At 37.8% G+C, this 118,125-nt stretch overlaps 1 protein-coding gene and 2 long non-coding RNA genes across 7 annotated transcripts; 2 read left to right on the top strand and 1 right to left on the bottom strand.

Annotated features, from left to right (window-relative positions):
• Positions 1 to 20,688: 20,688 nt before the first annotated feature.
• On the bottom strand, positions 20,689 to 95,351 carry LOC113069188 (transforming growth factor beta-1-induced transcript 1 protein; the record flags this gene model as incomplete). The annotated part of the gene is made up of 8 exons (XM_026242201.1): positions 20,689 to 21,029; positions 44,521 to 44,669; positions 84,500 to 84,581; positions 91,699 to 91,872; positions 92,157 to 92,339; positions 94,191 to 94,275; positions 94,641 to 94,713; positions 95,201 to 95,351. Coding segments are annotated over 8 exons (1,164 nt in total), but the record flags the coding sequence as incomplete, so codon positions are not given.
• On the top strand, positions 37,243 to 40,771 carry LOC113069190 (uncharacterized). Its single transcript, XR_003279670.1, has 3 exons — positions 37,243 to 38,129; positions 38,969 to 39,001; positions 40,546 to 40,771. It is a non-coding gene; the product is annotated as an uncharacterized LOC113069190 (long non-coding RNA).
• Positions 68,444 to 74,074, top strand: LOC113069189 (uncharacterized). 5 transcript variants are annotated; one of them, XR_003279668.1, is made up of 7 exons: positions 68,444 to 69,293; positions 69,394 to 69,437; positions 69,741 to 69,866; positions 70,018 to 70,109; positions 71,010 to 71,113; positions 73,136 to 73,256; positions 73,823 to 74,074. It is a non-coding gene; the product is annotated as an uncharacterized LOC113069189 (long non-coding RNA). The 5 variants fall into 5 exon arrangements; XR_003279667.1 differs by having other exon boundaries at positions 68,445 to 69,437; XR_003279669.1 differs by having other exon boundaries at positions 68,446 to 69,850; positions 70,033 to 70,109.
• Positions 95,352 to 118,125: the final 22,774 nt, after the last annotated feature.

Genomic DNA, 118,125 nt, shown 5'->3' with positions numbered 1-118,125 from the left:
AAAATGTAAAGTTATCATTCATTGTTCATGTCCAGGAGTATTTTGAGGTTTCATGAAAGGTGGAAATAAGAGAGCTTAATTAGAAAAAATATGACGACGCGAGGTCTCTTTTACTGAACAGAAGAGGTACTTTTAATATAACGTTCATGAGTGTCTTATGTCCTATTTACATAAGATTTTACAATATCTGCACTTTATGAGGTGTTAATAGATGGTTATGGTTACGGTCACACTCATGTTAATTTGTTATCTTATTTTTTTGCAGTTAAACTAAATGTACATTAGTAATATTTCAGACTTTTTCAGCTTCATTGTGTCCGTGCTGGAGTTAACTGACGTCATACAGAAGCCTGCTTTTGTGAGGTGGAGGTGGTTTTCTCAGCTTCTTCAGCCTTTTTTTTTTTTTTTTTTTTTTACTAATACAAAAATAATGTTTGTATTTGTAGATATTGAAAGCCAGAGACAAGATAACTTAATTCTTTTGTTTCTGTTGTGTTCTGCATGTTTACTTCACATTTTGATGCAACAACAGTGTGATTCCGTGCTCATATTTCATGAAAATCATTGTATGTGTTTTTCATTGCAGAACTCAAAACCAACATTGGAGTTGTCTGATTTGGAGAGTCATCATTCTTGGGTCTTCCCTCTTGAAAGAATAGTTCACACAAAGACTTTTGTCTGTCTTTACAACACAAATATAATTATTAGTTAATCCATTAAGAGTCTAGATAATCAGTATTTTCAAGCCTCATTAATACAGAGTTATTGTAGAAGTAATTAATTCCAATATTTATATATGAATAAATCTTAAATTATATGATAGCGAACATGTATGTTCAAAATAAAATATTGGTCTCCCAGACTTGCAATGGAGGACAAAAATTAAGAGAATATTAAATATATTTATCTGTGTTCCAATTAGCAGAGTTTGTATAGGTCTGGAACAACATGGGGGAGATTATGACCATCATTATTTTTTGGTGAACTAACCCTTTGAAGAGCAGCCATCCACATACATCCACATGCTGTGCTGATGGGGCTTCTTCATGACTACATCAATTAGCTAAAGAGATAATGAAAATTGACAGTGATGCATGTTCTGCATTCATGGACTATGAAACAAACTGTAAGTGTTTAATTTGTAAAAACTAAATGTTAAATGCTTGTTCTGTGGTATTTAGTAGAAATTTACACTCTTTAGTAGAGTTTACACTCTGTCATGCATACACATGCTCCCATTCTTTCACACACACATGCGTCTGTTAATTGTCATAATATCAGTGTTAATGTTGTTGTTTATTTGTGTTCAGGCATGCCAGAACACGCGTCGCCATAGAAACAAGGGGTCAGTTAAAATATTTGAACTTATGCGTGAAAGGGTTGATTTTTGTTGAAGTAAACAACAATAGCCCAAGTTTAGTAAACATTTTTTATTGAGACTATAAAAAATATTTCTGCATCTATTTTTAGTTGGGCCAGCTGCCACTGTGGGTGGCACAGGCACACCCTGGCACACCCGTGGCTACGCCACTGGTTAAACAGGATAAAATGAGTGGACTGGACAGAAACATTTTCAAATATGCTCGTGTTTGCAGCACACACTTATTGAAAAGTTTCAATTAATTTTTGTGTTTTGTTGTTATGGACGAGTCTACAGATTTCTTGCCATATGATTCTTGCATCTCACAATGTAGTATGAAAAAAATGTTTTTGCATGTGTATAAAACAATAAATTGACGATATATACTTCTTGTCCAAACTCTTGTTTTCTCCAGACTGGACTATTGTAATGCTCTCCTGGCAGGCCTTCCTGTATGTACTATCAAGCCTTTGCAACTGATCCAGAATGAAGCAGCGAGTGTTGTTAATAGCCAAAAAAAGCTCACGTTACTCCTCTCCTCATCAGGTTACACTGGCTACCAGTACACTGGCCGTTCGCATCAAATTCAAGGTACTGATGCTTGCCTACAAGATGACCACTAGCACGGCACCAACATACCTAAACTCACTAGTTCAATCTTATGTGCCTTCCAGACGTTTGCGCTCTGCAAGTGAATGATGCCTTGTGGTGCCACCCCAAAGAAGTTCAAAATCACTTTCAATTACCTTTTCCTGGACTGTGCCCAGCTGGGGGAAGGACCTCCCAATCTCATATCTCATTTTCAAGAAACATCTAAAGACTCATCTTTTTCGCTAGCACTTAACCAACTAATACTAGCCCTTTTCTTTCTTTTCTTGTCTTTCATATAAAAAAACAAAAAAACTGGCTATGCGTTCTTTACTAGACTAACTGAGACTTGTCATGACACTTGTATACTGTTGTTGTTCTCTTATTGATCTGATTGCTTCTATTGTTCTCATTTGTAAGTCGCTTTGGATAAAAGCCTCTGCTAAATGATTAAATGATTAAATGTAAATGTAATATAATCATTTGTAATTGTATATACATTGTTGTGATTTATTGTGGCTGGAACATCAGATGCTTGATAGACACAATGAGTTTGTCTTTACTACACGTTAGATGTGATCCACCTCATAGTAACAATCTGGTCAGATCGTCCATTCTTTGAGTGAGAGTGTAATGTTACAGGTTGGCTGATCTGGTTTCGTGGTTCAAGTTAAACTTTTTGACCTGTTTCAGTGCTGTTGTTGCTCAATGCTCAGCAATGGCAAGGACGCAATGTTGTCTCGGGGTTTGACTAAAGGAGATTGGTATGGTGGGCAGTGCTAGGGGTGTTGACTAGTGTTGGGTATCATTTAAATTTTATCGATTCCGATTACAATTCCGATTTCAATTCCGAAAATACTGTACATGTGTGTTTTCTTTCTTATTTGTTTACGTTCACATAAGACAAAAATTGCTGTGTTTATGATGATATACTGATACTGATAGTTTTTGTATATTGGTCGACAAATATGAAAGAAGTCAGTTTCGGCTCAGAACAACCTTTTCTAAAGTTGAAATACACGGAATGGTCCGAGAACAGACACAAACCAGAACCTGCAGCGCGACCGCCAACCACTGCTCTCTCTGCTCATGTTTGTGCTTCGAATCATGTGCGCTGCACACAAACAGGCACAAATTCTTTCCAGTCCTGCACTTAATCGTTTTTAATCGAATTGAAATGTGAACGCAGGAATCGTTAAGCAGAATCTAAATGCCTTATCGAATACCCGGTTCTTAGAAATTTGGAACCGGTTCTAAAATGGAACTGGATTTCGTGCCCCAACCCTTGTGGTGACTGAAGGAGGTGACTGTGTAGTTCTGACATCAACTTTTTACGGTAGCCACAACGGTTCATGAAAAAACACAGCTACTTTAAGCAAGCTGCATGCATTTACTGTGGATGGACTGTTTTGACATTTAAATGGTAGTTAAATAGCCCCAGACCTCAGTTATCATGAAAAAAGTCAGGAAATTTCAACTTTGACAATATGGGACCTTTAAAGACACCAACTGCAGAGATAGTAAATTAGTAGCAATCACTTTAAAAGACAAGGCATCCATTTTCATTATACACATCCAATTTCTTTTTCAATTGTTTACTTTCACTTAAGAAATAACCAACAGTTTTTTCGCAGTGCGCACAGAACACAGCGCACAAGGGGGAAAAGGGGACAAAGAGATCCACATTGCTACAACACCAGACAAGCCAAGTAATTAATCTCTTAAAAAGACAATTGCTTCCCAATGAAATTAAACCCTTGAATCATGGTCTTTCATTTGTACCTACAGCTCAGACCAATGAATTTCACACCTATATAAATATATCCTTTGTGTAAAGGTCTTCTTTTAGCTTTTGATGAGTAGACTGTAGCCTAAGACTATCCTACGTTTTGAAATTAACTCAACTGTAAAAGTTTTAATATTTTTTTTAAGATGTTACAATGTTATATCATAATGTTATTGTTGTTTTACTTCCTCATTTTATCTAATTTTACAATTACATTCATTTCACAATCCGTCTCTTTGCGCCACCTGGCGGTAGTTTCAAGAATGATTTTAACAAGACTGAATTACAGTTACCACGGTGGCGGTAATCCTCATTTATGTTGTCCACCTACTGTAGATCTTCAGAGATTTTTTTGACAAATAGGACTGCAAGAGTTTTCTTAAAGGGGGGGTGAAATGCTCGTTTTCACTCCATATCCTGTTAATCTTGAGTACCTATAGAGTAGTACTTCATCCTTCATAACTCCAAAAAGTCTTTAGTTTTATTATATTCATAAGAGAACGATAGTCTGTACCGATTTTTCCCGGAAAAACACGACCGGCTGGAGGCGTGACGTGTGGGCGGAGCTAAAGAATCACAAGCGCCAGTAAGCTTTTGCGTTGAGAGCGTCTGTGACATTACCGTGAGGGAAAAACCATCATCCAAAACAAACCATGGCTTACAGTCAGATTCAGCCGTTTATTTATGATCCAGAATCAGATCCCGAGGCTGAAACTGAACGAGAGCAGCAGCAGCAACGACTCACTCCGAGCGGGGCTCGAACCCGGGTCTCCGGCATGGGAGGGGACGTACTAACAAGGAGGCAGAGATATTTTAAGCAGTTTTACTCACCGCCTGCGGTTCCAACACACGATCGTGACCCTTTTTCGTTGGGATTGCATCATCCTTAAGAAAAAAACGATACGCAAATCCGTCGTCAAACTGGGCCTTGTTTGTAAAACAAGCATCTTCGAAATGCAGGGAACAAACAAAAACACAAAAAGCACAACTCCGTTGATGCTCTGTAAAAAATAAGCTCCATCCACTGGTCCCTTAATGCTGTTTTTTTTTTTTTTTTTTGGTAATCTGTGCAGGGTTGCCTTGCCCTGGCAACCAAAAACACACTTCTTTTGTGACTTTTCGCGACGATCTCGCTCTGATCAGTGAATCGCTCTGATCAGTGAAATGTCTGTGCTCAGCCTCGCTATACGGGAGCGCGCGCTCTTCCGGCAGAAGTGCCCTTGGGACCCATATAAGGAAATTCCACTCCATCTAACATCACACAGAGCCATACTCGAAAAAAACTTTCCGAAACTTATGACAAACCGGAAGGAGTATTTTGGGAACAAAAATACTCCTTCAAACGTACAACTTAATTTTTGAAACTTTGTCCATGTTTAGCATGGGAATCCAACTCTTTAACAGTGTAAAAAACTCAGTATGCATGAAATAGCATTTCACCCCCCCTTTAAATAGTGACAAGTGTGGGGGTACATTGAATTTTACTCCTTTTAAACCTAAGAGCAGGTTCATTCCACCTAAACTTAGAAATCATTTTCTGGAGACATTTTGTCGTCTGGATAAGAATGAAGCCAGGTTGTGGTGTCAGAAAGCCACTGAGGTAAAAAAAGGCTGAATTTGGACCCAGAAGAGAGGAAGGCATTATACTCTCTATAATCAGATTCCACTATAACTATCAACCAAATAGATAAAGGTGGAGCGATAGTAATCTTGGACACTGAGAAATATCAAGCAAAATGCACAAGACAATTATTGGATGATGTTTTTTATACCCGCTTATCTTCTGATTCAACTGTGACAAAATACATTTTAGAAAATTTCGTGAACAATTACAGGTGCATCTCAATAAATTATAATATTGTTATTTCAGTAATTCAACTAACATTCTGAAACTCATGTATTAAATAAATTAAATGCACACAGACTGAAGTAGTTTAAGTCTTTCTATCTAAAATATCTTAAACTGTTTTCCGAATATGAATGGATGTCTTACGGGTTTGAAACAACATGAGGGTGAGTGATTAATGATATAATTTTCATTTTGGGGTGAACTAACCCTTTAGGTTTACAATATAATTTAGTGAGGAAACTTTGGGTTTTTTGGATGTTCACTAAGTTAGGACAATCCTTCCTCATTAGGAAAAAAATAAATAAATGCTTAGAAATATTTTTTACATGCTCACTGCTATCACCCACCATCTCTCAAGAAAGGTCAGTTGCATTGAATTATGCATACATTCTCTACAGATCATTCATTTGAGACTAGAAAAAGCGAAATGTGTGGAAAATAAATTCAAAGAGAACAATTATTGACACCTGCTAATAAACTCAAAATACTAAAAAAAAGTTTCTGTGAAGTTTATCACCAGTTTCAGCATTTTGTAATATTATAAAGAAACATTGGTACAGTTGTGGTCATTAAGAAGTGCATTCAGAGGAAAAGGATCACGTGTGACCACGGTGTTGCACGCGGGACCACAGGGAATGCTCTAGCACAGGAAAGACATTATCAGTAGGGGGCAGTCATATTACATACAGTACTGTACTGAAGCAGCAAAACACCTTAAACACGAGCTTCCATAATCTTTTACATTAAGCTTTTTCTCCTACAAAGTGTATAGATACATATATATATATATATATATATATATATATATATATATATATATATATATATATATATATATATATATATATATATATATATATATATATATAAACTTACACTAAAACAGTGCTCGAGCAAGACAGACAAACTTACGAACCCTAAATCTAAAAGTAATGTAATTAGTTGCGCAAATTAAATGACATTTAATTTAATTGAAAATAATTTTTTTTAGAGAGCAAGCATTTCACTTTTGTTTTGCACAGACTGAAATGATTATTAATGTGTAACGGTCAAATATAATTTTAATTTTATCATTTTAATTTTTTATTTTCTCGCTCACTTAAGATTTAAAGTTTATTAAACAAAAATTTTTTTTTACTCACTTAACATTTCAAATTGACTAAACATAAAATATTAAGGCAGCGGGGTAACAAATTATTTTAAGTTGACTCGACATATTGTTTTTACAGTGATGTAAATATACAATATATATATTTTCAGTCTCACACCACCATTAAAGCTGCGGTAGGTAACTTTTGACGCTCTAGCGGTTAATAAACAGAACTGCTTGCGTCCTGCGGAAGAACATCGTAGCCGGAACTACTTCTCTCTGTTTATGTCTATGAAGAATCACAAAGGTACTGGGTTACTCCGCCGCGGTACCCCCGAAGCAATCTAAAATAGTCCGAATATAAACACTTATTATAGGTGCACCCTAGTGATTCAGGACAAGCTAAAAACACGGTTGGAAAATGGACTCATGGTGTACTCGCTTATTATATACATTTTTCTACATTTTGAACACAAACAAAGTTACGGACCGCAGCTCTGATTGGTTGTTTCTTAACGGGAGCCATGGATTTCTGCAAATGGCAATAGGACCACTGGGAGGAGCCAGAGGAGCTTGATTTTTTCACAGATTATCTGTCTCATATTCTACTGTCAGGACATAATGACAGGTTTAACAAATATGTAAAAAATATATTTTTACAAAAGTTATACTGCAGCTTTAACTGTCGAGTGTTCTATGTATATCACTGTTTAGCTGCTTTAGTTTTCTTATCCTTATCTAAATCTTGCCGTGTCCGTTTTCTCGAGTTCTGATGATTGCCTGTGTATCTCAGATTACACCTCTCGGACTTTGCCTTGTGCCTGGATTATCCCTCTAGTATTGCCCTGTTAAATTATGTTCACCAGCAACTGACCCTCTCTCATTTACCGGACTGCTCTTGACTAGCTGTCTACCCATGCCTTTTTCTGATCACGTCTTCTAAATAATGCAAATGGATCTGCTCATCTCTTGTCCCTGTTGCCCCTTAACAGAACGCTCGGCCACATGAGGATCCAGCAGCTTTCCTGAACGACACTAGCCAGGTATGGACACCAAGACTCTTATAAGCTCTCGAGCAGGGCACATGATCGCTCGACAGCTATATTAAAAAGTATTAAGATTGTGCATGTTTTCTGATCTGGCTGAATGTGTGCTTATAGATTTAGTGTGAGGGCATTAATCAGCCTCTTAAATCGCAACTAATCCATGAGGGTCCCTGTTCATCTTTAAGTGACTTTATGGACTTTGCTTTGCTGTCATTGGCTCTTTGTTTACTGTAGGTGTTGTGGAAGAGGAACGTGGCACCACACTAACTTGTGCAATGACTGCTGCACTAGAGCACGCTCATAAAATGATGGTAACAGCGGAGTTGGTTCACAAAATGGTGGCCACAATAACCCCCTGTTATATCACAGCTGCCAATCCTGAGTCAAATCAAGTCACAGCTGATCTTCATGAGTCAAGTCAAGTCAATTCACAGTTGATCTTCATGAGTCAAGTCAAGTCAACTCACAGCTGATCTTGATGAGTCAATTCACAGCTGCTAGTCATGAGCCCAGTCACGTCTCAACTAGTCTTCCAGAGTCATGTCACATCTCAGCTGTTCATCTAGAGTCACGTCACATCTCAGCTGTTTATCTACAGTCACGTCACATCACAGCTGAGTATCCAGAGTCACGTCACATCCTGTCTGTTGTACTCAGATTATCAAAGTCAGTCGTTTGGTATCCCAATTTGGTATCCACTGTGAAGGATTCACCGCTGGTGTCTGCATTCGCAGCTGGTATCCCCAAACCCACTCACTCTAGCCCTCCTGTTCCTGAACTGATTCCCTTGTCTGAAGCACTTCCCATGATGAGGTTGTCTTTTTTGGTGTATTTGGGCTGTATACTCCACCACAGGACCTCCAAAGATGGCGGTGCTCACTCCAGGTCTTCCAGAGGTGGCGGCTGAGACTGAAGACCCTCCAACACTGCACTGTACCTTCCACTAAGGAATAGCGGAGCGAAGCCTGTAATAGTTGTTCAGTTTGTGAATCGGAAGCACAAAGCTGAGTTACTGAGGCAGGCAAAAAAGTTGAAGGGAATGGGGTCTACCTGAATGAACAACAAAAAAAGAATAATAATATTGCTAGACGTGCACACATTCTGAGGAAACAGAATAAGATACAAGCTACATGGACAAGAAACTTCAAAGTGATGATGTGGCAAAATGGAACACATGAAGAAGCCAAAGTACACACAATAAGATAACTTAAAAAAAAAAAAAACTTGACCAGTATGGATAAGTAAAAGACTGTGATGCAGCGAAATGGAACACATAATAAGAGAACGTTATGAATTTGATCAGTATGTTTTGAAAACAGTGTAGAAGAATAGTCATATGAATATGGATATTAATAATGATAGACTTTTATAAGGAAATTTTGTTCCCATTTAGAGATGTTGATGATAGGGAGTTTGTCAAAATCCAAATGGATTGTGTGACTGACCACTTACAAAGTCCCTGTAAATACGAAAATTTGAATTTTAACCATTCAATCAGACGGATCATAAAATGTATGAGACTGAAATTGATATTGACCCGGAAAACCACTTTTTCAACAATGTAAATATTAATTGTTGAGAGTATTATACTAAAGAAAATAATAAAATAGAAATTTGAAAATGAAATTTGAAAATATTACATCTAAATAGTAGAAGTCTCTATAAAAATGTCTTATACTGTACATGAAGGATTATTTGTGTCAGTTTAATAAATTGAAAGTGATTGTTGTGTCAGAGACATGGCTCAATAATGAGAAAGTACATGATGTTGAAATGGAAGGATATAATTAGAGTTAATAATCAAGGAAGAGAAAATTATTAGTATGTCGACACAGCGTTAAGACGCAGTTTGATTCAAAGTATGGAATGTGTGTAACAATAGAAATCGAGTCTGAAAAGATCTAAAAATAAAAATTTTGGTGTGTGTATAGATCACCAGGAACATGTGTTGATACATTTATGAATGAATTATTTGGTATGCTTGACAAATCGTATATATATATATATATATATATATATATATATATATATATATATATATATATTATATATATATATATATATATATATATATATATATATATATATATATATATATATATATATATATATATATATATATATATATATATATATATATATATATATATATATATACTCTGGGGTCCAGCTCACCCCTAAACCATCTCGATTGGGTTCGGGTCCGGTGACTGTGGAGGACAGGTCATCTGGCGCAGCACCCCATCACTCTCCTTCTTGGTCAAATAGCCGTTGATGCCTTCAGTGTGACTCTACAATTTTCATAGTCATGAAAATAACGTAAACTATATATATATATATATATATATATATATATATATATATATATATATATATATATATATATATATTTGACCTTTTAACCTCTGGTCCCTACAGAACATCTTTTGTCAGAGAATGGCAAAAGAACTGTCTTTTAATGAACTCAAAAAGACTTATAAATGCATATCAGTCCATTGCATAACTCCATATTCATTTATATGTAACCCACACATTTGACTATCATGTTTAAAATCACTTATTGTGTATGTCTTTTAATTACTATTGGATAGCTTAAGGATTCATATTCATTTTTAGTATGTATGTGTTTGAATCTGTTAGCTTGAAACATTCCTGACCATCAGTTATTTGTCAAATGTATCATATTCTTGTTATAGGAATCAAGTCCAAAATTAGACCCTGCAAGAGTTGGAAAATTCGGACCACGTACTTGATAAGATAACATATGATTTATGATACCCCGAGCAAAGACAATATCTAATTGGTCAAGACAACATTTGAGGTGTAGCCAAAAGGCCAGTTTAAATACTCAGGACACCATCAAATCATGCTTTTTGCTTTTAGCTTTGCTTCTTAGCTTTAACTTTTAGTCATGCTTTTAGTCATCACTGTTAGCTTTCTTTGAGTGTGGTTCCAGCGTGCTTCAACCTGCACGCCTGCTGCTACTTAGCCACGATGAGTAGAAACAACACCTAGTCTCGTCAAACTTTACTTCTGTTCTTTTACTTTAATTTATTTTCTTTTCCGTTTGAGAGTTTCGTGTTCTGAGTTAAGTTTTTTAATGCTGTGTCTTTGAGTCTGACCTCGAGTGCCCTTTCAACATTAATCATCCCACACAACTCCGCATCTTCAGCCAATGCCCAGCCACGGGGTTCCCAAGATGTCACTTCAGCGACTACTGAACTTCCAGCCAATCAGCAACATCGGGAAACCCCCTTTCAACGACAACAAAGGGAACTCCTTTACACAGGAGACGCAACTAACTCCTCCAGACTCTGATCTATACTGGTGTATCTAATATTATTTTAACCTCATTGAGGAACTTAATGCGAGGGTTAATTAAGTGATTGATACGGTGTCCCACCGTACACCAGGTAGCTGAGCGCGTTGTGGTTGATCGCTTCCTGCAGGCCCTTCCCCGCCCACTTCGTCAGGCAGCCGGCATGTGGCACCCGACCAACATGGACGAACTAAAAAAATAGAGCTGGCGGAGGCCACCCAACGAAGTAGACGAAGTACTACATTTCTCTGTAGGATTACCATCGCTACGCCAACCGGTGCCTGGCCAATAGACGTTGGGCTCATCACGGATCTGCCAGTACCAGTCCTCCTCGGTCCTCCTCGCTGGGAACCGCCCAAACCGGAAGCCCATCATCAAAGTCCGATCACGTCCCGTGCTGCTGGCCTCCGACAGCCCCAAGGATGCTGAGTCACCCCGTCCATGTCATAACCTGTATTTTGATCTCTATCAGCAGGTGACTGGGGCCGGGGGTTTCTCCAAGGAGCAACATGAGTACGACAGCCTAAAGCACTGTTGCCACCTGGGGGCCCAGAACACGATCCAGCGCCTCCGCGACTGATTCTGACTGACATGGGCACCCCGTTCATGTCCCGGATGATGGCAGACATCTGCAAGCTCCTGAAGGTCCAAAAGCTATGGACCATGGTGTACCACCCCCAGACCAATGTGCTTCAATCAGACCCTCAAGCAGATGTTGCACAGAGTGGGGGCCGAAGATAAGCGGGACTGGGACCATATGCTGGTCCTGGGAGGAACACCTGGTGATATTCATAAGACGAAAGCTGACCCACAGAGGAGAGGGAAGCATTGGCCGTCAAGTGGGCAGTCCTGGAGCTCAGGTATTACCTCCTCGGCCGCCACTTCACCCTCATAACTGACCATGCTCCCCTACAGTGGATGGCCCGGGCCAAGGAGATGAATGCCAGGTTGACGCGGTGGTTCCTCATGCTCCAGGGCTTCAACTTTACAGGGAACAGGACGACGCCTTAGGGGGGTGGGTTGGGTGACACGTATCCCGAGCTCTCATCAGCATCACCCTGGAAACCTAGATTGAGTGGCCACATCTGCACCCCATCAAGCTCTGGTTACTTAAACCCAGCAAGCAAAGACAAAGGGTAGAGATGTCTCCGCAAGACTTGGCTAACCCCCTCTTTCATTGTGCCCACAGAGAGCAGCTTGTGACCACCAGCCCCAACCGCACACGGGAGAGCACGGACCCACAGTGCACCAGTGCACCAACTACATATATATATATATATATATATATATATATATATATATATATATATATATATATATATATATATATTTACACAATAATACAATGAATCATTATCACTTAGCCAAACTGCAATCATACAGTGTATAGCCTGCCTACTTCTTTTATTGTTGTAGTGTTATCATCAGCAGTTTGTCCACCACTTGTTTTTGGCTCATTTTTATCAAAGCTTACCGCAAGATCTACCCTAACTCCCTCATCTCTGTCCCTCTTGAGTCTCCTTGTGAGGGACCAAGCAGTCAAGGGCAAAGAACACAGGATTTCCGTCCAGAAAATAATTTATTAAATGCCAGACAAAGTTACAAATAAAAATAACTTGGAAAACGGAATGAAAATAAAGTCAGGTCTGGGCCCATGAAAAATTTAAACTAAAGAGAATCAAAACTGAACAATAATCAAACATGCCAGATCATAATATGCCAGATGGCCAGTCTGCCCGTGGGTCATACATGTAAAATGAATACAAATTCATTATATATGTTACAGTAAAGCTATAAGAATTGTTAATTGATTAGGGTTGATTATTACGAACCAACAAACAAATTGTTTATTAAATTACATGCATTAAAATGTGCTGATTTCGTTGATTTATCAACAGCACAGTTAATGTACAACGTTTACAACAATTTACTTCCAAATTGTGTTCAGAGGCTGTTCAAAATAAGAGAAAGTCAGTAAATACTAAGAGGAATGTATATGTTTAAAAAAGTAAGGGCAAGAACTAATGCTAAAAATATGTATATATGTCAAAGGGGTAAATCTCTGGAATAATTATGAAAATTATGTAATTCACTTTTTGCAAATTTAAGAAAATGTATAAAAATATGGTGTTAAATAATTATATGATCAAATAAAGAAGTGAAGTCTGCACACTGAAAACTACTACTCCAGAGCAATTTAATCAAGCTCAAGCAATTATTTGTATTATTGTATTATTAAATAATTATGACTCATTATCAATTATGTAAGTATTTAACATATTGAAGTAAAAGCTGGAATGTGTATTTCTGTAATTATTTATGTTTGTAATCAAGCATTTATATATATTTAAATGTATTATATAACTCTTGTAATATCGAATCTATTGAAAAAGTGACAAAAAGTGACAAGTATACATCAGTTAAATATGTATAAAGGGTAGGCTTAATACTTTATTTATTTATATTTATTTATTTATTTATTTTTGTGAAAAGTTGTCTGTAAGGACCGAAATAAACAGAATTTAATTTTGTGAATGCAAGTTCGACAGTTAGCGGAAGCTAAAGTTGACCATTTCTGAAGTTTTCAATATTTATATTTGTCTGACAAAAACGCATCAATTCACTTCAGGATGCTTTTATTCACCCCCCGGAGTGGGACATGTTTTATGATGGATGGATGCACTTTATTAGACTTCTTTTGGACTTACTAAAAATAACACCCATTAACTTCCATAATAAAGCTTAGAATAGCCATTTCTGGGTTACTTTAAATGGGGATAACCATCTGAGAGAGCCTTCTGCTATGAGCACTACAATGCTGATCAAAATCATTCTTGTTTTTTCAGTTTGTTTGAGCAGGGTTAGCACTGAACTACACAGATAAGTAAATCTTTAAGAACATGACTGATAACTCCTAATTTTTTTAAGTAAAGTTTTTGAATGGTAGTCAATGGGGAAATATTCTTTTTTGCATGTATTTTATGTAGTCCCAGGCAGTATAGTTGATTGGCCCAGTGGAAAAGTTTCACCAAAAAGATAAGGTAATTAGTGTTGAGCTCAATCATGTCATTGCATTTAGAATCCAAATAAACACATAAGTTCACACAAGTTAATAACAAGGTGGCATAGTATCTTTAGGGTCATATATATATATATGGATGGATGGATGGATGGATGGATGGATGGATGGATGGATGGATAGATAGATAGATAGATAGATAGATAGATAGATAGATAGATAGATAGATAGATAGATAGATAGATAGATAGATAGATAGATAGATAGATAGATATTGTCTACCACTTAATTTATGAATGAAGAATTTTATTTTTGGGGGGGAATATTTTACAGTAATGACAATCAATTACGCATTCCATTTTACTATTTTGGTTGTTTGGTAAGTGATACAGCAAAATCACAATGTATAGCTTTACAAAAACAAGAATTCAAACTGAAAGCTGGAATAGACTATATGTAAAATAAAAAAATATATATATATATATATAAATGCTGTGACATCAAGCTGAAGTATAAAGTCAATTTGTTAATAATAATGAACAAATAAAATAAATGGTTGATATATTCTAATGAATAAGTGCATGACAGTATAACACTGATTTAAGAGTGTCCAGTGACAAATAATTGTGTGTATATAATTCATTACTTTTTCAGCACAGTTTATTGTTTATCAAAATGCCTTAATTTTTCTTTTTCAATTACACTGTACATATTTATTTTTATAGAATAATGTTTTCCCAATGATTCTGTATATATATATATATATATATATATATATATATATATATATATATATATATATATATATATATATATATATATATAATATATATATATATATATGTACATTTTTTTTTTTTTTTTTTTTTTAATATAAAGCAGGGGTGTCAAACTCGATTCCTGGAGGGGCGGAGCTCTGCAGAGTTTTATTTAGGGTTGAATCTAAACTATGCAGGAGTCCCGCCTTCCAGGAATTTGGTTTGACACCCCTGACATACAATATATCATAAATGCTGCGATCTGGTGGTTTTCTAAAGAGCAGCTTTCAAAACAACCTACAATATGCATTGCATGAATAAGAAAGTGGTATTCACAGGTCAAGTACAAGTTACCTGCAGAAGAACATTGTTTTGCTTTGGTTTTTATGAATATTAACCATGTGATAGCCTTATCAGTGTGATATCAAAACTTGGATGTTTGGATTTTAAGCTTTCATTCTGCTGTTTTTTTGACTTGTTGAAAACAATTGTTTTAAAATAACATAACGAAAGGATAGCAATGCTGACATAACAACATTTATTAATATTGCATAAGGTTAAATGGTTATAACTGCTCTAAGCTATTTATAGACAATTTAGAGATGGCAACATTTTGTGAACATAGTCAAAGAACAGCAAATGTGATGCTATTCAAATTTTATCTTTTGATATGTGAACTACTTTTGAACTACTACAGTTCAATGTTCATTGTTGTTGCTTCAAGCCGTTCACTGCATATAGTAGTAGCCTGTCCCTCTTTACCTGACAGCTTAAAAAAAAAAAAAAAAAAAATTATATATATATATATATATATATATATATATATATATATATATATATATATATATATTATAGGCTTAACATAGTGATTTAGAACAAGGCAAAAAACTGTTTGGAAATTAAAGCACTACTGTCCTACAGATTTCAGGTCCAACCCCAATCAAACACAACTGAACCAACTAATCAAAGTGTTCAGGGTCACTTAATAATTGCAGGCAGGTGTGTTGAATGGTACTTATCCAGGAGTGGGGTTCGAGATCCCTGTGTTAGCCTCTGCCCAGATTATGATACCATGGCTAGCATATACATTATTTATACGGCTAGACAACATATGCAGCAAATAAACAAACCAAGTACAAAAATTCAGGTTCACTAGAAGAGCAGAAAAAAGCTCTAAATTGAAATCGACAATGGTTTTTGTGTACTTTCTTTAAAATAAATTCATTATGAAACTGCAGTTGTTTACTTGGATTTACAGTGACTTCTATGTTTTCATTTCAGTTATATTGTTTGGTATACTGCAAACTCCTAAACTGTTTTTTCTCTTTAAAAGACATTGATCTCAAACCCTGCTGCCTCCCTACCCCCAGTTTTGGATATCCTATCAAAATTTTGTCTACTTTCTTGCTACAAGATTTTTTTTTTTGTTAACTCTGAAGCTAAAAAAAACTTCCATGATCAGTCTTAACCTTCAAGATTACATCTGATGGTTTCAGATACCTAGGGGTCTTCTTTATGATTTCATATAATCTATTTCCTCTCTACCGTTATCCCTTGTAGGTCAAACTAACTTAATCAAAATTACAAAATGTATTTACCTCTGTCAACACTTACCTATTTGTATTAGTATATCTTTTTTTCCTGGCTTTGACAGTCCTTTGAAGTATTTTCTATAGGTGAATAAACCCGCTTGCCTTAAGAAATCAACTCTTCAACTTCTTAAATCTAAAGGAATCCATGCACTTCCCAACTTTCAGCAGTATTACTGGGCGAGTAACATCAACAAGCTTCTTTTTTGGAACAAAGATATCTACTCCGACAGTCCTCCACGGGTACATACAGAAACATCATCAATGAAAAGCACCCTCTAGTCGGTTGTTCGTTCTTAACTTCCCTTAGTTGTAAACAAAGTTTCATATAACCCAGTATTCACTAGTTCTTTGTATTTGTATTTTGTACTTTATATTTGGATCCAATTTAGGAAACATTACGGTTTATATAGAGGCTCCATTTATATGTCCATCCTCAATAACTACTTTCTCCCCCAGTCTAGTTCAGACCCTGCATTTCATCTCTGGTCATCTAATGGCCTTCTCAAGATTAGTGACCTCTATGATGAGGGAGTATTTGTTTCTTTCCAATCATCCCCCTGAAATTTTTTTTTATCACTTTCTTGCTTTAAATGCCAACCACAGGCATTTAATCTCAGTCATTTATAATTTAATAAATTATATTAATTCTGACACTAATGCAACTCTTAAAGATACCTGGGAGCAAGACTTCGGTGTTATTATTACAGAGGATCTATGGCATAACATCTTGAACCAGGTACGTACTTCTTCCATATGTGCGAGGAATGGCTTAATGCAATGTAAATACTATTTCTAGCACACTTAACCAATGCCAAATTAGCAAAATTCTTTCCAGACAAGAGTGCTGCCTGCAACCATTGTAAACTCTCTCCTGCCAACCATATACACGTTTTGGACTTGTCCGCAGCTGGTGACCTTTTGGTCTAATGTATTTCAGACGCTTAAAAAAGCTAATAACACTAATATTGGCCCTGATCCAATTATAGCCCTATTTGGGGTTTCCCCTATGCCTGATTTGATTGCCCGAAGATCGTAAAGTCCCTGCTTTTATTACAATCTTGGCCAGACGGGCCATCCTTCTTAAGTTGAGGTATGCTTCTCCAACACATGACAGGAGGATACAGGACATTTTTCACTGTATTGGACTGGAAAAATAAGCTATGTACTCTTTGGTTCACTTACATCTGTTTACAAGACTTGGGATCCCTTTTTAAATTACATTAAGTGTAATGTGTGCCTGTAACTGGCAATGGTACACAATGTTCATTTATATAGAAGATCTTTGTAGTGAGATTGTTTATTTATTTTTAGCTATTGGATGGTGGGATGGGGACCATGTAAGGAGTTAATTATGGACAATATCTTACTGTAAACTGTTTATGATGTTTTATGTTCATTGAAAACCAACAAAACAATTTTGAAAAAAAAAGACAGTGATTAGGCCTGTAGTGTGAAGCAGTCATAAACTGCGAAGATTTAAGTTTGGGTATGTAATTTTCCACTCTGCTCAAAAGTTAAAGATGATAGGTAAAAATCTTGAAGTTGCAAAGTAATATATAAATAAAAAAAATATTATAAAGCCTATATTTTGTAGTTCTTTTCTGATACACATTTTATATTTCAAATTACTTTCCTTTTTTCCTTTCCTTCATATTTCAAATGGCTTTCCTTTTACGCCTTTAACATATATAAGAGCATTACGCTTTGATTTGCTAATCTTGGAGGCTCCTCTGAAGGGAAGGGGCTTTCAAAGTGAAATTGGTTATTTAAAATATTTTGTTGCCCACCCTAATTTCAAAACCTCCTAACAATGAACAGTATGGTGTGTAATGTAATGCACCAGAGCAACAAGAGGAATACCAAAAATGTATTTGGTATTCTTGATGAACAAGTGGCGTTATAAACAATAACTAATTGTATATATATATATATATATATATATATATATATATATATATATATATATATATATATATACATACATACATACATACATACATACATACATACATACAGTATTGTTCCAAATAATAGCAGTACAATGTGACTAGCCAGAATAATCCAGGTTTTTACTACAGCCGTTGACTGTACAAACTTAAAACAATTTTGTACAAACGTTTTTGTTTCTAGGATTTAGCAATCCTGTGAAACACTAAACTAATATTTAGTTGTATGACCACAGTTTTTTAAAAAAGCTTCACATCTGTATGGCATGGAGTCAACCAACTTGTGGCACCTCTCAGCTGTTATTCCACTCCATGTTTCTTTAACAACATTTCACAATTCATTTACATTTCTTGGTTTTGCTTCAGAAACAGCATTTTTGATATCACCCCACAAGTTCTCGATTGGATTAAGGTCCGGGGATTGGACTGACCACTCCATAACATTAATTTTGTTGGTTTGGAACCAAGGCTTTGCTCATTTATTAGTGTGTTTGGGATCACTGTCTTGTTGAAACAACCATTTCAAGTGCATGTCCTCTTCAGCATAAGGCAACATGACCTCTTCAAGTATTTTGACATATGCAAACTGATCAATGATCCCTGGTATGCGATAAATAGGCCCAACACCATAGTAGGAGAAACATGCCCATATCATGATGCTTGCACCACCATGCTTCACTGTCTTCACTGTGTACTGTGGCTTGAATTCAGAGTTTGGGGGTCGTCTCACAAACTGTCTGTGGCCCTTGGACCCAAAAACAACAATTTTACTCTCATCAGTCCACAAAATGTTCCTCCATTTCTCTTTAGGCCAGTTGATGTGTTCTTTGGCAAATTGTAACCTCTTCTGCACATTAGTTTTTTTTTTTTTTTTTTAACAGAGGGATTCTTGAAAATAGATTTGCTTCACACAGACGTCTTCTAACTGTCACAGTACTTACACGTAACTCCAGACTGTCTTTGATCATCCTAGAGCTGATCATTGGCTGAGCCTTTGCCATTCTGATTATTCTTCGATCCATTTTGATGGTTGTCTTAAAATTTCTTCCACATCTTTCTGGTTTTGCTCTACATTTTAAGGCATTGGAGATAATTTTAGTTGAAAAGCCTATAATTTTTTGTATCTCTATAGATTTTCCCCTCTCCAATCAACTTTTTAATCAAAGTACGCTGTTCTTCTGAACAATTTCTTGAATGACCCATTTTCCTCAGGCTTTCAAATGCATGTTCAACAAGTGCTGGCTTCATCCTTAAATATGGGTCACCAAATTCACACTTTTTTTCACAAAAGTGATGACCTCAGTGATTGAATGCCACACTGCTATTTTTTTGAACACACCCCTTTCAACTATTTGCCCAATTGCACAGCCTTATGAGCATGCATCTAATGAATGCTGGGTCTTGTGTTTTTTCTGAGAATCTAAGGCACCTACTGGTAACTTGTTTACCATGTAGCAATAAAGAATATACTAAAAACCTGGATTATTCTGGTTAGTCACATTGTACTGCTATTATTTTCAACAATACTGTATATATATATATATATATATATATATATATATATATATATATATATATAAAAACATACAGAGTTTTTTTATATTTAGATTTATAATATTAATATATACTTATGCAAAGTTGTTGTATTGATAATTACAATTATTATTAAACTTAATATAATATGGATAAAGTATGGTTTGATTTTTGTGGTCCAGGGTTTTCAAACTATTTCTAGACCCTCCCCAGTACTGCACATTTTGGTTGTCTCTCTTGTTTAACCCAGATAAATAAGTCATCAGCTGATGAATAGGCAAATACATGACCTGAGCTTGTTGGTATGATTGATAAGGCTCAGACTTTCCCTGTAAAATCTGTATTAATTCATTAATCACTGTTATTTATCAGTGATATATTTATCAATGCTTCTCAAACCTGTCCTGGGGACCCCCAACCCTTGTACATTTTGGACAGGACAGGTTTGAAAAGCAATTGGAAAACAGGCCAAAAATATGCAATTGACTCACCCCCTTATAATTACCAGGTTTGACTACCCCTATCTTTTTTTTAATCTTTTTTTTATTTTTTATCTTAAAGCTACTCAAATGCTCCTCAATACCCCTGTCATACTATCAGCTGCAAGAACACATGCAGCCTGAACTCTGAAGCTGCATCTGGCAAAAAAGGTTGCAGCACAGAAATGTACGAACATTACCACTACTTGGGTTGGGTGATCCTGCATAGTACACCTTTAAGATTAAAAAGTGTTAAGAAGTTATATCTGTTAATGAGAAGGATATGTCCACATACAGTACATCTGGCCAATGTATATTTGGCAACATTTTTTTTTTTTTTTCATGAAAATCTAGATGGCAGTTGAGTAATCTGCTTTATCATATTTCCTCACTCTCCTCAGCCAAAGAGTTTGATGAAGCAGGGGTGGCAGTATGGTTTGTTGTCCTGCTCTTTGAAGCACCCTTTGCTGAGGGGTTTCAGGCAGAAGTGGCACACCAGATGCTGTGGATGAAACTTGGCACCCATTGCAGTGACACAGCGCCCCAGGATGGGTTGCTGGCATGCCTGGCACACACTTCCTCGGGATTGGTGGTAGTGAGCTTCACACAAGGGTTGTCCCTCATGCTCAAAGAAACTCCCGTTCACAAATGGGCTATAGCATTCCTGCAGAAAAAAAAATGAACATCAAACGCTGGGTTAAGTAACATTTTCTTGTTTAGCACTGTAAAGCTGCTTTGAAACAATCTGTATGGTATTAAGTGCTACATAAATAAAGGTGAATTAACTTTGAATTTTAAACATCTAAAATATTTTTTACCACAGAAGAGATTTGTGTAATCCGAAAAAGGATTCTAAGATTCTTTGAATGTGAAAAAGCTTGCATTTGTAATATGTTTCGTAGCATGAAAAAGCAAAACAAATTAAATAGTTCTATTAAGGCCTTGATATACTTCAAAATAAATCAAAGAACGAACAGATATGATGTCATTTTGAACAAAATCAGGCTGAAACAATGTTCATCTTGAGTTTGTTTTGGCAGTTCGAAACAGCTGACCAAAGCAAACTTTCTCAGGGAGTTCGTTTCGGCTCCTAAACACCTTTGAGTTTCTATTGGTCCCTGGTGGTTACGCAATCGGTGGATGTGTTCTGAAACTCTGGCTTCTTTGACGTGCAATTTATTATTATAATTTTTTTTTTTTTCGGTTCATTTCTCATTCAATGGAGGTCAGGCAAGAGAGAACAATATCTCCGGCCTAGTCACTAGCAACATGAGTTCACCGTAGTGTTGAATAGCTGAGTTGCACAGATACAGTACAGACCAAAAGTTTGGACACACCTTCTCATTCAAAGAGTTTTCTTTATTTTCATTACTATGAAAATTGTAGAGTCACACGGAAGGCATTAAGGGCTATTTGACCAAGAAGGAGAGTGATGGGGTGCTGCGCCAGATGACCTGAACCCAATCGAGATGGTTTAAGGGTGAGCTGGACCGCAGACAAAAGGCAAAAAGGCCAACAAGTGCTAAACATCTCTCGGGGAACTCCTTCAAGACTGTTGGAAGACCATTTCAGGTGACTACCTCTTGAAGATCATCAAGAGAAAGCCAAGAGTGTGCAAAGCAGTAATCAAAGCAAAAGTTTTTTGTTATGTTATATAATTCCATATATAATTCCACATGTGTTAATTCATAGTTTTGATGCCTTCAGTTTGAATATACAATTTTCATAGTCATGAAAATAAAGAAAAGTCTTCGAATGAGAAGGTGTGTCCAAAATGTTGGTCTGTACTGTATATCTGCACCTGTACAATCACTCGCAGAGAGACTTTAAATATTCAGAGAAAGCATTAATTCCTAGAAAGAAATGGCAACAAAGCTTGGTGTTGACGACCTGGAGTTATGCAAAAAGCGATACAGAGAATCATCCAAGACAAGTTTTCCAAAGCCATGAAAAGAATGATTGGAAAGAGTAAAGATATAGGGTAGGAAGTACCACAGACATTTTTCAAATAAATGTTACACCATACTGCTGCTGTTGTTCTTTCAATAAGCACATTTAAAGGGTATACAATAAATGAAATGCCAAATGAACATACAATAATAAATATTTGTTTTTATCAAAAGTAAGTCATGCCACAACATAAAATATAACTTTATCCAGTTTAATATAATACATGAACACTAATAAAATAAAGTAACAAACTGAATCCAATTTTTCATGCTAAAGTTTTACAGACTATGAGACATTCACACTTCCCCTAAAAGGACTGATTATGGTTCTTTTGTATTGCAAATATAATACTTGACTCTGAACTGCTGCTAAACATTATTCTATTGTCTATAATATTCTGACCATTGGTGCACGTCTCACACCTAATTGCCTACACTTCATTTTATCATTGTGTTTAGGGGATACACACGAGTGTCATGAGTCATGTTTACATTAATCTACACTATGCCTCCAGCAGCATGGGGGTGTCGGAATATTCGTAAACCGTATACCATCGCTCAGCCTTTTCAAACTTCTTTTTCCCCCTAAACGAAGAACGAAAACTAACTTTGATTGAAGTATACCGGGGCCTTTAGTATGATTCACTCAAGACGGCTGCACTTTTCATTGACATGCAAGTAAACAAAAACCTTTGCATGCAAAGCTTCAAAAAGATTACAATCAATAAATATAGCTGCAAGCAGCAATTACGGGGCCAAGCACTCTAGCGGCAAAATTGGGAGTTAAACATGGCATGGAGCATCAGACCAAATGCAACAATGTGTAATAAAAGCAATTTAGGAGGATTGAATTGAAATGGCAAAAATCATCAGTCCACCCTTTAGTAATATGATTTAATGTATTTTCACTTTTGACCAACAGGTGGCGCTGTAATCAAATCATCTGTGGTGTGTTCTGTGTGAGGTGACAATGGCACACATAAAGTTTGTTGTCATTATGTCAAAGCTTTGCAAAGATATAGCCTCAGACTCATTTTGGCACTATGTCTAAAAAATTTTTATGTGCTTTACGAAAACAGTTTTGTCAATCGACACGAAATCCGTAACTTTTTGTCAGCACAGACTGATGATGATCTGACTCGATTTTGGTGAAAATGGAACAAACAGTTGAGGAGGAGTTAAAAAAGTAGGTTTTTAACATAAATCAAAATGGCGGACAGGGATTTCAGGTTTCCTACAAAAATATTGGTATGTCTGTTGTCAGCATGACCCAAATAATATTTTGAGTTTCATTACAATAGCCTAATGCAATCAAAAGTTATTAGCATTTTTGGAAATTTCATAATTAAAGGTTAATCAATGATTTATTACTCTTGACCAATAGTTGGCCCTGTTACCAAATTGATGTGCCGTGGTCAGTGTGAGGTGACAATGGCACATACAAAGTTTGGTGCAAATATGCCATCTTTCCAGCAAATTCGTTCATGCGCTAAACAAAAAATGTTTTGTATATCGACATGAAATCCATAACTTTATGCCAGCTTGGTCTGAATATGTTCCGAGCCAAATTTGGTGAAAATTGAACGAACGATCTAGGAGGAGTTTGAAAAAGTAGGTTTTCAACATGAATCAAAATGGCGGACAGGAAGTTCAGTAGAATTGGTATTGATGTTGTCGGCATGATGCAAGGACTCTATCAACATCAGTCTGATTACAATAGGTTAATGTAAGCAAAAGTTATTAGCATTTTTCTTAATTTCATCATGACTTGTAACGGAGGCCAGCGAGTAGTGCTGTGCAAGTAAACCTCACTCCCCGATCTCAAGAGATGCACTGGTGACAGACACTAGTCTTGTTAGTGCGTCCACCTCCCATGCCGGAGACCTGGGTTCGAGCCCCGCTTGTCGCGAGTGCGAGGAGCGTCGAAGAGGACCCGGGAGAGAGGGGTTATATTGGTGCTGTGACCTGGATGGGAGTGAGGTTTAGGGGGGTGAGTGTAACGGAGGCCAGCGGGTAGTGCTGTGCAGGTAAACCTCACTCCCCGGTCTCAAGAGACACAATGGCGACAGACGCTAGTGGCTGCAGCCATTTAGCCTCCTTGTTAGTGCGTCCGCCTCCCATGCCGGAGACACGGGTTCGAGGACCCAGGAGAGAGGGGTTACACTGCCACAAAACTTTTTGAGTACAATCAGGGCATGAAGCCAAAAAAATTTGTAATTATTTTGTAACGATATGCTAATGCGAAAAATACAGCAAACCTTCTACTTTCCTGCAGCCAACAACTACAGCAGCTGAAGCAAGCACAAAGATACTTCTACTGGCAACACTGGCCTGCACATCCTAGTATTTCAATCCTGTTACTTCTAACCACCTTTTTTCTTTTCAGTGTCCTCCAGCTCACATAGCAGACATTAGTATAAGGCAACCTCTGCTAGCAGTGCAGGCTACATGGGTCCTTTCTTGCTTACTCGGCATAGGAAGGGGCTCCCCTACCGGTGCAGCAGACCCACGGCTCCCTTTAGTCGCAGGGTGAACCCCCCCCCCATCCAAGTTATGTTGCATGCTCAAAGGCAGACAGGGATCTCCCTCCCGCAGGCATAGAGCCGCTGGCTCCTTTCGGTCACAGTCAGAGCCCTCCATCAGACTCATCAAACCATGCCTTGCATTTAGTCACAAGGGGGACTCGCCCTTCCAGTGCAGCAGAGCCGCAGCTCCCTTCGGATGCAGCAAGAGTCCCTCATTTTTGACATCCTGCATCATGCTCCTCTCATAGCGGCACGGAGTGCTCGCCAGTAAGACGTTGCGAGCTGCAGCTCTCGTCGAACTCTGCACGGGCCCTCCCGATCGCTCTGTGCTTTTCTCTCTTCTCAGCACGCATATTTTGGGGGGCAACTAAATTTAGCTCTCTGGCTGCTGTCCTATGCCTTTAAGCTTCTTTTGGGGAGTTCTTTGGGTTCAGGCTATGCTCCGGGCCCGGACCCCTCCCCCAGGACAGCACCCCAAAATATGCTTACTATTCGCTTTCAGATTAGATGTAAGGGTGAACTCGTGAAATAGGGTTTTAATAACAAAGTTTGGGAGGAGCACGATCAGATAATCATCCAATTTGGCAAAGGTGCATCTCTTTTAGCTAACCATCTTAACTAGCACAACATTTGTATATATATCCAGCCTTCCTACCTCCTGTCCTACGACAGATTTCCGGCATCCCTCCTCCACCCCCACTCCTCATTCTAATCTATTTTATCCCAAATTAGTGATAGGGAGAGTTCTTTGGGCCCGGACCCCTCCCCCAGGACAGCATGCCAGAATATGCTTACTATTCACTTTCAGATTAGATGTAAGGATGAACTTGTGAAAAGCAGTATGTGGAGCTAATGGAAGAATGTAAGAAACTCAGAGATAAATGTAACGATCTTGAGTCTCACTCCGGACGTAATAATATCCGGCTGGTAGGTGTTGCAGAGAAGGAAAAAAATGGGAGACCCTCCAAATTTATTGCGGAGTTACTTCCAAAACTGCTGGGAGCAGAAAATTTCACCAAACCTATCGTGATCGACCGGGAACACAGGACACTGCGTAAACCGAGAGACGATTGTCCAAGAGCGTTTGTCATCAAGATACATCATTATCAAATGAAATAATTAATAATGAAGCTGGCCAGAGAGAAATCTCTTGAGTATTAAGGTAATAGGGTGCACATTTTCCCAGATCTGTTGGTGGATGTGTTGAGGCAGAGATATCGCTTTAGCGAAATAAAGACGAAATGCAAGAATCCTGGCATCAAGTAGGGCATTCGGTTCCCATTTACACTTATCACTGCAAAGGAATGCGAGACCAAAACTTTTGACACACCAGAGGATGCTGAAGCCTACTTGAAGAAAGTCGTTCAGAACTGGCCTGTGGACTAAGTGAAGCGAACTTGCCATTTTAAGGCAGACTTAAACTATTTTAATTAAATTATTTAAGGGTCAAAGTAACAAAGGACAATTAAAAGATGTATTGCTTTGTTTTATTACAACGGAGGAGGATGGCTTTTTTTCCCTTCTTTTTCTTTTCTGGGATACGGAAGATTACGTTGCATCGGTGTCAGTCACATACTCATTTAGTTTTTTTTTGTAGTACAATCTGTATGAATTGTACTTATATAACATCTTTGAAAGAGGGCAGGGGTGAGGTTTTGTTTCTGACACTTATAGTGGAACATATTGCGATTATTAATGTTTCCATGTTTATGAAAAGCAAAAAAAATTAAAAAATAAAATATATATATATATATATATATATATATATATATATATATATATATATAATAACACTTTATAATAAAACATTATAACATTCTCAAAAATCATTAGAAAATGTATTTAAAATGTATTCATAGAAAGTTAATTTCAAATGTGAGATATTGTATAGGCTTCAGCCTAATGCATAAAAAAAGGGGGCTTTCATTTCGATCTACAGTCTAATGCACGTTTTTGAATGAAAAATCCGGAGCTTGGCTGTTGGTCCTCTGCACAATGCTGGACGTTTATGACACTTTATTCACTTCACAATTTACTCTGACTCAAGCCATTACAAATAAATAAATCCTTGAACAAAATAAGACGTGAGAAATCATGAATAATAGGATAAAATTGCGCCATGAAAAACTATAAATCATCCAAAAAGTAGGATATTAACTTAGAATATTTAGATTAAATTTAAGGTGTGCATTATGCCATAAAATTGAAAGCGATTGAAAAGTTGAGTGTTATAAAATAGGCCTTGTTCTAGCACATATGTTGGTACTATAGTCACATTAATGTCACAAATTATGAAAGGCTTGAAACTTAAATTTAATAATTTGCTGATTTTCAGCAGGTCACACATGGGCCTACTTATTCGTTATCTAGCCTTTTTTAACAGATTGTATTCCCATATACAGAGCCCATGACATGCTGAAAATTATCTACATGAATTAAGAAATGTAGCACTTTTTATTGTTCTTTTGTATTAATTAAAACATATTTAAAAAATAATTAATCTACTAAAAAAATAAATAGATTAAATAATAAATAAATAAAATAATACAGATAATAAAGTACAGTAAGTATTGAATACAGACTTTGGCCGTGTGAGAGACTGGGGGAATCTTCAATATTTAAAAAAAAAATTATAGAATTTTTAAATTTAATTAGAAAACAAATCCCGTTCAAATCCCGTATTATGGTGTCGTTTTTTTTTTTTTTTTTAAATATAAATAATTAAATAATATAGAAAACTGTTTCATTTATTAAAATAGTTAAGTTTTTGTTTGTAATAGCAAAGTGATTATGTTTTGTTTAGTTTTTTTTATTAAGAAAAATTTTTGGAAAATTTTTTGTTTGTTAAATATATGATTTAGGGGTTTTTTAAGTCATGACCATGCTGTTATGCTGTCACCATGCTGCAATATGGTGACATGTCAATCAGCTAATCAACTCAAAACACCCTCAAAGGTTTCCTGAGCCTCCAAAATAGTCTCTCAGTTTGGTTCACTAGGCTACACAATCAAAGGGAAGACTGCTGATCTGACAGTTGTCCAGAAGACAATCATTGACACCCTTCACAAGGAGGGTATGCCACAAACATTCATTGCTAAAGAAGCTGGCTGTTCACAGAGTGTTTTATCCAAGCATGTTAACAGAAAGTTGAGTGGAAGTGTCACAGTATCTGGTCTGTGTTTCCCTGGGTGTCCACTAGTGGTCTCACTTCCCCATAGTCACCCCACTGCAGGCACTACATTTCCCACAAGCCTTTGTCCTATTCATCACTGTTAATTGCACTCAACCGTCTCCAGTTTCATCATTTGCACCTGTCTATTTAAACCGGTCTGTTTCAATCTGTTTTATGGAGCCCTTGTTTTCCGTCACCCTGTTTTCTCACGTTCCCTGTTTTTTTGTTTCTTGTTTTTGGACTGCCTTCCCTGTTATTGACCTCTAGCCTGTTTTGGATTTTGTTATTGGATCATCCCATTAAACACTGCAATTGGATCTTTGGTTTCCTGTGTGCAATCGTTACAGAAGGACTCCATCATGCCTAGATCCAGCGGTGTGGGATTACGTATCAATTACCCAGCCACCATAGGGGAGCGGATGGGGAGACTTTCAAAATTAACCACCCTCCGTCAAAAGGGGAGTGAGATGATTGGGAGATGAAGGAGCTAGAGATCCTGGATTACCTACAACATCGGTCTCAGTGGGACCCCCCAGCCATCCCTGTCTCTCCAGGTGTGAATCCCGACTCTAAACCTGTGTCTCCAGACAGGAGCACCGCCAGCCCAGCACCACTGCACAAGGTGGTCACCAGCCCAGCGTCACTACACAACATGGCCGCCAGCCCACTGTCATAGCACAAGGTGGCCGCTAGGCCAGCGACACTGCACAAGATGGCCGCCAGCCCAGCGCCACAACACCAGGTGACCGCCAGACCAGAGCCACTGCGCAAGATGGCCGCCAGCCCAGTGCCACTGCGCAAGATGGCCGGCAGCCCAGCGCCACTGCACATGATGGCCGCCGACCCAGCGCCACTGCACAAGGTAGCCACCAGCCCAGCGCCACTGTCACAGTCTCTGGTTTGTGTTCCCTGGGTAAGCACTAGATGTCCTCCTTCCCCACGGTGTCTGTCACTTCCTGAACCACATTCCCCAGGATTTCTGTCTTCCCATTGCACTCAGCTGTCACTAATCATTGATCATTGCACTCAGTCAATTCCCCATTAGCGTTGTCATCTCCCTGTGTATTTATACCCTGTCTGTCTTAGTATTGTCACGGAATCCTTATGGTTATCACGTCCAATTCAAAGTCTTGCTCTTGCAGTGTTTTAGTGTTTGTTTATTTTTGGATTGATACTTTGGTTTTGACCCCTGCCTGGACTGTTTAAGTGTTGGATTAACCCTAAATAAAGACATACCTGCACGTGGATCTCTCGCTGTGTTTTCCTGTATCCCGGTCATGACAGCCACAGCACAAGTTGGTCGCTGGCGAAGCACCACAGCACAAGATGGCCGCCGGCCCAGCGCCACTGCACAAGATGACAGCCACAGGTGACCGTCCAGAGTCGAGTCAGGTTCCCCTTGAACCTCCATAGTCAAGTCAGGTACCTGTTGACCCTCCAGAGTCAGGTCAAGTCACCATTAACACTCGTGAGTCAAGCACTACCAGTTAGACCTCAGGAGTCAAGTCAAAACACCAATGATCTTCATGGGCAAGGTCAAGTCACCTGTGTTCTTCATGGGCAAAGTCAAGTCCCCAATGATCTTCATGAGCTGGTGGGCATATGTCGTGTCTGCTCGGCTGTGGTGGACCTCTGCACTGCGCTGGCGGGCGTCAGTCCCATCTGCTTGGCAGTGGTGGGCTCCAGTTCCATCTGCGCCATCCCAGTGGGCTCCAGTTACACCTGCTCCACCCTGGATTCCTGACCTGTTGGTTCTGCCCAGGGACCATGAACTTTCCATTCCCTCCTGGCCTCTTTGTTTTGTTTTTGTTTTTTCACTTCCTGTCTCTGTTTCGCTCTATGGACCTGGCCCTCCGACACTCCCCCTGGTCCTCTGCTGGTCCACCTCCCTCCTGGTCCTTGTTTTGTTTTTAGTTTTTTTTTTCACTTCCTGTCTCTGTTTCCCTCTATGGACCTGGCCCTCCGTCCCTCCCCCTTATCCTTCACCAGTCCACCTCCCTCCTGGTCTTTGTGTTCCTTTGTTTGTTCTTGTGTTTGATGGAGCATCTGGTAGCTGCTCCTTAGAGGAGGGGGTAATGTCACAGTGTCTGGTCTGTGTTTCCCTGGGTGTCCACTAGTGGTCTCACTTCCCCATAGTCACCCCACTGCAGGCACTACATTTCCCACAAGCCTTTGTTCTATTCATCACTGTTAATTTCACTCTGTCTCCACTTTCATCATTTGCACCTGTCTATTTAAAATGGTCCATTTCTATCTGTTTCATGGAGCCATTGTTTTCAGTCACCCGGTTTTCTCGTGTCCCCTTGTGTTTTCTTGTTTCTTGTTTTTGGACTGCCTTCCCTGTTATTGACCTCTAACCTGTTTTGGATTTTGTTATAGGATTACCCCAGTAAACACTGCAATTGGATGTTTCGTCTCCTGTGTGCAATCGTTACAGAAAGAAAAAAGTGTGAAAGAAAAAGATCCTCAACCAACCAAGAGAACCACTTCTTTATAAGTATTTTTAAGCAAAATTGATTCAAGAATTTGAGTGAACATCACAAGGAAATTATCTGAGGATGGGGTCAAGGCATGCAGACATGTCAAGTAATTTGGCTACAGTTGTCGGATTCCTCTTGTTAAGCCACTCCTGAACCACAGACAATATCAGAGCTAAGGAGAAGAAGAACTGGACTGTTGCCCAGTGGTCCAAAGTACTCTTTTCAGATAAGAGCATTTTTTGTATTTCATTTGGAAACCATGGTTGTAGAGTCTGGAGAAAGGGTGGAGAAGCTCATAACCCAAGTTGCTTGAAGTCCAATGTTAAGTTTCCACAGTCTGTGATGATTTGGGGTGGAATGTCATCTGCTGGTGTTGGTCCATTGTGTTTTTTATTTTAAAACCAAAGTCACTGCACCTGTTTACCAAGAAATTTTGGAGCACTTCATGCTTCCTTCGGCTGACCAGCTTTTTGAAGATGCTAATTTCATTTTCCAGCAGGATTTGGCACCTGCCCACATCGCCAAAAGCACCAAAAGCTGGTTAAATGACCAAGGTGTTGGTGTGTTTGACTGGCCAGCAAACTCACCAGATTTGAACTCCATAAAGAATCTATGGGGTATGGTCAAGAGGAAAATGTGAAACAAGAGACCGAAAAATCCAGATGAGCTGAAGACCACTGTCAAAGAAATCTGAGATTCCATACCATCTCAGCAGTGCCAAAAACGTATAACCTCCAAGCCATGCAATTAAAGCAAAAGGAGCCACTACCAAGTATTGAGTATGTTACGTGCCTCCCTGGTCTAGGGTCAGGGATGGCAGCAACAAGGAAATTTTTAAACAAGGTAGAAAACAACTTTTCTACCGACCATCTGGAGACCTTCTCTCCTGTCCCAGCATGCCACAGAAAACCACACAGACTTGTCACAGTCTAGAATTTTGGTTTATTTAACAAACTCAAAGAAAGATGCTTAGCATGGAGCAAAATAAACTTCAGGAGGGGACCAGGCCAAAATAACAAACATAACAGATCTAACTTACAAAAAGGAGTACTTTCTAATCTCTCAAAACAAAATCCAAAAATAAACAACAAAAGTCTTACCTTACTCCCTTTCTAGCCAAAAACAGGTGAAAACATGGACAATAAAAGAAATGGCGTCCTCCTCCCTACGGCTCCAAAATTAATTAAACTGTCACCTTAAGGTGTAACCTTGCGAGCTTACTTGTACAAAAACAAATAAACCACAACTCTCCAACGTTTCAAACTGTATACACCGACAACAATGTAAACAGACAACTAGCACACATGCTATGGTCTGGGGCAGGTGAAAAGTCTCCAGAGGCAGCAAAGGCCAAGAAGGGGCACACTTCAGATGGAGTCTTCAGCTTTTATCCACAAGCTTCCCCCTCCAGCAGCCAATCAGAGCAACCAGGTGATTGACAATCAAAACCTGCTGATCTTCCTTAAGCTTTTGGATGGCGTAGAGAGAATAGAGAGACAAAATACTGCCAAAACAAACCGTAAATCAACATGGTAGCAATAATTAAATACTGCACAAATAACACCTTAGAACGTAACAAGTACATGTACAATAAATTAACATACTTTCCAGAAGGCCAACAATTCACTAAATTATTATTGGTCTTATGAAGCATTATAATTTGTTGAGATGGTGAATTGGTGTCTTTTGTTAAATGTGAGCCAAAATCATCACAATTAAAAGAATCAAAGACTTAAACTACTTCAGTCTGTTTGCACTGAATTTATTCAATGTATGAGTTTCACGATTTGAGTTAAATTACTGAAATTGACTTTTCCACGACATTCTAATTTATTGAGATGCACTTGTATATTGCTTATGTACAAACATATCATATATACTATCATTTAGATCATCAGAAGACAAATTCATACATAAACATGGTAAGATTGCATATAGGTAAGATTACATAAACGAGTGGTTCTCTCATAAGCATTCATAAAACAATAAAATTCAACAGACAATATACAAGAACAGCAATAATATACACAAACACCTATGTATGTTCATTCAAAGAGAGGTTTTCTTATGAACTTATTAGAGAAGAGTCCCTTTTTATGGGCATTATGTTTCTGTTTTTGAGACACTTGAGTTAAGAGTTGCTTTGCCACATTCTTGGTAGCCATAAACTAGCATTATCAGATCGTGTGTCTTTGGTTGCTATGGAACCAGAGGCCTTTTCTGGCTTTTTTGAGGTGATAGTTGCATTTTGGCGGAAGGGTCCATAGACCCTTTGGTTAGATGAAGGAATGTTAGATATTATTTGTTAAATATAACAAATAGTTGTGTGTCTGATTGGTCCAAATGCTACAGCTACAAACAATTATTTAAATTTTCTGTACAGAATAAGGTAGAAAATAAACTAGTTTCTGTATTGTAATAAATTATATGTCAATTAGCACTGCATCAATCATACATTGTATTTATTTATTTATTATGTATTTTTATCTTAACGTTTCATCAGTTCATTCTGCTTTTTATTCAGCTTAGCTGCATATAGGCCTATAGCCTGGCACAACTGCTTTCGACTGCTCATGTAACACTGTCGGTAAGATTTTACAGAAAATTACAGAAAAGTAAAACTACTTCACTTTAGCATCACTGGCCATGACAAAATTTATCAGTGATACAAACGGAGCGAGAGCGCAATCCTGTGAAAGTCTTGGGCGGTAAATAGTGGCGCGTGTGAAGGAGAGATGCAAGGGCAAACAATTTTCAAGGTCTCCATTAATTCATGCATGTAGTAATTTAATGTGTATATATTTTGAAAGCAATGAATTGCCATAAAAAAAACTACTATTCTGCTATAACTACTAAATAATGATTAATTCAATTCTAACTAATTTAAATCGATTACTGTCCGAAATGATTGATTCACGATTTAAAAAAATAATGTTTCAAGATCGATGCACATGCATAGTCAGGGGTATGTAATCGATGCATCAATAAAATACACCACTATTGTTTAAATGATTATACGTTTTGAGAGTCGAAATTACGACTGGACTTGAGGAGAACTGTGATGGTGAGAATGGTGACTTCATTATTCCCTATTTGTTGGTTACTACGAGTTATGCTGTCATGACATTAGGGGCCTTACATGGGAGCCCCAATAACCTCTGAGTTTAAGAGAAAATGTCTATGAGAATTGGCGAATGGATTTTGTATGCCAAGCCACCCCCCTGTACACACGGGTATATAAGGCAGCAGTGTGCATTCAATCATTCAGATTTTTGCTTCAGAGCCGATTGATTGTATGAGAGTGCAATTCACAAAGCCATTTCACCTCAGAGGGCTGTTCCGGGTTGGCGTTACAGTGTGTACACCGGTGTGCCTGATTCAGTGATTCTCCTGGAAGTTTCAACTAAAAGAGCAATTTCCTCTAAAGGAGCAAATCGCAGATGACCCTCTTGTTTGAGTTTGATTCCTGTCCTTTGATGATGGCCATGAGTGCTGTCTTCATGTCTGGACATAAAGCACACCGAAGATGCGTTCACAGATGGTTCATGCCCACAACTGCAAGTGCATGACCATAAGAATGGTGCGATCGTGTCTCTCCTTTCCTAAAGGGAAAGGAGCAGACCCCTATGTCACTACCCATCCCGGTTACTCTGCTCCAAGCATAGAACTGCCAGCTAGTGCTTTGAGAGATATGAGGATTACAGTGAGAACTAATCTGCGAGGGCCAGTCCCCACGGATTGTTGTCCCACTGGCGAAGGATGCAATCGACCCAGTCCCTCCATCCAAGATAAAGCAGGGGATCTATAGCCCTTAATTCACCATGCCCAATAAAACCGGTGGCTTTCATCCATTCATGGATTTGTAAGTCTTGAATCGGGCCCTTCACAAGTTTCTGTTCATGATATTGATGAAGAAGCACATCCTCAGATGCATTCAACCTCAAGATTGGTTTGCAGTGGTTGATCTGAAGGATGCGTACTTTCACGACTGGATTCTTCTTCGACACAAACTTTTTCTATATTTTGCATTTGATTTGTAAATATACAGAGAGGGAAATTGCAGTAGCCAAGGCGAGCTGACTGATGTTATCAAGTACGCTGCTGTTTACAGAATTACCGGATTTGTGTCATTGTAGACATCACACTCTATAAACTATAAAAAGCTATTAAAAAAAACTATAAAATAATTTCACCGGTCCGTCATTATGTTTCATCTAGTTACCATGTAAGTACACAGGTATTAGGGACACAATATAAAGATAAAGTCGGGTAGAGCATTCTTCCATCTAAGAAACATCGCCAAGCTACAAAACATGTTTCCTGTTTCTGATGCAGAAAAGCTAGTTCATGCATTCATGACCTCTAGACTGGACTACTGCAATGTACTGCAAGGTGGCTGTCCGGCATCTTTAATAAACAAGCTACAAGTAGTCCAAAAGAAATGTCTAGGATTCGTACCAGGTCTAGAAAATATGATGAAATTACCCCAATTTTACAGTCTCTGCACTGGCTACCTATTAAGTTTCAGTATCAGTTAAAAAATATTAAAACTTACCTATAAGGCCCTTAATGGTTTAGCTTCTGTGTACCTAACTAGTCTTCTGCTTTGCTACGATCCATCACGCTCCCTAAGATCACAGAACTTAGGACTTTTGGTAGTACTTAGGATAACAAAATCCACTAAAGTGCGTAGGGCTGTGAATCTTTGGGTAGGCAGTGAATCAATTTGTTTAATGATTCATAGGTTTTTGATTAGATTCAAGAATGATTTTTGTATATTTCGAACGATTCAATTCGATTCACAATTACATTTGATTCAATTAGATTATAATGATTTGATTCTGTATCCTTTAAGTGCATTCACAGGATTATTTAAATGCTTCCCCTAAATTCCTTAAATGCTTAGTCAGGGGGCAAATTACACAGCAGCCATTATGGTTAGATAACCATAGGTTAGAAAAAAAAAAAACTTTTGTCCATTGTTAGCTGCTAGTTTAATGATGCTATGGTATGACATGGCATAAGTAAAAAAATATGTAAACCAAGATATTAAAAAAGAGCTTTAAAAGTATTTAAATAATATTTTGTAACACCAGGGGCATAGCCATCATTTCAGAAGTGAAAGAAATGTCAAATACAATCATTTTATGCATGTAGCCTATGTATTATATATATATAAGTGATGGGCATAGATTAATTTATTTTTTATCTAGATTAATCTCACTGTAATCTTGGAATTAATATAGATTTATCTAGATTAAAATGGCTCCTTTGAATTCTGCCAAAGGCATTCAGAATATTTGTGCTACCCAAATAAAATAATGACTAAAAGTAAGTATTTTAGAATGGGTTTCTCAAGCCAGGTGGTGCTTTAGACCAGGGGCTCATCTCCTGTTTCCAAAATGCATCACAAAGTATTTGAGAAAGCTATAAACTAATTCCACCGGCCCGTCAGTGCGTTCCAAGTGCGATGCATCTGCAGCAGTGCAGAGATCATTCACAAACCGAGTAGCGGACTCCAAACGCGTCCTGTGTGAAAGCACAATGAATATGAGTCCTTGCTGCTTCAGCACCACATACGTAATGCACACAGACTGCATACTCACTGCAGACAGGAGTATGTGAGAAACAGGCATGTGTCTTGTAGAGGTTTCCATTGGGAAGCTTCTTAAAAAAAAAAATCCCTGAAACAAACCCGGCGGCTTCAGCTGCATCCATGTTATCACATCACGTTTGATGTGGTAATTTCATAGTAGGCATACACACAGGTTCGAAGACTAGTTCTCGCCCCTACAGTGCAAATAGACCCAGCTCTCAACCCAACTTTGAGAATAAATTAACGGCGATATTTTTTTTAATCGCCCAATAAAAGTTTCCTGTCAACGCAGCATGTTAACACAGATAACGGCCCACCACTAATATATATATATATATATATATATATATATATATATATATATATATTAGTGCTGTCAATCGATTAAAAAAAATTAACTAATTAATCGCACAATTTTTTAAAATTAATCGCGATTAATCGCGATTAATCGCAATTAAAAGACTGAAACTTTTTGGATATGTAAATGTAAAATGTAAATAATTAATGTAAACTCAAGACAAAGAAACTATTTAAATTCAAAATATGATTGTTTATTGGAATTTTTGTTTAACTTGTAACACAGATTTTCTCATGTAAACAACATACCTGCAATAAACCATCAATATCCTCCAAATTAACTGTTGGCTTGAAAGCCATATTTATTACAGAAATAAAAACACAGGCATGTAAGTACCATTTGAATTTCAAAACAATCAATGCCAATAAAAAACAAAAATGATTTCCATGTTGAATTCTAAGTGGACTGCAAAAAAATTCCAAAGTATAGTCATTGCCAGTGCTTTAAGTGGGCCGGTATGCACCTGTACTTAGTACCGCCACTTCCAAATATAGCTCTTGAGCATACCGCCACCTCTCCGTGCGCCCAGAACGTGCTTTTAGCGTACCGGTACGCTCATTTGGACATCTGTTTTAATAGAGGTTTTAATCTTTTTGCCGATTTTCAGAGCGCCCTTCACAATGCAAGCTTCTTAATTCATCCCACCCAGAGCAGAAACTACATTACCCATTCACCCTTAAGTTATACAAGTGAATAGCGCATGTGTCGCTTTTCCCACTGTTAAGTGTCAACAACTCAACGTGGCCGGAGAAGGTGTGTGAAACTCGTTGTGAGTTATACTAAAGCAAAATCTTGAGTATTTATTGTCTGATAAACATTAAAAACTGTCTGCGGAGGTTGTGTCGTCCTGCAGCCCCCGCTGGCTGCTCATTGGATGCAGCATCTTCCCAGCAAGCAATAGCCGTCATTTCAACGTCTGGGTTAAATATAGACCAGATATAGTCCGGCTATGTGTAACCCACTTTTAGCCCAAATAACATTTAATCTGGATAAATGTATTTTTTTTGCAAAATAACTTGTGAGATGTATGATATTCCATCATGTACGCAGAGTCTAACGTGATTACAAGTTGTTTGGTTTACTTTATTTTACATGTTATATGTGTAGGCTGTGCGTAGCCACGATTTAGCTCGTATTCAGACCCGGCTATTGTAGCCCACTTTTTGTCAAAACTGATTAATTGTATTTTTTTGCCAGGCAGTGCATGAAATGGTTAATATTCAATCATGTTCGCATTGGTATGATATCAAGGTTCAATACGTCATTTCACGGCATGGTAGATCACGATTTAGCTCCGAATTGGACGGGCTATATGCGGTCTGCTTTAGCCCACCTGGCGAAATTATTGCAATCTGGGCTCAGATATAGACCAGCGACCTAGAATATTAGTCTTTGAAATGTTTTCGCTTACACAGCTTAATATATATTTTCTGTCAAACATTCATACACAATCTACGATAAAAATATCTAATCAAATGCAATTGCATTTCCCAACCGCTAGATGGCACAATTGAAACACTACTGAGACATGTCTACTGGAACTAATGCCATTGCGTGACTAGATCACTTAAGCCAAATCTCGCGATAAACATTTCCGCCATTTTATTTTACACGAGGCAGCTGTCGGAGTGCAACGGGTGAGCAACAGTCTGAGTGAAAACCTTCACATTTCTACTTCGATCCTGTAAGTATGCGTGTTATTTTTGATATGTTTATTGTTTAAATTAGTTAGCTGTTATAATGTGTAGAAACCGTGACATTTTAACATTAACATTGCAGAGTACTACTTTTCTCCAAAAAGTTAACGTTACCTTGCACGTGTTATTGCAAATGTATCTAAATTCAATGAAGGTGGTAAGCATGAAAGTATGAAACTTATCATTACTATTTTTTTATTATTATAAAGATACCAGTATTTATTTGTATTTAAATTAGAGTTGATTTAAAGCAAATTCTGTAAGTACTTTACATAAAATTTAACAGCAGCATAGTGCAACATGAAAAGAAATTAAAAAAAAAATCCTCTCCATTCAATAAAAGGTAGTGGCAAACATAAAGTCTTTAAACTAGTTTGTAAATAATTAAAATATGCAGCATACATTCAGTTTTCAGTGAATTTGTTTCAGATATAAATTTGAATGCTGCTTCTCCATGTTTTGTTTTGACTTTGGAGATATAAAAGTAGCTGGCTACTGTCCCAGATGTCCTGAGAGGTCTGCTCTGGATGGTTCATAGTGCATCAGAAGATTAGAAATTTACTTTGGCCTTAAAATGTTAATTTAATAACCAACTGTAGTTTTTGGATATTAATTTTTTGACAGACAGATAGCCAGTGTAAAAACCTCAGAACTGGAGTGATGTAATCCACTTTATTTGATTTAAAGACACTGTTTATTGGAAATTATCCTGCAATCAGTCAACAAAGTACAGCAATTGAATATACAGAACACTTGTCAGTGACTACCATTACATGTCTTGTTACCAACATTCATCAAAATATATTTTTTTGTGTGTGTTCAACAGAAGAAAGCCATACAGGTTTGGAACCAAGTGAAAGTGAGTAAATGATTACATGTTGTTGTTTTTTATTTTATTTTTTTATTTTTTTTAAGTGAACTACGCCTATAAGTATTTTTTATGTTTATTAGAGTTATATGAGTAAGTGATAAAGAATGATTTATAATGATAGTTCACTTTGAAATTAAATTTTGATATGTTTAAGCTTACCTTATGGGCATCCAAGATGTAGGTGTCTTTGTTTCCGCAGTAGTTTAAATTTTTATATTTTTAGGTCAAACTGTTCTTGTCTGTCAGTCATATAATGCAGGTCTATATGGTCACCACCTGAAAGAGCATGCACAGAGAAGTCCAAATTAAACAATTCCCCACCATACACACTGATAGCCTAAGACACGAAACGAGCGGTTTGTGTCAGAAAACGAACAGTATTTATATCGTTTTACCTCTTATAACACAGCAACGTCGAAGTGATCTGAGGGCGCGCGTGCTTCGGTGTGTGCGCGTGCTTCGGTGTGCGCATTCTGGGCTGGCTTAGTCTAAGTGCGGCGCTTGCGCAAATTAAGCCAGAACGCGGACGCATCACACACCTGGAAGCACGCGAGCCCTCATATCACTTGGACGTGGCTGTGTAAAAGAGGTAAAAACGATATAAATACTGTTCATTTTCTCACACAGACTGCTCGTTTCGTGTCTTAGTCCATCAATGTGTACTTACGATGGGGAATTGTTTAATTTGGACTTCTCTGTGCATGGCCTTTTTAGGTGGTGACCATAGACCTGCATTATATGACTGACAGACAAGAATAGTTTGACCTAAAAAATTGAAACTACTGCGGAAACAAAGACACCTACATCTTGGACGTTCTTAAGGTAAGCTAAAACATACCAAAATTTAATTTCGAAGTGAACTATCCCTTTAAACTTGAGGGAAGAACTAAAGTAGAAATGAAAATAAAATCTGTTTTCACCTTCATTAGAATGATAATTTAAAAAAATACTGTATTTCAGTTTCAAAACACATTATGGTAGTAGTCAGACATGTCTTGGGATAACAGTGTTACATAATCAATTATAATGTTAATTTTATTTCCATATTCAGAAGTTATGGATCCCAAATATCTAAGAGAATGGCGTCGCTTGAGAGAATTGAGAAATTAATAGGTCATTTTCATTGCCATTTAAGTGAAATTACAGAACTTGCATATATGAGCTTGATAAAAATGAACATTCGAGAAGAAAATGTCAGATGTATATGTGTGTGTCTATATAGCCTATATATGTGTATATGTGTATATATATATATATATATATATATATGCCTTGTACAGAATTGTTCAATACGCGTATCGTTACACGCCGTATTGCATCAACACTAAGCGAGCAAAAATGTTAAATTATTGATATTATAATATTGATATAAATTATTGTCTATATTGATATAAATTATATAGTCTCAATCTATATTCTGTTAACTCTATCTATTAAATCATCCTAGCAAAAGTGATTGACTAATTAGTTAAAAAGGATTGTCAACAATGTTTTTTTTGAGCAATAATTCTTTCCTTTTTCTCATTTGGCAGACGCAGTGATGACCAGCTTTCCATCAGCTATGGAATGTGAAATAAAAAATGCTATTTCTAATCATTTCAAACAAGCACCAGGGAGGGCAGGGGGTGGGGGTTATGGATCTAAAGTAAACAGTTAATTCTTAAAAATTAATTGTTTTACATATTTTTCCAATGTTTTATTTGTTCATATTTATGTTTGAATGTTGTCCAAGTTGTTGTTGTCTATATAATTGTTCAAAATAAATCCCTTTATATTCAATTAGTTTGGATGGATTTTAATTTATGAGAACCTGTTATATTTGAGTGAAAAGAATCCTTATGCCTCTTTTTGTTGTCTATTACATGTATATGTAGTGTAATGGATGACTAGTCTATTCTTGGGCTATGGTTAGACGTCTATTAGATTTTCACTGACAGCCCAAAATCAGCCTTGTTTTAGCCTAGACCCATATTGCCTGTCCATTAGACGTATGTAGTTGTTTAGCGGTCTAATTGATGACTAGTCTATTCTTGGGCTATGTTTAGACGTCTATTGGACGTATAAATATAGTCGTTCAATAGCTGTCTGATTGTCTATTCTTGGGCTATGGTTAGACATCTATTAGACGTATATATGTAGTCATTTAATAGCTGTCTATTCTTGGGGTATGTTTAGACGTCTATTAGATTTTCACTGACAGCCCAAAATTAGCCTCGATTTAGCCTAGACGTCTCGGCTGTGTTTAGACGGCTATTAGACGTCTATTAGACGCAAAATTGCTTGCTGGGTTTTTTCTAAGTTCTAAAAAAATACCGTAGACGGCAAGGCACAAATTTAGATATTCATTTATCTAATTAATCTATAGCCTATGCACAAAGACAATATGATCTTTTTGTCCCCTTTTTTTTTTTAAAAGCTTGATGAAGAGAGAGAGCGCAAGTTGCTGCAGCTGAGGAGGACAGTGATGCACGAGCACAGGAGTGATTGACAGTTCGCGGCACTGTGTACAAAAAATACTCCGCTACACAATTATTTCTTTATTTTCGTTTAAGCTTATTAACGTTAGCGTTACAGAAAGGTCTGATTTACGTACTGTTACAGTCATTGTTTTTTTGTTTTTTTTTAAACAATGACATTTGAGTTCATGATTTTAATGTTGCTGTTTCTTGTGGCAGACTAAATGAAGAGTAATGTTTCTTGTGGCAGACTGAAGAGTAATCCGGCAGAGTTTTATACTGAAACTTTCCGTCTAAAAGTCCTTCCTTGGTCTTATCCATATTTCTTTGCACGTTGAACACACATAGGCCACAACTGGAAATAAAAAAAACTGCAACCGCGTTAATTGCGTTATTTTTTTTTAACGCGTTAAATATTTCAAATTAATCGAATGCGTTAACGCGCTAATTTTGACAGCACTAATATATATATATATATATATATATATATATATATATATATATATATATATATATATATATATATATATATATATATATTAAATTTGTTTGTTTGTTTTTTACAAGGAATTCTCTTCTTTTCATTACTTTTAATTTGTTGTAAGAAGTCAAATATCAATCATTTGTAATCAATATTTTTTCCTGATTTCCTGCAATTTTACGATTGTTTTATATACTACATTTAATTAGCAATTATTTAATTTTTCTGCATAGAATAAGGTAGAAAATATACTTTATAGTTTCTGTACTGTAATAAATTATGTCAATTAGCACTGTATAATTCATATATTGTATATATTTATTGTGGTTTTTTTTTTCTGTTTTTAAAAAGCTTAATTTTAGCTGCAGATAAAACCTGGCATGTCTTTGAGACCGAGATCACTTCTCTTTCAGTGTGAAAACTTCTTTATCTCATTTTCACTGAGAGAAAATGCGCCCGTTGTCTGTTTGCTAAAGCAACGAATGCTACTTTCATGCATCTGATTATCAGATAATCGTCGTTGTTAATGCTGTGGTTATTTTAAGTTTACTTTGTACAGTCAGTTCATCAGCATTGTTTAAACACATTTATCATCCAATGGAACTGTGCGTATGATTTAGACACTTACATTTCTGCTCCGTCCATGCAATAAATACGCAGCTTTTGTTTGCTCAAGTAACGCCATCGGTAAGATGCAGAGAGCCATTGAAAAACTACAGAAAAGTAAAGTAAACGACTTCACTTTAGGATTACTGGCTTCGAGTCCCAAGGAGCGATCACACATCAGCTGCGTCAGAGACGGGTGTTTTCGGGTGTTAATAGTGGAGCGTGTGAGGGATAAATGAGAGGCATGAACACTGGTCAAGGTCTCTATTAAATTGTGCTTGTAGTAATTTAATGTGTATATATTTTGAAAGCAATGAAAGTAATAGCAATCGCGATTCATTCGATTCTAAGCATTTTAAATCGATTACTGTCCGGGATCGGTGATTCACGATTCAAAAATCATGTTTCAAAATTGATTCATATGCATTGTGAGGGTTTGTAATCAATACATCGAGAAAACGAGTGAATTGTTACACCCCTAGAGGTAGAGCATTTTTGCATTTGGCTAACAAATTCTGTAATAGCCTTACTGATAATGTTAGGGGTTCAGACAAACTCTCTCTGTTTAAATCTAATGGAGACACATCTCTTTGGCCAATCATTCAAATAATGCATCTCATAATCTTGGATTGCAGTCAAATCTGATCAAATGCGCATTATCATTCTTAAGCTTGGGTTAAAAAAAATATATTTTACTTGGTTGGAACAGCAGCTATACTAATTATGTTTCTGTTCTTGCCATGGGATATAACTAGGACTAACACAAGCTTCCGTCTGGATCCAGAACACCAAAGAAGAGATTATGCCAACCCCTCAGAGGACCTAAGATGATGCCAACCCTGAAACAACATAAAGAACTACCAAATTTTGCTTTAAGTTAGACTGCATCATAATAATTGTTGTTAATAGCATCATCTGTTCGATTATGTCTTTAATTGATTGTTCCGTACATTTCTGCCATATATACATAAACTGACAGTAACCACTGATAAGCTACTACTAAATATTAATATTTAGTAAGTAAATATTTAACGATTTGTATAGTTAAAAACACTATACAAATAAAATTGTATTTAATTGAACTAAATTGAAAGAGGAGGCATTCTAGCCGGGAAAGAGAAAATATGTCTTCTGGAATGACACTTTGGTTATTGTTACACACAGAAGACACAGTGAGGTAATGAGTGGAAGATCAGATGGGCAAGCTCCTCCTTAAAAATTGTTTAGGAGCTCCATTTCATTGAGTCAGATGTTGATTTACTAATTCCACTGACAAAGTTTATTCAGTCAAGGATTTATTAGATTGACCTTGGTCATAAGTATCATTTGTTTATGAATCTGACTGCGTTGGTCATCCCGTACATTTTTAATTCAATAAAAAAGAAACAGCTCAGTAGAGTCATTTATTCATGAACTGGACTATGGTGGTCAAGTTGTTTGTTTTTGTGTGCAGCTAGTGAAGACAAAACAGTAGAAATACTTTTTTTTCCTTAAATTTGTTGCAAGCTTACTATCAGTGGGCATTATGTAAGTTCAAAAATCTTATCTCCTCTGGGCATCAATCATGCACTGATTCAAGCAAGAGCCATTAGTTAGAATTTTTTTTTTTTTTTTTTTTTTTTTACTAGATTTTATGTAGGTTTCAACAAGATTTTATCAAAGATGATCCATAAATGTCATATATATATGTTTTTTGTTTTTTTTTTACCTGTATTTAATAGCTTAAATGTTCATTAGAATTTTTTTATTTTTTTTGTTAATAAGTCTATAATGAACCCACCATAAGAAACACTTACTAAAGTAAAAAGCACTAGCCCTGGTCTTCCTAAAGAAGTTTGAGTGACCTATAACATGTTATGTTGTACACTACTGAAGAATGTGGCCTTGAGAGTAACATCACAACCCTTCATATGTGGTATAACACAATCAAATTCATTGTACCTCAGAATCCAGCAACTACTTACCCTACAAACAAAGCATTGAGGATGCCACAGAACACTTAGAGCTGAGATGTAATTCTCCATGATGGGCTGGGAACAACCTTGACAACGAGAGGCAAAGAGGGCCAGAAAACACTTCTGGCAGTACTGCTTGCCATCACGGTCATGAAAACCTGAGGAGAAGAAGCATAATCTGTCATCTTTGAGACTTACAATCACTAGGCACTAAGATACTTCCTAATAATAATTTAAAAAATTAAATAAAAACTCAAGAAACCTGGCACTATTATTACTTGTATAATAAATGGCTTGGGCTAATTTATGAGGCAATGAAGATGAACCAATAATGCAATAATGGAAAACACTATCTTAGTAAATTAGTTTGTTCAGAAAGTACATTAAATGGTTTAAAAAATGTTCTAGATGTCTATTCACAGTCAACCAATTTCAGCAAAAAATGTCATTAGCTTTATTCAGATGGTAATTGTTTCTCAAGTAGACATAAGTTAAAATAGATTTACATGGCAATTCAGTGATAAAACTCATGGATTCAGATGGCAATTTAGCAAAAGTATTTTGGAAAAGCCAGCATCATACTACGATTAACAGTTAACCGTGAAATGTACTGAACACATGAATAAATTAGCACTGACATGCATGACTGGGTAGTTTGCTAAAAATAAACTGAATACATTTTCCTCTGACATCAGGATCCTTCAGCAGCATACACAAAAACATTGTTTTTCCACAGCCAGGAATGGCACATCATATATCTGGCATCACAATTTTATTGTAAATACAGTAACTACTCCTTCAGACCCACTCTCTGCACATTGACTTAACACCTGTGAGCGTGACAATGAAGCGTAGTTGTCTTGTGCTGCTGGAGGTGGTCATATGCAAATGATGAGGGTCATTAGATGAGGTTTATTACACAGATGCTTTTTTACTGATGATAAGGACATTTAAGTTATGAAACTTGCAGGATGTATTAAGCATTCAGAGAACTCTTCTATGTCAAAAGATCAAGGGAAATGTTGTTTTCTCAAGTCATGACCCCTTTTAAATCTCCTGTTTAAAATAGGAAAATAGAGGTGCTATAGTTTAAATGTTTTTCTGTCTTGTATTTTATCTCACAATATGATGGATGTCAATAAAAATTGTGAGATTAGCAGAAATAAATGAATGCAACCTCTTATTTACATAAGGTAAACATAAAGCTGCTTGGTTTAAAATTTGATGTATGTAATTGTAGGACTATATAATACATATTTCAAACTGTATTGCATACCTACTTCTGCCATAATAATGCTTTTAAAATGCTTTTCTTGTCTTTCTTCTTTTTGTTCTTAAACAGCTTCCACTTGCTTTGGTGGAGCAGTTACCATATTTGGCAGTTGTCAAAAAGGATATAAACAATGAATTTTGAATCAATTTATTCTTGTAAACTCAGAGAAGTTGATTCGGAGGGCAATAAAATTACCACACAAATCTGTTGATTGTCAAAAATAAGTAGTTAATTCAGCAAGGAATTTTATACAAGATGATGGGATTAAAAACACAGGCATTCCAGATTCGGACAGCAATAAAATCACTTGGGTCTCCATGAGAAACAATTACCATCCAAACCACTGAGCCCCTTTCCAAAAAATCTAAATCCAATGTGTTCCTGACGTCTGTTCTTCTGATCTACACTTGCTGCTTTTTTGTTTTGTTTTGTTTTTAACCAAGAAAAAGTAAAATGAGTGAACAAGTTTAGAAATGTGGGGTCATTATATTACTCCTAACATCAAATCTCTGCATCATTTGTTAAGAACTGGAGCAACCTTGGTCAGCCCTTCAGGGACAGTTTCACAGTGAAAATTGTCCTCTTCCCCTTAAAGGCTCTCTTTAGGGGGAGGGGAGCCAGGCGAATACACCCTGTAGCTCAGGACCTTCTTGAAATGTAATTGGAATCACAGGTGGATCTGGTTGAGGAGCTTGGGACAGGTCTTTCAGTTTGCCAATTCTCTCTCGCCAGTTAAAAGGCGTTAACACTAAATCCAGAAGCCTGATCGCCGGTTTCTTCCGGACCGACTGAGAGCATGTTGCTTGCCTGCTCTAGTCCTGAGGAACTAGATGTGACTGGAGTTGAGAAAGACTTTGTGAATGAGGCTCCCTCCTTCCCAGCCCCTGCGTATCAGGAGATATCCTGAACTTCATGGCCTACACCATCACCAGACTGTCTCTGGATTGGTCAGTGGAGAAACAGGAAATAGATAACCAGTAACAGGCCTCCTGCAAGCCTTCCATTTCTCCCAGAGCTCCACAAAGTAGTGTTGAAATCCTGAGAGAAACCATTTTCTACCTATGTTTTCCACCCCTTAGATCCAATTGCTCTAATTTAAAGAGGTTGGAGGGACATGGGACATGGGTGCACAAGGTTGCTCCGGATGGAAGAATCAGGGATTTACCTTAGATGTCAGTTATAATCATCAAAATTAAAAGAAATAAACATTTGAAATATATCAGTCTGTGTAATGAATGAATATTAGTAAAATAAAAACAAAAAAACTTTTTGATGATATTCTAATTATATGACCAGCACATGTATGTGTTATTATGTTTTTATGCTTAAACCCAGGTAATAAAAGATTATTCAGGACAATATGGTTCTAAATAGAACTGTGTAAAAAGGACCATCTTTTTAGAGTATATGTCACCACAATATTCAGAAGATAGTCAACACAAATGTCACCTGGACAAACAAGTGCACTGTTGTAGGTCTTTGGGAACCCTGGGAGTATTTCGAAAAATCGGCTACAGGGAAGGAACAAAGATGTGGTAAGGCTAATTGTTGTCAAACATCTGGCATCAATCGGCACATGGAACTCAAGAACACTTTAGAAAAATGGAAGCCTTGAATTACTTGTCAACCAACAATTGACAAGTGTTTCAGATGAGACATTAGTGGTCTATCTGAGGTATGCAGAACAAAACAAGGCATAGTAGAACATGCTGGACATAAGCTCTTGTACTCAGGTGAAGAAAAGATGTATCAAGGAGGTGTAGGTCTTCTTCACTGGTCAGGATTATAGCATCACTATTATCCAAGCACATCCAAGTAGCAAATACTACCCATACAACACTGTGTATGACTAGGTGCTGCTGATTGGTTTGGGGTGCTGTTGAGTGGTTTGTGATTGTAGCTCCATGTTTGGCTTTTCTGTTGAATCTTACGATCACTCTCTCTTGTTTAACGTAATAAAATCTAACTTCTAAATTCCCACCATATTTCTGATATTATCTATCAAACTAATCTGATTAATTTGATTGTTTGCTTTTATTCTAAAACTGCACGTGCAGAGCGTGTGCAGCGCATTAGCATTCGTAAGCCGGTTAGCATGTCATTTGCATTTCCAAACTTAAATAGAGGATAGTAAGAATGTGAGGGCTGCAAATATTAGATATTGGATAGGACTAAGTCAAGGCATCCTGTACATTTTTCGATTCCGGTAACAATGCCACTGCAGCAGGGCCACTGGGTGACTGTGGGCGTCATAGTCATGGGTCAAAACGCTGCTCATCTGTTCCGATCAAAACACCAAACAGGTTCCCACCACTCAGTGATTTACATTACATTTATCTGATGCTTTTATCCAAAGTGACTTACAATTTGTCAACCAACAATCTTATCCACTGCGCCAACACCACCCCACAGTGATGCACCCACTGAGAAACCTGATGAAAGTGCTCTAGTTAATGGCGATTCTATTGTACGGAATGTGAAAATAGAGACACCAGCCACCATAGTCCAATGCTTAATTGGATGAGTTTTTGGGGCAGACCTGAAAAGTGGTGCTCCTGGGGTGGGGCCACTCTTCTCTCTAGAAATATGGCACACAGTCTTAAAGCTTGCAATTGACTAACTGGGGCCCAGGTCAGGAAGCAGACAGACTGGCTAAACCGACAACAAAAATCAGTTAACACTCAGCACACAGAGACTCTTTCATCAAGATATCACACTATAGAGACCGTTGCCTGTTCCTCAAACTAGAATAAAAAATAAAAATAAAAATAAATTAAACACGTACAAACCAATTTACAAAAAAGAAATGTATATAATACAGAGGAACAAAGGATAAAGCTTTGCATATTGAATACCAGGTACCTCTGTTTGTAAATGATATGATCACTGATCATAACCTAGATGTGCTCTGTTTGACAGAAACCTGGCTAAAAACAGATGATTACCTTATTTTAAATGAGTCCACCCCACAAGATTACTGTTTTAAACATGAGCTGCATCCAAAAGCTAAAGGGGGATGTGTTTTATCAGTATATATTTTCAGTATTTCTCAGTGGGCGGGCTTCAAGTATAACTCGTTTGAAGTAATGTTTCTCTCTTTCCTCTTGTTTTTTTGCTCCTCTGTGGTTTCTGCTGCTCCAGCAGCTTTCTGCATGTGTTTTTTTATGTCCTCTTCTCATTTATACCTATTTAATGCAGACAACATAACTGGTGTAGTTACAGCTGGGCCATTAATTAATCAAACATCCGTGCGCCAAATTCAGATGAAGTCATAAAGTTTAAAAAATCTTGATGTCTGTGCTATTTAAAAAAAAAAAAAAAAAAAAAAAAAAAAGTGATGTTTCATTCCATGATGCTCTTCAGTGTTCTCATATGTTTCAGAGAAATGTGCACCAGTGAGGTACGACTGTTACTATAATGACAGCTGCTCTGACACCACAGTTACTAACTGTTACACTATTAAGCGCGATATGAACAGTTTGTGCTACTTAGTTGTGGTTATGCTCCTGTTGTTTCTTTTTTATTTATTTATTTTTGGTCATGTGATGTTCAGGTGGCTGCTGTTTGTGGGTGGATGTTATTTAGTTTAGGTTAGTTAGTGCAGCTGTTAGAGGACCCGGAAGACTAACGGTAAACTTTGTATTTTGTTACCTTTGTTGTAGTTATGTGAGATCAGGATTTTCTTTCTGTTTGTTTTGTTATTTTTACCACCACGCTCTGTTTATGTAAAAAAAATCATAATTTATCATTTATGAAAAAATAATTTCATTAAATTAAATTGTTTTTGCAATGTCACCGTCTATGGTTTTTGTTTGTAATGTGTACCATTTTGGTTTATTACCATGGTCACATAACATAAATTGGGGCTCATTAGCCAGGTTCTGAACCATATTAGGCATATTTGAATAAATCTGATTTTCCCTTTGTGAAAATCTTTTTCTGTGGTGGTCGCACTGCGCGCTGTAAGTGCTCATCAACTGGTTGTGATCACCCTTTGTTCTTTTGTGCCATAGATTTTGGTGACTTTTTTTTCTTGTTAGTGCAATTTTTTTTTTTTTTTTTTTTTGCTCGTTTATAGTTTTTTGTGTAATTTTGCAATGTTTGATTTAGATGCATTTATTATCGCTACTTCCAAGGATATTTTTTTAACATTTACGCTTGATGACCTTGTTAGAAACGCTGGCCACTATAAACTTGAGGTGAGTGGTAGCCCTTCCAAGGCTGAGCTTCAGGATAAGCTTGTGGGAGATTTGCGAGAACTTGGAGTGTTTGGGAAAGTGTTTCCTGTTGTACCTACATTGCCTGACCAGGGTAAGCGTCTTCCTATTGATCCACCTTCACCTAGTAAGGCAGCACTAGAATTGAAACGTTTACAGTTAAGAGAAAAGGAAATTGAGTGGGAACGTGAAAAAACTACAGTATATTGGAGACAGACAGCGCGAGAGCGAAAGAAAAGAGAACACGAATTGAGACTGAAAGATCTTGAGTTTGCGCAGGCATTGCGTATGGAAGAACTCACACTGAAGGCTAGTGAGGCTGGTGCTCTATTCAAAGCAGATCAAGTTGACATAACTCGTAACATTTGCCTTGTTCCACCTTTTAATGAGAACAAAGTTGATAGGTTTTTTGCACATTTCGAACGTGTAGCGACAACATTTATCCCTTATGCATTGTTGGGATTTCGTCCAATAGGGGGTAAAGTTGAGTCTTATTTTGGCCACAACTTTCTCTGTGTTTGAGCTAATGGAATGATTTTTGGTGACAAATCTTATTTTGACCTATATTTTGGGAAAATATTTTCAAAAACTCAACGGTGCACTCTGGGCAAATTCACTACCCTTTTGTTATGTTCGTGGATGAAAACATCCACTAAATTAAACTGCTGTAAAATGTATAAGATAAATATTTAAAAAAAATTTTTTTTACATAAATCTATTAATCAACCTACCAAATGTTTAAAAAAAAAATCAAATTTTAACTCTTTATTTACCAAGTTCATAAATGATGTCACTGATTTGGGGGGAAAAACACACAAAACTACATGTTTTCAATTTAAAAAGTGATTGTGGAATGGATATTTTTTTAATTTTCATCACAGTCTTGGGCATGTCAAAGATTAGTCACAAGATTGGCTTTGATGCATTGTTAGTTTTTGTGCAGCATTAGATTTAAAAATCTTCTCCCTAATTTGTTGTTGGTAGCTGTTTTTGCCCCATTGACTTTCATTATAACGACATTTTTTGATTGCAAAGCCATGACACCATATAATCATGCATTTTCGATTGTTTGTGGTTTTCCCTTTTGGGAAGAGGTAAAATTTGTTATTTTTAAAGTTGATCACTGTGTGGGACCATTAACCCTTTAGATAGGCCTGTGCAAAAAAAAAGACTTAGTTTCTGGCTTGTAAATGGAGTTATATGGAGTATAACAGCATATTAAAGTGTGTGTGTGTGTGTGTGAGAGAGAGAGAGAGAGAGAGAGAGAGAGAGAGAGAGAGAGGGTGTGAGAGAGACCTTTGTGCACTTACCTTAATGTATTTGAAAAAAACGAAATATGCACCTCATGCTCTCAGAACTACATGGAGTAAACAATAAAAAAGAAGTGTGTTTATGCACCTGCTGCCTTTTGATGGTGAAAAGTACGGATGGTCTATGTGTGAAATGCTAGTCTTTTCTTGATGGTAAAGCCAGTTTAAAACCTTAAAATCCTGTAAAAAAATCTGTGCCCCAGCTACTGCCCAGGATGACCACTGATGACAATATAGAGGCCTTTCTCCAAATGTTCGAAAACACAGCCACCCAGGAGGGCTGGGAGAGTGATGACTGGGCATGGTTGGTCACCCCTCTCGTCACCAGCAAAGCTCGTCACCAGCAAAGCTGATTACGGCGAGCTAAAAAAGGAAATCCTGTCCCAGCTGGGGTTCTCCTCGGTCTGCGCTGCCCAGCACTTCCATGAATGGGACTATAAACTCCACCTCCCAGCCCGAGCCCAGGCAGCTGAACTGTCCCGCATAACAGGGCATTGGTTGCTCGCCAGAGAGCCCATGGCTGCCCAAGTTGTAGAGAACGTCATCGTGGACCAATTCCTCCGGGCCCTTCACCGGACTCACCAGCAGGCAATTGGGATGCGGAACCCTACCACTATAACCGAGCTCCTCGAGACAGTGGAACTAGCGGATGCTGCCCAACAACGGGACACCGGGGAGCAGTCAAGGCCGTTTCCCCGGTGGGTGGTCCAGGAGGGGCGCACGCCGGAGGGCACCTTGCTACCAGTAGCTAAGCCAGCGGCTCCCTCCCCGAAGGACGAACTGATGCCCACAGCGGACCCTGCATCTCCCATGTGGACGTGGCTGGATCGTACACCGAGGTCTGCCCAAGGGGGCGCTGGAGGCGGAGGTGAAAATTAACGGCCTTCCAGTCCAAGCCCTCCTTGACTCCGGCAACGTGGTCAGCTTGGTGCAATCTCGCATCCTCACACCACGCGGAGAAACCAAGGCTACCTGCCCCATCACCTGCGTGCACGGAGACACCAGCCATGTTCCGACCCGGAGAGTGACGATCTCCACTTTCCCGGGCGCCTGGCCCCTTGAAGTGGTCGTGCTGAAGGATCTGCCCATCCCCTCCTTCTTGGCCGAGACTGGCCGGGGTTTGACCGCTTCCTGGCTGCCGCCGTACAGCCCGCCAACACAAAGGGGAGCCGCCCCAAGAAAAGGTCAGCAAGAGGAACCCGTCAGCAGCCGGCCCTACTGGCCACGAACAGCGGGAGAGATGGTGAGTCTCCGGTTGTTGAAACTAACCTCTACCATGATCTGTTCCAACAGGTGAATGGAGGAGGTTCATTTGCCCAAGAACAACGCACTTCATCATCCAAAATGGCCTACTCTACTGTGTCACACAGCAAAGGGGGGAGGAAAAAACTTTATTAGTGGTACCCCGGACGAAGATGGAAATGGTGCTAGAGTTGGCTAACTTGCCCCCCTGGCGGGTAACCTTGGGGCCGAAAATTCCACTCACCGGGTTAGGGATCGCTTCCATTGGCCCGGGCTGGAAGCAGAAGTCAAACATTTCTGCCAGGCTTGCCCAATCTGCCAGAAGACATGCCCACGGAAACCTCCCCCCATTCCGCTGATTCCACTGCCCATCATTGGGGTGCCCTTAGAGCACATCGGGATGGACCTCGTAGGGCCGTTGCCTAAGTCTGCCCATGGCCACGAGCACATCTTGGTGAATTTTGGACTATGCCACCTGGTACCCCAAAGCCGTGCCCCTCCATAAGGCTACTGCCAAGACCATCGCCCGTGAGCTCTAACCTGCTCTTCAGCCGGGTGGGCATCCCTGCGGAGATACTGACCAACCACGGGACCCGCTTCATGTCCAGGCTAATGGCTGACCTGTGCAAACTCCTCCAGGTAAAGAAGTTAAAAACCTTTGTTTACCACCCCCAGACTGATGGCCTTGTGGAACGATTCAACCAAACCCTCAAGCAAATGCTACGACGGGTCGTGGCCGAAGACAGGCATGACTGGGACCTCATGCTCCCCTACGTGTTGTTCAGCATTCGAGAGGTCCCTCAGGCATCCACGGGCTTCACCCCTTCGAGTTGCTGTTCGGGTGCCAGCCTCGGGGACTGTTAGATATCGCGAGGGAAGCATGGGAACAACAGCCGCCCCCCCCACCGCTCCATCATTGAACACGTGAAGGCGATGAGGGAAAGAATCGACCAGGTCATGCTATTAGTCCTGGAACACCTCGCCAGCGCACAGAAAGCGCACAGCAAGCGCAGCAGCGGCACTATGACTGGGCCTGTAGACTGGGTAATGGTCCTCATCCCCAACTCTGCCTGCAAGTTCCTGGCCAGCTGGGGCGGCGGAAACCAAACCAGCTCTACCACATCAACTTACTCAAAAAGTGGTTTGATCCAAGAGACCAGCTAGCGGCCCTCACCACCAGGGACCCGGTCATAGTAGACATCAACCCAGAACTGTCGGCGACCCAAAAGACCCGGGCAGACCCACGTGATGCAACACGAGATCCACTCCCCAGCAGGAGTCATAGTCCGGCAACGGCCCTACCGTGTCCCAGAGGCTCGTCGGGCAGGCTATTGTAGAGGAAATTCAACAAATGCTGAAGTTAGGGGTAATTGAGCCATCGAACAGCCCTTGGTCCAGCCCTATCGTCATGGTCCCCAAGCTCGATGGCACCCTCCACTTCTGCAATGACTTCCGCTGCCTGAACGAGGTCTCGGCGTTCGATGATTAACCCAAGCCTCAGGTGGATGAACTCCTTGATCACCTAGGAAGGGCTCGCTATATTTCCACCCTTGACCTCACCAAGGAATACTGGCAGGTTCCCCTATCCGAAGCTGCCAAGCCCAAGACTGCCTTCAGTACCCCCGGTGGGCACTGGCAATACCAGACCCTTCCGTTCGGCCTACACGGGGCCCCAGCCACGTTCCAGCGCATGATGGACATCTTGCTGCGGCCTCACCAGGCCTACGCCGTGGCATACCTGGATGACATGGTCATCCACTCCGAGCGCTTGGAAGACCACCTGGACCATCTGCAGAGAGTGCTGATGGAGCTACATAGGGCTGGGCTCACTGCCAACCCCCAGAAGTGTCACTTGGGCTTGACATAGGCGAAGTACCTGGGCTTCCAAGTCGGACGGGGACTCATCGGACCACAGGAGAAGGTCGAAGCGATATGGTCTGCACCCAGACCCAGCACAAAGACCCAGGTACAAGCGTTTTTGGGGTTGGCAGGATACTCCCGCTGTTTCATCCCTAACTTCTCCTCCTTAGCCACCCCCCCTGACAGACCTGACCAGGAAGGGGCAGCCGGAAAAAGTGTGCTGGACACCTGAAGCGGAGGAGGCGTTTAAGCAGGTGAAGTTGGCCCTCACCTCGGAGCTAGTCCTGCGTGCCCCAGACCTCAGCTGCCCCTTCCTGCTGCAGAAGGATGCCTCTGACACAAGACTGGGGGCCATCCTGTCACAGGTTCAAGAAGGTGAGGAGCATTCCATCTTATACATATGGGAGTGTGATGAGTGTCTCGATTCCACATAAGCGTCGCCCTGGTAATTCACGAGGAGCACCGGGTCGAGGCTCATCACGCGCTGATCACCCGCACCTGCCTCTCATCAGCTGGGCCTCATATAAACTGTGTGCACTCAGGAAAAGGGTGAGACACCTCTCCATGAGCTAGCACACTGACTCTCCTCTCTTCCTTCCAGAAAGCAGCCTGTGACAGGAAGACATTGCCACGAGCACTCCACCGACTCACCTGTACCTGGACCCGAGTGAGAGCACCTTTGCATGCCGAATCACCGCCATCACCCCCGCAACCCTGCACTTTATAATAAAATCCACCCTCCAGGGCTTTACACTCGAGTTTGCTCCTGCGTATTCCTTCCACCCCGACACAGTATGTACTGTTGTACCATTTCGGTATATTATTATGGTCACGTAACACTAACGGAGTGAGAGTGAGTGATTAAAGACAGGAAAAAAAACCATACAAAATATAAAATAGTGTGGTAAAGTTGCAGTTCAGGAGATTAACAGTTAATAAGATTATGTAATATGAGACTCACTGGACAATGGCACTTTTTTAGTTACACCCAGCATCACTACCCCCTCCTGCAACTGATGTCTTTCTTAGCTCTTCATCATCTCCAACTAGGAGAAAACTCTCCCAACCACCACATAGTCAGAATAACATCTTTTTGGAATTCATCACTCTTCAAATCCTGAAGAAGCCGATCGCGACTCCTACACCACCGAACCTCAAAATCATCAAGACTCTCATCCAAAACTGCATCCCGATGCTTGTTCCAGGTCAAGGCAATGCAATTATTGTACATTTACCTAAACAAAACTGAGGTTTAGTATAAGCTATAAACCCCGTTATAAATGGCACTGATGGTTTTACTCAGGTGGTTAACTGTGTCTTTTCATAGCTTCATTCTCTGGTTTTCCTGATGGTTTCATCCATCAAATCTAATTTGCCCTTTCCCCTGTATGAGTGATTGTTTGTTTGTTGGACTAGTTTTGTGTTATTTAGTTAATAACTCTTGTGCACAAATTACATGAGTTTCTGATTCTGCCTTGCAAACTAATTGTCCCTTTATGATTTTGCTAGATGCTAGATCCTTGTTAGATGCTCTAATGCATTATTAGTCTACTGTAAGAAGGATTTTTTTTTTTTTTTGTGGCAGCGAAAATATCCTTTCTTAGAGTTTATATGAAATTACGCTAAATGTTTGCTGGATGAACAGATTAGTTGATGGCAATTTAATTCTGCTACAGGTACTAATGGCAGCTTACATAAATAATTGTAATTAATCATAATTAATTGTAATTATTTATACATTTCACTTTTGAGCTAAACTACTATAGTGGTTGTTCTGCACACTTAGTATAAATAAACAAACTTCATCTGGCCCAAAATGCAGCAACTAGAGTTCTTACTAGAACCAGGAAGTATGACCATATTAGCCCAGTTCTGTCAACACTGCACTGGCTCCCTATTAATCGTACAGATTTTAAAATCCTGCTAATTACTTATAAAGCTCTGAATGGTTTAGCACCTCAGTACTTTAGCAAGCTCTTATAGTATTATAGTCCTCCATGTCTGCTGGGCTCTCAAAAATCTGATAATACCTAGAATATTAAAATCAACTGCGGGCAGCAGATTTTTCCAAACTCTGGAATAATCTACGTAACACTGTTCGGGAAGCAGACAAACTCTGTCCATTTGAATCTAGATTAAAGACGCATCTCTTAACCTGGTTTACACATAACACACTTACGCATTTCTATTACTCAAATCTGTAGCGTATCAGACCCGAACCAGAAAATTAAAGAGTTGATCAGGACTGTGGTTGAAACATGAGCCGAATTCCTCAGGAAGGCAACAGGAGGTTGTAAATCGTTCCATGCCACAAGTCAGAAGCAAGATAACCAACCAACCAACTCTTTCACAGAACAGTTTTCAACATTAACACCACTAGAACAATTATTGACAATTTCAATTCGGAGAAGAGATTGTCAAATTTGGGACAAATAATCAAGATGCAACGCCGGCCAGCACATGTAAACCCATGAGAGTAATAAACAAGATCTTTGGATTGACTTCCCCCCCACCTAGCAGAACCAGACTGAAATTCCTAAGGGGACCTTTTAACCTTTGGTCCCCACAGAACATCTTTTGTCAGAGAATGGCACAGAAACGGTCTTTTCTAGATATAGATGGACCAAAATGAACTCAAAATGACATCTAAATGAATATCAGTCCATCGCTTAACTCCATATTAATTTATATGTAACCCACTCATTTGACTATCATGTTTATAATCACTTATTATGTATGTCTTTTAATATCAATGAGATAGCTTAAGGATTCATATTCATGTTTAGCCTGCATGCCTGCTGCTACTTAGCCAGAATGAAAAGAAACACCACCTAGTCTCATCAAACTTTACTTCTTTTTCTTTAGTTTCTTTTCTTTTCCATTTGAGAGTTTCATGTTCTGAGTTAAGCTTTCCAAGACGTCACTTCAACCACTACTGAACTTGCAGCCAATCAGCGACATCAGGAAACCCCCTTTCAACGACGACAAAGGGAAACCATTTACACAGGAGACACAAGTAATTGCTCCAGACATTTGTACTGGTGTATCTAAAATAATTTTAACCTCATCGAGGAACTCAATGCGAGGGTTAATTTAGTGATTGATGGCTGTTCATGTCTATGCAATTTCACCTATTGCTGTAAACTTGGGATTCCACATTTCAGTTCTCTTAAACTCTTTCTTCCCTAACTTCCTGCAACTTGTATGAATGTGTGAGTGTGTGTGCTTATGTGTTAGATTAGTTTATGTCTTAGATTTATCTAATAAAGCCTTACTCATATTGAAAAGAGAAGTATCTTGTGTTTTGTGCTTACAAGTTAATGTCTTAAACTGACGATCTTGTTACTGTGCTAATTGATAGTGTTTTCACTATACTTTGGATACTAATATCCAGTGCAGATTTGATGTTAAACAGCTCATTCAGTGAATCGCAGGGCGTCTCAGTGATCAGCCGTGAAACAGTGATTCTGTTCAAATTCCCTTTAAAATCTTAAATGATTCCCTTTGAGCTAAATTGACCTGTTTCCCTTACAAATCCATTAAAGTATTGTTAGCCTGCATTAATTAGGTCAAGCGGAACTGGTAACACTTCCAATAACATCTTATGTACACTCTTCGCAAGAAGAATGGCATCTACGCTGAAAATAGGTTGTTTCTTTCTTATTCCAAGGGCACCGTAGCCACCAGATCCAGTCCATTTTCAGCCCATATGGTGGACCAGCACCTAGAGACTCTAAAACCCTGAATTTCAGATGAGACCAGGACAACTAGATGAACACAGAGACAGATCATCAGTGAAGACCTTGTCTCCTAGACGGCCATTGGGAGAAGACCACGGAACCAGATGAGCCTTCTGCACAATCTAACTTTGCTGCAGCATGGATCAACCTGCTGGTCAATGAAGAACTGGCCCCCTGACTGAGCCTGGTTTCTTCCAAGGTTTTTTCTCCATTCTGTCACCAATGGAGTTTTGGTTCGTTGCCACCTCTGGTTTGCTTAATTGAGGATACTTAATTTCCAGCAATATAGTTGACTTGATTGCACAGATACTATTTAAACTTTACTGAGCTGTACTGTACTCTGTGTCTGGCTGTAGCACTTTTAGCAGCAGCTCAGCATAAGATCATTGAATCCGATTAGACCGTTAGCATCTTGCTCAAAAATTATCAATAAGTTTAGATATTTTTTCTATTTAAAACTTGACTCTTCTGTAGTTACATCGTATACTACTTTGCTGCTGTACCATGGGTGCAGCAGGTGCAATGATGTAAGCAGCGCCTGAAATAGTCCTCAGCTAGTTTAGGAAGTTAGCCTATTTTCAGATGCTGTGTAATATCATTGCAAATGCTATAAACTGCATCCTGAAGTTGACCATTATGAGATTATGGTCATTGAGCATGTTTGGTACTATTGTACTTGGGAAGCTGCATGCATTGGTGGTGGTGCATCTTCATATTTGACTGATCATGATGTAATATATCATCTGTCACTTTCTGTCACCCAGCGAAGTCCATTTCTGTGAAGGTTTGTTGCTGAAACATCTTGTTGAGCCTACAAAACTGTAGAAGGTGCTCACCTCTGTCATTCATTGATCCATATCCGAAGCATCCCAAAACACCTTTCCATGTCATTTTAGTCATTTAGCAGACGTTTTTATCCAAAGTGAATTACAAATGAGAACAACAGATACAAACAGACCAACGAGAGAACAACAACAGCATACAAGTGCCATGAAAAGTCTCAGTTAGTCTAGCGCAGTACACATAGCTTTGTTTTTAACCATGTAACATTGTCTGTGCTGACCTGTGCATTGAAGTCCCCCATTAAGATCTTAATGTCCCTTCTCGGCATGTTATTGATGGTGTGTTGTAACGTCTTATAAAAGTCACCTTTATTTATATAGCACTTTTAACAATACAGATCGTGTCAAAGCAGCTTTACCTTAATGAAATAGGAAAATAGTGTGTTAATGCAAAAGGACAATATTAAACACTATTTTCTTATTTTAATACTTTAAAGCCGTTTTTTTTATGGAGCATGGTTAACCCTAACTCTAACACATGTACTTAATTTCTGTTCGCAGAACAATTAACAATTTACTTTTTGCCAGTGATACTGGTCTCTTGACACAACTATTTAGACATGCTAAGGTCCTTTTGGGCAAGAGTCAGCACGGTCAGTTTAAAGAATGAGTGAGAGATAAATCACTCAAAAAAGTAGTAGATGCTAATAAGTATAAAATCTGAGTGAACAGAAAACAGAATAAAGAAAGGACTGTTGCTCAGAGGAAAGGAACTACAGCATGTAAAAAAAAGAATCAAGTATCTTGGAAGACACTGACTGCAACTGTTCTACAGACATCAGAATAATGTCTCTGGCGCCAATACAGGATGGCTGCCTCCGTGATGTGCTCTGCATATGTTTTTGTGTTTTTGTTAGTTTGTCCTGTCTTTAGTTATATTCCTGCCATCAGTTTCACCAGGGATGAACTGCTGAACATTCGGCAGAACGCACCACAAGATGTTTTTCCGGATTTCAATTATTCAGACGTTTCAGTGAACGTTGTTATCAGAGGAGCAGCGGCGCTGATCAAACGCTTCAGGATGCGCAGACGGGGGAAGCGAGCGGGAGCGCTTGTCAGACTCAGGAAGCGCGGAGTTCGAACGCCGTTGCCTAGCATCCATCTGGCAAATCTCCGCTCTCTACCCAACAAAACGGACGAACTCCTTCTGCTTTCTCGGACAAATAATGATTTCACACACTCTGCTGCTCTGTGTTTCACGGAAACCTGGCTGAATGACACCATACCGGACAGCGCGCTCCATCTGCCGGGCTTTCAGCTGTTTAGGATCAACGGGGAAATCACGTGGCAGCGGGACATGCTTTTACATCAATGAACCGTGGTGTACAGATGTAACTGTGTTAAAAGAAGACGTGCTGCTCAAATCTCGAAAAACTCTTCATTAACTGCAAGCCGTTCTATTCGCCGCGGGAGTTTCACTCGTTCATTCTGGTCAGTGTTTACATTCCTCCGCAAGCACATGTGAGCTCAGCTTTACAGAAACTCGCTGATCAGATCACAGACACAGAACAACAACACCCGGACTCTGTTTTAATAATTCTCGGGGACTTTAATAAAGCCAATCTCTCCCGTGAACTGCCAAAATACAGACAGCATGACAGTAATATATTGGATCACTGCTACACCACAATAAAGGATGCATATCACTCTGTTCCACGAGCAGCTTTGGGACGTTCTGATCACCTTCTGGTTCATCTTATACCATCCTACAGGCAGAAACTAAAATCAGCTAAACCTGTATCAAGGACTGTAAAAAGATGGACTAATGAACAGTAGCGTAGCCAGAAAAGAGACTCTGGGTGTGCATATGAAAATCTGGGTGTGCCACATTTATTGTCAGATTACTGTGCAAAATTATGGGACAGTATTTTTGTCGCACTGCTTCCGTCCAACCATACTCCTAGTGGTAATTTGCAGGTTGTGTCAAAATGTAGTTAATTGTTAAATGTAATAATTTTCTTCCAAATACTATAATTTTGAACTTCTGGTACGATACTTAGACATTTCCAATCTGGCAACACTGTCTGTTAATGTTGGGCCCAGGGATGGAGAAACATCCTCATCAGGTGTAACGTTAGGCCTTGTGTCCGGCTGTATCAGCACCAATCAGCACACAGTCAGCTGCTGTTTGCTGATTGGTTGGCAGTCCAAATGTCGGCAGATATATTTTAACAAAAATAATTTAAAATGTAAATTACATTTTAACATTTTTAGCATTATTGCACCATATATTGGATTCTTATTTCTGTGCCCCTGAGAGTATTTAGAATGTTCAGTGATGTCACAGAATTGTTAGATTCAAACAGCTTCCGCGCGTTGGCTGGCACTGAGCCAGAGACGGACGCGCTCAGCGCTTGTCATATATCACAACTAATATGCAGTGTTTTCAACCACATAATGTTTATTTTAGGTTTCATACATTTAAATATACATAATTACAGTAAAACAATACATTGGTAGTTTGTAAAATACACACTGATGTCTATGGAAGCAGCAAAAACGATCTAATCAAATGTAATTTGCCGACGTGTTTTATTTATATATCAGACACACATAGCAGAACAATAAAGTTTACTCTATTCTTCGTCCTGTTCAACAGCCACTTTCATGTATTTCTGGAGAAACTGGGGCACTCAAGTGCTGTACGTTCAATCCGGCTGACAGGACTCTGAACTGCAGCTCTCATCTCGTTATAGATCAAGATAATTTATAAAGGTTTTTAAACGAAGAATCGGAATATCAGACAGTTGACATGGTAAGCAAATTTTGTCTATATATTTTAATAAAAAATGAAAAACGAAAAACGATACATCTGTTAGTGGCTGCGGTGTGTCACGTGACAATCATGACGCGTCGCCATGGAAACAAGGGGTCAGTTAAAATATTTGTAATTTACACCTGAAAGGGTTGATTTAAAAATATATATATTTTCTAAGTAAACAACAATAGCCCAAGTTTAGTAAACATTTTTTATTGAGACTATAAAAAATAATTCTGCATCTATTTTTAGGTGTCACCGGCACACCCTGGCACACCCGTGGCTACGCCACTGCTAATGAAGCAGAGCATGATTTACAATCTTGTTTTGACCTCACTGATTGGAGTGTTTTTGAAGCTGCTGCCACCGATCTGGATGAACTCACAGAGACCGTAACATCATATATCAGTTTCTGTGAGGATATGTGTATTCCTACAATACTCAACTAATTTACAACAATGACAAACCGTGGTTCACTGCAAAACTCAGATAGCTCCGTCAGGCCAAAGAAGATGCTTATGTGAAGGGGGACAATGTCTTGTATAAACAGGCTAAATACACACTGGAAAAAGAGATCAAAGTGGCAAAGAGGAATTATTCTGAAAAAATAAGGACTCAGTTCACTTCCAACGACTCCGCATCAGTGTGGAAAAGTCTAAAGAAGATCACCAATTACAAGACACCACCCCCCAGCACTGTGGAGAATCAACAACTGGCAGACGATCTGAACGAGTTTTACTGCAGGTTTGAAAGAACACCCATCACCTGCCCTGAATGCCTCCCCACACAACCATTCACACCATTCACAACTCCTGCAACCAGCCCTGAACACATCTCCAATCAAGCACTCTCACCATTCTCACCTCCTGCATCCCCCCTCTCCCCCACACCTGCAAATTCAGATCAGCGAGGATGCGGTGCGCCAGGTCTTCCGGAAGCAGAAAAGGAAAAAAGCACCAGGCCCAGATTGTGTTACACCAGCCTGTCTGAAATCCTGTGCTGACCAGCTGGCCCCCATCTTCACACATATCTTCAACAGATCGCTGGAACTGTGCGAAGTCCCTTCATGCTTCAAACGCTCCACCATCATTCCCATCCCAAAGAAATCCAAAATTACAGGACTAAATGACTACAGGCCTGTGGCTCTAACGTCTGTAGTCATGAAGTCATTTGAAAAACTGGTGCTGGCCCACCTGAAGGACATCACTGGGCCCTTGCTGGATCCTCTTCAGTTTGCCTGCAGAACAAACAGGTCTGTGGACGATGCAGTAAACATTGGACTACATTATGTTCTGCAACACCTAGACAGACCGGGGACTTATGTGAGGATCCTGTTTGTGGACTTCAGCTCGGCCTTCAACACGATCATCCCAAACCTCCTCCTGCCCAAACTAAATCAGCTCTCCGTGCCCACCTCCATCTGTCAGTGGATCAACAGCTTCCTGACAGACAGGCAGCAGCTAGTGAGGTTGGGAAAATACACATCCAGCACCCGTACAATCAGCACCGGAGCTCCCCAGGGCTGCGTTCTCTCCCCACTGCTCTTCTCCCTGTACACTAATTGATTGCACATCTAAGGACCCCTCTGTCAAGCTCCTGAAGTTTGCAGACGACACCACACTCATCGGCCTCATTCAGAAGGGTGACAAGTCTGCTTACAGACAGGAGGTAAAAGAGCTGGCTGTCTGGTGCACTCTCAACAACCTGGAGCTTAACACGCTCAAAACAGTGGAGATGATCGTGGACTTCAGGAGAAACCCCCCTGCACTCCCCCACTCACCATCATGAACAGCACTGTGACTGCAGTGGAGTCATTCAGGTTCCTGGGCACCACTATCTCTCAGGACCTGAAGTGGGACATTCACATTGACTCCATCGTGAAAAAGGCCCAGCAGAGGTTGTACTTCCTTCGCCAGCTGAGGAAGTTTAACCTGCCACAGGAGCTGCTGAAACAGTTCTACTCCACCATCATTGAATCCATCCTCTGCACTTCAGTAACTGTCTGGTTCAGCTCAGCTTCTAAATCTGCCCTCAGAATACTACAGAGAGTAGTCCGGACTGCTGAGTGAATCATCGGTACAAGTCTCCCTTCTATTCAAGAACTGTACTTATCCAGAGTGAGAAAAAGGGCTGTCAAAATCACCCTGGACCCCTCACATCCAGCACACTCCCTCTTTGAACTGTTGCCACCTGGTCGACGCTACAGAGCACTGAGCACTAGAACGACCAGACACAGGACCAGTTTCTTCCCTCAGGCAATCCATCTTATGAACAGCTGATAATAACTGGAACACACTACACTTTATATTTATATACACATACACTTATTTATCTAACACACATACTTAGTATACACTTACATTTTGCACATAATATACATGTACATACATGCATTTTGTAATATACCTGCCTACAATTGTCAATTTGTATATTGTCATTCACTATCTACTTATTTGTATTTTTTATTCTTTTATTATGTGTATTATGTTCTGTCGCTGTCATTCTGTTGTACTGCGGAGCTTCTGTCACAAAAACAAATTCCTCGTATGTGTAAACATACCTGGCAATAAAGCTCATTCTGATTCTGATTCTGATAAAAACAGCCATGGCCTTGAAAGTGGCAGCACTTAGAAAAATACTTGGATTTCACATCATAGACAAGATGAGAAACAATGACATCAGAAAGGCCCTCAAACAGATAGAAATGAGAGTGTAAAAAGTACATAAAAGACAACACCAGTGCTCTGGTCATGTACTTCGTATGGATAAAAAGTGAAAAGTGAAAGTGAAGTGACATTCAGCCAAGTATGGTGACCCATACTCAGAATTTGTGCTCTGCATTTAACCCATCCGAAATGCACACAAACAGAGCAGTGAACACACACACACACACTGTGAGCACACACACACACACTGTGAGCAGTGGGCAGCCATTTATGCTGCGGCGCCCGGGGAGCAGTTGGGGGTTCGATGCCTTGCTCAAGGGCACCTAAGTCGAGATATTGAAGGTGGAGAGAGAGCTGTTCATGCACTACCCCCACCCACAATTCCGTCCAGCCCGAGACTAGAACTCACAACCCTTCAATTGGGAGTCCAACCCTCTAACCATTAGGCCACGACGGTTAGAGGGTAACCACGTATTGCCAGCATCACATTGCAGAGAAGATTAGAAGTAACCACAAAACGAGGAGGTCCAAGAAAAACGTGGATGTCATCAGTGATGGCAAGATACCATATTGGACCAAAAGTTTTGAGAATTGCACAAGATTAATACAGATAGCGTTTAGTTTTGCAAGAGTACACGTTAAAGTGCAGTAAACATGCATGGGGATATGATGAAGAAGAATATTTCCTGATAAAACAGCATACATTTCAACATGTCATGCACATACTTTGTTTATTTATTATATTTACTTAATTGCTTATATTTTATTCTAACAGCACAGATAGCTCCTGCACATGACATGCAGAAAAAAATAACTAAGAAATCACTGTGTGGTTGCAAGGTTGTTCTGGGTGGTTGCTCTGCAGTTTTCAGGGTGTTCTTCTGGTTGTTATGCATTTGCAAAGGTGTTGCTAAGGAGTTCTGAAAGGACAGTTGCTAGGATGTTTCTAGGCGGTAGCAACCTAGCAACATTGGTGATTGTAGAGCGCAGGGCCGCTGCTGGCCAAATGTGTGCCCTAAGCAGGATTGTATGGTTGTGCCCCCCTTCCTCAAATATGATGTAGCTACAATTGTAGTTCTCGACATTTACCTATGGCTGTAACTTTATTATGACTCTAATTTATTTTATAGTCTCAAGCATAAGGAAATCATGCAAAAGGAAATTAAGCAGTTTTACTATGATAAAACCATGGTTTATTTTTGTAAGGGTTGTGATATGCACGTTTTTTTGTTGAAGAAATTATAAAGGCTGTGTCTATAGCAAAAAGGTGGCCAAAAATGAAAGATTAGGTGAAAATTTGAATGAAATGTTTGGTCAGTAGCCTAAACAAGGATTTGATTGTCCTGTAAGTCTAACAGCAGCAATTGCAAGGCATTTGGCTCTCTTTGCAGGCATTTGTAATAGCATACATAAATGGATTATTTTGTATTTGCCTACATTATGTATTTTAACAGTGTTATTATTAACCAATAATTATTGCCTCATTGTTTTTTAATATAATGCATTTTAAGTCATTTTAAAAGCTATATGGCTTAGGTCTGTTTTTATAGCAACAACAACAACATCAAAAAAAATATTAATGATGATTTTTGGTGTTATTGTTAAAACCATGGGTAATTTTGTCAGGGAACCTGAAAAAAAAAAAAAACTTTCACTGGAATGTGCCTGAAAGTGATAAACGGACCTTGTTTTTACCTAAATGATTTAGAATTTATTTTAATATATATAAAAAATGTATAAGGTGTGCATTGAAGCTGACACCTAAATGAACACATTACAGTTGTTTTTATGACTGCAAGTTTTTCTCCTCAAATGCTATTGAGCTTCAAATTTGCATTTGAGCCCATGTGAAAAAGTTGCATAATTTACATATGATTTACAGTTTATTTTAATAAATATCAAACATTCAGTTCAATTGTGCATTATAGCTGTCACATAGATAAACAATTACAGTTGTTTTTATGACTGTAAGTCGTTAGAAAAGTGTATACCAATATCACATGTAACTTTAGAGAAGGTCCCTAAATTTGAGACTCTCGAACGTCCAACGTCAAGCCAACTTTATGCCTGTTTTTTTGTTTGCTTTTTTTATTTATTTTTTTACTTTCTTTAGTTTTCTTTTCTCTGCGCCGGATTGCTGATGTCCTTTACCCGGGCATAGATATTATGAATATTCAGCCAAAAACATGAGGTGCGAGCGGTCGCGAGTGCGAATGGGAGAATGGCGGGGAAGGTGCCCCCTCTGGGAGTTGGTGCCCTACGCAGATTGCGTACTCTGCGTGTAGGGAGCGACGGCACTGGTAGAGTGTATAGTATGTAAATCCATGTAATAGTAATAGGTTTTCATCGAGTCAGTGGGGCAGTCATGGCCTAATGGTAAGAGAGTCTGACGTGTAACCTGTAGGTTGTGGGTTCGAGACTCAGCTCCAACAGTAATTGTTGAGGAAGGGTGTGAATAACCAGGGTTCTCTTCCACCCTTAATACCACGACTGAGTTGAGACCCTCAACTACTCCCTGGGTGCAGCAGCAATATGGCTGCCCACTGCTCTGGGTGTGTGTTCATTACTGTGTATGCACTTGGGTTAAATGCAGAGCACAAATTCCAAGTAAAGGTTGGGGTCCGTGTATATTTTGGTCATTTTATTTTCTATTTAAAAATAAATAAAGATAAATGAGAAACGGTTTGATTTTCGTTTTTTCGTTTTGTTTAAGAAACGGAAAACGAAAATTTAGCTGAATTTTTCTTTTTTTGTTTGTGGGTAAAAAATTAGATTATGCTTTAATATTTGTTTGAATGTATGGGCGGCGCTGAAACGCCCCTTTCATCCCTTCTGTACTGCTCCGACAAGCGGCAAACGCAAGCTCAGTTCATCTTCACAAGGAGAGAAGGGGCAGACAGCAGAGCTTATTAATCCAGCCGATTCTTTGCTAGTGGTGCTTGTAAGATATATATATCTTTTTTTTTTTTTTGACCAAACATAAATTAATTTATTCAATGACATTTGAATTTTACTGTAGGCCTATATGATCTACAATGACATGAAATATGCAGATTTTTAGCCTACTAATTTTATTAAACCTCACAGGTAGCCTAACATGTTTTCATTTGCTATTACAAGCAACAGCAACTGAAGCTTTATCTTGTAGAGTGTAATCTGCTGCACTTCACCGATTGGCGGATCCCGATCCACACCTTCCATCCCGATAACAGGGCTTCAAGCTCCGTCAGTTTGGGTCGTAACCCTAAATAACACTAAAACCTTACAAAACTCAACAGGATGTGCTTTCTGCCATCTCGGTCTACATGAACTTCTTTCTGAAACGTCAGAAAGATAATGAGTCTGAACTCATCTGTAATGATGTCACACCATCACTATACCGTAATCTACAGAATTCGTGAATTCAGTTCATAATTCTAAGTAGCCTATAGCCTATAATTAAAACATTTAAAGTAGACTAATTATGGGGAAAAATTTAACTTATTTTAAAATAAATTTTATTATAAATGTGGGGTTGGATTTTTCCCATTTTATTTTTTTAATGAATGGCCTAGAATAAAATAAGTAGGCAAAAAATTAGTAGTAGGCCTATATTTTATTCCATGTCATTGTAGATCACAGGCTAAAGTAAAATTCAAATCGCGTTTTATAAATAAAGTTGTCAAGTCTGCTTTGTCAATAACATGCAACAACCGGGAAAATATAATATTATTTTTTATCATATTATTATTATTATTATTATTATTATTTTATCTTGCAAGCACCACTAGCAAGGAATTTGCAGGATTAATAATTGATCATTAATAATTGTCTGCCACTTCTCTCCTGGTGAAGATGAACTGAGCTTGCGTTTGCCGAAGGGATGAAAGGGGCGTTTCAGCGCCGCCCACACATTCAAACAAATATTAAAGCATAATCTCATTTTTTTTTACCCACAAACAAAAATACAAAAAATCCAGCTAAATTTTCATTTTCTGTTTCTTAAACAAAACGAAAAAATGAAAATCAAACCGTTTCTCATTTATCTTTATTTACTTTTAAATAGAAAATCAAATGACCAAAATATACACTTGGGTCCGGGGTCCCTGCTGAAAAAAACAATAGAAACCATTACAGAATTTGTAATGGTTTTAATGGTTCTTATTGGAATTCTAATGGTTTTAATGGACACTGTAATGGTCTCTGTGGGTCTCTATTGGTAATTTGCTTTCTTCTATTGGTGGCGTGTATTGTCTATTGGATACCATTAAGGACCAATAGAACACCTTTAGAAACTTCTAGTGGTATCTACTGGACACCAGTAGAAACCATTATGACTCCAATAAATTTAGTGGTTTCTTTGGAAAACTGTAATGGTCTTAGTGGGTAGGCTACTGCTGAAAAAAAATGAACACACAAACAATAGAAACTATTACAAAATTTGTAATGGTTTTAATGGTTATAATGGGAATTATGTTGGTTGTAATGGTCACAGTAATGGTCCCTGTGGGTCTCTATTGGTAAATTGCTTTCTTCTATTGGTGGTATGTATTGTCTTGGATTGCCACCATACGTCATTTGGAAAGGTTATTTTTAATTCATTTAATTTTTTTTTTTTTTTTTTTTTTTTTTTTTTTTTTTTTTAAATCAACTCGACTGGTCATGGCCTTCAAAATTGACTTGAAAAGTTGGTCTTTGTTTTGTCTGTCGGATTTGGTCCAAATTTAGCCCAAAAATAGATGTGAAATAACAGTGAAATTCTGCGTGACTTCCACGTGCTGTAATGTGCGCGCGCGCAGAACTGGAGCGGAGGACGTCACCATGGAAACGAGGCGGCAGCCCAACCGTCAAGAAGCTGATCGCTGACACTCAATGTGGTTTCACTTTTTTTTTAGGTAAGTTTAGTCTATTAAATTACACAAATAGTACATTAAAGTGTTCCTGACACTTTATTTCATGTAAATTATACACTTTCGTTTAATATTTACTTCATAGAAATGGTTTAGCGTCGTCAGAAAAAGGCCGTTAGCATCTCAAAGGTAAGGCTAACTACAAGAGGTAACGATAGACATGAGCTCTTATTTATTAAGTTTGGGCTTTTAATGTAATCTTGTGTGTAGATGAGCTCTCTCTCTCTCTCTCTCTCCATATAGATCAATGGATGAATGGAAGTAACCAAATTAATTTAACCCTAAAAGTATGCACTGTTTAATCCTAAAATGTGCACTAACGTAACCGGATAACTTTACATCACTTACATAGAGCGTGAAAATGGACTGAAACCTTCAGGTTTTGATCTTTCATGGTAAACACATAAATACAAACTTGTTCTGTGATTTCAGAAGTGCCAGAAAAAAACCTCTATGACGCAGGAGAAGTTCCTGATTTTAACATTTCTGAAGGGAGCTGCTGACAGAGAGGATGAAAACATACACATTTTGATGTCCACGCTGTAGGAGCATTACTAAGTAAAACTAAAATATATATATATTTATTGTAAATGATTATATAAATTATATATTATGTGAATTATTATTTTTCTTTTCTGCATTTCACCTCTGCTATAGTATATGCCTTATACCTGGCATTGTATAATAAATATTGTTGTCTCTGTGACAGTGCTTATGTTCCTAGGTTCTTCCATGCTGATGGCTGTGCTCTAGTCATATCTCCTGTCGAAGAACATTTTTAGACATTATGAACCATGAATAGTAAGCAATTCGTCAAACATACACCATTCAAAAATGTAAGGGTCAGATTTGTCATGTATTTCAAAGACATCTTTTATGCTCACCACTGCTGCATTTATTTGATTAAAATACAGTTAAATTGTGAAATTACCATTTTTTTAATAACTATTTTCTATTTAAGTTTGTTTTAATAAGCGATCAAAGCTGAATTTTCAGCATCAGTCTCAAGTGTCACACAATCCTTCAGAAATCATGCTTTGTGAAAACAAGAATAAAATTGTACAAAATATTCACATATAAAGCAGTTATTTGAAATTGTACTAATATTTTACAACATTACCATTTTTATTTATGATCAAATAAATGCAGTTTTCTTAGTGTACATGAGACTTATTTCAGAAACATAAAAAAATCTCTATCTCCAAGCTACACACTCTCACACAAAAGTGACTGTTAAAAATCATTTAAACTTTGTGTCAGTACATCATAAATAGGAAAAGGCATCAGATCACCGTCTGTGATTTGTTGTTTCGTGCCGCATCCAGTGTAGAGAACATCATTGATTATAAAAGGCTCTGTTGTATTTTGTTGTTCTGTCCAGTGACGACACAGTGTTAGAACTCTTGTTAAATATCATTACATATGATGTATGTATGATCCCATTCAGCACTGATAGATCTTTTCTATTTCAGAAACTGAAAATCATTGATAAAGCACAAGGTTACTGTAACATATTTAAACAAAATTAATAAGAATTAATAAAAATGCATCTGTGACTTAATATTGCTTCTTATTCTTCAGTGGAAAGTTCTCATTAAACACAGCTTTTTTCTCATCTTTGTGCATTTTCAAACGTTGTGCATATTTCTGAATCATTTTTTTTTTTAACTTCATAATATTGGTTGTCTTCTCTTGTTTCAGAGTTTAGCTCCAACCCCAGTTAAGCAGACCTGAGCAGCTGATCAAGGATCAGCAGAAACTCTGCAGAACGGTGGTCCTCCAGCCCAGGACTGGACACCAGTGTTGTAAGTCATTCTGTCTCTTTATAGTGCATGCTCAGAACATATTGCAGGAGATTTCAACATTGTCTCTTAAGGTCCACTTACATGCAGAGTTTTGCTCCAACCTGCAGTGCACCTGAGCACATTAATCGAGGTCTAGCTATTAGTGTTGTCACAGTACCAATTTCAGTACAAAAGCAAAACACAAAAACATGCTAATTATTATTTTTTTTAATTATTATTATTAGCCGCACTTATGCTAACAATTAACTACTCTAATAACAGTGTTCATTTCAATCCGACATTCAAATTACAGTTATATATATATATATATATATATATATATATATATATATATATCCTGATAAATACAGGTGCTGGTCATATAATTAAAATATCATCCAAAAGTTGATTTCACTAATTCCATTCAAAAAGTGAAACTTGTATATTATATTCATTCATTACACACAGACTGATATATTCCAAATCTTTATTTCTTTTAATTTTGATGTTTATAACTGACAACTAAGGAAAATCCCAAATTCAGTATCCCAGAAAATTTGAATATTGTGAAAAGGTTCAATATTGAAGAGACCTGGTGCCACACTCTAATCAGCTAATTAACTCAAAACAACTGCAAATCCTTTAAATGGTCTCTCAGTCTCGTTCTGTAGGCTACACAATCATGGGGAAGACTGCTGACTTAACTGTTGTCCAAAAGACGACCATTGACACTTTGCACAAGGAGGGCAAGACACAAAAGGTCATTGCTAAAGAGGCTGGCTGTTCACAGAGCTCTGCGTCCAAGCACATTAATAGAGAGGAGAAGGGAAGGAAAAGATGTAGTACAAAATAAGTGTAGAAGCAATAGGGATAACTGCACCCTGGAGAGGATTGTGAAACAAAACCCATTCAAAAATGTGGGGGAGATTCACAAAGAGTGGACTGCAGCTGGAGTCAGTGCTTCAAGAACCACTACACACAGACGTATGCAAGACATGGGTTTCAGCTTCGCATTCCTTGTGTCAAGCCACTCTTGAACAGACAGAACCAGAAGTGTCTCGCTTCAAAAAGGACTGTACTGCTGCTGAGTAGTGATATATCAGACCCAAGAATGCAGAAGAGCTGAAGGTCACTATCAGAGACACCTGGGCTCTCATAACACCTGAGCAGTGCCACAGACTGATCGACTCCATGCCACACCACACTGCTGCAGTCATTCAGGGGAAAGGAGCCTCAACTAAGTATTGAGTGCTGTACATACTCATACTTTTCATGTTCATACTTTTCAGTTGGCCAAGATTTCTAAAAATCCTTTCTTTGTATTGGTCTTAAGTTATACTCTAATTTTCTAAGATAATGAATTTGGGATTTTCCTTAGTTGTCAGATATAAATAAATATATCAGTCTGTGTGTAATGAATGAATATAATATACAGGTTTCACTTTTTGAATTGAAATTAGGATATTCTAATTATATGACGAGCACCTGTATACACAGAATGACTAACTGAACTGCTTTTATAGTTTTAATAATTAATTTATTTGTAATGAATAAAGGGATTTTACATTTGATTATTAGTTTTTCTTACTTGAATGCTTTTGTTCGGATGTAAAATAAAAAAGTGAATTATTATTAAGAAAAGAACTGCAGGAAAAGATGCAATGTTGCTCAGTGATTTTGGTTTGGAACCTTTAGAAAATAGAAAAGAGTTGACTTTGCCAACTCTTTCAACTTCAAACGGGTGTAGCTCAGTCATTTTTTTTATATATATATATATATATATATATATATATATATATATATATATATATATATACAGTTATACATCATTTTGAAGGACTTTTTAATGAGAAAATAACCTCAACTGATTTTTGCTCATTGTGACTAACTTTGCCAGCACAGGTCACATATGCTACTTAATTTCCACTTGAGAGTGGTCAGATTTAAAGTCTGAGATTAGTCCATCAGTTCTTGAATTTCAATTTTTGTGTGTGTGTGTGTGTGTGTGTGCGTGTGTATGTGTGTGTGTGTGTTCAAAACAAGAGTGTCTGTCTCAGAAGCTGAAGAAAAAAGGTCACACCTTATAGGAAATAAACGCCTCCTAAGTGTATGGAAATACCTGGCTGAGGAGATCAGTGACATAAACCAGATAAAACTGTCAGTGGTAAGTGTTTGCATATCCATATCAGAATGGAATTGCTACAACCTCTTATCTAATATGACTCGAAGTGAATAGAGACTATGTACCATAAAAAGTAGATAATGTAATTATTCAAGCATATTTGTGAAACTGGACCACAAAACCAGTTACAAGGGTAATTGTTTTTATTTTATTTTTTAGATTTTTATTTCAATAATAATACTAAATAAGTTTTCCATTGATGTATGGTTTGTTAGGAGGACAATATTTGTCTGAGATACAACTATTTGAAAATCTGGAATCTGATGGTGCTAAAAAATCTAAATATTGTGAAAAATATTTCAAATCCAGGGCAAAGCATTTTATTAATAAAAAAATAAGTTGATACATTTATGGTAGGGAATTTACAAAATATATTTATGGAACATTTTCTTTTTTTAAATCCTAATGATTTTAGGCATGAAAGAAAAATCAATAACTTTTTTGAGACTGCCATATAAATATATGTATGGATAATCTCACATACTGGTAATGTGGTACATTGTCCTAATAAATTGTCCCTTTTTTTTTTTTCTTTTTTTTTTTTGCAGGTCTGAGACAGCTACAAGCCACAAAAACAGTTCATAGTTCCTGCATTTCTATAATGCATTAATGAATAACAATAATTAAAATAAAATGTAATGTCAAGGTTTTGTGTTAATTCCAGCTATGTTGAGTATTCTGTGAATAATTTTGATTTTAGGTGCATATTCTTAATTCTTTGCAAAACAACCTGAACTGTTTGCTATTGAAAGGTTGGTATGAAGTTTAAATAAATAAAAACATTATATTCTTGACAAAACCTGTGTACAGTTTGTATTAATAATTTAAATTATTTACTTATTAATGGCCTAATTACCAGCTATCAGTTAAACATTCAAATCAGAACCAATATAAAACTGCAACGAAAACTATTAAATATATGCAAATAAAGACCAGTACAAAGTTGCAATGGAACCATCAGAACCATTACAAAACCAACGGAAACCATTAAATTTGTTTTAATAAATACCAATACAAACTTGTAATGGAACCATCAGAACCATTACAAAACCAACAGAAACCATTAAATTTGTTTTAATAAAGACCAATACAAACTTGTAATGGAACCATTACAAAACCAACAGAAACCATTAAATTTGTTTTAATAAAAACCAATACAAACTTGTAATGGAACCATCAGAACCATTACAAAACCAACGGAAACCATTAAATTTGTTTTAATAAAGACCAATACAAACTTGTAATGGAACCATCAGAACCATTACAAAACCAACAGAAACCATTAAATTTGTTTTAATAAAGACCAATACAAACTTGTAATGGAACCATTACAAAACCAACAGAAACCATTACATTTGTTTTAATAAAAACCAATACAAACTTGTAATGGAACCATCAGAACCATTACAAAACCAACAGAAACCATTAAATTTGTTTTAATAAAGACCAATACAAACTTGTAATGGAACCATCAGAACCATTACAAAAACAACAGAAACCATTAAATTTGTTTTAATAAAGACCAATACAAACTTGTAATGGAATCATTACAAAACCAACAGAAACCATTAAATTTGTTTTAATAAAGACCAATACAAACTTGTAATGGAACCATTACAAAACCAACAGAAACCATTAAATTTGTTTTAATAAAAACCAATACAAACTTGTAATGGAACCATTACAAAACCAACAGAAACCATTAAATTTGTTATAATAAAGACCAATACAAACTTGTAATGGAACCATCAGAACCAATACAAAACTGTGATGGAAACCATTATGTGCAAATTGTGACCAATACAAACTTGTAATGGAAACCAATACAAACCAATAAATCCTAATGGAATATGCCCAAAACACACTACGTAATGGAAACCATTTGGTAATGGTTTTAATGGTTAATTGCTGATGGTTTGTAATGGTTTTGTAATGGAAACCATTAGAATTTCTGTAATGGTTTCTATTGTTTTTTTCAGCAGGGGTAATCAGGGTATCTTCCGTCCATTCCAAATCCGTTTCCAATTAAAAAACAGAAAACGAAAGACTCAAGAGGATTCATGTGAGAGAACATGAACTAAATAACGAGAAATGGAAAAATGGCTCGTTTATTCGTTATTCCATCTAGGAAAATGAGTTTTTGACTTGATTTCTCATTTTGTTGTTTGGAGTTTAAAAAACGGTTTATGGCTTCATCTGATTGGTCGCATCGCTCCGCCTTCAACTCAGTCTCCTCAGTCTTTCAGAATAAGAGTCTACAAGTGTAATGTCTGAGACCAGATGTAGCTGGACACATAATTCGTGTTGCTGCGACTTGCAAGTCACCCCTTTAAATTTTAAATTCTAGGTTATAGTATTGTATGAATATTGTCCCACTGTAAATACAGTGCAAATAGTTCTGTCTCCTTGGATAAAAATGAAGTGGAAATAAAAATCAATTATAGACTGAACAGTTCCATGATAATATGTCTGTAACATTTACCACTCTCGTCTTTTAAGTCAAAAGGCACTAGGTAGGTGTGTGTGTGACATTAAAAATTAATTGGGAAAATTAATATAGTTCATTTTATGAAATAAATTTGTAATAGTTTTATTACATACTAAATTGAACAATCTTCTTTGTTGGCCTTGAGAAAGCCGACATATATTTGAACATTATTATCATTTATTATGAGAGTCAAGTGATGATTAAAATTTTAATGTTTCACCAAATTCAGCTCAGATCTTCAGACTCTTCTGATTCGTTGCTGTAACTGGTCAGACTTTGTCCTTCTCAAAAAATCCTAGTGACTCATTATCTGAGCGATGAAAGACTTACACTTAAAGTCCGCTAGAGGGGGAGACAGGATTTCTGTTTATGTAAGTTTAAATTACAGATAAATACATGAATTTCATGTGTAACACAGGTTCTTCAATGATAGATGGGGTGGTAGGGGGGTACACCTTAGTTCAATGATAGCTGTATAATATAAAACAACATTAACTACTGCAGCTGGTGCCAAATTAAAATGATTACGTTTTGGAAAACTGCAAGTCAAATGTACTTGTACTAATTGCTGTTACATAATACCCCTAATGCGTTGTTGGGGACGTTTTCGTCCACTAGGGGGTAAAGTTGAGTCTTATTTTGGCCACAACTTTCTCTGTGTTTCAGCTAATGGAATGATTTTTGGTGACAAATCTTATTTTGAGACATATTTTGGGAAAATGCTTGATATTTAAAAAAAAAACTCAACAGTACACTGTGGGAAAATACACTATACTTTCGTTATCTTCTGGATGAAAACACCCACTACATAAAACTGCAGTAAAAATGTATCAAATAAAGTGTTTTTTTTGTTTGTTTTTTTTTTGCGTAAATCTATTAATCAACCTCAGTCCTGATCAAAACTACCAAATGTTAAAAAAAATCCAAGATTTTAACTCTTTAATTACCAAGTTCATAAATGATGTACCCAAATCAGGGTAGAAAAAAAACACACAAAATGTGCAAAAAAGGCTTAGTTTCTGGCTAGTATATGGAGTTATATGGAGTTTAACAGCAAATTATAGTGTGAGTGTGTGTGTGTGTGTGTGTGTGTGTGAAAGAGAGAGAGAGAGAGAGAGAGAGAGAGAGAGAGAGAGTCCTTTGTGCACTTACCTTGATGTATCTGAAAAAATCCAAATATGCACCTCAGCTCTCAGAACTACATGGAGTTAACAATTTAAAAAAGAAGTGCTGCTGCCATTTGATGGTGAAAAGTACGGATGGCCTATGTGTGAAATGCTTGTCTTTTCTTGATGGTAAAGCCAGTTTAAAACCTTTAAATCCTGTAAAAAAAATACTTTGAACATAATTAATTATGGATCAAAATACAATACCAACTTCAAATAAGCTGCAGCTAGCTGGAGGGGTCAAACTGCATAATCATTTCTAAAACTTTGGTTCCATTCAAGCCCTTTCTCAATTCAATTCAATTCAATTTCTCGTATTGCTTACTGCTCTTCTCACCAACAAATGACCAGCAGGATGGCATGCAAGTGTTTAAGTCCATGTACTTTGCTTTTGTATAGTCTATACTTATCACCGCCATTAAAAGGCAGCAGGTGCATAAATACACGTTTGTTTACTCCATGTAGTTCTGAGAGCTGAGGTGTACATTTAGATTTTCTCAAATACATCAAGGTAAGGGCGCAAAGGTCTCTCTCTCTCTCCCTCTCTCTCTTACACACTAAACACAATATAATATGTTGTTATACTCCATACAGCTTCATAGACAAGTCAGAAACTAAGCTTTTTTTGCACAGGCCTATCTAAAGGGTTAACATGCTCCTTGGACAAAGCACAGAGTGAAGGGACGGGAAAACCCTTGGTTTTCTCCAGAGTTGTCAGACATTATCCATCAGCGAAATGTGGCATGGGCTAAAGCTAGAAATGGTGATTCTGCCACTGACTGGTCCATTTTCAGACAACTAAGAAATAAATGTACCTCTCTTATCAAAAAGGCTAAATCAGAATATTATTTATCAGTCACAAGTGAAAACCTCAATAATCCACAGAAATTTTGGAAAGTCATCAAGTCTCTTTCTGTGAATAAAAGTAATGAAGCCCTCCCAAAATTTGTCTTAAAAAACTCTCTTCCAGTCTACGACAGAGTTGATGTCTTAAATTGCTTTAATGAGCATTTTGTATCAGTTGGTTCTCTGTCCGAGTCGACAGGAGTAGTCGCTGTCACTCCATGCACATACTCATCAGTGTTTTCTGGAGAGCCTTTTAATTTTGTTTCTTTTACTGTGCAGCAGGTGCATGGAGCTCTTAAAGCATTAGATCACAGAAAACCTCCTGGACCAGATTTAATAGAGCCTTACTTTTTGAAAAAGGCGGCTGATTTTGTTGCAGAGCCCCTTACAATTATTTTTAATCTGTCAATTCAAAACAATGAAATACCATCAGTTTGGAAGTCAGCTTTTGTTACTCCCTTGTTTAAAGGAGGTGATCCAGCAGTTTTAACTAACTATCGGCCTATATCTAATTTGTGTGTTTTGTCAAAAATTTTAGAATCCCTTGTTTCAGACCAAATAAAAGAGTTTTTATACTCAAATGAACTCCTTTCTAAACTGCAGTCAGGCTTCAGGAAAAAGCACAGTACCATCACTGCTGTTACAAAAGTAATTAATGACATACTTGTCGCTCTTGATAGAAAGCAATTCTGTGCATCACTTTTTCTTGATCTGTCGAAAGCTTTTGACACAGTGGACCATGCTGTTTTAAAGCAAAGGCTTCTTTGTCTGGGATTGTCTGATTGTGTAGTTTCCTGGTTCATGAATTATCTGAGTGACAGGACTCAGTGCATTAAATGTGATGGTCTATGTTCTGCATTAGTGAAGGTCCAAAAGGGGGTGCCACAAGGCTCAATATTAGGTCCTCTATTGTTTATTATGTATATAAATGAACTAGGCCACAATATGTCAGATGCTAATATGCATTTCTATGCTGATGACACGATTATTTATTGTTTTGGATCATCCCCAGCTAAAGCGGTTGAGTCTTTGCAGAAAGCTTTTGATGTGGTTCAACGTACGCTTATGCAGCTTAAGCTGGTTCTCAATGCTGATAAGACCAAACTGATGCTGTTTAGAAATACTAAGAAGGTTTCTCAAGCTCCTCCTCCTGTGTTCACTTTGACTGGAAGTGTCATAGAGGTGGTTCATTCTTATAAGTACCTTGGTATCTGGCTTGATGATGCTCTCACTTTTAAGCCTCATATAGACAACCTTGTGAAGAAACTCAAACTTAAACTGTCCTTTTTCTTTCGAAATAAATTTTGTTTTTCTTTTAAAGCAAAAAAGCAGCTAGTCACTGCAACATTTTTATCTGTCTTAGATTATGGAGACCTGGTGTATAGGACCGCTTCAGCACAATGTCTGTATAAGATTGACACTGTTTATCATGCGTCTCTGAGATTTATTACGAATTGTAAAAACTTGACCCATCATTGTGAATTATATTCCAGAGTGGGATGGCCATCGTTGTCCAACAGGAGATCAGGGCACTGGCATACTTTTATCTATAAGGCCATGCTTGGTCTTTTGCCATCCTACATCTGTAGTTTAATCACATGGAGAAGTGTTGATTCTTATTCATTGCGATCAAATGATCACTTGCTGCTCTTTGTTCCATTTGCCCGTACAGAACTGGGAAAAAGGGCTTTTGTCTACTCAGCTCCTTCTGCATGGAACTTTTTGCAAAAAGACTTGAAATTATCTGAACTCATTTCCTTAAATGCTTTTAAGTCCAGATTGAGAGAACCTGAAATGACCTGTTTAAATTGCAAATGTTTTTAATTATTTGTATTGTATAACTTTTATAAATGTAATTGACTGTGTTTTTGCTGCCTCTTGGCCAGGACTCCCTTGAAAAAGAGGTTTTTAACCTCAATGGGACTTTCCTGGTTAAATAAAGGTTAAATAAAAAAAAAAAAAATAATAAATAATGGTTCCACCTAGTGATCAACTTTAAAAAATAACAAATTGAAAACCACAAAAGAATGCATGATTATGCGTCATGGCTTTGCAATCAAAAAGCTAATTATAATGGAAGTCAATGGAGCAAAAACAGCCACCAACAATAAGTTAAGGGGAAAAAAAAATTAATCTATTGCTTATAGCAGTTTAATTGAGTGGATGTTTTAATCCAAAACATAACGAAAGGGTAGTGAATTTGAACAATGCACAAGGGATACATAATAATTTTTATTTGGCACCAGCCGCAGTTAATGTTGACAGCTAGCAGGAGTGTGGTGGGGTGCGAGGTCTGTTTTGACCAATGGATGGAGACCTCAAGGCAGTGGCCTAAATGCTGATCTGAAGATTTTGTCTTTATAGATACAGTTTACATTGTACTTATTGAAGTACACCTCTGCATGCAGACATCAAACTGTACAAATCCTGAACCGGGAGAAACATGTTCTGCAGAGTTCAGTTCAAACACACTTGCTTGGACATTGCTACTGATCCTGAAGGCCTTGCTTAGCTTAGGTGTGTTTATTTGGTGTATCTAAACTTTGCAGGACACTGGCCATCCAGGAGGAGGACTGAGAGTCCTGACATTAGCACTTTACATTCAGTGCATGTGATTTATCAACACCAAGTACATCTTAAAATGTACTGCTCATGAAAAATAAAAGTTCCACATGGACAAACATTAAATGCATAAACCAGTGTGAACAAAAAATAAATGTTAAAATAAATTTGCAGGTAGGTTGAAAAAGCCAGAATGGGAAGTTTTAAGTACAACTTGAAGTGTGAAGTTTATTCTTGTACACAGATATGGCATATTCATGGTAGTACACATGAAATTCATGTTTTATCTGTCATTTAAACTTACATGAACAGAAATCCTGTCTCCCCCTCTAGTGGACATTAAGTGTAAGACCTTCATTGCTCAGATAATGAAAGTCACTAGGATTTTTTGAGAAGGACAAAATCTGACCAGTTACAGCAACGAGTCAAACAAGTCTGAAGATCTGAGCTGAATTTGGTGAAACATTAAAATTTTAGTCGTTGTCAATTACTCTCATAATAAATGATAATAATGTTCAAATATATGTCGGCTTTCTCAAGGCTAAAAGAAAAACATCATTCAATTTATTATGTAATAAAACTAATATTACAAATTTATTTCATAAAATGAACTATATTAATTTTCCCAATTAATTTTTAATGTCACACACACACACACCTACCTATTGCCTGTAGACTTAAAAGACGAGAGTGGTAAATGTTACAGACATATTATCATGGAACTGTTCAGTCTATAATTGATTTTTATTTCCACTTTTATCCAAGGAGACAGAACTATTTTCACTGTTTTAAAAGTGGGACAATATTCATACAATACTATAACCTATAAATAATTTAAAGGGGTGACTTGCAAGTCGCAGCAGCACAAATTATGTGTCCAGCTACATCTGGTTTCAGACATTACTCTTGCAAGACTCTTATTCTGAAAGACTGAGGAGACCGAGTTGAAGGCGGAGCGATTCGACCAATCAGATGAAAGGAGCGTTTCAGCTCCACTCACAAGAGCGAATGAAATATTGAAGCCATAAACCGTTTTTTAAACTCCAAACGACAAAATGAGAAATCAAGTCAAAAACTCATTTTCCGTTTGTTAACCTAGATGGAATAACGAATAAACGAGCCATTTTCCATTTCTCGTTATTTAGTTCATGTTCTCTCACTTGAATCCTCTTGAGTTTTTCGTTTTCTGTTTTTTAATTGGAAACGGATTTGGAATGGACGGAAGATACCCTGATTATGTATGTTTGATCATTTCATTTCCTATTTAAAATGCAATAACAAGAAACGAAAATGGCTTGTTTACTCGTTTTTCTGTTTATTTTCACAAGGGGAAAATTAGATTTTGGCTTGATTTCTCATTTTTCATTTGGGGTTTACAAATCGGTTTATGGCTTCAATATTTCATTCACACTTGTGGGCTGCGCTGAAACACTTCTTTCATCTCACTGGTCGAATTACTCCGACTTCAGAACGAACCTTTCATTCTTTCAGGCAGAATAAGAGTCAGTATGACACTGTAATGTCTGAAACCACCACTCACTGTTAGCATAATATTTTAATCAGATGTTGCTGGGCACAGAATTCATACTGTTGTGACTTGCAAGTGACCCCTTTAAATTATTTCTAGGTTATAGTATTTTATGAATATTGTCCCACTGATAAATACAGTGCAAATAGTTATGTCTCCTTGGATAAAAGTGAAGTGGAAATAAAAATCAATAATAGACTGAACAGTTTTTATGGGTTAATTTTTATTTTTGGGTGGACTAACCCTTTAAGTACAGGACAGTGTACTTTATCCAATTAAATTCGGATAAGACAGAGATACTAATTATTGGACCAAAAAACACTACACAGAATCTTGTAGATTACAATCTGCAACTAGACAGATGTACTGTTACTTCCTCTACAGTCAGAAATCTGGTTGTTATATTAGACAGCAATTTGTCTTTTGAAAATCATATTTCCAATGTTACAAAAACTGCATTCTTCCATCTTAGAAACATTGCCAAGCTACGAAACATGTTATCTGTTTCTGATGCAGAAAAGCTAGTTCATGCATTCATGACCTCTAGACTGGACTATTGTAATGCACTTCTAGGTGGTTGTCCTGCTTCGTCAATAAACAAGCTACAGGTAGTCCAAAATGCAGCAGCTAGAGTCCTTACGAGGTCAAGAAAATATGATCATATTACCCCAATTTTACAGTCTCTGCACTGGCTACCTATTAAGTTCCGTATCAGTTACAAATTATCATTACTTACCTATAAGGCCCTAAATGGTTTAGCTCCAGCGTACCTAACTAGCCTTCTACCACGCTACAACCCATCACGCACCCTAAGGTCACAAAACGCTGGACTTTTGGTCGTTCCTAGGATAGCAAAGTCCACTAAAGGAGGTAGAGCTTTCTCACATTTGGCTCCCAAACTCTGGAACAGCCTTACTGATAATGTTCGGGGTTCAGACACACTCTCTCTGTTTAAATCTAGATTAAAAACACATCTCGTTCGCCAAGCATTCGAATAATGTATCTTTTTAATTGTGAGTGTAGTTGCATCTGATCAAAGGTGCATTTTTATTCATTAGCTTGGGTTAAACTAATTTTACTTTGTTGGATCAGCAGCTATGCTAATGATGTCTGAATTTTGTTTCTATGTTTCACCACGGGATTTACATCCTGTGGTAACTAGGATTTACACAAGCTCCAGTCTGGATCCAGAACACCTGAGAAGAGATGATGCTGACCCTCAGAGGACCTCAGATGATGCTAACCCTGAATCAACAAACAGAACTAACAATTATTGCTAAATGTGTGACTGAATCATATAATAACTTAATTAATATTAATAGTTCATCGTCTAGCTGACTACGTCTTTTATTATTATTATTTTTATTTTTCCTAAAATCCTGTCAAATGTGCACAAACTACTAGCTACTACTAAATATTGTAGAAACATAATTTTCTGTAAAGTTGCTTTGTAACGATTTGTTTTGTAAAAAGCGCTATACAAATAAACTTGAATTGAATTGAACAGTGTAAGTATAGTACAGTTCAAGTACAGTTTTTTTTTTTTTTTTTTTTGAGATTATCCACTGTACGCAATGGTAAAAATCAGCCCATTAGCAAGGCAAAGCCCACTTAACTTGCTTAAGCCTATGGTTAAGGTGTCATGGACTGTTTTTAATATTTTGTGTGTCCTTAAGTGCACTTACAAAGAGGGTGAGGGTGCTCAGGGTAAGAGGAGTTTACATAGCACAACAGCAGCAAGCTGTTATCAAGAAAGATGAGATTCTTAGTCTTCTTTGTTGGGCTTGAGAAAGCCAACATATATATAAACATTATTATTATTTATTATGAGGAGATTTTTTCTTCACTAGCAGAACCTATTGGGAACCCCTGCAGCCCTTGGTTGTGACAGGGCTAGTCAGCTGCCTAAACAAACAGCATAAGGTAGAAGACAGAAAGCAGTGAAAAACAGTACTTATAATTATCAGCTTCCCATCGATCCAAGCTCAGTGCACAAGTAGTAACAGAGAATGTATGCAACAACAGACTACTTCAAGAAGCTAGTATGGAAAATGGCTTACCTTAAGCTAGTTAAGCTAGTTAATGGCCAACTTTTCAAGTAGCCAAAAATAGTCAGTTACCAAGGAATATAGCTCTGATGTGTGGCAAAAGTTGTTGAACTTCACAAAATGGAAAGTGGCTATAAGAAATAGCTAAATCAATGAAAATGACCATCTCCATTTCCAAGGAAATAATCAAAAAGTCCCAGTCAGTCAATAAAAGCCTCAATAAAAAATATATCAAATATCCCCCACATCACTAGAAGTTGGTTGGGAGGGTTTAAAGAAGAAAAAAAAGGTCTATTTAGTTGCAGCACATTACTGAATTTACAAACAGGCCCAGTCTCCATGGTCAAAAAAATAAATAAAAAAATTAATAAATTTTATATATATATATATATGGATCAATAAAAGAGAAATAATCTAATAAAAACACTATTAAAAATAACATAATTCATTAATTTGTTTGGACTCTTTTCATTTTTTAAATTCATGAATTATCTTGAATTCTTGAATAACTTATCTATTTATCCACATGATAATTGATTGATTTACTGATATCTCAATTAATTCATTCATTGCTCATCACCCCATACCTTCATCTCCAAATGTTGAGCTGCATTTCACACAGCTAAAGCATTCTGGATGCCAGTTTTTATCCAGCGCAGTCACCATTTTCTGAAGAAGAACATAATAAAGCCAGATTAGGGCCAGATAATATACAGTATAAGGCTATGGGAGTTGATACTGAGTTACAAACAAAGATGAACAACTTCAAATTACATATTTAGGGAAATTTATGGCAAAACTAAAAAAAACTAGATTTATCTTTTAAAAATCATTAGGATATTAAGTAAAGGTTATTTTTCATGAAGATATTTTGTAAATGTCCTACCCTTAATATATCAAAACTTAATTTTTGATTAGTACTGTATGCATTGCTAAGAATTTATTTGGACAACTTCAAAGATGATTTTCTCAGTACTTTTATTTTTTGCACCCTCATATTCCAGATTTTCAATTAATCTCTGCCAAATATTGTCAAATCCTAACAATCCATACATCAATGGAAAGCTTTTTTAATCTATTTACTGATGTAAAAAATCTTAATTTAGAAGATTAGAAGTTAGAAAACATGCATTATGCCAATTAATATAAGGCCAAACAACAACAACAAAATGATTTCTGGATCCTATCTTTTTCTGTGTGCTGAGGGGCCCTAAGTGTCAACATATACTCTATGCATTAGAGTTTATCAACACTGTTCATGTAAGACATACACATTTTCAAACCTTATTAAACACATCTGATTTCAACTCATCAGATTGTTAGTAGATTCTCCAAGACCAGAAATGGATAAGTCAGATAAGTGAGATTTTGAGACAAGTGAGACTGAGAATTGAGCTGGATGTTGGCACTATCATCCTCCATACAGCTGGGGCCCATTCTTCGTACCTCACTTAATACATTTGAGATCATTTGACAGATGCCAAATCTTTTAATCCTGGTAACTGATCCTTGGCTAATTTGGTTCTTCAAACAAGTCAGTGGTTTTGATAAATTACTCTGTGTTGTCATGTTCATTGTGTTACATTTGACTGCTTCAGTCACGGAAAATTAAAGAAAAACACTATAGTTTAAATATATTTAATATTCACAGATGAAAGTTGGGTATTTATGAAGTTTTTGTCAGTTATTTTATCTAAACAGATTGATTAACTTCTTCAAGATTTCAAAATCAGATAGCATGCTGATAATGTAGTAGCACTGTAAGATTACATTTGTTTGAATGCATTGCGAAAGCAATTGCGTGTGAATCTTTTTATATCATGCTTTAACCCGAAAATAATCAGTAAAAGAAACGAATTCTTAACATCCCTCTCGACTCTTGCAGTCATTGTAATCTTCTGATCAAGCTATGCTGAATATGCAGTTATATTATGGGCTGTTGGCATTAATTGTATTTGTGATGGAGCGCTCTTGGAGCGAGTGAAAACCACGACGTTCATATTCAAGTGTTTGTGCAAAAATTATTAATGTGCATTAATGACAGGGAGGCACCTTCTCATCACTTAAATTTTTTCCTGATAATGAATTTATTATTTTTTACTTAACATAATATTGTGGTGTCTCAAATACATTAATAATATATCTATAGAAAGCTTGAAATGTTTTTTAAACTAAAAATAATTGTGTAATCTGTGAATGTTGCATTTCTCTTGTCGGAGAGAGCCAGCACTGTGAACTTCATCTTGCAGCCGACAAGAAAACATTTGTTTATTAATAAATAATTAACATTTCTAATTTTTCACAATTATTAGGCTACTTCTGCATGTGCTTTGTTGCAAACTTAATGCATGGGCTTGAGCGCGGAATATATTAAGATTTGATTATGTAAATTTAATATAAACCTATGATTAGTTGAATATAACAAAACGAACGACTAGAACTAGAAAAAATCTTACGTGGGGGTGGACCATTTTTCAGTCTAAAACCAAAACAACAACTTGCTGAACTATATAAACCAGTTCAGCAAGTGAAAGCCTCATAAGACACTGTCCATATGAAAGAGCAAATTCACACCTTGATCTCGATGTCATACATAACTACCCCCAAAAACCCAACCCCATCCAGCTGAACTGAATTCGGTCTGTTTTTTGGCTGTGAAGAACTCCTAAATCACTAACCTTTAAAGTCACAATTCTATAATGGTCAAAATTACTCAGGCTAATGGTATTTTTTTTATTACATGATTTTATTATTATTATTATTATTATTATTATTATTTATAATTGTAGCCTACATAAATAGGTGAAGCAAAACAAATATTCGGATCATCCATTATTTATTCCCTTATTTTGTTAAAGAATAAACACGTATTTTCTACAAGAATAAACATGATAACATATTATTAATTAATAACAATAATTTAGGAAATTAAAAACCTTTTTTTTAAACTTGAAGTTAAATACTATTAAACTAACTTTAAATTATCAAGGAGTTTATAAGTAAAAAATGCTAAAAATGTCACATTGAATGTTAAATACCCTAAATGAACTTGAATAACGTATCTATTTAATTTAACAATATAATTAGAACTAACAATATAATTAGATTTTTTTAAATGAACAATTCCGGTATAAAATTGGACAGCAACCTTTACAGTACAGACCAAAATTTTGCACACATATTCCATATATAATTCCACATGTGTTAATTCATAGTTTTGATGTCTTCAGTGTGAATCTACAATTTTCATAGTCATGAAAATAAAGAAAACTCTTTGAATGAGAAGGTGTGTCCAAACTTTTGGTCTGTACTGTATATTAAACATTTTGAAATCGTCCACAGCTGGGCAGCACGGGAGGCTGATCTGCTCCAGAACGCGTGAAGTGAATGTGAACAAAGTCATTTTCAGATGCAATGAAAAAAAAAGAAAACCCTGGATAGCCTAGATTAGGCCCAGGCTCTGTTCTGAAGTATAAAATAATTATAATTACTGTTAACCCAGAGTAACAAATTTTAACGGATTAATCGCCTATTTTCATTTGCTGGATGTTTTCTTTATTTTTTATTTTTTTAAACACGCTAAAAAATAAATTAAGTTTGTCAGAGTAAAAAATATATGAGTCGTGTATAGGTTTCATTTTAATGGATTCTATTTTTTTTTTTTTTTTTTTTAACACACTAAAAAATAAATCAGAATTTGCGAGAGGAAAAAAGTCAGGTATAAGTTGCATTATATTACATTTAGAAATAATAATGGATGGCCTTAATAATGTTATAATGTACCAACAGGATATTTTCAGTTCCTTTCACTTTACAACAAATCCTTTAAATTTAACAAATTTATCAGAACAAAACAAGAATAAAAAATATATAATTCTAATGGATAAATATAATTGCAGTATATAATAATTAATATAGGCTTAGTAATAAAAAAAAACAAAAAATAATAATAATTTTAAGCTAAGCATAAGGAAAGGTTGGGCTTTCTCATTCTGGAGAAATCCAAATGTTTCCATATTCGTGATGTTGCCCATTTGAAGCTTAACTATTAGTCATGAGGTAAATAGGCTGTGTAGTTCACGCATTTTTCAGTATCGATGGAAAGAAATCATAATTAACAAAATATCAAAGTGCTCACGCCGGATGGCTGGTGAACGACTGCTGTTTCCAGTGAATATGTGCGTGAGGCACCAGCGCGATTAAACAGCTGAAACAAATAATACTGAATTTTTGGCCACACATAAGGCATAATTCAAAAATGCAAAGTGTTGGTAGTTTGAAAAATCAAGAATAATAACAGAGTTAATACTAATTATTGCTAAATGCTGGACCGTTCTCATTTCGCTCTGCATATAAAACCTGAAGATTTTTTTAAAACAAGTATGAACCGAAATGAAAATGAAATGAAAACATTTAGCTTGGCATGTATATACATAGCGTATTTTCCGGACTATATGTCACACTTTTTTTCATAGTTTGGCTGGTCCTGCGACTTATAGTCAGGTGCGACTTATAGTCCGAAAAATAAGAAAAGAAAAGAAAAAAATAATATATATATATATATATATATATATATATATATATATATATATATATATATAGGCCTTATATTTATTTACTGTTTAATAAAAATAGCATACATATGATCCTTTGTCTTCTTTTAATTTTTGTTGAGTAGACTGTAGCCTAAGACTATCCTACATTTCGAAATTAACAAATTGTAAAAAATTTTATGTTTTTTTTTTAATGTTACAATGTTATATCATAATGTTATTGTTGTTTTACTTCCTTCTTTTATCTCATTTTACAATTACATTCATTTCGCATTCCGTCCCTTTGCGCCACCTGGTGGTAGTTTCGCAAATGATTTTAAAGGGGGGGTGAAATGCTCGTTTTCACTCAATATCCTGTTAATCTTGAGTACATATAGAGTAGTACTGCATCCTTCATAAATCCAAAAAGTCTTTGGTTTTATTATATTCATAAGAGAAATATAGTCTGTTCCGATTTTTCCCGGAAAAACACGACCGACTGGAGGCGTGACGTGTGGGCGGAGCTAAAGAATCACGAGCGCGAATAGGCTTTTGTGTTGAGAGCATGTGGAAGCTGTGACATTACCGTGAGGGAAAACCCATCCTCCAAAACAAACCATGGCTTACAGTCAGATTCAGCCGTGTATTTATTATCCAGAATCAGATCCAGAGGCTGAAACTGAACGAAAGCAGCAGCAGCAACAACTCGCTCCGAGCGGGGCTCGAACCCGAGTCTCTGACATGGGAGGGGACGCACTAACAAGGAGGCAGAGATATTTGAAGCAGTTTTATTCACCGCCTGCGGTTCCGACACACGATCGTGACCCTTTTTCCTTGGGATTGCATCATCCTTAAGAAATAAACGATACGCAAATCTGTCGTCAAACTGGGCCTTGTGAACAAGCATCTTCGAAATGCAGGGAACAAACAAAAACACTTGCACAACTCCGTTGATGCTCTGTAAAATAAACTCCATCCACTGGTCCCTTAATGCTGTTTCTCTTTTGGTAATCTGTGCAGGGTTGTCCAAAAACACACTTCTTTTGTGACTTTTCGCGACGCTCTCGCTCTGATCAGTGAACTGTCTGTGCTGCTCAGCCTTGCTATACGGGAGCGCGCGCTCTTCCGGCAGAAGTGCGTCAGGACCCATATAAGGAAATTCCGCTCCATCTAACGTCACACAGAGCCATACTCAAAAAAAACTTTCCGAAACTTGTGACAAACCGGAAGGAGTATTTTGGGAACAAAAATACTCCTTCAAATGTACAACTTAATTTTTGAAACTTTGTCCATGTTTAGCATGGGAATCCAACTCTTTAACAGTGTAAAAAACTCAGTATGCATGAAATAGCATTTCACCCCCCCTTTAAGTGCTGTTGTGGCTGCTGTGTGTCACATGACTTTTGAAGCAGATGTGTTACATGTGACAGCATTAAAGTTTTTTAATTAATATGACCTATCTTAAAACATAACTAAATGTGTTTAAATTAATTATGCATCATAAAATCCATTTTCGAGATTTGAGAAGTGAGTCCACGTCTCCTGCGATGCATTAAAGCCACCAGCATAAAAGCTCACCGTTTAAATAAATGCATGGCTCAGACTGTACAGTATGTAATGCGTGTCCAATAAAAAGATAATTATTCCTTCATAAATAAATCTCTCAATTAATAAAACCATTTTTTCCAAACATTTTTTAGTTTAATAAGGTTGTAAGAAAATAGCAGTGGATGGGACACACTTCCAGTATCACTTTCACCTAAAATTATGCAATCTAATCTTGTTGGGACCTGTTGCTATGACAGCAACTTCAGGATGAGCTTTGAAGAACCCAACAATCCTGGATCATGTCAAATCGGTAATCCACATATGAAGAATGGACCCCTTCTTTAAATATAAACAGCATTTTGCAACATCAACACTGAACTGACTGAAGCTAAATAATGTCATTGATGCCTTATGCAGAACTGCTTGTAGCTGAATTTAACTTGTTTCAAATGTATTAACTTTTATGTATTAACAGTATTATTGTTCTGAATTGAAACAAGACTGTCATTCTGACCTGAGCTAAATTATGGCACTTTTGTCTTTTAGAGCTGCTCTATGGCAGATTCTGAACTGTCTCCATAGTTGAGTATCCATAATTGTGCCTGCTTTTTGCCCTGGATTTTCTCGGTGAAACTGCTTTGACAGAGTCTGTATTGTATAGTCTTATACAGTATAAACAAAGCTGACTTGACTGGTGTTTATGTACCTCCAGAAACAAGGTTGGGAAACACTGCATTAAGGACCTGGGGTCCCATAGTGCTCATTCTGTGTCATATAAAGGCTCATGACACACTAAATTTCATTTTGATCCTTTTTGTGTCTTTTCATTGGATCCCACGCCACTGCTAATTTTATAGGTCTTTTATCTGGCACACGAAATTCAGTTCATGGAATTCTCTGATTGACGATTTGACGCAAGTGTGTTAAATAAATGAGACATGGACAATCTGCAGTGCTGTGGGTCCCCAGAATTAGGATTTTAAAACCACTGCTCTATTAATTTGGCGAAAATATGATTAGATTGGCTGCAGTTCAAAGTCTAGATTCCTACTTATCATTTTGAAGCTTTGATTTAATGGTTTCACATCTGGGATGTATATACAGTGCATGCTCCCACATTGTTGGACTTGTTAACAGCAGCATGAAACAGAACATTATCAACAAAGAAAAAGTTAACATTTTACAATAAGTTCTCGTTTGTTATCATTAATTAATGCATAAACATGAACTCCTAATAAGCAATATATTTTAGCAGCATTTATTAAACAATGTTAGTTAATAAATTGAATATAAGTTTATTAAATATAAATAAGATTTTAATTAAATTTTAATGTTCGTGTTAGTTAATTTTCCATGAACTAATGTTAACAGATAGGCTACAACATTTGATTTTAAATAATGTATTAGTAAATGTTGAAACATTAAGTTTAATGAATGCTTTAGAAGTATTTTTCCACCCTCAACTTACTTTAAATAAAAGTTATAATAAATACATTTAAGGAAAAGATGGGATGGAGGAGGAAAGCAGAGGTTAATAGATGCTTACCCTAACACTGTGAGTTGTCAGAGTAAATGAGCATGGTCCTATAGAACTTTTGTTTCTTCATGTCATAGATTATCATCTTAATTCAGCTTCAGTACAGCTGTGAATTTTACACATAAATGTACAGCTGTGAATAGGACACATAAATGTACAATATACCTACATTGAGAATGGGCTTGTTGCATTGTGCACAGTGAGGTGAGTACAGGGTGAAGTAGTCAGGCTCACAGTATGGTCGACCATCTTTCTCAAAGAAATTACAATTGCCAAGCTCACACTCACACTCAGAGCAAACAAAGTGCTCTGGATGCCATACCCGTCCCAGAGCTGTTACAACCTAAGAGACAGGGCAACAAGATCTACATTTCAAAAGTTATCATCATTTTTGAAACCAAAATCCTATATATATATATACACACACACACACACACACATACATACATACATGCATACATACATACACACACACACACACACACTTTTTTAACAAGTAAAGAGTTGATAGATGATACAACATTACAAACTAGGATTTAAAACAATGTATTTGAAACATGGTTGTGGTAGTGATTTACCGGTAGTTAACTTATTAACTTAATTTCAGGATTTATTAAAGAATTTTACCTGTCCTACAACTGGTTTCTGACAGGCGGAACAGTTTCCCTTAGAGGAGGTAGGCACTCCCTGCCTGCTCAGATCTGATTGGAGAAGACCCAACATGCTGTCCAATGAGCCTCCAGAGGATGCAGAGGTTGGAGAAGCTGTTTGCTGTGATGAAGATGCCACAGGACCCACAGGTGCTGCTGGCTGTTACAAACGAATAACTTAACAGCTACACAAAAATACTATAGATATAATATATATATATATATATATATATATATATATATATATATATATATATATATATATATATATATATATATATATATATATATATATATATATATATTAGGGATGCACGATCATGATTTTTCATGGCTGATTCCGATACTGTTTTTTTTTTTTTTTTTACAAGCAAACTGGCCGATAACGATTTCTGATTTGTTTTTGTTTTTTTTCTTCTTTAAGCAACAAATACGAATGAGGTAAAGTGTGCATAAACAAGATGTTTATTTGGTATTTAATAGGCCAAACTGGCTTTTGGCTATTGAAAACAATAACCGTAACCATGTGAAATTAATGGCAGCACAGTAAGTAGCCTACATTCAACACAAACATAGATGTCACAGAGATCAGCATTTAGCTTTTGTTTTTGAATTGGGTTGAAACTACATAGAACTGGCCTTAAATTAAAACATTAACTGTAATCATGTGAATGTAAAGGCAACAACTGCATAGTTCTACAGTCCAAACAACACAATCAACACACATTCAATAAGATGTTACTCAATCAACATTCAGTATTTTAGTTTTTTAATTTGGTTAAAAAAAAAAAAAAAAAAGGTCTTTACCAGTGAGACTAAATAAAAGTATGCTATATAAATACATTATTCCAAATTGTTAAAATGAAATAATGTTGGTGCGAATAAAACAAAGATGAAGTGTTTCATTCTTCCAATAATAATAATAAAAAAAAATGATTCACATCTATATTTTTTTACTTGAGGCAATGAAAAATAAATCAATATTTTCTCAAGTTAAAAAATATAGATGTGAATCATTACCCTAAAAATGAATGAAACCCTTTTTTCAGTGTTACAGCAGGTGATTTTTAAATCAAGTTAAGTCGATGTAATTCTAAGGAAAAATAAAAATACTCATCCTATACATAACTAACGTTTACTTCTGGCTTTTCAAACGTGTATGCAAAGAAAAAAAAAACATTTCAGTTTTGTCACAGTTTAGTCTGTTTCATTTCTCATCCAACACGTGAGAAGTTGAGCTGAACTGTCTCCGCTTGTGCAGTGCGCGGACAGGTACTTCAATGAGCGCAGGAAAGGGACTCTTATTTTGTGCAGTCAGCAGTTCGCTTTATACTGTGCCATTGCTGAACGGCTGACAGTGTCCTGCGCACAGCTTTCGAAATACTTCCACACAAATGACATGATAGCGAATGATTACAGTGTAGTCTGTGCACGCGGGCGCACTTCCGGAAAAATCGGCCGAAAACCGGCCGATTGCCGATCGCGTATTTTAAACAGAAACCGTCCGGTTCCGATTTATGGCCGGTCAACCGGTGCATCCCTAATATATATATATATATATATATATATATATATATATATATATATATATATATATATATATATATATATATATATATATACACTGTTTTTTTTTTTTTATTTTATTTTTTTTTTAGTGATCTGTTAATAAACTCTCTCCTAACCCAGTTCAATATGCAGAGTCAACTATCAGTAAGGCAATAGTTGGTACCACTATTATGACTGAGGTGCACTATATTGTATAAAGTGCTTTAGACTTGTCTGACTTGACGCACAACAATGCACTGTTTGTTTGGTCCTACCAACTTCTGAGTTTAACATTGTTACCAACATTGTCACCAAATCTGGTTGGTTATTTATTGGCCAACAAGGTGAGTGTTTGGAAAACTAGTTTAAAAACAGTTATTAATTTTGCATTTCAATCTGGTGACACTAGTAGTGTAAACAATATACACTTCAGGAAATGCATAAAAGTATGCATCAAACATACTGTGCTTTGGACTCTGAAGTCTGATAGAGACGCCATTAGTTTGTCCAGCTCTAAAGTAGCAGATGTAGCTGAGGGTTTCGCTGACCTAGAAGCAGAAAAAAATTATATATATATATATATATATATATATATATATATATATATATATATATATATATATAGTACTGTCTGACAATCATAAATAAAATTATATAAACTTTACACCCATATTAACTTGATATTTGTGAGTTTAACTTTCCTCCATTATGTGTTGTCATTACTATAAATAAAGCCATTTATTTAAATGAAGATTTGCAGGGATATGATATGTTATAAGTCAGTAATGATACTATTATTTAATTAGTAACTGGTATATAATTTCTTATCTATTATAAGACATGTTGAATAAGCATATGTAGAAAAATTAGTATACAGATGAATAAATATCGCAATATATATCAGTGCACTAACCCAGTAGAGGATGGACCAGACTTTGAAAATTGATCTTCTTTTTTGGTGCTGGGGAATTGTGCCAAAATCTCATCTAATAAAGACAAAGGAAAAATAATGCATCAGAGGAGTTATTTTTTCAAATGAAACACTAGGTACTGCTTACTGCATACTGATGACTATATAACAAATACTGCCTAATATTCTAACTGATTTTATTTATTTTTATTTTTATTTTGAGACATTTTTTTCATTCTAATTTTGAGTAAAAGTTATTTACTTTCGGCAGTCTGGAAAATCAGTCAAGTACAAGTGGTGCATGGCACACAGTGTTCCTTATACTATGCTCTGGTTGAAAACAGCACATTTTAGAAAATATAAACCAGTTATGTTGAATTTCCAGATCATTTGTTGACTGTAAACATACTGCATGAATTTTTTTTATTGTTGTTGTTGTAAATAGTAGGTATTCCATTCTGACAGACAAGAACAGATTATGGACTGAGCCAATAACTGCCAGGGGTTTGCGGGGTCATATTCTGTCCTTGCACTCACACAGTAAAGTAGAAGTCAGCACTCACCTGTGATGTTGAACTGTGTGGCATTAAGCTCCTGTAGTAAGTGATCAAGTTCACTCAGCCCTCCTCCCAGAACTGAGGTGGAGGAGAAAGCAGGAGGAGGGTCTGCCGTACGCGGGAAGCGTGGTTTACACACTGTACTGAAAAAAAAAAAAGGTCACAAAACAATTATATGGACTTACCGCAACACTGAAAATCTCAACATGCATTCCAAGAGATAGTTCTAAATTAAAATTATCATCACAAAGCTATTGTACAGTTTCAGAAGTCTTTCAGAAGGAATACAGATCATGATACTTTTAGGATCCTTTATGGTACTATTCGGTCCTCTATAAAAAAAGATTATTCTAATCAACTTTAAACAAGTATTGTCTTATTAATAATGTGTCAGTGTATAAAGTTCTGCTTTTATTTGGCTACATTTACAAAGAAAAAACATTATGCTATTGTAAATAAAGAAAACAAATAGAATGTCGCTTTCTGCCATTTGAGTTTCCATTCTGTGAACAAATGAATCCAGCCACAAAATTAACTGAAACTCTGCAAATATAGGCTACGGTACCTGTCGCAATGGTTTTTCCCTTGTTTATGTGTAAACTAAATCAAATGTATGTCAATAATTGATTCCCTGCATATTTATATGTATAAGTGTTCTAATATTTACTATTTTCACATCAAATTGGAAATTTTTTTAACTGTAACTGCTGTCTATTCAAAATAAATGAAAAGAAATCGAGCATAGTTTAGTCTGCTGTACCAGAATTGTATAGAACTGTGTCCCCCAAACCGAGATACGTACAGAAATGTGATATCTGTATACCATTCCACCCCTTTCTGTTACATACTGATTTACTTTTTTGGTTGATATAATGTGTAAATATATCATTCCTAGGGCTGGATCAGAAATTTGAATATTCGTTCTGTGATATTCGACTGTTAATTTTGAGATTCCAATACATTTTTAAATTTTTTTTACACCTGCCATCACCCACAAAAAGTCTTCATTCATGCTTGAATATAGCCAGTTAAGCCACTTTTTTTTTTTTTTTTACTATCGGGCCGAATTTTAATCTACTTTAATGGAGGCAACCCGTTTCATGTCATGTGGTTCTTTGCCTGCACTTCATGCATTAAAATTATGTAATGCACACCTAGCCATGGATTAGCCCTTGTGTGTGAAGAGAAGGGGAGGACTGGCCATCTGTGTGATCTGGAGAATCACAGAACGGCCGGTACTCCAGGACGGCTGGCGGGGCGGCCCACCACCAACCACGCACGCAGTCATCACCTCATTCATACTATAAGTCGCACCTTAGTATAAGTCGCATCAGTCCAAAAATACGTCATGATGAGGAAAAAAAACATATAAATCGCACTGGATTGTAAGTCGCATTTATTTAGAACCAAAAATAGAAAACATTACCATCTACAGCCGTGAGAGGGCGCTCTATGCTGCTCAGTGTAGACTACAGGAGCACTGAGCAGCATAGAGCGCCCTCTCGCCGCTGTAGATGGTAATGTTTTCTCTTGGTTCATTTATCTCTGTTCATGTCAAATTAATTTTGATAAATAAGTCGCAGAACCAGCCAAACTATGAAAAAAGTGTGACTTATAGTGCAGAAAATACAGTAAGTATGGAACATGAGAGGAGAAAGAGTTACTTACTAGGGATGATGTTAGGAAGTGATATTCAGGTTGCTACATTTTTAACGATTACAGTAGTTAAAACAGCTAAACTTCAACTTTTTAGCTGTAAAATGCCACATGCAGTAGCTTATATCAAGAAATATTTTGTGCTTTTACTTTAAAAAATGTTAGTTACGTTACAGTTAATGCTTACAAACTTTGAAGATTTTGAATACAGAAGTTACATTTGTAATGGTGTATTTTAATTTAGATGTGGTATTATTATTTGTGCAGTTAGATTAATTACTGCATAAATTATTTAGTAATAAATTCATTAATAAATGAATAATTATTTAGTAATAAATTCATTTTAAGACAGCATGGAAAAGATTGTATAATGTTCTGTTACAGCATATTATATAATCTATTCCATGCTATCTTGGAATAGGACCTTTTGGTAAATTACTTTTAAGCGCCCCAAGTCAGATCATCCTAGAGGTTTTTTTTTTTTTTTTTTTTGTCAATCCACCCTCAGAAGAAGACAAATTACCTGACAGTACAGAGAGTGTTTAAATTTAGTGTTTAAATCAACACAACACAAAGATGGCGCAGACAGACAGTTGTCTAGTTTCCGCTCGACGATTGCTTTGGGCCGGATTTAGTCAAAGTCCAGGGCCGTTTTTTATTCCCAGTCCGTCCCTGGTGAAGAGAGTAATAGGTAAAGTATTAAATGAAGGGGGCACTGTGGAACACAAATATTTTATATACTGTATTCTAATATAATTAATTATATATTTTTTCTATTATTATTATTATTATTATTATTATGATTTTCTTTTAAGGTTAGAATTTTTAACGAAAAACAAAATGATAAAGAGTGCATATAAATTGTGGAGCACTCTGTACAGTATTTAAACGTGATGCCTGTTCTTTTTTCCAGAAATGCATGTTATTGTGCAAGGAGTAGTTGCATGGACTATCAATGGAGGGTCAGAAAACTCTGAGATTTTATTATAAAGACCTTCATTTATGTTCTGAAGATGAGCAAAAGACTTGAAGGTTTGGAACGACATGAGGGTGAGTAATTGATGTCAGAATTTTCATTTTTGGAGAACCAGCGTGTTAACTTCTTTTACCTGTAGTGTTCAAATACATTGTTACTGCTGACCAGTATGCCATAAATGAACTTTGAGTAGTAGGCTATGAACGCTTTTCACAAACATTTGGTTTTGGGGGTGGGTGGGGGTGGCAAGATAGCCAGTATACCCTCACTGCAGACCACATGATATCCAATGGGCATGGTTGGATCCACATCTAGGGGGTGGAGACTGGGAGGTTTAGGGGTGGAGCTCTGAGAGATGGGTGGGTTTAGTATACAGCGATGCTTGAAAGTTTGTGAACCCTTTAGAATTTTCTATATTTCTCCATAAATATGACCCAAAACATTATGGGCCCTATTTAAACGATCTGAAACGCAAGTGTCAAAGCGCGAAGCGCAAGTAAGTTTGTGGGCGGGTCTCGCCGCTGTTGCTATTTTCCCGGCGGGATAAATGGCTCTTGCGCCCGGCGCAAATCTAAAATGGGTGGGTCTGAAGTAGCTTCATTATTCATAGGTGTGGTTTGGGCGTAACGTGAAATAAACCAATCAGAGCGTCATCCAACATTCCCTTTAAAAGCAGGTGCGCAAGTTCCATTATGGATTGCTATTATTATGGCGTATTTACCAGGCGCACGCCAAGAGCGTTTCACAGCCGAGGAGACTGATGTTCTTGTAAGAGCAGTGAAAGACAGAGAAATTGTGTTGTATGGGGATGGGAGAAACCCACCCAAAATAGCGTCGGTTAAACAGGCGTGGGAGGAAATAGCCACAATTGTTTCATCGATTTTTTTTCCTGGTTCTTGACGGACAAACCAATTTGTCAGATGTCCTTATATACATATATGTATTGCCACTATTGGGCAAACAGGTCTGATCCTTAATTACTACAATTAGCCTGAATAATTTGTAAGCAAGATTTATGCCTATTTTTTCACATCTTCGTGACAAACCACAATGATTTCCGTCATCTCATGTGTTAATATTTTTTTAGTGTAACAATTTATGAATCTTAATAAAAATCTGTGTAGATTATATGAGCAAAGTGTATGCGCGTTGTGCACGCTATATACATTAAGGTCAAACATGCGCCCTTAAAATAGCATAATGAACAGCGCGCAACGCACCACTGACTTTAGACTAGGTTTTTTCTGGTCAGTGGCGCAATTGCTTAATGGAACAGCAAAATAGCACCAGGGATTGTTTGCGCCGGAACACGCCTCTTTTTTTGCGCTGATCCGCCCAGGGAGCGCAAGTTCATTCACTAGTTTAGCGACGTGCTTCTGTGGAGGGAAAAGCGCGCTTTGCGCGGGTGCAAAATAGGAATGACACATGCGTCGGTGTACAAAGTCAATTGCGCTGGGTGCAAGATAGGGCCCAATTAGTTTTCACACAAATCCTGAAAGTAGACAAAGAGAATCCAATCAAACAAAGGAGGCAAAAATATAAACGTTGTCATTTATTTAGTGAAAAAAAAAAGATCTGCTGTTAAATATTTGTGAGGGGCAATAGTATTTTTTGCTTTCAGTATCTGGTGTGACCCCTGTTTTGCAGCAATAACTGCAAGTAACAATTCTTGTAACTGCTGATCAGTCCTGCACAACGGTTTGTAGGAATTCCCATTCCTCAGTACAGAACCACTTCAACTCTGTGATATTGGTGGTTTTCCTCCAATTAACTGTTTGCTTCAGGTCCTTCCACAAAATTTCAATTGGATTAAGGTTTGGAATTTGATTCCAAAATAATAATAATAATAATAATAATAATAATAATAATAATAATAATAATAATGTTTTATTTATATAGCGCCTTTCCAGAGCTCAAGGACACTTTACAATAAACAAACAACAATAAAGGCAATTGACAAAGAGAGCAGACAGAACAACAGAAGGCAATTGAGAGTGAAAGTACAGTAAGTGAGAAATTGGGTAGACAGCAACCAGCAGAGAGGGAAAGCAAGGCCGTGCAGAGACTTAAAAGTGAGAAGGAGAATTTTGAATTTAATACGGTAAGCCACAGGAAGCCAGTGAAGATCATGCAGAATTGGGGAAATATGTGCAGAACGCTTGGTGTGGGTGAGAAGTCTGGCAACAGAGTTTTGAATGTATTGTAATTTGGAAATGGAGCTAGCTGACAGGCCAATGAAAAGTGCATTGCAGTAATCAAGATGTGAGGTGACAAATGCATGGATGACAGTTTCAGCATCTGAGATACTGATAAAGGGACAGAGCTGAGCGATACGACGTAGATGAAAGAATGCCAATTTAGAGATGGAATTAATGTGAGAGTGGAAAGATAGAGAAGAATCAAAAATTACACCAAGATTTTTAACAGTACTAGATGGTTTGATAAGAGAACCAGCGATCTCACAGGTGAAGTTGGTAGTAATTTTATTAGTGAGTGATGAAGGTCCAGTGAAAATAATCTCAGTTTTGTCCATGTTAAGTTTACCAGTGTCTACTTTACAAGCCGTCTACCAGTGGCCTTTAAGATACAGAGCTCAGGAGTGTACCAAGGAGACAAATGTGTGGAAGGGACACTTCTGGTCTTGACAGGAGCATGCTTATCTAAGATTTCCGAGATTATGGAGTTATAGTTGGATAGTATCAGTGAGGGTGAGGAGATATCAAAGACATCAGAGAGATTAGAAGAGGAAACGGAGGTACAAAATAATGCAGTATCAACAGATTGCGGTAAGATATGACAGTTGTAGAACAATTCTTATGCATAGGCAGGCTGAAGCTAAAATCAAGAAATTTATGATCAGAAATACCGGTGTCAGTAGAGGTGATGGAAGAGATATTGGCCCTTGATGTACAAAACAAATGAAGGGTATGACCACAGGTATGAGTAGGAAAATTAACATGCTGAATTAGATTAAAGCATTTAAAAATAGAAAGTAACTGGTTGGTGTTAGAGCAAACAGCATCAACATGAATATTAAAGTCACCAAGCAGTAGAATGGGAAATGACAATGAGCAGGCAAGGGTCAACAGTTCACTGAGTTCAGAAAAGAAGTTAGACAGGACCTTAGGAGGTCGATAGAGCAAAATAATTATGAGAGAGTCAGCCTTCAAAACCATGTACTCAAATGTATTGGTGTCGTGAAAGTCAAGTTGCTTGATACGGAAGTTATCACGATGGATGATAGCGAGACCACCCCCTTTATCATGGGGTCACAGTCTGGACAGATAATTATATCCATCTGGCATAAGTAGATTTAACTGTAAAAAATCTTCAGGAACCTGCCAAGTTAACTTTAACTTTGTTAACTTTAACAAAGTTAACATTAACTTTGTTTTCCTTTAACCATTCTTTGGTAGAATGACTTGTGTGCTTGGGGTTGTTGTCTTGCTGCATGACCAACTTTCTCTTGAGATGAAGTTCTCGAACAGATGTGCTGACATTTTCCTTCAGAAAAGTACCGCGTGTGACTATCAAAAAATATCCAGGAGCAGCTGTACGACTAACCCGATCAGTGTATTTGTGTTTGTGTTCAGGGCAGCTTCAACTATTTCATGTTTTTTTCAGCGTTGAGTAATGTATCACAGACATATGTTGATTCCTTGAATGCAATATTAATCAGAATCCACTCACTGCTCAAAATACTGAAGTTTTGTTCATTGCTGAGTTATGCAAGCTCAGAAATCCTCTTGTTATAACAAACAAAGCACCCATGGTACGGCAACAAAGTTCCTTGATTATTACGCTGAAATTAGAGTATAGTTCCTAGCCATGATCGCTGGCGCCGATACAGGATGGCTGCCTCCGTGACGAGCTCCGCATATGTTTTTGTGTTTTTGTTAGTTTGTCCTGTCTTTAGTTATATTCCTGCCATCAGTTTCACCAGGGAAGAACTGCTGAACATTCGGCAGAACGCACCACAAGATGTTTTTCCGGATTTCAATTATTCAGATGTTTTACTGAACGTTGTTATCGGAGGAGCGGCGGCGCTGATCAAACGCTTCAGGACGCGCAGACGGGGGAAGTGAGCAGGAGCGCTCGTCAGACTCAGGAAGCGCGGATTTCGAACGCCGTTGCCTAGCATCCATCTGGCAAATCTCCGCTCTCAACCCAACAAAACGGACGAACTCCTTCTGCTTTCTCGGACTAATAAGGATTTCACACACTCTGCTGCTCTGTGTTTCACGGAAACCTGGCTGAATGACACCATACCGGACAGCGCGCTCCATCTGCCGGGATTTCAGCTGTTTAGAGCGGATCGTGAATCAGAATCCACTGGGAAATCGCGCGGCGGCGGGACATGCTTTTACATCAATGAACGGTGGTGTACAGATGTAACTGTGTTAAAGAAGACGTGCTGCTCAAATCTCGAAACACTCTTCATTAACTGCAAGCCGTTCTATTCGCCGCGGGAGTTTCACTCGTTCATTCTGGTCAGTGTTTACATCCATCCTCAAGCGCATGTGAGCTCAGCTTTACAGAAACTCGCTGATCAGATCACAGAGACAGAACAACAACACCCTGACTCTGTTTTAATCATTCTCGGGGACTTTAATAAAGCCAATCTGTCCCGTGAACTGCCAAAATACAGACAGCATGTTACATGTCCCACAAGAGACAGTAATATATTGGATCACTGTTACACCACAATAAAGGATGCATTTCACTCTGTTCCACGAGCAGCTTTGGGACGTTCTGATCACCTTCTGGTTCATCTTATACCGTCCTACAGGCAGAAACTAAAATCAGCTAAACCTGTATCAAGGACTGTAAAAAGATGGACTAATGAAGCAGAGCAGGATTTACAATCTTGTTTTGACCTCACTGATTGGAGTGTTTTTGAAGCTGCTGCCACCGATCTGGATGAACTCACAGAGACCGTAACATCATATATCAGTTTCTGTGAGGATATGTGTATTCCTACAAAGACTCAACTAATTTACAATAATGACAAACCGTGGTTCACTGCAAAACTCAGACAGCTCCGTCAGGCCAAAGAAGATGCTTACGTGAAGGGGGACAATGTCTTGTATAAACAGGCTAAATACACATTGGAAAAGGAGATCAAAGTGGCAAAGAGGAATTATTCTGAAAAAATAAGGACTCAGTTCACTTCCAACGACTCCGCATCAGTGTGGAAAAGTCTAAAGAAGATCACCAATTACAAGACACCACCCCCCAGCACCGTAGAGAATCAACGACTGGCAGACGATCTGAACGAGTTTTACTGCAGGTTTGAAAGAACACCCATCACCTGCCCTGAACGCCTCCCCACACAACCATTCACACCCTTCACAACTCCTGCAACCAGCCCTGAATGCCTCTCCAAACTACCGTTCACACCATTAACAGCTCCTGCAACCCATCCTGAACACCTCTCCAATCAAGCACTCTCACCATTCTCACCTCCTGCATCCCCCCTCTCCCCCACACCTGCAATTCAGATCAGCGAGGATGCGGTGCGCCAGGTCTTCCGGAAGCAGAAAAGGAAAAAAGCACCAGGCCCAGATTGTGTTACACCAGCCTGTCTGAAATCCTGTGCTGACCAGCTGGCCCCCATCTTCACACAGATCTTCAACAGATCGCTGGAGCTGTGCGAAGTCCCTTCATGCCTCAAACGTTCCACCATCATCCCCATCCCTAAGAAACCCAAAATTACAGGACTAAATGACTACAGGCCTGTGGCTCTAACGTCTGTAGTCATGAAGTCATTTGAAAAACTGGTGCTGGCCCACCTGAAGGACATCACTGGGCCCTTGCTGGATCCTCTTCAGTTTGCCTACAGAGCAAACAGGTCTGTGGACGATGCAGTAAACATTGGACTGCATTATGTTCTGCAACACCTAGACAGACCGGGGACTTATGTGAGGATCCTGTTTGTGGACTTCAGCTCGGCCTTCAACACGATCATCCCAAACCTCCTCCTGCCCAAACTAAATCAGCTCTCCATGCCCACCTCCGTCTGTCAGTGGATCAACAGCTTCCTGACAGACAGGCAGCAGCTAGTGAGGCTGGGAAAATACACGTCCAGCACCCGTACAATCAGCACCGGAGCTCCCCAGGGCTGCGTTCTCTCCCCACTGCTCTTCTCCCTGTACACCAACGATTGCACATCTAAGGACCCCTCTGTCAAGCTCCTGAAGTTTGCAGATGACACCACACTCATCGGCCTCATTCAGGACGGTGACGAGTCTGCTTACAGACAGGAGGTAAAAGAGCTGGATGTCTGGTGCAGTCTCAACAACCTGGAGCTTAACACCCTCAAAACAGTGGAGATGATCGTGGACTTCAGGAGAAACCCCTCTGCACTCCCCCCACTCACCATCATGAACAGCCCTGTGACTGCAGTGGAGTCATTCAGGTTCCTGGGAACCACCATCTCTCAGGACCTGAAGTGGGACATTCACATTGACTCCATCGTAAAAAAGGCCCAGCAGAGGTTGTACTTTCTCCGCCAGCTGAGGAAGTTTAACCTGCCACAGGAGCTGCTGAAACAGTTCTACTCCACCATCATTGAATCCATCCTCTGCACTTCAGTAACTGTCTGGTTCAGCTCAGCTTCTAAATCTGACCTCAGAAGACTACAGAGAGTAGTCCGGACTGCTGAGCGAATCATCGGTTCAACTCTCCCATCTATTCAAGAACTGTACTTATCCAGAGTGAGAAAAAGGGCTGTCAAAATCACTCTGGACCCCTCACATCCAGCACACTCCCTCTTTGAACTGTTGCCATCTGGTCGACGCTACAGAGCACTGAGCACTAGAACGACCAGACACAGGACCAGTTTCTTCCCTCAGGCAATCCATCTTATGAACAGCTGACAATAATGGCGAACACACTACACTTTATATTTATATACACACACACTTTATTTATCTAACACAAATACTTAGTATACACTTAAATTTTGCACACAATATATATGTACATACATAACTTCACTTTGTAATATACCTGCCTACAATTGTCATTTGTATATTGTCATTCACTGTCTACATATTTGTATTTTTTATTCTTTTATTATGTGTTTTATGTTCTGTCGCTGTCATTCTGTTGTACTGCGGAGCTTCTGTCACGAAAACAAATTCCTCGTATGTGTAAACATACCTGGGAATAAAGCTCATTCTGATTCTGATTCTGACAAATTAACCTAGAAAAACGCAACTTTTTATTTTCCGTCAGTCTTAGTACACAATGTAATTACAGAAGAGTCAAGTGCCTGTGACAGATCCCTGTCCTTTAAATGAAACAGAGCACACACAGTCACCTAATAGTCATCTCACTGATTAAAAACACCTCTGAACAGATGGACTCTAATTTCTGTGTTCAAGTAAACAGGTAATCCTAGAGATTCACATACTTTCACACATACATAATATTGGATAATTTTTCTGAATAAATAAATGACAAAGTATATATTTTCATCTTATTTTTTTGATTAGGTTCTCTTTGTCAACTTTCAAGACTTGCATGAAAATCTGATGATTTTTTGAGTAACAATTCTAAAGGGTTCACAAACTTTCAAGCAGTACAGTATATAAGGTGGGAGGAGTCGGATCTGGATCCAGCCACACCCCCTTGATCTTGTGTTCCGCAGTGATGACTATCTCAAGATGGTTCCAGGGGTGGTTCTGGGGGAGCATCCTGTCTCTGAGTCATGATAGTTGTAACTCAGGCACAAAATGTTTGATCTTCCCCAAACATACGTTCGATAAGAGTCCTGACCTGAACACATCTGAAGGCCAATATTCCATTATAATGATAGCGCCACCTGCTGGCAACAGGAAAATTGGCACATATAAATGACTTTGACATATTCCACTTATATTAATGACTTTAAATGCATATTTCACACCGTTCACTTTTTTACTAAAGCTACTTACTGGCATTGAGCCCGGGTGTGAGGGCCTATTCATCGCTGCTTGCAGCTTTAATTCAAATCTGCATTTGCTGACTGGCACACACCCAGAGACACACACATTTTTAAAGTACTGCGCACAATATAATCCCATACGATTATGTTAAGCTTATGAATGCATGGACCAATCATAGGCCTTCAGATAAGTCATCGCTGAAACAAGCTGTTTCATTACAGCATATGTTGGCTGACTGAATTCTCTGGTTAATTCTCTCATTAGAAACAACAAAGTGAAGATGTACGAATGTAAGAAAGATATTAATATCACAGTGATAATAGCTGTAAATATTATTATGGGAGCTTTTGAGAGTGCTTGAACTCGCTGGACTGAAGTGAAAATGTTTTTTGATAACGTAAAAGTTCTTTGCTCTCTTTTTGTACAATGAAAGTTTTATAGGCTAATTAGTAACTTACAATGCTTTTATTCAATTAACTTTGAATACATAGTCAGTCGTACTAAAAACATTTTAAGGTATGACAACCATATCTGGTACTAAAGTAAAAAGACTGATTTTTATGCAAAGTTCATAGATTACTATAGGATACTTTACTAGAGATATATTTTTTAAATACGTATAAAAAAAAAAAAGATAAAACCCCTGCTGAAAAAAAACACCATTAGAAAATTTGTAATGTTTTTACTTGTCTGTTCAATATTTTGTGAATGTTTTGATATATGAGACACAGTTTCTGTCTCCCATGTCATTAATTTAATCCCAGGTGTGTCTAGTCTTCCCATCACCCTGTCCTGTATAAATAGTTCTCCCTGTGTTAAGTCTAGCGTCTGGTATTGTGAATGTTCATGTGCCATTTGAGTCTTTCATATTTCCTTATTATCATTGGATTCCTGTACTCCTTGTCTCCCTCTGATCTTCGCTCTACTCAGTAGCTCAGCCTGAAACACTGTATTGGTTTTACTGGAAACTCTAGGATCCTGTTGGTCTCTACTGGAAATTGGTTGTCTTCTATTGGTGGCTTGTTAAAACCAATACATTCTAATGGAATATGTCCCAAAACACACTACACAAAACCATTTTAATGGCTTTAAAAGTTGATGGCTCTAATATTTGTAATGTTATTTGTTGTGGAACCATCACATTTTTCTGTGATGGTTTTATCGTTGTTGTTTTTTTTTTTTTTTTTTTTTTTTTTTTTTTCAGCAGGGACATAAGCCTATATCAGTTTGTGGCTGCTTTGTGTCACATGAGCACAACACCCCCCTCCCCACATACATACATTCTTCCTCCTCAAAAATGATGCCCCTGACAATACAATACAAAATTATTTGTCAAACAGTTGAAATTGTTATAGATTATTTCTAGAAATTGCAGCGATACATGACATGGTGAAAAATTACTGAATGAATAATAGGCTAATAGTAGGTTAAGATGAATTTTAAAATTGTGCCCCTGGGAAACATGGATAAAAATGAAAACATTGTGCCATCTCAACTCTTCGCCCTGTATCCTGATGATGCAATATTTCCATTCACCCCAGCTAAAAGCCTATCGTAAAAAAAAAAAAAAAAAAAAAAAATTACATCCCGTGATTGTGACCTCAACAAGGATATGGCTGCCATTCAGTCTCTTTCCGCAAAATGTGAAGTAATTTTCTAAAAGGTTACATCTATGGAGACAATGGTGAGAAACACTGATAGCGCTATTACCTTTATAAATGGATCAGTGGAAAAACTCCTTAAAGATACCACCAACCATAATGAGAGAATCTCTGTGTTGGAAAAGAAGACTTTAGATTTGATAGAAGATATCAAACCACCTCAACTGCTGGGTGCGAACAGCTATCAGTGAAGGGCTGAGACTAACCAGCATGAAGGAGGAAGATCCAGAAAATTACTCTGGATCTAATGATCAAAGTTCTTGGCAAGATCTCCCTGAAAATTGCTGAGAAATTACCGGAGGCAGTGGATTTGGGGCACAGAAAGTGAAAGGATGGCAATTCAATTGCCGCTTTCCCACTTTCGGGCCAGTGTGAGCCAGTGCTTAAAATGGGCCAGGAAGGGCTAATAGCCTCTGACCTGCAGCACGAGGCCAAAATAGCACTGCATTTCCACCATCGAGACAGAAGCTCTGCTGCGCTTCACTAAAACCCGCCCCTTAACACGCCTCTCGGGAACAACATCACAGTGTCTGCTCAATGTATCCCTGCCTCTGCTTAATTATTTTTATCCCCAGTGGGGATAAATTTATCCCCCCCTCAAAGTAATCAGTGCTATTACCAGGGGCGATTCTAAGATTTTGATTTTAGGGGGGCTCAGCCCCCAATAAGGGTATGATTAAAAAATATTATTTTACTATTAGGGTAGGGTTGTATACTACTAACCTTATTGCAATCCACTATTCCATTGTATTCCCTGTATTTCATATATGGGAGTAGGAGTACTGACTGAGCCATATATAACACTGTAAAAAAAACTAATACATTTCTTTAGATGTGACCAGTCACTGGAAAATTTTGAATTGGGAATGTAGATTTATTTATTTTTTTTACAATAAAGACTAACTGATTCAGTATTAGGACATTCATGTTTATCCTTTGATGATACCACTGCTTTTTCTTATGAAAGGTACGTGGAAATCGGCAGAATATTAAAACAACATAAGGGTTCAATGACTGCAATGAATCTTGGGAACACAGTGGTATTGTGTGTGTGTGTGTGTGTGTGTGTGTGAGGCTGTCTGTTCTATTCTCACCTGACTGTTGCTCATTTGCAGACCTACTCCCGCACGACAAAAAAATGTTGTATATCCATCTACAATGAAATATAAATTATTATATTTTATTATTATTATTATTATTATTATTAATATTTAGCTTTTTAGCCTTTATAATCAACAATATGGTTGGTTATACATCAAGTCAGCCCCTGAACATTTATTTCATTTCAAATCATTTAACTAACCAGCTAATATTCATTAAGAATATAGAAAAAACATGTATTAATGTAATTGTCTATTGGCAATATGTTTAATCTGTTCTATATTTATTTATATTTATTAAAAATAACACCATTATCAATTTGCCAATTCTATAACTCAATTACTTAAAAAAAAAAAAATCACAGATCCCTTTACTCTTACTCTAATATATGTATCATGATACACTAATGATTCATTATTACTTAATACAAAATTATATTTAATAATAGTGTTGAGAGATTGTCTTTTGTCCATGCTAAGTTACCGTAGTTTGGGTATGCTAACCACTAGAGGGCACTGCATGATTATTATTGATGGAGTCCAACGGATGGCTTAGGCTGCTCTGTGTGGTAGTAAAATAAAGAACGCTCTTGAATAAATAGAACGAGCCGTGTCTTACCTAATAACATGACATGGTGTCAGAATTAAGTACTCCACGCCGACATTAAGAGCAAAATGGCAAAGTTTGGACCTCCCGAGCCGTTCGATTTCTCGCAGCCAGCGGAGTGGCTTACATGGCGGCAGAGATTCTCCCGGTTTAGAGTTGCATCGAAGCTGGACAAAGAGAGCAGCGAAGTGCAGGTGAACTCGCTCTTGTACTCGATGGGGAGAGATGCCGAACCTATTTACGGCTCGTTTGTGTTTCCGGCGGCAACCGAGGCCATGCCACATCCAGAGTATGAGTTTAATCTAGTGATGCAGAAGTTTGATGAACACTTTGTCCCGAAAAGAAACGTCATCCACGATCGCGCCTGTTTTCATAAGCGGAACCAAAGGGCCGGTGAGACAGTTGAAGCTTTCGTGCGGAGCCTGTACGAGCTCGCGCAGCACTGCGAGTTCGGTGCGGGGAAAGACGAGCAGATCCGCGACCGGATCGTCATCGGGATAATGGACAAAGATGTTTCGCAAAAACTCCAGCTAGAGGCGGACCTGACTCTGGAAAGAGCTATCCAGCTTGCACGGCAAAGTGAACAAGTGAAACAACAAAGTGCAGAGCGTGTGGAAACAACAGTGAATGAGGTGAGACGGAAACAGTATAATAGCACAAGGAGGAGCTATGATAAACCACGGCAGGGACAAGAACAGAAATACAGCGAGAACAAATTGAATTGTCAGAGATGCAACAGGATGCATGATAAAAAGGAAAGCTGTCCAGCCCGTAACAAAAGGTGCAGGAAGTGCAATAAAATCGGCCATTTCGAGGCCGTGTGTAAATCCAAGATGCTGAAAGAAGTCAGAGCAGAGGCTGTTATGGATTCAGATGAGGATTCATTTTTTATTGGAGAACTATTCCTGAGAGCAACCACAAGGTCAAAACCAAACATCATTGAGGAGTCAAACGCCGATACTGACTGGGATGTAGAGCTACTTGTGAATGGCAGTCCAGTGGATTTTAAAATCGATACAGGTGCGGATACCACTGTTATGACTGAAGAGGCTTTCAGCAAATTACGTCAAAAACCAAAACTGAACAAGTCCAGGCCAACAGTGTACAGCCCAGGTGGGAAAGTCCGATGCGTGGGCAAGTTCCTTGCCACCACTACATACAAAGGTCAGAAATACCAATACTGGATTACAGTTGTTAAAGGACAGTATGTTAGTAACTTGTTGGGCAAGGCAGTGGCAAAGCATATGGGGCTGGTAGAAAGAGTCAATGCTATCACTAGTGACTTAACAAGTGATGTGTTTGGGGAAATAGGACTACTGAACTGTGAGCCTGTAAAGATCGAGCTGACTGAGGAAGCAGTCCCATATAGCGTCAACACGCCACGCAGAGTTCCGTTTCCGCTCCTTCCAAAAGTAGAGAAAGAGCTAAAGCGTATGCTGAGCCTCGAAATAATTGAGGAAGTTACAGAGCCGACAGATTGGTGTGCCCCAATGGTGCCCGCTCCAAAACGCAACAAGGACGAGGTCAGAGTGTGTGTGGATTTGAAACGCTTGAACAAGGGAGTGAAGCGTGAACGTTATATTTTGCCCACATTGGATGATATAACACCTAAGCTGGCAGGAGCCAAGGTTTTCTCCACTCTGGATGCCTCTAGCGGGTTCTGGCAAATTCCATTGGACCCGAGCTGCCAAAAATTGACAACCTTCATTACCCCAATGGGCCGGTTTTGCTTTAAACGTCTGCCATTTGGCATTACATCAGCGCCAGAGATTTTCCAGCGGCTGATGACCGACCTGCTCAAAGGCTTAGAAGGGACTGTCGTTGTAATGGATGATATCCTGGTTTATGGATCTACAAAAGAGGAACATGACCGCCATCTCGACGCGGTGTTGCGGACGGTTAAGGCGTCCGGTCTCAAGCTCAACAGGGCCAAGTGTCACTTTCGAAAGACTGAACTGCAGTTCTTTGGACACATCATTAGCGCGGATGGCGTGAAGCCTGATGAAAGCAAAGTGGAGGCTATCGCTCAGATGTCCAGCCCCTCCAACGTGGAGCAGCTGCGGCAGGTGCTTGGACTGGTTAACTATGTTGGAAAATTCCTGCCAGGCCTGTCTTCAGTGTTGCATCCACTCACTAACCTGCTCAAGAGAGAGACTGCGTGGGTTTGGGGTGAGCCTCAGGAGCAAGCATTTAACAAAGCAAAAGCAATGCTCATGGCTGCACCAGCTCTTAGTTATTACGATGCCAACAAATCAACAGTGGTCAGTGCCGACGCCAGCAGTTATGGCCTTGGAGCTGCCCTGTTGCAAGACCATGATGGAGAGTTGCGGCCCGTTGCCTTTTGCTCGCGCACCCTCACTGATGCAGAGAAGAGGTATTCGCAGATCGAAAAGGAGTGTCTGGCATCTGTCTGGGCCTGTGAACGTTTCGCCCGCTACATCCAAGGTATGGGACGAGTCCGTTTACAAACTGACCACAAGCCACTGGTGCCATTGATCAACTCATACGATCTGGACAAAACGCCACTACGATGCCAGAGACTGCTTATGCGCCTCATGCGATTCAACGTCACTGCTGAACATGTTCCCGGTAAGCAGCTAGTAGTTGCAGATACACTCTCCAGACATCCACTGAAAGACAGTTACGTGCCTGAAACAGAAACGCAAGTAAAGGCATATGTGAACACTATGGTGGCTAGCAAACCAATCAAGTCAACCAAGCTTGAGGAAATTCGCAAAGTCACACAAAGCGATGCCGAACTTCAAAAAGTAATCACATTCATCCGAAAAGGGTGGCCTCGTAGAATGACAGAGGGCTCACCACTGCGTGGATACTATGCAGCCAGAGGTCACTTATCGGAGTCGGACAGTCTGGTCCTATATCACGACCGCATAGTAGTTCCAGCAGTACTCAGAGCTGGGGTCCTGGACCAACTGCATGAAGGCCACCAGGGCCTCACCAAATGTCGGGAGCGAGCCAAGTTGACAGTTTGGTGGCCAAACATCGGAGCTCAGATCACAAACAAAGTGAAATTATGTGATTTTTGCAGAGAGCACAAACCTACACAAAGACGTGAACCGCTGGTAACCACTCCCCTGCCCAGTGGCCCATGGCAAAGGATTGCCGTTGATCTGTTTGAGTTAGAGGGTAAGACTTTTCTTGTCGCTGTCGATTATTTCTCTAGAGACATTGAGATTGCTTCCCTCACCACCATTACCAGCAAGCAAGTTATCAACAAGCTCAAGCACATTTTCGTGAGATGGGGCATCCCGCTAGAACTGGTCAGTGACAACGGGACACAGTTCACATCAGCCGAGTTCCAAGATTTCAAACAGAGGTATGGTTTCACTCACATTACCTCCAGCCCACATTATCCACAGTCGAACGGAGCTGCTGAAAGGGCTGTTCGGACTGCCAAGTACATCCTCAAGCAGCCGGACCCCTGCTTAGCCCTTATGGGTTATCGCTCTACACCAATCGCAGCAACAGGTGAAAGCCCAGCACAACTCATGACTGGTAGACAAATCCGTACTACTGTTCCTGTTCTAGAAAAGACATTGCTGCCACGTCCATTCGACCCGGATCAAGTCTGCATGAAGGACGCAACAGCAAAAAGTTCATACAGATTCTACTACAACCGCAGGCATTCGGCACGCGCGCTCCCTGAACTTCACCCTGGTCAAACTGTTAGAGTGAAGCTCGATGGCGAGAAGGGATGGACAACACCTGCCAGGGTCATCAGTAAGTCCAAGGAGCCGAGATCCTACCTCGTGGAGATGGCCAATGGAAACGTGACTCGTCGGAACAGGCGTCACCTCCAGACTGTTCCTGAGACCGAACCTCCTGCGGAACAGCAATGTGCTCAGCCTACAGTGTCTCAGCAGGACAGCAGTTCCCTACCGACAGACGAGACTGCGCCGCCGGAATCACCAGGGAGCCAGCTACCAGCAGGCCCTTCCCCAGGGTCTCCCCTTCCGCCATCTACTCCTGTGAGAAGAACTTCCAGGGGCCGTGAGATAAAGGTGCCTCTTAGGTTTCAAGACTGATGATGTTCAAAAGGGCAGAATAATCCCTTTCAGGACTGAGGGCAGTCTACCCCTGTGATGTCCTGCACCGTTCTAAGACTGTTGCTAAGACGTAATGAAAAAAAAAAAAAAAAAAAAAAAAAAAAAAAGTTATTTGATAACAAAGAGAAAAAAAAAAAAAAAAAAAAAAAAAAAAAAAAAAAAAAAAAAAGTTATTTGATAACAAAGTTGTTGCATTTATTTTGTTATATTATATAAGAAAATTTAAGATTTAATTAATATTGCAAAATGCAGATGTTTGGGATCTTGTTATTGCTAACTTCTAAAAGGGGAAGATGTTGAGAGATTGTCTTTTGTCCATGCTAAGTTACCGTAGTTTGGGTATGCTAACCACTAGAGGGCACTGCATGATTATTATTGATGGAGTCCAACGGATGGCTTAGGCTGCTCTGTGTGGTAGTAAAATAAAGAACGCTCTTGAATAAATAGAACGAGCCGTGTCTTACCTAATAACATGACAAATAGAAAACAAAATATCTCCACATGATGTTTCTCTCTCTGTGCCATTTAGTACTTTCAGACAATGATGTGTGTCGTTAATAATTTATTTTGCATGGCTGCATAATGTAATGCCGAAATACACAATAATATGTTTTCAATTTCAAAAAGTAAATTAAAATAAATCATGATCGTTTTCTAAAGTATGTTTTCATGGGTGTTAATCGCTTCATTTTTGTTGGAAGAAAAAACAACTGTCACACGATAAAGGCTGAAGGTGAACGCAGCGAAGACGTATTGGTATTGGATGCGAGAACACACACACGCACACACACACACACACACACACACGCACGCACACACGCACACGCACACACGCACACACACACACACACACACACACACACACACACACACCTTGTACTCTCTGATGTTCGCTCTGCTCGGCGCCCCTGTGGATTGAAAAACGCGCTGAATCCATGCAGACTCAGATCAGGGGAGGAGCCGGAACTTGATGCAGCTTGCCACCGTTTCAAATGTTTTTAAAAAAGTTAAAGGGGACTGAAGCGATCACTAATTAATTAATCAATAATTTTTTAGGGGGGCTGGGCATAAGTTTAGGGGGGCTGAAGCCCCCCTAAAAAGGGCCTAGCGACGCCCCTGGCTATTACACTAGTGGCGAGATGGATCACAAAACTTATCACGGATCCGTGGTTTGATTAAAGTCAATTTTATTTTAAAATGCACTACTTTGGCTGGCTCTGATATATGTGCCGCGCAACCTCTCTGTATTCACCACTCTGCAGACTTGCTCAATGTCCCGCCCCCCGGCGCTATCTGATTGGTTATACCTCGCGAGTAATAGCCTATCAACACTTGCGAGATGGTTGAAGCCGGTCCGCTGGGCAATGGAGTTGCTAACTTGGCAACTTTTTTTTCCAAAAAAGCAACTAGCGACAAATCTAGCGACTTTTTGGGCAATCATTATTTAGTCTCCGAGACTCTCTTGGGTTGCCGCACGAGCGCGAGGTCTCTCTTTCCCAGCGCGAGCCTCTTTCTCTGCATCTGCTGTGTTCAGCGTAGAGAGGAGCAGCACTTTCAGTAAAGAATATATATATATATATATATATATATATATATATATATATATATATATATATATATATATATATATATATATATATATATATATATATATATATATAGAGGTGGGCATAGATTAATTTTTTAAATCTAGATTAATCTCACTGTGATCTTGAAATTAATCTAGATTAATCTAGATTAAAATGGGTAATTCAAATTTTGCCGAAGGCATTCAGAATATGTGTTACCCAAATAAAATTGTCAAACAGTAAGTCTTTGGGAAGGGGTTTATCAAGCTAGGTGGTGCAGTAGAAAAGGGGCTCATCTCCTGTTTCCAAAATACATCACAAAGTGCTTGAAAAAGCTGTAAACTAATTCCATATTGCACAAGGTGCAAACAACATTAAGCCTGTTTCACACCAATGTTTAAGTTTTTTTCAAGTTTGTAGGTGTCAAGGTACAGAAACCAAATATTAAATGTAAAATAGCACTGGATAGTCTTCAATGTAAAAATGAAATATACAATCAAACCTACATTTATTCAGACACCTTCAACATTTCTCATATCATTACAGTTTTTCTATATATATCAAAAATTATATCTGGTGTCTGAATAATTTTTGGGTTGACTGTTAAAACTACAACTACAACTACAAAAACAATTTTCTTTCATTTTCTTGGATTAATATTACAGCAGCCAGTGGCTAAATTAGGCGTGGTCCCTTTAAAAGACGATGAACGCATCCAATATAATACACATCCCATTTTCTTCCTCAACTGTTTACTTTCACTTTAGAAATAACTGACAGATAAGAGTATGTAACTCGCCCGATAAGAGTCTCGCTGCGTTAACGCCGATAACGACCCACCACTAATAAATATATATATATATATATATATATATATATATATATATATATATATATATATATATATATATATATATATATATATATATTCTGTTGCTTCTAACTCTATTTTACAAGCAAGTATAGCCGACATCAGTCACAGCACAACCACTGAATTCATTGTATGTGTATTTGATTTCATTAGTGCAGATTAATGAAAGCTGGTTGAGTAGTCTTAATGGACCGCGTTTCAGTCATTATAATATTAATTCCGTTGTCTGACAACAAAAACATTAAAATATAGTAATAAAAACTGTTTTTTTTTTTTTGGTTGTTGTTTTTTCACAAAACACACCCTTGGTTATAATAATTGTAAACAATTGTAAACATTTTAGACTATACAAATTTTTTACATTTTCAATGTTTATGGGCACAATAAAAACTCTTTATATGCATGTACATTTAAGAAACTTAGTCTGATATTACTTGACCTAAAAAGAAAATACAGAGATGCTCATTTAATGAGAGCAAGTGACTTAAATGAAGGCAAGGTTGTGAAATCTGCAACTTTTTGATCTCATTAGTTGTGGAATTACTCTCATTGAGTATTCAAAATAATCCTGATTTCAACATTTTTAACAGAGATTTGAATTTTACAACTTGACAGAACCCTGTTTTTAGAAAAAACAAATAATTGCAAATGCTCTTGAAATTAATACTTTTTTAGACGCTTCTGGTCTAAAACTAAATAAATATAGCTAAATGTGAAATTACCTGTTTATTTGATAACTTTGACACCTCAGTGTATAATATACCCATTAAGGTTCATGTGAATCTACCTGTTTATTTGATAACTTTGACACCTCTGTGAATAATATACCCATTAAGGTTCATGTGAATTATGGCATCCGTATTTCTAAGAAAATATCTTTTAGGCAATAATTTTCTTCCTAGAATTAAAAATCAAAATTAATGTTTTACAATGGCCTTCAAAGAGATTTATCTTTTCTTGGTAGAGACCTTTTAATAAAAGCTGAAGGTCCGTCTCATATACCCATCCTTTTCATTATGTGTCCATGATCATACTTAAAAGCATAATAATAGTTTGTTTAACCTTTTTTGGAAAACAAACATTAGTATTTGAAGAAACAGGTTCTATGTAGAAAGAAAGCTGATGGAGGTTTCGACATGCTTGATTTTGACACTAATAATACTTTCAAAGTGAACTGAGTAAAGAATTGTGTCTCAAACAATATCTATAAAACAAGGAGGGCTTAAAATCTTATTAACTTTTAACTTATCCCCTTCTAAACTAAATTTAAAACTTTCTAAATTCCATGGAACCTTTGTTTCATCCACAATTTCTCCTCACATAAAGTGAAGCTATGGAACAATGAGAGCATTTTGGTAATAAACAAGTAAATATTTATTAACAACTGCCATGAAAAGTGTATTGGTTATCTTTGTGATATGCTAGATTCACAAGGGGAATGTTCATTCTTATTATGGTTTCATGTCTAAATAAAATTTCCGTTGTACAAAAATAATTTCTTCAAATGAACTTTTTCATTTAATGAGGTGTCATTTATCTTTTGAAAAGATTGTGAAAATTGAAATTCCTGATTGAAGAGTACTTGTGACCCAAAATGTAGTAATTATAAGAAATTATAGAAAATGAATAACCCCGAGGGAATTTTTATTTTTTTGTAATTATTTAATAAAAACGATTAATTGGGGAAAAAAAGCTCCTGCCATATTAATTTTGTAGCCAATAAAGTTTAAGAACTAACACCTAAAAATCTTGCGTCATATATACCCCACTAATGAGATTACATCTGAATTTGGTAATGTTAATTTCTTTTTAGTACTGAATAAATTAATAATCTTTTCTTTAAATGCCTCCTTGTCAAAAATTTTGTTCTGACTTGTCAAAATTCTTTGTTTCACTTAGACACTGATTTAACCATTTGTGATATAATTTGTTATTTTTCTCATTGTAATCATAACAGAACATCTAGGAAATTTACTTATTTTATTAGTTAAATATTATATTCATATATGCAAATTTTCCTCAAAATAACCCAATTTAAATAATTTTCTGTGTGACTTTAACAACTTAAACGATTAGTTCACCCAATAATCAAAATTATGTAATTAATAACTCACCCTAATGTCGTTCCAAATCAGTGAGACTTCCGTTTATCTTCGGAACACAGTTAAAAGGTCCCCTTCTTCGTGATCCCATGTTTTAAACTTTAGTTAGTGTGTAATGTTGTTGTTAGAGTATAAATAATATCTGTAAAATTCTAAAGCTCAAAGTTCAATGCCAAGGGAGATATTTTATTTAACAGAATTCGCCTACAAAAAAAACGACCCTTGTTTGGACTACATTCCTCTAGTTCCTACAGTAATGACGTCACAAAAACAGTTTTTTGACTAACCTCCGCCCACATGAATTCACAAAAAGGGGGGCGTGGTATTGTTGCGCTCCAACGTAGAGGAGGAAGAGCTGCATTTTGTGTTTGTCGCCATGTCGTTGAAAGGCT

This window comes from Carassius auratus, unplaced genomic scaffold (genome assembly GCF_003368295.1).
Source record: "Carassius auratus strain Wakin unplaced genomic scaffold, ASM336829v1 scaf_tig00001016, whole genome shotgun sequence".
Lineage (NCBI taxonomy): Eukaryota > Metazoa > Chordata > Actinopteri > Cypriniformes > Cyprinidae > Carassius > Carassius auratus.
Note: the sequence above shows the minus strand (reverse complement) of the source record. Positions and strands in the feature narration are given on the sequence as shown.